General features: G+C 40.8%; 5 protein-coding genes and 17 non-coding genes across 27 annotated transcripts; 13 read left to right on the top strand and 9 right to left on the bottom strand.

Annotated features, from left to right (window-relative positions):
• Window positions 1-921: 921 nt before the first annotated feature.
• On the bottom strand, window positions 922-32,414 carry fgd5a (FYVE, RhoGEF and PH domain containing 5a). Of its 2 annotated transcripts, none has more exons than XM_044349122.1 (21): window positions 32,023-32,414; window positions 27,293-30,008; window positions 21,461-21,578; window positions 20,271-20,329; window positions 19,868-19,898; window positions 16,963-17,114; window positions 16,076-16,232; window positions 11,715-11,805; window positions 10,646-10,696; window positions 10,383-10,441; window positions 9,608-9,679; window positions 9,362-9,430; window positions 6,382-6,465; window positions 6,195-6,274; window positions 5,971-6,067; window positions 5,484-5,621; window positions 5,166-5,268; window positions 4,892-5,028; window positions 4,244-4,345; window positions 3,691-3,845; window positions 922-2,258 (listed from the first exon to the last, which is right to left on the bottom strand). In XM_044349122.1, the coding sequence occupies exons 1-21, from the start codon at window positions 32,030-32,032 to the stop codon at window positions 2,222-2,224; spliced, it is 4,518 nt and encodes a 1,505-aa protein (XP_044205057.1). In that variant the 5' UTR covers window positions 32,033-32,414; the 3' UTR covers window positions 922-2,221. The 2 variants fall into 2 exon arrangements, with proteins under 2 accessions (XP_044205057.1, XP_044205056.1); XM_044349121.1 differs by having other exon boundaries at window positions 4,217-4,345; window positions 32,023-32,413.
• trnae-cuc lies at window positions 3,328-3,399 on the top strand. The gene has a single exon. It is a non-coding gene; the product is annotated as a tRNA-Glu (tRNA).
• Window positions 4,580-4,651, top strand: trnae-cuc. The gene has a single exon. It is a non-coding gene; the product is annotated as a tRNA-Glu (tRNA).
• A 20,644-nt stretch (window positions 32,415-53,058) lies between the features above and the next one.
• Window positions 53,059-58,261, top strand: uba3 (ubiquitin-like modifier activating enzyme 3). 4 transcript variants are annotated; one of them, XM_044350143.1, is made up of 18 exons: window positions 53,072-53,131; window positions 53,245-53,283; window positions 53,941-54,061; window positions 54,168-54,248; window positions 54,350-54,432; window positions 54,533-54,613; window positions 54,912-54,955; window positions 55,515-55,579; window positions 55,704-55,859; window positions 55,984-56,086; window positions 56,198-56,311; window positions 56,581-56,634; window positions 56,821-56,857; window positions 56,964-57,045; window positions 57,134-57,234; window positions 57,357-57,420; window positions 57,520-57,574; window positions 57,696-58,261. In XM_044350143.1, exons 1-18 carry the CDS (start codon window positions 53,112-53,114, stop codon window positions 57,782-57,784), a joined length of 1,389 nt encoding a protein of 462 aa, XP_044206078.1. In that variant the 5' UTR covers window positions 53,072-53,111; the 3' UTR covers window positions 57,785-58,261. The 4 variants fall into 4 exon arrangements, with proteins under 4 accessions (XP_044206079.1, XP_044206078.1, XP_044206077.1 ...); XM_044350144.1 differs by lacking the exon at window positions 53,245-53,283 and having other exon boundaries at window positions 53,059-53,131; XM_044350142.1 differs by lacking the exon at window positions 53,072-53,131 and having other exon boundaries at window positions 53,142-53,283.
• Window positions 58,262-58,605: 344 nt separating this feature from the next.
• Window positions 58,606-71,653, top strand: tmf1 (TATA element modulatory factor 1). Its single transcript, XM_044348523.1, has 17 exons — window positions 58,606-59,252; window positions 59,362-60,776; window positions 61,565-61,668; window positions 62,295-62,421; window positions 62,598-62,703; window positions 63,457-63,599; window positions 64,206-64,372; window positions 65,055-65,211; window positions 67,233-67,325; window positions 67,445-67,601; window positions 67,723-67,915; window positions 69,543-69,612; window positions 69,698-69,790; window positions 69,919-70,041; window positions 70,189-70,347; window positions 70,651-70,776; window positions 70,924-71,653. The coding sequence occupies exons 1-17, from the start codon at window positions 59,114-59,116 to the stop codon at window positions 71,062-71,064; spliced, it is 3,513 nt and encodes a 1,170-aa protein (XP_044204458.1). The 5' UTR covers window positions 58,606-59,113; the 3' UTR covers window positions 71,065-71,653.
• trnar-acg lies at window positions 69,148-69,220 on the top strand. The gene has a single exon. It is a non-coding gene; the product is annotated as a tRNA-Arg (tRNA).
• Window positions 71,654-72,140: 487 nt separating the features above from the next.
• On the top strand, window positions 72,141-100,284 carry eogt (EGF domain-specific O-linked N-acetylglucosamine (GlcNAc) transferase). 2 transcript variants are annotated; one of them, XM_044348524.1, is made up of 16 exons: window positions 72,141-72,197; window positions 73,422-73,674; window positions 74,585-74,685; window positions 74,968-75,076; window positions 75,318-75,412; window positions 75,494-75,598; window positions 79,426-79,532; window positions 81,658-81,761; window positions 82,700-82,792; window positions 83,064-83,135; window positions 83,948-84,034; window positions 97,267-97,335; window positions 97,695-97,756; window positions 97,925-98,044; window positions 98,443-98,545; window positions 98,866-100,284. In XM_044348524.1, exons 2-16 carry the CDS (start codon window positions 73,471-73,473, stop codon window positions 99,010-99,012), a joined length of 1,578 nt encoding a protein of 525 aa, XP_044204459.1. In that variant the 5' UTR covers window positions 72,141-72,197; window positions 73,422-73,470; the 3' UTR covers window positions 99,013-100,284. The 2 variants fall into 2 exon arrangements, with proteins under 2 accessions (XP_044204459.1, XP_044204460.1); XM_044348525.1 differs by lacking the exon at window positions 72,141-72,197 and adding an exon at window positions 72,211-72,483.
• On the bottom strand, window positions 75,703-75,774 carry trnae-cuc. The gene has a single exon. It is a non-coding gene; the product is annotated as a tRNA-Glu (tRNA).
• trnae-cuc lies at window positions 76,072-76,143 on the bottom strand. The gene has a single exon. It is a non-coding gene; the product is annotated as a tRNA-Glu (tRNA).
• On the top strand, window positions 76,778-76,850 carry trnar-acg. Its single transcript has one exon. It is a non-coding gene; the product is annotated as a tRNA-Arg (tRNA).
• trnar-acg lies at window positions 77,592-77,664 on the top strand. Its single transcript has one exon. It is a non-coding gene; the product is annotated as a tRNA-Arg (tRNA).
• On the bottom strand, window positions 84,426-84,497 carry trnae-cuc. Its single transcript has one exon. It is a non-coding gene; the product is annotated as a tRNA-Glu (tRNA).
• Window positions 85,098-85,169, top strand: trnae-cuc. The gene has a single exon. It is a non-coding gene; the product is annotated as a tRNA-Glu (tRNA).
• trnae-cuc lies at window positions 85,758-85,829 on the bottom strand. Its single transcript has one exon. It is a non-coding gene; the product is annotated as a tRNA-Glu (tRNA).
• Window positions 86,458-86,529, top strand: trnae-cuc. The gene has a single exon. It is a non-coding gene; the product is annotated as a tRNA-Glu (tRNA).
• Window positions 87,118-87,189, bottom strand: trnae-cuc. The gene has a single exon. It is a non-coding gene; the product is annotated as a tRNA-Glu (tRNA).
• Window positions 89,280-89,351, top strand: trnae-cuc. The gene has a single exon. It is a non-coding gene; the product is annotated as a tRNA-Glu (tRNA).
• trnae-cuc lies at window positions 89,940-90,011 on the bottom strand. The gene has a single exon. It is a non-coding gene; the product is annotated as a tRNA-Glu (tRNA).
• trnae-cuc lies at window positions 90,611-90,682 on the top strand. Its single transcript has one exon. It is a non-coding gene; the product is annotated as a tRNA-Glu (tRNA).
• On the bottom strand, window positions 91,255-91,326 carry trnae-cuc. The gene has a single exon. It is a non-coding gene; the product is annotated as a tRNA-Glu (tRNA).
• On the bottom strand, window positions 91,797-91,868 carry trnae-cuc. Its single transcript has one exon. It is a non-coding gene; the product is annotated as a tRNA-Glu (tRNA).
• A 470-nt stretch (window positions 100,285-100,754) lies between the features above and the next one.
• On the top strand, window positions 100,755-141,278 carry tafa4b (TAFA chemokine like family member 4b). Its single transcript, XM_044347678.1, has 7 exons — window positions 100,755-101,515; window positions 108,328-108,459; window positions 118,268-118,425; window positions 119,179-119,294; window positions 127,290-127,445; window positions 138,186-138,310; window positions 140,543-141,278. Exons 4-7 carry the CDS (start codon window positions 119,180-119,182, stop codon window positions 140,552-140,554), a joined length of 408 nt encoding a protein of 135 aa, XP_044203613.1. The 5' UTR covers window positions 100,755-101,515; window positions 108,328-108,459; window positions 118,268-118,425; window position 119,179; the 3' UTR covers window positions 140,555-141,278.
• The last annotated feature ends 703 nt before the right edge of the window (window positions 141,279-141,981 follow it).

Genomic DNA, 141,981 nt, shown 5'->3' with positions numbered 1-141,981 from the left:
CACCGACAGGAAATAAGCACAACATGAACACCTGTTCATGTTGTGCTAATACAATTCAAAGCAAAAACCCTGCAATAAATACTGCTTTGACTGAAGCTCATAATTATAGCTATAGTTATACAGACAGGAACTGATTGAACTCCACGGCAATTTTGAGTGAGCATTTTCTCTGTACTGTACTGCATCATATTTTAAGATGTTCCGATTTTTCTATCACCCCATACACAAGTAGATAGAGGTGTTGGATAGAGAGACAGATGATAAAATGCAATCAAGTTTAACAAACTACAGCCTTATATTTATCATATAGATGAAGCTTATGACATAGTCTCAACAAAAAAGGAACATAGCACTTCACAGAAGTGCTATATATACAGGGGCTATTGTATTTGAATGGGTATCATAATACAGGTGTCATAATACAGGTGTTCATGTTATTTTGTCCGTTCAGTTTATCTTGAATAAATCATAATGAAGAAACAGATTCATATTTAAAGAAAGGCAGTGTAGTATACATGTTGTCTGGACGTACACATTGTGTAAAATTTTAAGGAAGTTTATTTTTATATGTATCTATATACATAAACATTTACATTTACAATGCACTATATGCAAGAGGTACAATCCATAATAACACTATAGCCAATAAGAAATCAATAAGAAACAGGTAGAAAAACTGAACAGTGATTGATGAACACAAGTGTGCTTTCGAAATAATCCAGTTTGACGGCATGAAGAAGCACATTTAGTACAGCTGCATTCTGAATGGAGCACATCATGTTATTTAAGAGAAAGTGTGGATGTTTGATCCTGTTAGAAGTTAAGTAACGAATGAAACTGTGATGAGTTTCCATGAGCGGCTCAGATGACTCTGACACTGAAAGGTTATAGGTAGTTTGACAATGGCTTTTTTTTCAGCAGTTTCCAACAAGTCAGAGTAGTTAAAGTATGATTTTATCCAGCAGTGTATATACAGAATGAAGGCATTAATAAAAATGGCACAATAGTATATTCTTATGTTACTGGGCTGTAACTGAATTGTTCAAAATACTAGAAGGTTAAAGGATATAAGAGTAGATAAAAAGCAAATGTTACCAAGGTCTCTTCTGGAGAAATGACAGTAGTACAGTACTGTGATAAACAAACGAGGAGTACAATTTCATTTCAGGCACATTCATCATCAATTGCAAATTGCACTGCATTCAACTGGAAGAAATAAATTGGCACTTTAGAAATGTGTAACAAATTTTTTAAAAAGATTTCAAAACCTACAGATTCAAATACAAAGTACGTTTGAAAGTGTTCATCATTATAGAAATACTATTGAGTGGTTGGCATGCTGAGGGTCATTCCATAGCTTTGTAACACTGTGTAAAACTTCACAAGAAATATAATGTACACACACTGTGATGGTTAAAATGACCTCTCACTCAGAACATCATGAAACACCATTTCTATACAAATACATCATATAATTCACTTCGATATCTGCAGTGTATACTTCACAATATATATTCAGAATACCAAACATCTCTTAAGATATTCTAAAATGGTGAATTATTTTCCTTTTTACTAGCTGCTAATACTACTATGGAGCAAAGGTTTGTTTTTGATATTTTTGCTAAGTGATGTTATATCCATCACAGGACACAGGCTGAAAGTGTCTCGTGTATGAAAATGGAGAACATGATGTTCTCCTGCAGGACAAAAAGAGTGGTTTAATAATCCAGTGGAAACTCAGGTAAAACCGTAATACAGCAAAGTTGGAAAAGTTGCAGACTTGGAGAGCAAGCTTTTGTGGGATGGCCCACCTAAAAAAGGTGAAACAGAAGGTATAAAATTTTCTTAGATGAAGCATTTGATGTATCCGAGTTGCTCCTGAAAAGTGAAGGCTCCTGTGAACTCTGCTGGATCAGCGCATTGTGAGCCAAAAGGTTTTCTGGTGATAGATTATACTCCAACAAGAGGTTTTCACTTCTCTCCACATACAGTAGTTGCATCCTTCAGACTCTCTCCACTTTTACCTCCCTACCATTAGGTGGCAGGCTTGTCTAAGATTCCTCTGGTGATTAAATTCTCATATAATATTCCGCAACAGGCAAGACGTGACATATCCTGACGGATGGTGTGACTTCAGATACAGCAGGTAGCTATGTTGTTCTCCGTAGAGGAGTTGTAGCAGTCATGGACAGCAGGGCTTGTTCATTTAACTGAGCAGGTGCTATAAAACAGTAGCCTCCTCCATGGCATTGACCCATCTGAAATACAAGGAAAAGGATCTTTAGACTTTTTAACACAATGAAGCATGTTAGTGTTGATTTACTAATCACAGGGAGTACTACTTCTTCTGTCCTCTGGGTTTATCTTGGGCTTGGAGATTACCATTTTTACTGGAAAGCTTGAATTACAAACTGGGGTTGAGTTTGAAAGATGTGGAAATGGAGGACAGATAAAGAGCTAATGGTTGCATTATGTGGAACGAAGGATCCAGTGTCTTTTAAGCTTGACTCTTTCTAATACACTCTAATACATCTTTTGCAAGTTCCCCAACTTAATGAAAATTAGTACTTACATCCAGCATTAAAAAATACAGCTCCCTTTTGCAGTTTAGAGCACTTTTGTTAAGTGCTGTATTAAGATAAATGACTAAATGAATATTACATTACTAACATATTTTCTACTTGCACCTTCAGCTTCCTGCAAAGTCTCAGATAAGCCATATCAGTCCACACCTTTACAAAGCATCTTAAAACCCATTTGTTTCTTTTTCTTGATTTTATAAACCAATGTTTTGTTGTTTGCACACTTTACTCTCCTTTTATATTTTGTATTCTGTTTCTCTTTGAAGTAAGATTAAGTTTGCAGAGATAAACAAGGGTGATTGGTTACAGTCTGGGAAAGCCACTTGTGATCAAAACAATGCTATACTAAAGCATGTTGTCATCTTTAATCATTTTAATTTTCCCTTCTCTCAGTTTAACATGTTTAACATTTTTAAGGTTCTTGTGTTGAATATACACAAGAACCTTAAAAACAACAAAATGCAAAAGCTTTGCAAACTTCAACATACGCGACCAGATCATTTAATTACAACTGCGCTAATTTTATTTTAGGTTGTAAAAAACAAACAGATAAATAAACCAAAATAAATAATATCAACACTCATGGAAGCACTCTGACTACCACTTCGGACAGCTGTCTTCTGCAAGATATACAACTTGTATGGGAGTGTGAGGAAGGGCACATTGTTGTATAACACACAGGACAATGTATCCTCCCTGCCTGCTGTCACACATAACAAACATTCCAAAAACTGAACTGTATAGCTCCCTGGTGGTCTAGTGGTTAGGATTCGGCGCTCTCACCGCCGCGGCCCGGGTTCGATTCCCGGTCAGGGAACATTATTTACTTACATAAAATGTGTAATGTACAACATATTAGAGTAGCAGTTGTTGTATGTGCTAAAAATGTGCATGTTTTCATTCCAACCAACGATTACACTTCAATATGATGCCACTGGCCTTGTTGAAACATTACAGAATCATATTTGCAATTGGAAAGTAAATAATTGTGTATGGTGGATTGTGCTCAAAATCAAGTAAACAGTGTTCGATTCCCGGTCAGGGAATGTGCTTTTAGTAGGTATTAAATGGAAAGTAGAAATAAAAATCTCAGTTGAGTGATGCTGACCTGCGTGCAGTGTGTTGATCATCGGCCCTGAAGGTGTAGTAGAGGGTCTTCTTGTGGTAGAGATGGAACACGTTGCTGCTTTCCTCTCCCTCGGGCCTCTCAGTCAGCTTGATGGTGAAGCCTTGCAGAGGTAGACTCTCTGAAGCCACTTTATCCTGAAGAAACCAGAGGGAAGATGTCGAGCACAGATATGTAAGTTAAAAAACACCAATCTTGCTGTCAGCAGCGATATGTGAATAACAAATGTTTCATGCGTTAAGAAGAACAAAGCTGTGCAACATTCAGATGCATACTTGTAAAGAGAAAGAGAGAGCACAGAGAGTCCCTTGATTAGTTGCATAAAGTCTACAAGTCTGGCCAGGAGGAAAAGTTGAAAAGTGGAAATATAGCCATTAAATAGTTCTGTATGAAATTTGGACCAGATGTGAAGAAGAAGGATAGACAAAGGTTGTGCGTCTGTGATTGAGTGATCATGAGAGTGTTTGAGTGTTTTGGGGCTGGTGTGGGAGACTCTGTGCCCCCTCACCTCACGGGCTGTGAAGGTGTAGAGCACCTTGTCTTTGAGGAGGAACCACAGCCGCTTCCACTTCCTCTTGCTCTTCTTCCGGCGCTGTAGGCTACCACTCATGGTTGAACCCTCCACGCCAAGCGACACCTGAGGAACCACAAACTACAAAATAACCATCTACTCAAATCTAATCTTTTATTACAGGAGCATTACACTCCTGTTGATTTGTCTAACCCCTGAAGGTAAGCAGATTGGTTAAAAAGAAGTATATAGCAAACCCTACTGGCAGCTTTTGTGCATTACACCCTAATATCTCCATCTGATCAGTTGTCATAAATGCCAGACATTCCAGTAGACAAGCTTGACACCCTCATGTACAGCTCCCTGGTGGTCTAGTGGTTAGGATTCGGCGCTCTCACCGCCGCGGCCCGGGTTCGATTCCCGGTCAGGGAACATTATTTACTTACATAAAGTGTGTAATGTACAACATATGAGAGTAGCAGTTAAGGTATGTGCTAAAAATTAGCATGTTTTCATTCCAACCAACGACTATACTTCAATATGATATCACTGGCCTTATTGAAACATTACAGAATCATATTTGCAACTGGAAAGTAAATAACTGTATATGATGGATTGTGCTCAAAATCAAGTAAACAAGATGCCATATTTGGGGGAAGAAAGACTTGTCACCTGGTTGAGAGAGGAGGTGCTCTTCCTGCTCTTCCACAGACTCGGAGGCTGCAGGCTTTGGAAGACAGCAGAGAGGGGACGACTAGCCCGGTGAGTCCGAGGACTGGAATTACCGCACGCCCCTGACACACTGCCACCTACAGACAAACAAACACACACACACACACAGAGTTAAAATCATGTCAAAGAGGAAGAAATCAAAGATAACAATGTTCTTACTGTATCCCCCTCCATTTATTCAAGTACTCCTCTCATATAGAAAGCTGAGATTCACCTCTTTTCCTGAGCTCGGCATAGCAGTGGTCACACACTTTGGCCACCCTGTCTTTGAGGTACTTTAGTGGGTATCTGTTCCTGGAACAAGCCCGGCACACCACCTGCTCAAAGAGACAGAATACAAAGAAAATTTACAAACCCATGGACTTATCCATTTTCAGTGGGGTTCATTTGATGTCGTCGTAGTGAGATTTGACTAAAGGCACCATAAATAAATACTACTTAGGTCAATAATCTCCTAAAACTTGACCATCTCTTATGCAAAAACAAAACTGTATTAAAGAGTGATCACAAATGAGTCAAAGTAGTGTCTGACCTTGCCACAGGCGTTGCAATGGTGTCGTCTGAGCGTGAGGCTGAAGTCAGATGTACAGTTCATGCACATCATTACATGAGACACTGGCACCAGTACGGGAGCAGCCTCACCCAGGGCCATCCACAACTTTTCACGGGCCTGTTGGGACAAGGTCGAGATGATGTTGACGTGTTAGAATCTGATGTATGACGTTTGAAGACACCAAGAACAAAGCTGGGTTTTACAAAACACACCTTAATATTACTTTCAGTTTCAGTTATGCTGTTGGTGTTTGCAGTAATTAGGGTGAATCACTATTTTTCAGTAATACAATTATTGTTTGCTCCAGTGAATAGATTATTTCTGTTAATTTTTAGTTTATACCAAAAACTAATGACCATCATCCACTGATTAAGTCTTCTGCCTCTTTTAGTTGATGCAGGAATTTTGTAAACCACCTTAAACAAAAAAGCTTTGTTATTTTCAGAGTGTAACTTCTTTTTCCGACCTCACTACAGGGTCCACCAAATGTACAGAGTCCTGCAGCGTGGTCGGCTATGGCTCGACTCAGTGTGTGGAACCAGTCCTCCCTCTCTCCAACCGAGCTGAGAACAGGCACAGACAGACAATCATACCCAAAGCATCCACAGTCATTTTCAGGCGAAAAGAAGAAATTGTACCAGTCATTAAACAAATACATGCATTTTAGTGTTTTGGCAGTCAGATGCTCACCTGGCAGAGAGTGTAATGGTGATGTCAGACACCTCAATCCTAAGACAGTTCAGCACGTTGTCTAGGACAGGTTTGCTCACCTGTATGTGTTTGAGGGGCAAAAACACATCACAGCTCAGTCAACAAACCTTGTGGACAAATAAACTGGAGATGAGGTGAGAATTGCAGAGGTTAAAAGTCAATGTACCTTCATCCCAGACAGAGATAAAGTATTCTTAAGCCTGTATTTCCCATCTTGCTGTGGGTAGGTGTACAGCATTATATCATTCATCTGATGGAGGACACAGACAGAGAGACAAAATATTTATTATTAGTTATTCATTCATTTATTTAGTTTTTCAAAGCATAACATAGTAGGTTAATGACAACGTGAAATAATTAAAGAGTGAGTGACACCTCAATTCTCAGCTGTTCAGAATGTAATACCTCCCTTCACCACAAGGTGGTGGTGTTACCTTAATAGAAATATCTCAAATTGCAGCACAAAGCTCTTTGTTTATCCTTTCTTTCTTCAAAGCAACTTTCTGGGCTTAACTGTTTCAATTGCGTTTCCTTTCACAGAGCTCACAAATGTCTATGCAAGCCCAATTTCCCATGTATGCACACAACAAACTAAGGCGTTAAACGTGTTTATTTGCTTGTCAGACCAAAAGTATTGTGATCCCTTGAACACGCCGAGAGTCCATTGTGTTATGAGAGGTATTTCATTTCTTCCCAGACAAAAGAGATGACATCATTGGTCACACCTAATGTGTGCTCTAAACATCCGCTGGGGCCGTAAAGGCAGCATCCAGGAATTCTCCACCCTGCTCCGGGCTCCAGGCCTCCCCTCGCTCTCCCAGCCTTCTCAGGCTACACTGAGAACCAGGACTGGGTGGAACCGGCCACCTTCACCACAACAACAACAACACAAACAGCCGCAGTTACGGGTTCACTGGCTAACTGGCTGGAGACAAAACAGCGCATGATAGCCAAGCCTGAGCCCCGCCTGCGACCTCTGGGCCGCAGCCACCGCAATTTGTCCACTCCACCCTGCGCTGCTCATTTACTCGAAGATTCCTTCCACGGAAACCCGGCTGAGTGCCAACAGACTTCACAAACGACTTTCCCAGATGAGACACAACATGTAGACATTTTACTTTTTCAGGAGTAACATCTCATTTCATCCACTAACCCTTCACCACCCTCACCTGCCTCTTTCACTCAGTCTCTCTTTCCTCGGGCAGCTTTCTGGATCTCCATCTTCATCTTTCTAATCCCTTCACTGACTCATTCGGCCTGCTTTCTTTTCTTCTTTGAGCCCAGGCTTGTGAACAAGGTTGCCATTCTCTCTGCCGCTGAGGTGAGTGATGGCTTTCATCTTCACTGTTGTTTGGATTCTTTTTCCTTAAAAGCCCATAAATAACACCTGACCCACTGAAGCTGTCCACTTCTAGGAAGCCAATGGCTATATAACTCTAATAGCTTAGAGGTATCAACCACCAATCCCTTTTAGCTATTGCTCAACTGAAGTCTTGTTTAGAGGGTCTAGAAGAATGATGGAATGACGCAAAATAAAAAAAGATAAGTATCTTCACATTGTATTCTATTTGGATCAACCAGTATAAGACAAAGTCATAAATGCTGCTCCTGCGGATTTGTAGCTTAAGCATAATTCATAACATGAGACAGCACTGATTGCACATGAAACAATAGAGTGGGCTTCTCTATTTCACGTTATGTGTTTGTCTAACACCCCCACACCCCTTCAACCTCCTCCACCTCCTCCTCCCTGCATTCTACAGGCTGTCTGGCCTTCACTTTGCTGTCAGTCCCCTCCCAATACACAGGAAGCCAGCATCCAGTGACCCACACCAAACATCCTGTAAGGAAGCGGGGCCCTGGAAAACAAGTCCTGAGAGGGGAGAAGAGGAGAGGAGAAGAGTGGAGAGGGAGGCCCTTGCTGGATGGGTGTGGTGCCTAGTGGAGGTCTTACAGCCTTGGCCTTGTGCCCCTCCCAACCTCACCACCTCCCAGACTGACCTCCGCCCAACATTCCCCCATATTTTTGCAGACCATGCTAGCTTTGTTTTCACCATCGATACAATAATAAAGCAGATGCCTTCTCTCCTGCAGTGGACCATATCAAGTCATAGATGTAACAATGATTTAAAAGCATAATGTCATACAGTTTAAACTGTAGTGGAGATCCAAAAGTGTCCAAAGTTACCAAATATATGAGGCTAAATTATGGGGAAATGTGTGTAAAATGATGCTCAAGACGAATGGAGTCATTGGTTTGAATTCACTCAGTGTAAACATCATATAACTTTAATGAAGAGTTGGACCACGCTGGTACAAAATACAGTGTCAGTTTTAACAACTTTAAATTAATAGTTTGACGTTTTGGGAAATACAGAAATATATTATTATTTGCCCAGAGTTAAATGAGAAGATCAATGTCACATCTGTTAAATATCAAACTGCAGCTAGCAGGTGGTTAACTTAGCTTAGCATCAAGACTGGAAACAGAGGGAAACAGCTGAAGATAACAAAATCCGCCTCCCAGCAACTCTAAAGCTCACTGATTAACACATTATATTTTGTTTGTTTGATCCATATAAAAACCCTCACCTTGAGGTTGCCTAGCAACAAACAGAAACTACTGGTCTGTTACCTTTGTTTCCATTTCTTATTGCCTTGTAACTTTTTGATATGTAATTGCATTGTGTATTTTGTTTTTATGTCTGTGAAGCACTTTTTAAACTTGTTTTTGAAAAGTGCTATATAAACAAAGTTTATTATTATTATATTATTATTACAAGAAGTCACTGCGACCAGTCAGGAAATAGGAAAGCACTTAAAGCTCCACAAATAAGATATAAGTTGTTAATTAGTGATCTTTGGACAGAGTCAGTCTAGCTGTTTCCCTCTGCTTCCAGTCTTTATGCTAACCTGAGCTGCTGGCCCTAGTTTTTGCTTTAATATACATGAGAGCAGTATCAATTTTCTCAAGTAACTCTTGGCAAGAAAGTGAATAAGCATATTTATGAAAGTGTCAACCTGTAACTTCAGAACTACATGGGAATAGATGAAAACAGTACTTTAAAGGGTTAAACACTGGCTTTAATGTCTTGTAATGAGTCTGATATGATAAAATTACTGTGGTATGGAAAGAAGATTATTACCAGAAATAAATGTCGGGGCTGCCGGCTTTTCCTTGAGACCTTCATAAGAGTGCCCTCTTTGACAAACATCTGCCAAAAGAATTGAAACATCAGAAAAGCATGTTAGGCCGTCAAATTGCTGCTTTCATTAATTATGTGTTTCTTAGATCCTGTGAAGGTCAATAGGGACTGGTCATCAGATATCATTACATAATAACGTGTTGCTATGATTTAATACTGAAACTGTAATGCTGGCCAGACACTTACCCTTCCGTGCTTCAGGAGGTCCCTCTTGCCTTTCATGCTGTACTCTATGTGGACCAGACGCAGCAAGTTCTCCTGAGGTGGAGGAGAGAGCAAAGAGATGGAGGGTGATTATCCAGCGATGGACAAGGGAAGAAACAGAGAATGAAACCGTCCCTGTTTGTATGTGAATGAAAGAGAGGGGGAGCGGAAAGGGATGTGATACTGAAAACTGAATAGGGGGGTACAGAGATAGAGGGAGCCTGTGTTTCCACTGTCTGTCAGCCTGTGTGTGTGCATTAAAGAGAAAAAAAAGAGAGTGTGATAAACAGAGGAGGCGATCCAAAAGAGAGGCAATGGGGATCTTGACAGTGAGTAGTGACAGTGGGGGGAGGGTTTGTGAATTATCTCCATGAGCTGCTCATGTTTGAGGAGGAGTGTAAGTCATGTCCACCCTTACACTGCTCCCTTTGTAATGATACACCTGGGACTTTCTGATGACATCAACTTTCCTCGCCCCTTGCGTTAATCAACAAGCTGCGGAGGCCGTCGCCAGGGAGTGATAGACCTCTCCTTCACTCCATCATGTCATTTAGAAGAGGGATTCATACGCAAGAAAACTTCAGCTGTCTAATTCTTCACGCTTGATGTCCATCTGAAAATTGCCCTTTCATTGCCAAGTGGACTATAAAGAAGCGTCTAAATAATGGCAGCGCTGTGCTGTGACTAAGTCAAACTCAACAGGAGCTAAACACTCTGAATGTAACAAACACATGGGCTGTATCCAGAGTAAACTCACCCCCTGTTTCAGATTGTCATTGGCCTGATCTGCCACCTCAGACACGATCACCAAGGCAGCTGCAACACAAACAGAGAAAGAAAGAGAGATTTATGCGTAACTGGTTTCAATAAAGACACACTCAGTGGCTGTATCTCAACAACTAGGCTGTGATGCATGTTGAGCAGCTGCAGTGTGTGTCAGTTTGTCTTTCACTAGCTGAAAAAACATCACTACTGTGGCTCAGGTTATGAATATCACAGAGCTCCATTCTGCAGGTTTACCTTGTGTGTCCTCGTATTCTTTAGAGTCAGGGGAGAGGTTGTTCAGGTAATCTGGAGAAGATGCAGAAAAAATAGTCAAGACATGAAAATATGGTGCTGAAATGGATTGTTTAAATACAAGTCAATGCTTACTAAGAAAAATGGTGACAATTTTTTAAATTGTAAAGTCTGCTTGTTCAGTGCACAAGGCTAATTCTCGGCATTAAGCTAATCTTGGTGGTGAATTGGTGAATATTAAAGGACAGGTTCACACTTTTTCAAGTCTGTCTTAAAACAACTGTCAGGTGCCCTTCAATGAACATTGAAACATGTTTTTCTTGCCATGATCATTCCACCTGTACATACTGACCATAATCATAAGTGATGGGGGCCAAAATCCACAAGCCTCCTTCTTTAAAATGTATTTAAAAGTTTATCTGAGGCTAAAATGAAGCTTCAGTCATCCAAATGAGTCAAATCAAGTAGATATCTTTCAACGTTGCAGTCTTTTTAGTGCCAAAGTCCCTCTTTTTGTTACAGCTCTACAGGGAAACACTGTCCAAGGAAACACAAAGAGGGAATTTGATGCTAAAAAGACTGTAAATGTGGCAGATATCCACTTAATATGACTAACTCAGACTGCTGAAGCCTCATATAAGCTTCAGATCAACTTTTAAATGCATTTTTGCGCAAAATGACCCCATTACTTACATTGAAAGCACATTTGAAGGGGAATGATTACAGCGAGGAAAAACCCTTTCAGTGTTCATATGGGACTCGAAAAGTCCTTTAAAGTGAGACCATTTCTTTTTTTGTGGCTACAATTCCACTTGGTCTGGTATGACCAGTAGCTTTTGGTGGCTAATGTTAGCTAATGTTATCTAACTGAGGATAGATATTGCGGAGTTACTGACATTACTGAGTCCGTTTGTGAAGCCTCTCTGTGTGATACTCCTACACTACTGTTTGTTGTCTGTTGGCATTCAGCATTATCCCGTGATTGTTACTTGTGGCTACAGTGGCTGCAGTTAAGGCAAAATTACAGGCTCGCTTTAAAGATTATGTGCATGAGTGTATGCTTGTGTGTTACCTGTGAGAAGCATGCGATATTGGAGGACTCTCACTATAACCTGCAGCAGCTGGTGTTTCAGTGGGACTTCAGCATCTTCTGGGCTTCTTGTCTGCACACACACAAATACACATACCACTGACACTAGTTTGATTTTTTCATTTGTGTGGAATATGTGCTAAACTTTAACACAAACTTGAGCAGGGACACACAGTAATATTTAATATAATATGTTCATCTAAGGCTGTCAAATATTTAATAACATGATCTGAAATGCACACATTAGTATATGGGTGGCAGATTTAGTCTTGGGGACCCGGTATGAGAAGAATTTTATTAGTGCTCAGTTATTTAATTATTTAACTTTATACACCATGGAAATCTTATCATTTCTGCTATATGAAATTATATTAAAATTAAACTCTTGCTCTTTGTGATGACCCACCAAGGAACCACTGGGTGTCCCTGCACCGCACGCAGAAAACCACCACTACTGTATGTCCTCTAACCCTATAATTGAAGCTGCAAGTCAAGGTCAGAAGTGACCAAGGGAACACTGTCGGTCAAGCCGACCTTCACACATTTTTCTGGCACACAAAAAAACCTGAGCAACTCCCATTCTTCTTCTCAGAACAGTCATTTGCAGGTGAAAGGGGACAGAAATTGGCACAATCAAAGAGAGCTTTAGAAAATCAATCAGGATCTAATTGTCTCTGACAGGTATTTATGCCCTGAGCGGTAGAGGAGCAACGGGGAACAGGGAACACACACACACACACACACACACACACACCTACCTATGCACACACACACACGCACGCGCGCACACACACACACACACACACACAGGTCTTTTCTAATCTAATGAAGTCCTATCCTTCATTAGAGAGGCACAGATAGCACTCTGCAGGAAACAGCATCTTCATCTTATTTACACTGAATACACACGCACACACACACACACACACACAACACACACACACACACACACACACACACACACACACACACACACACACACACACACACACACACTCACACAGATACAAACACAAACATACACACACAGACCTTGGGCTAGTGAGATAACACTGACTAGGCCTATTAAGGGTAAGGGATGGGATGTGGGTTCAACAAACCACTCTTTGTCTTCATTATCACACTCTGTAATATAAAGTCAAAGAAAAACAGAGTTGATACCGTTTTTTCATGAACAAACCTCCATGAATTCACACTTTCTCTTTTTGTTTGTATATCACTTGCTTTTCTGTCCTTTTCCATATATCTTCCACACATCAGTTTGAGTTTCTCTCACTTTTCTGCCTCCCATCTATCTTCCTCCTCCACCCCTTTCTCTTTCCACCTCTCTCTTCATCACTGCATAATGCATTGAGTACAATAATAACCAGCTCTCCATTATTAAGCCCGCTTGGCTTCAGAACATCCTCTCTCCTCAAGTGTCGCTTGTAAATTGTCATCCAATTGACACTTGTTCAGAGGAAGTGGCTTTCTGAGGCGTGCCAGAGATGATAATTAGCATGTGGTTTGTTTGGGTGAGCGAGCCAAATGGAGAAAGAGAGAGGAGGGAGTGCGATGCCTCGTGCTGGGAGTTAGACACATAGGTGCACACAAACACACATGCACGGACAAACAAACACACCTTTCAGGCTCAGTCACAGCCAGCTGATTTGCTACCCGCGCACACACAACTGATCTAATTGGGGAGTTGTAAAGGAGGCTGCTTCTCTAATTAGCTTCTGTCTGCCTCATTGCCCAGCTGCCTTTACAAGGAATTCACTCCATCGCTCTCTCCGTCTATCGCTCTCTGTCCACCTGCTGCACAGCCTCCTCCTGGGCTTCTTGCACAAGAGAAAACACACACACTTTGCACAAACACAGGCCATGACATGAATATAAATCCAAGCTGGAGTGGTTTGGAAAGAGATTTCATAAAATCAGTTTCACGAGATCCACGCAATTTGTGTATGGACATGCCCCTGCAAAACAATCAGATACAAACACACAGAGACGCAAACACTTTCACACACACACACCACACTGTGTTGGCCAATGTTCATAGACGGTGCAGTAAACAAGCAAGTAGCTGTGGAGAGGAGGCTTTAATCCTGTAAGGGTCTAGCACTGATCTGATCAGGCTCTGTGGCTACTTCATCTCTGTCATCACCACATCCGCAATGAAATTACTACCACTTATAGTGCTGGACTTTGGCTTGTAGCAATAAAGGCAAGGGAGCAGGATGGTGGAGAGGAAAGAGAGGCGTTTAAGGAGGCAAGGACCGAAGATTTGAAAAAGGAAGAAAGAGAAGATAATGGCTGCGATAGATGAGGAACGAACATTTTTAAATTCACAAAAATAGCTGCAAGCAGTTACTGAAAATGTTCAAATAAGTATTTGCACTCCAATGAAATATAACGACTTGTGAAGTGTTGCACAGCCAACAGATAAATGACCGTTGTCCCTCTCAGTGGTAGGTATAGTGTATCCCATGACCTGTAAGATCCCTCGGCCCTCTTTCTCTCTCATTACAGAGGGGTCACACACACCATGCAGGTCCCAAGACAGTGCTCTGATACAGCACAACATCCATCACACACACACACACACACACACACACACACACACACACACACACACACACACACACACACACACACACACACACAAACACACACACACACACACACACACACGGAGTGCCCTGGTATGGGAAGATGGGGAGGACAGACCCTAGGTTACAGGCTTATATGCAATATGGGAAATATAAATACAATATGCATGCAGTGTACATATGTGGTGGCAGGTGTGGTGAATCTGCCATTGGACTGAGAAAAGGTTATTGAATATGCCTCTGGGTGTTAATTTTGTAAGATGAATCACAGTCTTTAAATGGACAAGAATGGGGAGCAAGAAGAAACAAGCCCACTTTTTATACAAACCAACCTTTCGGCAGAAAAAATAAATGTGTGTCCTTAGATAAGATCATTTCCCTTCATGCTTTTGCCTTCCTTTGCAGGTCAATGCATTTATAGCTTCTGCAGGTAGCAATTAGTGGTTTATAATGAAAAAAGTGACTAATATCAACTTCATGAGGCTAAAATGAACAGACACATTATTGACTTTGATCAAGGTTATCATGGGCTAAATGATTAGCCGACATAAACCAAGCATGAAAGCATGCTGTAAAATACAAGAAAACTAGTGTTTAAGGTACATGGCAATGGCCTAGAGTCTCAATCTCACCTCTCTGTTTTCTGTTTACATTAGCTCAACTAAAGTCTGGCAGAGCCAAAGTTTTTTTGGAAGGGGCAGCTGCTGCTGAATATTCATGAGCAGAGACAGTTGGTGCCTTGTCCGTTTGATTTTCTTATCAGACTAGAAACGCCTGGAACCATTGTGTCAGCCACTAGCAACAAATCAAAGTACAACAGAACTGGTAATTAGTAAATTTGGGTAAAAAAGGTGCTGAGTTGAACAGGTAACTTTGTAAAACCTGAACTTTAACATACACAAAATTACACAAAAAACTAACAACTCTTAAATTACCAAACAAAAATAGGTCACCTATCCAAGGTGACCTGCATGCTGCCACACAGTGATTTTAACTCTGTAAATGGTGAATCAATTCTATAGACCGGCACTGGAAATGAGAAATCTATTATTGTATGTCTGTGGTCTTATCTATAGGCTCTCTTAATATCCTGTCTTTTAATTAAAAGTAGTCAATGTTCTTATTGTTACCAGCTCAGACTACACACATTCCCTTTAAAAATAAAGATAAAGTGTTGATCAAAAGTGGTCCACTGTCCTGTTGTTAGAAAGGGCCTCGGATGAATTTTGATCTCTTCACCCTATTCCCACTTCACTGTCTGTGTCAAGGATGAAGATATCCACGCTACGCCACGACAAAGAATGAGTATTTGGTATGAAATGGATATAAAATAAGCGAGCATGACAGTGGAAAAGTGAGTTCCATGGAGAGGTTCGGGTAGAGAGGGTTTTAGAAAGGCCATCATCTCCCCCTGGAAGCTGGGTGACAAAATCTAAGTTGAGAGCTACTGAGTGAGCACCAGGGGAAACACTAGGTTTGATCTCTGCTCCCTAGAAACCCCCACAAGGCTTCACTTTCCCATCACAAATATGGAAACTGAGCCTGAGATTTGAATATGTGACTGCCAAAATATTTCCTCCAGTTCCCCTTTTAAGAGGATCATTTGGTGTCATGTGGTGCTCTGAATGCTCGGTAAAATGATAAGACGAAAAAAAGTTGGCATTGTACAAAAAGGCTAAGTGTTGCCATGAGACACAATTAAGAGCTCCCTTTATGTGGTCAAGTTCTAGTCTAGTCTGTCCAACATTTTACCTCAAATTTCTTGACGATGCCGGCGAAGGCCGGGTTGTTCCTGCAGCTCTCATCCAGTAAGGACATGCTGCGATCATACTCAGAGATATAGGTGTCAAATACCCCAAAGTCCTCACGACGTGAAAGGATCACATCTACCATCCTTTGGCTCTCCTCCCTAACAGACAGGAAAGTCAGAGATTAAGTATCATTCTCTTTAAACACTTAGTGCACATTTACAAAGTGGTGTATGTGTTTTAAAAGGAAAAAAAACTTACACTGTTAAATAAAGTAAGTCTGTGATGTGCAGTGCATTCCAGGTGTGTGAGTATACTTTGTTGTGACTGCATTTCATCATGATCTCTTATCTTATGTCCCTTCATAATTGTGAAACACCGGTACAAAATGTTTAGTCTATAAAGAAAAGGTGAGGGTGAACATCACTACTGATGTTTTAGATAAGAAAGAATAATCTGCACCATCTCAGAGATGCAGCATTCTTTTGTGATATTTTCATTTTTGAGGTCTTTAATCTCCATAATACAGAAATCTATCTTTTGCAGGATCAAGTACAGAATAGAATACCAAAACTTAGTAGTCAAAGGCGCTTCAGTGCAGTGGTGATGGCTGCCATGCAAAATGCATGGCCTTTTGGTTGAAGAATGATTTCTCTAATTATTACGCCAATCTGCTGTGCATTATAAAGCAGTTTTAAGATAGTGTAGAGTAATTATTGTAACATCAGAAGGGAATCCATGTCATTAGTCTGTCATAGTTTCAGCAATTCATATGTGTGTGGGTTCTGGCTATATACAACTGTATTAAATTATATGAAAACTGAGCATCAGCTGTACTGTACAAGAGTAAGCCACAGCACAAATATCAGTTATGTCTGTGGTGTTTCTTACCACTGACTAATGTGTTCCTCCAGCTCAGTGAGGATGCTGCTGTGGAGGGTGTAGACCTGAGGGAGCACACCCAATATCTCCTCCAACCTCTGCTCCTCCAGGACCGGCTCCCCTTCCTCACCCACTGCCTCGACCACTGCTGACCTGAAGTCCTACACAAGAGAAAAAAGAGATGAGATGAGAGTGGGGATGAGGTGTGGGTTAGAAAAAGAGAGAGGAATAGAGGAAAGGGTTGTGAGGGTGGAAGAAAGAAGGGAAGCAGGGCAGGAGAAATGAAAGGCATAGAGGAACGAGAAATGAACAGGGGGAGAAAAATGGAAGGAAGGAAGGTCAGATCCTCCTAAACATCCTTCCTGCCACCCTCCCTTCGTATCACCTCAGTGACTCCCCACCACTTTGGGCTCTGTCCAGGCATTCAGGAAAGGCGGCACTGCCTGCACAAGAGTTACACCACCAGGTGTAATAGTGACCTTGGTACTCCACCATGCTGTTTTGTACAATCCCCACTTTTCATTTCTCTTCAGACAAGAGTGAAAAAATCCACTGAAATACAGTGAATTCAAGTCCATTCAGCACACATAAAACATAAGCAACAGGCATTAATAGCTGCAGTGTCAGTGACTAAGAGGACTAATATGAGGAGTTATGGCACATGGGAGTGAAGAACCAGAGGAGAGGTTATTTATCTACTCAGGAAATGAAGACAAAATATAAATGAAAGTAGCTGAATTGTCAGGAGGTGTCAACATGCTTTAAAAAATCTTTTTTCTCTGTGGGCAAAGCTGTTGGGCAAACTAACAACATACGTAAAGCCATGGTGTGTCTGTAAGGGATAAGTGTCTGGAGCCCATCTATTCTAGTTATGAGTAAAGCACAGACATAAAACAAATAAAGACGTCCCAGTTGGCTGTGAGATAATGTGGTGACACTGGGCGCTCCAGAACATGCCGTTCATCATGCACAATCGATCTTGTATGAGTTAACATTCATCACGTCTGCCGGGGGAGACGAACGGCTACTTTAACGGCTCTGGCTGACACTGTCTCCCAGGTCACACTGACATACATGCGCATACACACTCAGATCCATGAATGAGAGGAGCTTTACTCTCAATTTCGCCAGGCCACTCTCCACCTTATCCCTATTTTCCTCACGTAAGGCAGGTCAAGAAGCAACGTTAAGCAGTTGGTTGAGCAGTCAGTCATGCTCAGTCATAACTCAGCAGAGAGAATCTGTTTGGGGGTCACGGGTCACAAACAAGAAAAAATAATAAGTCTGAATCTCATATGTTGAAGTTGTTATAGGGGAAAGTCCTTCAGAAGAGGAGCATGGCCTCTCTTCCTATGTGGGGACAGGATCTGGAAATTCTTTGCATTCTTGTTTTCTTATCAAACAATGGAACAACAGCTCATGTGCCTCTCACATAACGCTTGTTTTTTCCCCCCAAACTGTGTGTTTTTGCAGGTTGCGCTGTCCCAGCTGAATTACTCAATTTCACGCTAATTATGACATCAGTCTGCAGCAAACAGTAACTAATATCTAGATACATAACAGTTTGAAGTTTGAAGAATAACAAGAGCGTGTAAAACACTGTACCTATGCATTATGCAACAGCATAATGAAAAAGCCTTCAATGTCACCTTTGAAAGGTGGAAAAAAGATTCAATTAAATGGTATGCTAACACTGAAGAAAAGTGAGAAAAAATTGTGAAAACAGACCACTAACACAGAAAAAAGAGATCTAACGGTTCAGGCTACACTTGGAAATGACTGTCAAAATGTCACCTTTGAAGCATTGATGCCCATACTGACTTGCAGCATATGTTTCTGTCTGTACTTTGGCACACAGCAGCTAATTAGTTTAATAGGGTATCATGATGAGATTGCAGGTTTATGATCATTAGAGAGGTCCATTGTATAATATTTGCATTATTGCTGTTTAATGGCATCAAATGACACATTACACAAAGCGGCTGCTTTTGTACTCATAGCAGGCTTTCATAAATCAACGTGCAGGGGCACACATGAGAAATTCAGGTTATGACCTTACTCAAGGTTATAAGGTACAGGCTGACTGATGGGCTTCTCTGGGTTCAATGACTCTACCTGTCAGATCTGTACTGGCAACCATCACCTTAATAGCAACTCTTCTACGCTGTTCTTGCGAAGGTGTTGCCTAGCTCACCTTTCCCGTATGACTTTTCTTTTTGATCAAAATGTAATCATTGTTTTAAACTGTTTCAGTATCAACGGTTTCATTTCATGTGGTCTTTTTGGTAAATCCATCTTTGTTCCTAACTCTGCAGGGATGTGGGCTTGTTTTGACAGGCGGTGAGTGGGAAATGATGGAAAAAGATGGCAACAGTTGGCTGTGATGCATGGTTGACCTCCAGAGGCTTACCACAGCTCACCTTTAAATCCCCTGTCCTGCATTAACTACACTCGTTACACTAGTGAGAGAAAAAAATCTCCATTTTATGGCATTCAGTATAACAATATAAAAGGCCCCAACAGCCTTTTCATGACCTTGAGGTGGCAGATTGCCAGGCGAGTTGCTTGAGTATCTGAGTATACATATCAGTGGAGTAAGGATATAAGGACAGCATCAGAGAGCGCCTGGTGTACACACGCTGCGTCATCTTACAACTGACCGCACCAGAGTACAACATGTCAACTTTGTCAAGACCAGGAAGTAGATCTTGCTGCAACAACATTGATAAACCTGAACAGAGCTTTACAACAGGGGAGGGAGGAGAAGAAGGAGACAGAGACTGGGGAGCAGACACACAGGATATGATGTTATCAGTAGGTTTCCAAGAAAGTTTAATAGGCCTTAAACCAAGAGACATTTTAAGAATAAGCTAATGTGACACGCTTGTGGTGTGGCAGTGAAAGTTTTTCCTACCTCTTGAAGGTACTTGAGGGCACTGACGTGTCTGGAAAACAAGAAGAGAGAATGTAATTTAACTGTGAAAGGGAATTTGTCACCTTTACCACAATAATGTTAATCTTTCTACAAGAGTCATTAAATTATTTCAATTATGCATGTTGAGAAAACAACATCAGAGGAAGGGTTAAGTGTGAAGCAGGACAAGGGCAAGGCTAGTGTGTAATTGGCTGTCAGTTATTCTGCACGCAGCTCGATGAATTAGCTTAGGAGCAGGAGAGATACAGTTGAAAGGAAGAGCAGCAGACATACGGGCATGAAAAGGCAAAATATCAGATTTGGATGCAGCATTTTTATGTGTGGTGACATGCAGCAGGAGGACAGTGTAAACGGGGAAAACCCCTCGAGTGTAGATACTCACAGTCTCTCTGAGTCAACGAGCTCTTTTGCGACGTAGAACGCTCGGGATCGCCCATCAATCTGCGTGATAGGGAGGGAGAACAGTGGGAGATGAATGAACACAGCTAATGTTTAAAGGCTCTCTGTGGGCACTTATTCCTCTCAAACATTAATAGGAACAGCTATGCAGCAGCCAAGGAGACTGGCAAAAAAAGCAAAATTTTTTTTTTTTTTTATATATCTGCTGTCAACATAAGACTGATTATTTCATTACAGTGCGGCATAGACATGAAGGCTTTCTCACTTTTAAATTCAGATGCATTATGTATGAGAGACTGCGTGTGTGGTGACAACAGTGCTGCCCATTGATTTAGAGGCTAATCACAGGCCTCAAAACATCCGAGCCAAAACATAACATTGAAGCCATTTAGGGGTTTACCGGCAAAGCTCCTTCACTTTGTCAGTTATTTTTTCCTATGTGGGGCATTTCACAAATACTGCATTCAAAGCACATTGATGCTCATTTCCTTAAAATAAAACCAAAACACACTTCCATTAAACTGAACTGTTCCTGGGGGGCAATTCAAGTCTCTCTGGCCTTCTTCCGCTCTGTTTTTCTCTCATTTATTGTGTTTTTTCTTTGAAGAAGAAGAAAACAAGGAAATGCATGTCACGTGATGGGAGCAGGGCCTGATATTATTGTGGTGGCAGGACGGGTGGGGTCCATCTTCGAATTACTGTAAAATGGCTGCCTTTTACTGTAAGGAAGTCTGGGGAGTTTGAGGTGATGCATTTCTGCTAGCACAGCAGTGTATCAGAAAGAGCTGTTTACGTACTGTATATTAACTCCCAAATGTTAAATGGATCACTCACTGAGCAACATCTGATCAGCAATATTGGCCATATTAGCTGTTGAATGTGAGCCACAGTGGTTGTAATGCATCCTCACATAGGACAGTGCTCAGTAATTGCATTTAGGTTCTCTTGTTCATTCATTTTATTTCATGGCATGGTGTCATTTTTGTTTAAATCACCTGCATGTCTTAAATATTTAAAATTCCAAACTAAGGCCTATTAATACGATAAAACATTCATTAGGATCCTTGCAGCGTTTTTGCTCATCATGTTGATTTGCTGGCCCAGTTGCTCAGAGGACAGAACGAGCAATGCTCTCTACCCTTGTTTCATTTGTCTCTGTGTCCCATAACTCACCTGTCGGTCATAACTTTGCTCTCCAACCCCCTCTTCCTCTTCTGAGGTACGCCCGTGGTCCTCCTCAACTGACAGCCCAGCAGATACCGGGTTCAGTGGGAAAGGCTCTGTGTAGGCACTGCCAGGAACAAGACCAGGGAAGGAAGACAGTATGAGTACAGCAAAGCAGCACAGGGTACTCAAATATCAGAAATATGAATATATTTCATAGCATCACTATGCAGCACTACAGCATGTCTTCAGTGGCAGTGCTTTAAGGACAGAAATTCAAAATTGCACATTTACAGTGAAAAGACATTGCACAGTATCTTTCCCGCCACATTTTTCCTAAACAGTGAGCAATAACCCATATGCCTGGGGATGACTATTTCTCCTTTAAATATATATTTTTGCTTTTCCTGTGTGCGTCTCTGAACATTTCCAGTCCTCATATGGAGTTCTCCAGTGGCACACTGTAATCCCTTTCCTGATTCATTCTCATCACAGATGGCACAGTTGTGTATGTACACTGGTAATCCTTTAGTGTGCCACTCTACCTGAGGGGGACACGATGTAGGTCAGTTCTCATGTAATCCCTTTAAATGCTACCTGTGGTAATTATTAATGTCCTCTGGCCCATTAACGCCCATCAGTATGTTTGACAAAATTCACATTATCAGGATGATAAGTGGATAACAATCTAAAAGCAGCTATAAAGCAGCTAAGGGACAGCTCTGAGACTGTCACCTCTAAACACTACCCTAAACTCCACTGCTGAGGCAAAATATTACATTATTTAATTTGACTAATTTAATTTTATTTGACTAATTTGCCACTGGAATAAGAAAAATACACCAAAAAACAAAATTATATCAGAAATTTAAGGTCAGCATTTTTTGGGAGGAAAATATATTAAGCAGACAATTTGATACATTTGCACTTGCACACCTACTGTTCAGACAAACTCTCACTTCTTTACACACACACACACGCACGCACACACGCACGCATGCGCACACACACACACACACACACACACACACACACCCACAAAAATCATCTGTGTGTACAGAAAGTAGAAGGCTCGGGGAGGAAGGATCAGAGGTTAACAGAGTTACCCGCAGGACTTCATCTCTATTCAGACATGCTCATACTTCATGAGGTTCACACTGCACCACACACACACACACACACACACACACACACACACACACACACACACACATACAAACAACCTAACTTAACCTATTGTGTGGGCTGAAGAAAGCACCTATGGGCCATTACTCATGGTTGACCTCAGAGTAGATGGGTCAACCTGGCTTGGGCTCCTGGGTGATGTTGGGTGGGAAAGTGAACAGCAGGGATGGGTCTTCTTTGAACTCATTCTTAAGCTGATTTATTGTGCGAGTGAGGGGAATTCCTTCATATGTCCAACAGAAACTCTCTGCCTGGGATTCTCACCTTCACCTTTTCACCCTAAAACATCAATATTGCAATCTCTGAAAATGCACCTTTTCTGCTGTAAGGGAGGGTTGTGACCAATTCACGATGTCTACCAGAAAAGACTAATAGAATAATTTCTTTAATTTCATTTCTCTTGGACAGAAAACTTATTTTTCATGTTGCTCTTGCTGAAAGTTCAAATTATTTCTTTCCCTGCCAAGCCCATTTTCCACAATCAAATCCCAAATCCACCATATTTAAACTTACAAATATTTGATATTGTAATAAGGCAATACGTAAATCCCTTTAACAAGTCCATTAAGGCAATGCTATTATGCAAGCCGATTGCAACGTCTTTTATAACACCACAAAGTTAAATCTACTGTGTCAAATTCAGAGGAGGACACAATGACTCTCTGTAAAAAGACCTATACTCCACCAATGCCCTGTGAATTCAATGATGCCTGTAATATGTAATTCAATTGAGCTAAACATTGAGTATTAAAATATATATTAGGCACCATCAGACAGGCCTTTTTCCACTTGTAATGGCACTATTACAGGAAATAGGCGCAGCCGAATAGGTTCATTAGCCTGCTAACTATAGAAGATTGGGATACTGATGGGGGATTAAGAAAATGGGAGCAGTTTTAAATTGTTTGCTGCTTTTAGTGATGATGATTACATGTTTTTTTATGCTGATAAGTGGAGTAGATTGCTGCCGAACTAAGTTGTGTTGTGTTTTAATATGCAATGACAATAAAGCATATATCTACGTTGCCTATGGCTGTTGTGCTGCTGCTGCTGCCGTTGTGATGAAGTGATTTGTGAAGATGCTGGTGCTCTGACTGCTACTGCCCCTATACCTGTGATATGATAGAGGATGGCTTTGGATAATAATAACCATGTATCATGTGACAGTGTGATTCAGGGTCACATATGCATATAACAGTGTTATAACCTTTGCTTACTTGCTTGCAGTTGACTCATCCTGTACTTTGTGGTGTGATGGGTGTATGAAGCGAGAGGCATACCTGAAAAAACTGGCGCAACAATAACAGCAGACCTGGCATTCCTGACATGACCACACCTCATCTTGTTATTCAAGGGAGAGTCTGGGAACCTCCGCCTCACTATGGTGACCCCCTACTCCCCCCTTCATCCTATCTGTCTTACCCTGTCTCCACCTCCCCGCCTCCCGCCAGAGCCCCACCCTCGTCCTGCATTTCCTGTAAACAGGCTGGTGGGAAGCTCCTAGGCTGGACACTTCCTCCCTGGGGATGACCTGGCAATGACCTCAGAGCGCCTGGCACCAGGCCTGGCGAGCCAACGACACACCCTGTCCACCACCTCGCCACACAGCACACAGCCACCACCCAGTACAACAATGTACTTAAGATGGCTCCCTCATCACTACTAACACTAACATAACAGTGGGTGGGGGAGCTGTTTTAGAGGCCATGGCAGGGCTTTGTCATCACTCTGAAGAAGTTCATGCTCAACTGTTTGGAGCGAAATAACACCAAAGGGTAAGCTAGAGATGTACAATACTGCATGCATTAGCACCACCTTACAGACCACACCACTAGCTAGCACTGCATAGGGACAGAAACACATCTCCATTGTTGTTGTGAGTCCACCTGGAACTGCTTAAAGTTCACACTTAATGGTCTCTAAGTTGAACACAATCACAAATCCTGGGCTTTCGTTGCTAAAATGATTGTTTTTCTCCTCATTGTGTTGCTACGCTGCTACTTGGCAAGGACAATGCTGCTGAGACTGCATTCTCAGCAGGAGCTTCATCTTTATAAAGCAGCAACTAAGTGAACATGCACATATACGCATGTACATACACACTTACAGACAAATACCTTGGCTAGGCTTTGGGATGAATCATTAGCGTGCCTATTCTTTTTCCACTGTACATTATGGTAGCTTGCTAATGAACATGTCTCTTTGCTTGTGCTGAAGTAGTGTCTGAATAGTGTTATGCATTAATCACACAACTGGAAACAAGCCAGGTCTGTGGCATAGCAGCTTTGTAAGTTCTTTGAAAGCATGTCTGCCACTATAGCAATGCTCTGGGGCCATTCGGTCATTTTCCTCAACACAAAAATCTACTTTTTCTCTGTGGGTCCACAAGCATGTTGACTGTTGAATGTGTTCTCAATAAATCACTGTCATCATCAGCTAGGCAGCCTGGGACGGCAGCAATGTCAAGCTTTGAACAGAGCTTGGTGCGAGATGTACACACAAAGTCAGGGATAAACACCGACACTGACTACACACCCGACTAAGATCTTGGATGTACACACACATATACGCACTCACACTCAAATAAACATAAACCATCCCCATATAGACACACGAAAGAGTGGCCCTGGCAACAGAAGCCTCTCCGGGGAAATGCGGTGAAGTCGAGGTGACAGGACAGATAGGCCCTTTGCATCATTGTGAGTGGTGAGAGACCTCCACCACACAATAAGCCACATCGATAACATCACTGGGAGAAAAAGAGACCACACTGAGGGACGATTGTCTGGGAAATGGAAGGGTTTTCAAATGCTGAGATATGTTTAAAGTTTGAAGTTAACTGGAAATAATCAGCAGGGAAATCATAGTATAGTGTCTACTGCACAAAATGTCTACAGGAGAGGTAACTACAGGCTGGATGTGTGTGAAAAGTTGTATAAATGATATGCTGAACACTCTTCTACATAGGCAAATAGTTATGAAAGACAGTAGCCACAAGACATTGTAAAATAAAAAACAGTAAGCTGCACATGAATTATAAAAGAAAGGGCACCATAAGAAATAAAAATAAATTGAGGTAGAGGCATTCTACCCCGATATTATCTTAAGCCTTTTAGGGAGCTCTTGGTAATGACTTGTCTCTTTGACTACACACAGGTCATCAAACACAACTATTTTATTAAGACTGGGGAAAGACTGTGGCCCGTAGTGGCTGAATCTGTGGCACAAGCTGGGGTAATTTGGTACAGTCTGACCGCAGTGATTCCTCACTCTATCACACACTGCAGTAAATCCTGCAGCCCCTCAAGGGTCCAATGACAGAGAAGCACTCGGGAGAGAGCTACTTTAATAAAAACCCTCCTAAACTTAACCATAAGTGTCAGGTACAGGAGAGCAATTACACCAGAACTGCTCTTGCTCCTTTCTCTTGTTCTTGCTTCCCCCTCCCCCTCATTTACATCACTCTACTCTTTGTTTTCTTTTACTCTTCTGCTGCTTCTATTAACACACCCCCTCCGTCTCCTTGTTCTCTCACCTTTTCCTCATCTCTCTCCACCTCCTTGTGTGAAAAGAGCTCTCTTGTCGTCGACACCCCATACTCTTTCACTTTTAATTGCACCCCATAATGACTTTCTATAATGTGGATAACCTGTGCTCAGTGAGCTACCCAATTGCCATTACCTGTTCTATCACCTCAAACCTGCATAGGAGGCAGCAGCACCAGATGTGACCTCTAAATCCACCAAATGAAACACAGGAGTAAGCTCTCCCACAAGCATTGTCCATCTTCCCAAAGTCAGTGATGCCTGACACAGCAGGCTGCTCATCTCACACTGAACACTCTCTTACAAGAGGGAGATCCGATTCTACTCAGCCAGGTGACCGCTGCTCATTTGAGATACAGTGTAAGAATATCTGTCAGCTGTTGAGAGGTCAAGATTGCACTTCTGAGTGGTTAGGTCCTGGCCTGACAACTCAGCGGACAAAGAGTGGTTCCAGTGATAAACATTCTCACTACACTACAGGATAAACAACAGGTGAACATATAGGATATATGCTTCGTATCTAGAATTAAATCCTGGCATACATAAGATGATTAGCTGAAGCACCATATGTAATCATAAATAAAGACACATTTTAGGGTCATTAATTAAAAGGTATGCAATCACTAATAATGGATGGTGCTGATGAATAATTTTGTGTTAAAGGATCAGTTCACCCAGGTTTGTGATATGTTGCCATGCAAATAGTTTTGGTTTTATTTGCCCACATGTTGAACTGTTTTTGAGCTGTCAACAGTTTTCACTGGGACTATTTCTTCAGTAGAAGGTAGTTCCAGTGAAAACTGTTCACAGTGTGGTCTGAGTATTATCCAGAATAAGTGTAACTTTTTAATGCTGTGAGCACCACAAACAAAATTCCATTCATCTCCACCATTTGGGTGAAGGTCTATAAATGTAATTTAAATGAGTCCTCCATTGTGGATTTGTGGCAGAAATCTCAGACAACTCTCTCAAAATCTGGACAATAAAACCATACTATCTAAATGGCTAGGTGAAGTAAAACATGTTTTTTTGTAATATGGGTAAACCGACCCTTTAAGGTTTGCTTGGGATGGCACAAAACCATTTTAAATTCAGTGAGCTTTTACTATACCTTTCAGTGTCTTCTTTAAATGTCTGGTGTTTGCTGTCAATCCCAGGGAAACTGTTCATATCCACATAGCCGTCATTCTCATTGCAGGGAGCTGTTGTGCGGTTTGAACCCTCAAAAAACTCAGTCACAGTGTGGGATCTGGTTGGTCTGCCTGGGATCTGGATGTTCTCATAGTCTGAGTTCATTGCTGGGATGTTTTCGTAGTCTGAGGTGTCAGCACTGGGGAATGAGATGGAGCGGGGCTTGGTTAAAGGTAGAGGCATGGCGGAGCGACGAGACCTCTCCTCAAAGGACTCAACTCTAGAGACGCCCCTGCCATAAGCTTTGGGATCACCTTTCCTCCTCTGCTGGTCATTATAGAGGACAAAGGCGGATGGCAGGTCTGTGGGTCGCTGCTGAGGGTTCACCATGTGTGACTGGAGCTGAGGAGAGCTGCCTGTGCTTCTACGGTCAAGCTCTATGACTCTCACTGGGCCATGGTGGCTGGACTCAGAGGAAGAACGTGAAGAGCGGACACTTCCATCACTAAAACCTTTTGAATCTGTCTTCCTCTTGAACTTGAGCGCCAGAAAGCGCTTGAAGGAGGATTTCTTCTTCTTAAGTTGGTCATTGGGTTCATGCTGGATCAAAAGGGATGGGGAACTCTTTGTGACTGGTCTTTTGGTGATGTATGCCAGTTCAAAGGGTGGAGGGATGTCCACCAGAGAGGTTGGCGTGGAAACACCACTGGATGATTGATGACTACGCTGGGAGAAGCTTCCAGAAGAAGTTATGACACATGGAAGGGAAAGAGTGTCATCTCTCCTCTTCATCCTGATCTCATCCTTTAGAGATTGGTTATCCTCTGTGGGAGTGGTCAATGACAAATCTGCACCCTCAGCAGAACGTGAGTACAACAAGAAGTGGCGAGACTTCATAGACGGGATCAAACAGTTAACCCCAGGCTGCTGTGAATGGCTGAGTGGTTCACCGTTCTTATCCAAGGCCACTGTGCAGTAGTCATGATTCTGGTACTCTGTCCCTGTCTCCTCTGGCACAGTCTCTGGGACATAACCCGGAACTTTCCCAGAATAAGAGCGTGATCGAGTGACAATAGTCTTCCTATCTAGTGTCACAAAGTTCTCCCCTTCTGAGTCAAACCCGGCCTCTTCGTATATATGCTCCTCACTGTCTGACTCTGTGTCCTCATAATAAGGCACAATATGGCAGTCCAGTTCCTCAATGTCTTCTTCAAAGGCCTCAGTGGTGTGGGCAAAAACTACCCTGTTTGTGAGCTCGGGGGTGCGGCCCAAGTCCAGGTCTACTGGCACTGTGATGTTGCACAACCTGAGACGAGGCTGGCAGCTTTTTCTGTGGCTGAGGAAAGCCTGCTCACGTTTAGCTGTTCTCTCTTTTGCACTTTTTCCTTTAATGTGTCTCTTTTCCGTTTCTTCCTCTTCTTCCTCATCTCCTATCTCAACGTAATCCTCCGATGAGACACACTCCACTTGCTCATCATCATCTTTAGGGCAGAGGGAATCGTCAATGTCAGCATACTCATCTGCTGACTCGCCGTCCTTTGCTTTGTCTTTGTCAGCCTGATCAGAGAGGTCTTGCTTATCCTCTAGCTTGTCCACGTCATCTGATGACACATAATAAGGTTCCTGGTTGGAAGCACCTGGCGTTTGCAGTTCATTTGACGGTTTGTCATCAGTATCATCCTGGGCCCACTCAGGGTCAGCAGTGCCAGTCATATTTGTCGGAAGAGCTTCAATGACTGAGTAAGGCCCGAACACATCCTCAGTGCTGGATGTGAATCGAAAACAGCCAGAGACGTCCTTGGTGGCACGTTCCGGTTGCCACACCTCGGTTTCAGCTTGGTCACATGACTCACATGTATCACTTGCATCATCTGTGGGGCCAATCACATCGTAGGGATACTCCTCAGTTACAGTTGGAAGCACACTGAATCCAAATGCAAATCCTTCAGCTTCCAGCTCAGTCTCATCTGTGAGTAAGTCACAGTCTTCACTTTGTTCATTGTCCGCTTCATTAAGTCCAGTATCATTGACCTTATCACCCTGACTGAGCGACTGTGTTTGATCAAGGTTTTGTTCTTCTACATGTTCATCTGAGTATCCTGGAAGATCACAGGGTATTTCAGTCTTTTCACTAGAACCCTGTTCCTCCTCTTCCTCTTCCTTTCCTGCTTCATCCTCCATTTCAGTTGGAGGAAGTGAAGGTGTATTCTCATCCTCTGTGTGATTGCCATCTTCAGGCTGGTTCAAGTTATTGTCAGTGCTTTCATCCTCAGTAGTGTCTACAGTGGAACCATCATCTGCTTTGACTGTGTCTTCAGAGCCAATGCTGTCTCTGTCACCATCATTATCATTCAATATCTCTGCGTTTTCTGTTTCGCCCTCTATTTCTCCTTCTACTATGTCATTAACCCCATCCTCTTCCTCACTTTTCTCCTCATTGTCCTGGCTCTCCTCAACCATCTCATGTAGATCTTCCGTCTCCCTGTCAGAGTGAGCCAGGTCTCCGTTACTGAGGATCTGTGGGGAACACAGCTCCCCCTGTGGGTGAGGCTCATACAGGGGTCTAGGCTTGGGGGCGACAGGAGGTTTTGGACCAGGGACCGGGGGACAAGGCCTTGACATCAGCTTGGACTGCACTTTGATGGTCAGATGACTGCGAACCTTTGGTCGAGGGACTTGCAGTGGATTTTGAAAATCTGTGCAAAGAGAGTGGAAGATAATGAAAAAGCTGTTGAAGTTACATAAATGAAATTTTGATTTCTTAAATACTTTTTAAAAAACTGACTACATACAACATACTACAAGGATACAAATGTGGATACTGTTCCTGTATAGCATGCAAAGAGGAAGCCCAGTCCTGTACAGTAGTCAGTGACATGCAGAATGCTGCAGGGGACATTATCAGCAGGAAAAACAACAGAGCCACAGGGTACTTAGAGGAGGAACAATAACATCTCCCTGTCTGGGAAATGACACATGCAGGTTGGAGGCTTATAACAGGATCGGATTTAACAACTGATTGGTTCATTGTATTTAAAACCTTTAAAAATGATGTGTTCTTCATACTCCACAAAATTTGTTATGTACATTGAAATGGAAATATAAAAGCAGCTTAATTCTGTCCTCATTTAGACACTGCTTTTTGCTCAACATTTAGTTAAGTGTCAAAAATTGTGAAGTCATTAAAGAGCACTGCTTATGATATTTAGAATTGTCATGAAACACACCCGTACTTAACAAAGTGTGTACACCCCTTGTCTCTTCCTGTTATTTAGTACCTGCCCTGACGCACATCCTATTAAACCCTGTGTGCACTCTGGCTATCTCTGTGTTCGCAATGCTCTCTCTCTTTCTGCCAGTGCGTCTGCCTGTCTCTCGCTTTTTCTTTAGACATAAGTCTGAATGTGTAATTTTTGTGAGACACTGCCATTCATTGCTATATATCACTTTATGCCCACAATGTTTGTGTATGAATGTCCCTATGCTCTTTCTTTTAAGAATTCTAGGTTTCATTAACTCATCCAGGAGAGCCTCCCTTGAAGGACTCCACACAGGATGTCCACGGGGGGAAGGACATTAACAGCATGGCCCCCCATTACTCCATGAACCTCTCTAGGAGTACACATTTTCACAACACAAATGGACTTCCTTCTCGTCATTCTTCCCCGATTCTCACGAAACATACTCATGCTGCCTCACACAGACACATACGCACATGTAGGCACACACACACATTTTTTTTGCTGAAAAGGTCCTTTGAGTGCGTCAAAGAACAATAAAACTGGGAGAGAAAACAAGGGTCTCAGTCTGACAAAGCACCCAACTGCACACAACAGGATATGAATTATGCAACAAGAATTCAATTAAAACAAATGTTTGAAAAACAAAGGAAGAGATAGACACTGGGACCTTGGCCATGCCAAACTCTCAGGATATGATTTCACTGTGTCCTCATCATGAAATGTCACCCGTCAAGCTAAAACAACAAAATCTAAAGTGATGAGGATGTAGAATAGATTTTATTGTTAAAGATCTCTTTTGACAAATACCAGACGTCAAACCACAAATAAGGAACATCTCTAAACTTCTTTCATTTAAAATTAATTCATTTGCATGACAGAATTTGCAGGACAGGTGACCTTCTGTATAGAACAATGGCTCTGTCCACCCTCGCAGACATAGATTATAATCCTAATTCTAACACTAATACTAATCCCAGAACAGAACATTTTCCCAGTAGAGACCTCCACTGAAAGCAACTTTACTGGGACTCATCTTAATCTGTAGCTGTGGATTTAAAGTGACTCCAAATTTCTTTATATGGAATTCATCTCACGAAATTTGTGGTTATGTGAAAACTAGCAGGTTTATTTCCATTAAAATTGCAGTATTATATGATCAATCTATTGATCTGTTGATTTGTCATTGTTCAGATGGAGTAATTGACTGCAAACACTTCAATAGGCTGCTTTAAGTCGCATTAGATTTCAGTTTGTATCTTAAAATATGTGAAAGATAGGCCTAACAATGATGAGAAATACGGTATGTTTTCAGACAGAATTAATCAATTTCAGAAATTAACCCTTTACGCCCCTCTCTTACGCACACATACACACACAAACACACAAACAGTCTCGCTCTACTTTATTTGCAGTAAAACATTTAAAGTTTGCACTCTCCTGACAAAATCATAAAAGATTTACCACAAACCTGCGTTCATCGTGGGACATCATCATCCACGGGAAGCGACAGTTATCCTCATTGCCCCCATACCGACCGTGTCCCTCCAAATGACGTGAAAACTTAATCCAAATACAAACACATTGCGGGGGGGAAAAAATCAAGTTGTAAAGGGAGAGTTGCAGGACATGTCGTCTAAATTTTTCTCCAGTGGAAGTCTACTTGCAGAAGACGCCTCTGTTCGCAGAGTAGCAGCTGTGTCTTCGGTCGGCGTGCATCTCCAGTGCTGATGCTACGGTAAACTGGTGCGCTCCTGTGTGGAAACGGGAGGTGCTACTTGGCGCTTCCTGAGGCAGGACTACAGCGCGGACATGGAGCGCAAACCAAACCCACTCTCTAGCTATGTGTTTCAGTTTTGCACTGCACAGCATTATATCTCAGCTACTGCGGAAGTTTTTGCACATATTCACATCTGTTTATGTTTTGTGTCAGGACCCCGCTCCACGGATGTTTACAACGGTGCCATATTCGGCAGCAGTGAAGAGTTTATGGAGACCAAACCCAATCAGTCTGAGTACTATGAATATGAGACTGAAAGAATAATCCAGTATTCATTTTCAGTGTTTCATTGTCAAGATGGGCAGCTTTAAATCTACTGTTTTTACACACACACACAAAAAAACATTTGCTCAAATCTAATCTGGCCATTTTTTGGTGGCTGGTACATGTCCCTGCACTGATTTACACCATACAACAGTTGTAAAGTTAAGACCTGCACAGTTACATAACTATTGAACTGTGTCATGGCATATCTCTTCAAGCTTGTAATGATCATGTATGGAGAGGATATATCATCTATTCCAAAATCAAGCACAGATCCCTCTCACTGTTTTCCCCAGCATGTTTTGCCCATGGATTATTTCCTGAAACAGAACGGTGCATAGAAAAGTTCCTAAAAGCAGTTTCCAAAAACAGTTTCTCTAGGACACCAAAGCTTTTGCTATTGGCTGGGCTTCCTGGCCCGGCATCTGTTGCATGATTGAATGAATGCAACCCTTTAAAACCTCTCTTCATAACAGGAAACCGCTCTCCCTGTTTCCTGCACAACAGGCAACACTTCCTTAGCAACAGATGGGAAAGGTTGGCGATGTTAACCCCTTAAGTAACCTCCAACAGAACTGATTGACTGGTACTGTGCGGAGCCTGATGGTTCGAGGAACAGACAAACTTTCACCAGCTTCAGTGTGGGACTCATGGCGGGCTTTCAAGGACAGAGACACCTTGTGCAACACAGGGGGAGGCTGGGATTGTCGCCCACTTGGGCTCTTTGATTTGACAGCCCCCATTGCTGGTTAAACGCCCACACATTGAGATGGGAATATTCCACCTCTTTTTCCCCCTTCTCTTCTGCACACTTGAAGGTCAAACAATGCAACAGACCTCTGGGATTTTTACAGCAGAGTTGAAGTGGATAGTGATCGAATAGAGAAGTGCAATAAAAGAATCAGCTGTGCTGTATCGCCACAGGGCTCTGGTCCTGATTGCTGCAGTAGCATACAGACTCATACGTTATACACACAGCAAAATTCCCATTCCAGATGGTTTGATGCGGGGAGGATTAAGCTCTGCTGCAGGTGCAAAGATCCATCAGTCTCAAAGAGGGGATTGGAGAGTGTGCATGTCATAATCAGCTCATGTTATCTTTGCACTTGCATGAGGGTGATCTCATTAAAGAATAAATGTGATACAATAAAAATGATACAATTTATGAATTATTAAGCATGCCACTGAAGAGGCTATTAAATATGAAATAATTTGTGTTGAAGATGCAACCATTATGTTTACTGCAGTAATCAGGCTGTTTATTTGAGCAAATAGGATGCTGAGTAATGTATTTTGCAATAAGCTACACCAAAACAATTAAATCAGTGTGACTCAGTTGTTTTGCTTCCACTTGTTACAATGTGATACTGTAATAACTGTTATGGAGTGTTGAAGCCAAGACAATTTTCTAATGTGTCAGTAGTAGCACATTTATAGCTGCCATAAAGCAACCTTTTGTTTTTGAGTTGGATGACTAAAGATAGCTCTCGTCTGGTCTTTTGGCAGTGCCAAATGGGCTTCTCTCATGAGTATTCTATTCACAATTGCTACATCTGACCTTTTTTTTAGTTTCAGTTGTGCAAAATATGTTTTGCTTTTGCAGGGTGTGCAAATAGAACCTGTCAAGAGTATTGTGTCATGTGGCTGCAGAAAAGAATGGCTTTCGGAGTAAATATCCCTCCAGATGTGGCACAGACGGTCAAAACATGTTTTTGGACGGAGGACACAAATTTCCTGGACTGCCTGTAGCTGTGTGCTGTGCTCTGTCACCCCACCTGGAACAACGACTTGACTAGAGGAGAAAGGGGGAATGGCGATATTAGGAAAAACATGCTGTAGTAGCAGAGAACAAACCGACTCTATCTCCCCTCCACTCAGCTGCACACCACGCCAAACAGGAAAGGGATCAGGGAAAGGGGTCAGCAACTTGTTCCCAGAGCTGAGACAATCCATAACACCTGCTTTGCCAGCCACTGACCACCGGACTGAATGGATGTGCTGAGTGTTTTTATTCCCTACTGACATGTGACATTGCACTTTAATGCTGCCGATTACTGGAAAGCATATGCATTGGTTTTTTGCCCCATTATGGCACCATGTGTTCATGTGATTCATTAATGTATGTAAGTGGCAGGTTTGCTGCAGAATTCATTTCTAAGAAAAGAAAGCACTTAATCATGCCGTTATGCAAGCTAGCTGTAGTGTATTAAGTTCAGGTATTGATTTATGTGGTACTCAAGTACAATCAGGTAGAGGTCTTTCACTCTTTAAAAGTGACCCCAACACCTTTGTAATTGGATGGCAAAGTGTTTGACTGCTGTAATGGATCGAATCACTATTGACATGTTTTATTGATTCCCAACCAGTAAAGACCGCAGCAGTCTTCTGAGACCTGTGTGTTTGCCCCGAGCTTTAGATTCTGATTAAGAGACTTCAGACCAGACGATATGTATATAACAGGACAACAGACTTTATTAAAATGTCAGAAAACTGAAGAGCGCAGATATTTTCTTTAGGATTAATGGAGTTTGGTTGTTTTTGACAAAGAACTGTGAAAAGATAAATATGCATTATTAAACAGAACCACATCAACCGCCAATGCCCAAGAAACTCAGGTGTCTTTATACATAAAAATAGTTTTGTGTTACCTGAGTGAAATAAGAAAACCCTGTTGTCAGCAATAATACTCCACTCTCCCAACAATAGAAAACCAGGACTCCTTCCCACCACCCCCAGTGACTGCCTTTGCATATACACACACACACATGCACACACAGCAGAGCTTTGCAGTAAACAGGTGGACCGTGGAAGTCAGCACTTCATCAAAAAGCAGCAAATACAGGTTTAATTCCCCACAAGGCCTTCGGAACTGACAAAAATCAATGAATGGCCTGTATCACTGTTGCAATTTGAATAATAAAGACACATAACATTACATTCAAACATTCAAAGTATATTATTGACATTGTGCTGTTGTCACCACAGTGTTTTGATTTTTCCCACATGTAAGCACTTTTGTAAAATAACACATAAGTTATCCAAATAATGGTGTTCTATTATTAATTGTGAAATGACTGAGGGGTGTATCAGCGGCTTATTAAGTTATATTAAGTTGTCATTTCAGCAGAGCTGTTTATGTTCAGTCTAGCCTACTCTAAGATAAAGTGGCAGCACTGCTCCATTACCAAAAAACAAAGTATTATTGCTCTGTAGTAAAAGGCCATGGCTACGACACAATAGCTGTCACACTGCCGTTAATTAGCCTGAAGCCCAGAGAGTAGGTCAGACTCTGATAACGGACGATTTTGTTATTCTTTGTCTCTATTGCTGCAGAGACAATCCTCCAAGCTGTACTGTAAAAACAATGATTTACTTGTTCAAAATAAAAAATCTCAAGGCGCCCTATAAAAAAAGAAGCATTAATGTCCAAATAAAGCACAATAGCAGAGTCAAAACATTATATATTGGCTTTTGGTGTCATGGATTAATGAGCTCTGTAGTGGCCTTTCATTGTGAGACATGTGTGGTGTGTGTCTCTCCAGGTTTTTACTGCATTATATATTTCCTATCTCTGCAGTATGTTTTTGTTTATCATTTTAATAGCCTTGAACACTCAGGTCCCTCGTGGCATGAATTCCCTGTACGGGGTCTGCTCTGTGAGTGTAAGCTGTGTGTGTCATGAGTGAGAGTGTGTGTTGATGCAGGTGTGTGCTACACATGCATACATACGAAGATACATAAAGCACGAGTGTGTGCTATGCCCTAAAAACACTCTGATTGTGTACGGCACTAAAAGATCTAGAGGGAAAACAATAGGATCGTGAAAAAGCCCCGAGCCAGAATTTACTCTTCCTGTGAGTGTTTTCATATTTCTTAGCCAAAGGAGACTGGGAGGATGCAGATACTCCTGTTAGTGAAACACACGTCTTTGGCAAAGCTTTTATATAATCTCACGCAAGTTTAGCTGTAGGTGTAAGCATGCAACAGAAGAAATTATTTATTATTATTATTTAAACCCATATACAAAGCTAAAATGTGTCTGTCATTGTGTAGAGCTAAAGCATTTATAGCTTTGTGATACTTCATAGTTGCAAAATGAAATATTGGCCTTTAGGGTTTGCCACATGAACGAAAAACATGGCATTCTGCACAACGCAAACCAGAAGTCAAACCTCTTATAAATCAGTACTATTCTTTCCCAAGCAATAGCATGTGCATAAATTGTATGCGTTAGGAAAACAATGATACTCATGCACATATCACAAGAAGAAAAACATATCTGGGGGTTTTCCTACTTCTTCTGACAATGCATCTTTCATCATACTGCCCGCGTGCGCAGATATGAGTGAGCGATGTGATGTCTGTGCATGTGTGTTCATTCAGCCTGACTCTCGCTGGTCGAGATAGCTGCACCAGAGTGTGTGGAAAACGCAGATGGTTGTTGCTTTTGCTTCTTCCGCCAGACCTGTGTGACCTTTTACACAAAGATAACAGGGCGGTCTCTTATCCCCAGGACCCCCCCGCCCAAAAAACAGCCAGGCCTGGCAGCTCAGACAGAGGACTTCCTCCCTTCGAGCTGTCTGATAGAACAATATCAACAGCCAGCGCCACAACCTCCCCTTTTGTGTCTCCACTAGGCTTTTGTTTTGGAATAATTGAGCTCTTTCTAATCAAGATGGGTCACTGACAGACAGGAAATAGAAGATATACATTAAAATAAGATGAGAATTTTGGTCGTCTTTGCAATGATGTCAGAGCTCATTCATCTCACTGGACATGTATGTTTTGAGATGTGACACACTGTTTATGTCATGCAACACGTGCTGTCATAGTGATCAAATCATAAGTTTGACTATCTATTGGTTTAAATCAGAAATAAAAAGGTTTGTATGTATGGAAGGTAATTTCATTAAAAGTTTTTAAAACTATACAAAGTGCACTAGGCTTCCCGCTCTGGATCATTGTGCTGTTTTTGTGCGCTTATTTTTACTCACACTGTGCAATTCAGCACTGTACATCAACTCTGTGACAGTGATTGTAGATGATGTAGATTATTCTTCTGTATGTTTGGCTTCATGTATGTAATCCATGTACAGGAGATAAAACCATTCAATAACATATCTCAAAGGCGACATTCTATAATTTTGTTATTGTTAACAAATCCCATCAAAAGACCAAAACCAACAATGAGGAAGTTCATCTGTCAATACTTTCTAACTTCCCTACCCTGTGTGTGGCTGCCAGCCAAAAGCCTATACGCCTATATGACAATATACTTTAATTTGAAAAATATATGAATAAATTCCTAAAACAGCTGGGCACTATAGTTTTTATTAAATGTTACTCAAATGGGCGTAAATTGCGCATTTGTTGGCGACAACTTTCAGCCACCAATTTGGTGGCACTAGTGAGTACTTACAGCAGCAGAACAGTACTGTATGTGTGAGACTCCAAAAAGAAAACTACTGACTCATGAAAAAAGTGGTCACTATGTCATCATTCACAGATATTTATAAACTAAACATTACCTAATGATTCATTAAACTAGTAACTCCCAGTCTGTTCTCTAGTAACTAATCATTATCTTGAATGAAGTCCTCCACTCTGAGTTATTCAGGAATGACTAGTTAATGATTAATGAAATATATCATTTCTGATTCATTCCTCACTCTGTTCTGTTGTAAAGTATTAACATTTATCCTTAAGCAATTTTAATTATCTTATTCCAGGTCCTTCCATTTATTTATAACTCCAAACAACTCCTCTTTTCTCTATATGCGCGTGTGTTATTGTGTCTTCTCTGAATGTATGTCGTGCCAAGTGATGCTCAGATTCACTTCAGGTCAATGTGAACTTTCCTTTGGCAGGACAATACCCCCCTAGAGAACATTGATGTCCACTCTGCGTGCACAAGGTGACCCTATAGAAAGCTGTTACTGTGTGGCTGGATGTAGAGGCTTATTTGAACACATTTCACAATACTTTTCCCCCCTTCTCCTCTCTTTCTCTTTTATCCTTAGTAACATCTTCAAGCGTTCACTCTCTTGTTTTCCTGTCCTTTATTTCTCTTTTTATGTCTGTCACACACACAAAGTGAAACACACTCAAGGGACAGGAGCGGTCTAGCTGTCCTGTCTCTGGTCAGACATTTTGCTGAGGTGGTTTCAGCCGGGCTCTCGTGTATTCTCATGCATGGTGAGCCTCAGGGGGATGAAGGGTGTGGCAAGAGGTGGGGGGGAGGATGCTTCATACACTTTTCTACCAACATCAGCACAAACAACACGGTCAATTTTTATTTATAGAAGCTGCTAAAACCACCAAAGTGTGGAATATGCTTCAGTATGTATATCTGATTGTGCAATTTATCATGACCATGATGCATAGGTCACAACACTGTTGCAGTCCAGTGGTGTGGTTCAACCTGTGATAATGAAAAAGACGTTGACCTGTAGAGACCTTTATTATGTGTGCTCATCTGTCTCTTAGTGAGAAGAGCGAGAGGACACTTATAATAACATTATCTATAAGTAATATCTGCCCCAGGTGATGGGTGTCATTCTAGACACTGTCAGCTGATGTTGATCAGCAGCTATCACTCCAAGGAACGATGTGTTTCCATGGCAACCTAGAGGTCAAAAAGATCAGCTTTGATACAATGAACCACAACCGATCGTTACTGTCTTCGCAACACATTGGCAGGGTTATATTGCCTGAGTTGTCATTATTTGGTGCAGTGAAAATCCCTCTTGCTCCGTCTCTTGGGACTCACTTTCTCCCCTCACCCCTCATTGACCCAGTGGCCATTGTCTGTAATACCCACACTCGTTTCCTTGATCTGCTGTGTCGTATTGGTTTATGAATTCAGCACTGTGGCGCCAGTGCAATAACAGAGATTTAAATGTCAGGTGATGGAGCCACTTTAAGCTTAAGTAGGTAATGAAGATATATTGCTGTAGAGAAAGTGTCTTTTTAAGTGTTGAGTGTGTAAATGTTGAAATATTTGTTTATATCATGTGTGTGTGTGTGTGTGTGTGTATGGGTTGAAAAATATGTTTTTTCATTTTGCTCTAATGACAACCTGAAGGTGAAGCACAGCTGAGGTCATAGCGAGACCACCAGACAAAATAATTTGGAGCATTCATTTTTGTCATGTTTTATTCAATTAAGTTTGGTTCCCTTGTAGTGAAGCCAAATTCAACCCAAAATATTGAGTTGTCGCAAAACATATCTGACTGTTATTGTGAAATAGATTGTTGCAATAGAACCAAGAGATCAGACTCAGCCAATGAAATGTGGCTGATTAGATTAACTAGATGTATTCAAATGGCACTGCTGTCAATGAGCTGAGTTAGCCAGCAGCCTGTCATGAAGCACAGCTGTTATTATCATCATTTTTGTCTCTCTAGTGCTCTCTGTATCTGCAGACTGTATCCTCATCCCACATTACACTAACTTAACCTTGGCATTGGTTGTGGATATCATCATGTTAAAAGGCAGAATGTTTTGAAATGTTTGCTGTTGTATTATTTCAAAATGTAGCTACAAAAGCTTCACAATCAAAAAGGACTATTTTGTGAATTGTGTTGCAGAATGTATGAAAATGAAAAAGATAAAAATAACACCCAGGAAGTACAAGCATCATTGCTCTTTCAATTGTAGCAGCTATAGGTTCCCACTGTGAGACAATCTGTACCTTCAAGCACTATGCACATTTTATTAGCTCCATTACAAAGTTTGTGCTAACACAGACATAAACAGGTCATAAAACGGGAGATATCATCCTTGGGGCAAACCTCACTATTGGATTCCTTTTCTCCTCAGGATGGACACATGCTTATTATGCTAAACAAACCCTTGCTCCTTTTAGCAGCAACACCTGTCAGCATTTTCCTTCTTGTCTTTGGGAAGTGTGAATGTGTGTGTGTGTGTGTGTGTGTGTGTGTACAGGGAGGTGGCCTACATTTATCCACAGCTGCACTTTTCATTACTCTCATAAGGTGAGGTCAAGGGGTAAGGTCTGCTTGGGTCTTACAACGCTGGTGCACAACTAGTGTCAGTGAAATGAGATGTAATATGTGGTGGAGTGGCTTTTATCAAATCGTGCGTCCTTGCGGCAGACAGTAAGCGGGGAGGACGGTGACAGGCGGGGAAATGAAGCTTTAGGTGGCCGCTGAGATGGAACAGGAGATGTCTCAGTCAGATAGATAGCAGCAAGCTAACAGCAGAGTTGCTGTGCTCCCTGCAGAGACTGTCAGCGGTGCATAACGTAAATCATAAGACAGGCATATTCTCACTAGTGGGCTCTGCCTCAGCAACTTAAGGGCTAAAAGGGTGCACATAAACAGACATTTTCATCAATAAAGTGTTCTCAAATTTGAAGTATTACATTTGATAAGATTAAAGGAACAGATTTTGTTTTGTGTGGCTGTGACCAGTGTCCTAACCTGCAGAGGACAAGGCTGTCACAATCTCATCTACGATGTGCATCCATTACTGTGTGGAATTATAATGGGACAGAGCCACTACAAGGGCAGAGCCAAACACTAACATGATTATGGTAATGACGGCCAACAGCTACTCCTGTAAGCGCCAGGGAGATGCGCACTGAAAAGGCAATTCCTATCAATTAATCAAAATACATAAATAGACATAATGTCATTGACTTTCACTCCTGGCAGACAAGAGATTGGTGAATGTTGTTGATACCTCTAAAGCTATTTAATCACTGTGATGCATGGGGGTTGGAGGTGGGGGGGATTTGGCGGGCTACAATACATCATGTCAACATTTAGTTTACACTTTGTCAGCAAATGTAATTAGCCAGAATAACAATTTTACAGGACTACAAAAGTGGCTGTTTGTATTTCAGATTAAACAGACCCAAGGGATTTTGTGATGACAAATTGCACCATGTAGAGCTATGATTTTCCTTGATATAGAAAATATATTGAAAATACTGCTTTTAATTATGTGAGGTGGGAGACTGAATGAAAGTCTAAGAATGAAGAATTATAATTAAAAGCAGAATATAAAACTGACTAGCACCAAACATGATGATGATACAAATGTTCCCCTTACCTTTATGTCTCATCATGTTAATATCACAGAAATACATTCTCTGATCATAGACAAGCTATATGTATAATTATCAGTGTTATATTATATGCATTTGAATTACCACAAGTCTATGCTAATTTCTGGGCTAATCAGAGTTAGTGAGAGGTTTTAAAGCATATTATAACAATGCTCTATCTGGTTAACATCCAACTGATTGGATCTTGTGTGTAAATCCCAACACCTCCTGTGAGCCACAAGCCTTTCACAGGAACATCTCACCTCAGCACATACGCTCAGTAATCTAATGTGTGTGTGATCAGTCGAGCATGTGTTTAAAAGCCAGCGTTCAGTACTACTTCGTTCACAGAAGACAGATGGCAGCCCACCCTCCAACATTTCTCCCCCTTTTTCAAAAATACATGGGTATGATTGTTGTTCGGCCCCTGTCAGCAACTTTCTCTTTTGCTGCTCTTTTCTTCTCTCAATTGCTACAGTTTTTTTTCCTGTTTTTCACCTCTTCCTAAGAAATGATAACAGAAGTCGTTGCTTCTTTGTGGGGTTGCAGTGGAGCTGCAGTATATGGCTGTAGGCTTTGAATCGGGAGACATCTATATAAAGCCTATTTTGTGCTAATCCACCTGAGACTGGACCCACAGGCAGAAGTGGCCTCCCATCAGAGAGGATTTTATATATGTTTCATATAAACTATCCTGGAGGCCTTGAGGGATATCTTTGTTTACCTTACTGGTTTCAGGCAATATGAAAATTCCAAAACCACAATAAACAATGATCTTTTCCTTTTTTACCCGCATTTATGTTTTTATCGCTTTGCCTTGTAACACATGGTGTAATTTTTCAACCTCAGCATCACCATGGGAAGAATATAACTAAGACAAATATATGACTCTTATCAAACAGTAGCTTAGGGGTCCCCATATTTCAAGAGGGGGCTGCACTCACAGATATACACCTTACATTATCACATAATGAAAAATATGGCATTGGAGCACCTGCTCTTATTTGATTTCTCACCATTCTCACCATCAAGGCAGGGACAGTATTCTGTTTTATTTCCTGACTGAATGCTTTAAAATACACAGCAACAAAGGTTACATCAGTTCAACACTCACTAAATTCAAGCTACTGTAGTGACATGGAAATAATAATAGCTGTACACCAGGCTTCATATGCTGGAGATATTTTGGAGCAGATTGAGCAGAAAATATCACAACCTGGGTAGTGTATGTGAGCACATCCCAAGTGTACAAAACAGAAGCGCCCCTTCTCGTTTAATGTTTATATCTTAACTCCCTGGATTCCCAATATGTGTTGGATTTAGTTTGTCCATGAACCTCATAAAGTGGTGAATGGTTTGTGTTTAGCAGTGAGAGGACAGCTGAGCCATGATGGAGTTGTATTGATCCTCCATCAAAATCCCACATGCGAAATCCTCATCTTGACAACTGTGATTGAAGACTTCACAGATATTTGCCTGTGGGTGGTGTGCGACAGTTCATAAAGAAAACTACTAAAGTACAATCTGTCAGCAATGCAATTGCATTTGGTTTTAAAATAACATGCAACTTTCCCCAAAACACATACAGTACATTTTTGACTGCAGCTGCCTTACAGTATAGTCATATGTTTAAGAGTGATACATTGTGAATTAGTGCCCAACTGTTTTAAACATGTGCATTCCCAAATGCATCTTCATTATTTGTTCAAACCGTTAAGGCCTAAACTGAATTTCCATCCTGCAAGGTAAATTAATTTGTTGAAAGTATCGCTTAAAGCTAATGACAACCATTTATCCCCTGCTGTGCCAATAAATTACTTCAATCAGAAAACAGCCAGATCAATTGACTGTAGGCAGACAATGTGTAAAACACAAATAGATACATCAGCAAACAGTGACATTAATGTGGTTGTGTGTGTAAAAAAGTGCCAGTTTTGTTTTACATACCAGTGCCCACGATGAGTTTGTTGTGGAAATGGGATAAAGACCTGGTGGGAGACTTTTACAGTCTTTGACTCAATCACCTTAACATGCATTTAGTGAAAAGGCAATGGTAGAGTGCAAATTAAGTCTACATGACATGACATACAAACAACAAAAATCAAAGTCATGGTGTATTTCAGTAACTCCTTTTTCTAATTTTAGAGAATGAATTTAAAGGAAAGTACAGATTGCGAATAATTTAGCACCTTTTATTATAAAAATGTGTTGGTTCTGGTCTTATCTTAAGGGCAGAAGTGAGTTGTCTGTTTCTGCCGCTAAGTTTTTTTGTGTTGTTTACTCCTTTTTCTTTTAAGAGACAAACAACTGTTGGTAACTCATAAACTGACTTTGCACTCTCAGTAAAAAACAACTCCCAGAAGTGGGAGATTTCAAGGACTTCATTTATAATCAAGCATTCTGGTGACTTTGCGCCAACAATTATGATCAGTAGCAGAGCCATTATCTACTTCTACAGAGAGTTATAAACTTAATGACTCAGCATAATCTCATTTTCTACTTCATTATTAATCTGTTCCCTGGCAGCTGTTATCAGGAGGGAAAACCAGTTCGACATGAATGGTTTCATCATGTTTGTTGCAGTCACTGTGCAAGCTGTTCATACTGCTTCATTAGTCAGTAGTCAACAGGCAGAGGTGTAGAGATTTGATGCTTATTATAAAAATTATACAGTATATTACTAAGAGGGAAGTCCAAAAAGTTTATAAAGCTGCTCTAATCAATTTTTTTTATAATAATAGTGGATGAATTGACAATGTCAAAGGTGTTGCTCTTGGTGAACAGATAATTATCACCTAACTGTAGTTCACCCCAACTCTATGGAGAATTTTAGTGTCTTTCAGCTAATTGTTTTTTGGTTGTATGGCTGCAACTGTACTGTTCTGGCTCACTCTCATCACTCTAAAAGCTAGCTAAGCTTTAAAACTCACTGTTCTTCTTCTTCTTTTTAAAAAAAAAAACGTATCCATTATCATGGCCCTGACATTCTAGTGTGGTAGACAAATTCAGACCAGACTATCTCAGATGACTTATTATGATGTGAATAGGTGGACATGCATTTCAGTAACTCAGATTTGTTGTGCCCAAATGTGAACGGCCCGGCCCACGGCCCCACACACAACACAGGCTCAGACTGCAGCTGTGGGGAAGTTGATTTTGGAAAAGCAGTAAATTCCCACTAGATGGGGTGTAATGAGGGAGTGCTGGGCTGTGATCCCTTCTGCTTGGGCTTAATATAGTAATACCTGCCCCCACAACACCCCCGTCGTCAGCAGAGAACACAACCAGGATTTACTCTCTTTATTACCTTGGCGGAGCATTTAATTTCCTGGGCATTTGGGTGTGTTAGTGGTACAAGCAGGCGGGTGTCGGGACTGGCAATCACTCAGGGTGATGCTGGGAGACAGTGACATACGAGTCATCACTTCAGGCAGGAGAGAGAGAGAGAGAGAGAGAGAGAGAGAGAGTAATCCTTTGTTTGGTGTGTGGCCTCAACTGGCCTGGACCGAGAAAGGATGTGTGCAACATACAATTGTAACTGTTTAAAACATGTGTGTGTGTGTGTGTGTGTGTGTGTGTTTCTGTCTTTCTGTAGTATTATTCCGTATACTGAGTCATGTGACGTTCATCACTTCACTTAGCAGCCCCACTGGAGCTTCTAAACATTATTTGGCCCCCACCTCAATATCAAATTGTTTTTAATCAGGATCTCATTTTAGTTGCACACTAATGAATTCATAACGGCAGGTTGGGGAGAGCACTGAGCTCAACACTGGCTGATAAGTTGCTTGCATCCTCAGTTGGGGGATTCAGTGTTATGTCGTCAAACACAGCTGAATCAATGTCACACAATCACAAGTTGTGTATGAATTTTCCTCATGGTTAAAGAATAATTACAACTTGGGTCTTACTTTTATAGTTTTTGCCATCCTTTCCATCAGTCATGATAACGCTCGTACTCACCAGAGTGATTGCTGAGATCTGGGAACACAGATTGCTACAATGTAGTCAAACTAGGCAAGAAACACAAGCAGTCAGACAATTTGAGCTCAGGCAGCTTATCTCAAACACTTTGTTTGGAGGTGTCCACTTGACGTAAGTAAGTCCAATATTCAAATACTTCCTTTGGCTCTGTTTGGTCTCCACCAAATCCTGAAGGAAATATCTGACTTATTATCTGCTAAATGATCCACTAAGTTATTTTTTTTTGCCATTTAGCTAATTTATTATTTGCATTTGTTTTCTCTCGCAATAGAGAAGTTTGGCTAAGCTGGGAGTTTGTTTAAAACCTGTGTGATCATTTGACAGCTCTTGTTTCTTGCCCTATCACACATATTTATATATTTATAAAAATATGTGTGATGGTGCATATAAATAAGACCCAAGTTGTACAAAACTGGAATATCCTTTGACAAGAGTAACATACTGACTGTTACTCTTGCTATGTCATTTGAGTGATACTGGCTGAAATATCTCCACCACTCAGAGATGTTTAACAAGCAAGTGGTCACATCATATTGTCATTATGGTTGTTTTATGTGGTGATAAATTCATCAGTGCATTCATGGATTAAATTATGACTCTTCACAATGCAGGTTGCATGCAGATGTGTCGCCACCATGAAGATTAAAAGTCAAGAGGAAAAAACACATGAATAATCTTATGATTCATTAATGTGTGATATGTCAACATGAGTAATATTGTACATACTGTTCAGCTCAGCTAACAGTCTCTGCAGTTATGATTATGTTCAACCACTTTGTATAAATCTAAGTGAAAAAATGAATAAAAATGTTACTACTCTTTTCATTAGATGATATAGTCGATCTCAAGTACCATTAAGAGTGCATTTAAAATGAGTCAGTGTTTCAGCGGATGGAACATCTATATCTCACTGTAACGATTCAGCCAGTGAGAACTACAGGATTAAAATGCATTTGCACACATATTGCTGCAATGAAGTTGTTATGACAGCACAGCATCCTTTCTTTGAGGTGTCAATTTAACAGTGCAAATCTCACAGGCGATTTAACTCTAAAGGCTGCCATGTTGCCAAAAGCACTGTTACTTTAACGGGGATACTGAAAGATCTCAAGATGCTTTATCTCCTGTGACTGTTTCATATGAATATTACTTGTGAGAATCCACTGACAGAGAAGATAAGCTGCTAGCCTCTAGCGGTAACAGTGGTCCTATCACTGGTTCGGAGCCCCGGCCATCCGAGCCTCAAGCCTCTCTCCTCAGTCATGTTCTCAGTGGAGAGGAAGGATATACCCCACTTCCTAAAGCTCCACCCTGCCCCATGCTCTGCAGAGGAAAGAGGAGAACATAAAATGCAGGGCTCCCTGGGGGTTAAACTTTTGGGTGTGAACATTACAGACAAAACATGGTAGATTCTTTATTGTAAATCACGGCTGTTCATAGGTGTGGAACTTGTCATGCATAAACACACGTGAGAACTTAGTTGACCTGATCATCACTTTGTCACCCCAAAATGTATTGGATATATGGGAGGTTTGAGGCTTTGATGGAAGAAGAAAATCATATTTCCTGCAATGAAAAAGGGACCCTTGTTCAGGTTTATGGTTATGGCCCTAATATGACATCAGAATGGCACTTAAGCTAACTGTTGGGCAACAGGGTCACAACTGATGCCACTGAATGAAATGCTACACAGTAAATTTTTAGGAAAAAGGAAGCCTTCATTTGGACATGTACCTTCAGATTCTATTTCCTTCTTGGATGGAAAATCTGAACCTTGAAGTATTTGTTGTTTGTCATTTGAATCCTGGGGGTGTTTTACTCTTGTGAGGAAATTCTTGGGTGACTGCTGACAGACTGGATGTTGTCTCCACAATGCAGCGAGGAGGGGACAATAGTGATGGAGGAACAGTAGGAATGGCAGAGCAGGAAGCATGCTGAGGAGGACAGGAAATAGGAAGCGCAAGCAGGAATAAACGCTGTTGAAATAGCTGGAGGGAAATTTCCGTTCGACTGACTTAAGATTATCCCGCAAGTGATTTCTCTGCTGTCCTTGAAAGACACGGTGAGTGAGCCTCTCCCAAAGATGGACGTCTGGTAGGAGGAATATATCATAGTTGATAATAACACTAAACTGATAAAGATCAGCACAGTGGGGACATGGGTCCATGGGGACATTCAATTGTTTGTCTTGTGACATTTGACCGGCCTGAGCATTATATGTAAACAAGTTTTAGTGCCAAAATTAACAAAAACAAAAACTTGCTCTTCCATCAGTCCATATATCCCTTTATGGAACTGTAGCTATAAGCTAGTGACAATAAGAGCAAATCTCCTGGTAGTGTAGCTGTCAAACTTAAAGGGGACATAACATGCTTTATGTGATTTTCAGTTATTTTTATACTGTTATGATGTTGGATGTCTATGTTAAATGTGGTCAAAGTTCCAAAACTTGAGGTGAACGTATGTAAAAATACCACCTGCAAGTCAAAAGCCCAGGCTTCAGCCTGAACGCCTTGTTTGCAGCGTTACCTCTACTTCCTCCTTGTGATGACATAAGATTGTTCAAACATGCCCACAAACATCCGTCTGTTCCATGGCCTTTGTAGCTATGGTTGTTCCATGTGTTGTTCATGTGGTCCACTTGCATATTTTGGATGGGATTGGGGCTTGAACAGTTACAAATGTATTTGAGAAGTTTCCATTTCGGGTAAAGAACAAGAAAAAGAAGAGTAATCCCACTATTACTGTTTGTTTATGTAGCCTCCATCAGAACAGAGCAGACTCATCAGGAGGGGGGCCTAAAAGAGACAGGAGCTAAAATGGCCTGTTTCAGATAGAAACAGGCTGAACTGAGGGGCTGTAGAAAAAGTTCAATGACCTTGAAAAATAATAAAATAACAACTATTCCTTCTACCTCATTGAAAAATCCAGAATGTAAAGTTGAACTGCGAGACACATGATGTCTCCTACTTCAGTGCATTCTCAGTGTATGTATTGCATAATGGACCATGACTGGCTTTCAAACTACTTGTGATGTCACAAAATCATGCTTGGGTAAATGCTTGTAAGTAAGTGGAGGGGGACTTTAATATTGACACCAACATCTTGAAATCAGAGATGTTCATCCATTAGTTTTTGTTGGACTCAGATAGGACATCCAACTGCAGTTTATTGTTTTTCTTACTCAGCTTTTTCACCCTCTATGTAATCATGTCTGTCTATGCTGGGGAACGTTGACAAACTCCGTTTGGTTGAATCTTTTAATGTAAACAATGTCCATGTTTGACTTTTCTGTCTTTTAAAGGACCAGTGTGTAGGATTTAGTGATATATAGCGGTGAGGTTGCAGATTGCAACCAACTGAATAATTTATCTGCTGACTTACAGATGTCTCTTTCACAATGTAAGTCTATGGGAAAAAGTCTTTTTGGGCCCAACAGCTTCACGTGACGTAATGACATGGTTTGGCCACTATGTCAAATTGGCTTTAAAGCCAGGTGCTCTTCCTGTACCCAGTTCTCTTTATACATCCATTGAAGAGGACCCCCTCCCTATGCAGATATAAAGGGCTCATTCTAAAGTAACAAAAACACAACAGTTCTTATTATTATAAATAATATATCCCATTTCTGACAACTCCATTCTGATATGCCACTAAATTCTACATACTACACCTTTAAAGCTGCGGTCATATTTTTCTGCATGTTTTTGTTGTCAGTATGCAGTGAAAATATTATAGACTACCTGGCCAATAGCACAAATATAAACTGATTTGACTGTAACTGTCAGTTGTTCAAAGAAACAGTTTTTCCTACTTTTGGTCATAGCTGGAGTCATACTTGGTAAGCTAACTATACAGCCTTCATGAGCCTATAAGGTATGTTGCCTTTAAAATTAAGTTAATGAAATAGTATTGATGTGAAATAATACTTGTACTCAATGCAGTGGCTGCATTTTTCAGCCTGACTACATTGAATTACCTATCACTCAGCCTTGTATGACCACTTGCTTCAAAGACCCCACGTGATCTGTATTTTTTGGCCCAAATCTTAATTTTTCCCTCCATCTTAGAAAAGCTCTTAGGGACCAAACAGCGGGAAAAAAACTATGTGCTGCAAGGTCACGGCGAGTCCTCCACCCCTGTAGGCAGGAAGTGCCGAGCACAAATCGTCTGTGGGGCTCTGCCCATCCGAAACAGGAAGTACAAAGTGCAAACTAGCAATGACGCCACACCCCTCACGCTAGGAAGATGGATTGTGTTGTTGAACACCTTGGTGATGTTGCAACAGCCCTGGTCCAACCAATTCACTTTCAGACAATTGATGCAATGGTGACACTAACAGTGGGAACCTGTAGTTGCCATGATACTCCATTAAAAGAAAAAATTATATTCTTTACAAGTAGCAATGAAAAAACTATATATATATTCTATACACACACACACACACACACACACATATATATATATATATAGTTAAATGGTCTTCATTGGGAAAAATCTGAACAAAGCCTGATCTTTTGCCCATCATCAGTGGTTACTTTAAAAATGAAATGAAAACATTTTAGATTGACTCTTGCTGTAATGGTTTCTGTTATCTACCTGCTATCTTTCCTCTTCTTCTTCTTCTTCTTCTTCTTTTTCTGTCAAACTAAAGAGACTGAGACAAAGCAAAACCCACAGCCCTGAACCATGAAGCACAACCTGGATACATTTTCACAGCAAATAATCTTCTCTGCAATTGTGAAGTGAATGTACTCGAGGCAATTTCAGTTAAAGGTAAACACATCCATCACGTATTAAATAATTTAATAAATACCTCACATGCAACACATTTCCTGCTTCAATACAAAAAAAGTGAACAGAAGGAAGGTTCTTTCCTGGGAATCTATTCAGACAGACTTGAGAAGCATTTAGATGTACACCATCACAATTATGAAGATAACACACTTGTGTACGCGCACACACACACACACACACACACACACACACACACACACATATTGGGATCATATAGCAAGACAACACTGTTTTGTTGAGTGTATATATAGAGTCTAATTACATTGCGAGCAGTGGCGATAAATCACTGGGGTCTTAATCAAAGCACCACAACAGAGAGAGTCATCAATCACTTTACTACAGCACAACACAACATCAGCCTGTAGCGTCTCCTTGTCTTCTGGCTGGCAGCACCGGGCCCTGCGCCTAACATGGGACATATCGCTGTGACACATTATCATTAGCACAATCAACACCACTTTGGACATCCTGACAGAAAGCCATCAAATGGGCAAATGGATATGGAGATAAAGCTGACAAACCCTGATGCTCATGTCAATGCGTGTAACGGAAATGTGCAAAGAGAAAACAAGATTCCCTCCTCGGTTTTCTGAAAACTGGGGGAGCAAGATGAGGAGAAACACAAAGTATCCACGGATCCTCAGAGGTTTCTCTTCAAAGCTAGGTGTCACATGACTGATAGTCTGCTATAGTATGATCAAGTATTTCAAGTAATGGTCTATTCATCTGTGGACTCTTCAATCTCTGCATGGACACGTTGGTTGGCTGTGATGGATGGCAGAGAGCTGGGTCACTTCAAAGGCACGGCAGTGACATTCAGAATGTCCCTGCTTAAGGTGGGGGAATGACAGATGGCATTTCAATGGAATCTATAAAAATGTGTCAGTACTGGAACATATTTTGACTTCTAGTCCTCAGCTGTCCTAATTTAGAGCCAGTGTACATCCAACATCATAAGATAGTAATGAAAAAATAATGCTGGAGGCATAATAATAGAGGTAAGTTAGTTTCAACCTAAAAATGATTCCTACTGAAGTGCCCATGAGCAATGATACCTCCACAGCATTGGGCCTCATTCATCATTAAAATTATTTTGAAGTGTCTTCTGGGCTTCCATCTTCCATCTTTTTTTTTAATGAAATGTCATCACATTTCCCTACTGTTTAACATGTGAGCATAGCTGAGGTTAAATGAATGTGGACAAGATAGACAGAACAAATAGAAAGAGAGAGAGAGAGAGAGGAGGGCTGAGATGGCAGGCAGTCAGCTATGAAGGACATGGCCGCAGCAGTTATTTTTAGTTATCAGTTTTCAGAGGCTGTCATTCGGAACATCTCATTAAAATCAGAAAAAAAAATCTTGATGCTCCATCAAACCATTCAAATCACTGAAACTCTGAGAGAAAAAGCTCTATGTCCTGCACACACACACACACACACGCAGACACACTCAGTCCTATATCAGCGTCAAATAATTTGAGAGCAGGCTAACAGTGCACACATTAGGCAGATCTTTGGTGACCTCTGCAAAAGGTATACACTCTACATCGCCTTTAACATTAGAGGGGGTGTGGACAGATGGATTAATTGCATTCTTGTGCCCACAGGCGAGTCTCTTAAAATGCATAGAGGCCCATCTAAGGTTTATTAATCATTCTATAATGAGAGATTAATCATTGAGATTCATTAGCACAATGTGGACACAGTAAATCAGATACTTGAGAGACTTGTCCTCACTTGTGAAGTAGTTAAACTTAATAACAGGATCTCAGTTTCATGTCTTATTCATGCCAAGTGCCTCATGCAGCAATTCACAATGAAAGCAAAGTAATGAATCTGTAACGTAGTTCAGTTTCATGCAGTTTGTTCTGATGTTTGTTATTAGTAAAATATATAATAATAACACAAGTAGAAATGCTGTGCACCATAGGATTGAATTATTAATCCAGTTACAGTTTGCATCCAAGCCAATCGGGAGAATTTGATTAATTTCTGCTCTTGAAACAGGTTTATTCGACTATAATGGGCCATCCTCTCTCTTTCTGTCTCCCCTTGACTGTTAAGTGTTTTTATAGATAATTGCTAAAGTTATAGGGCTGAACCACACAGAGCAGAGTAATTATAGAGTAATTACTAGTAGAGTCAATTTAACTGTTTGTCACTATTAAATTTAGGATACTGCTCCAATGTCATACATTTTTAAGAAAGGCAAAACTCTTCTTGCAGGAAAAACATTTGGACAACTGTGCCAAATAAAACTCTTTGACAACTGATATGTGTGACACAAATACGGTTTGATATATTGTAGTTTACAATAGGTACCACAGTGGTAGATGCGCTGTATACCTGAGCCGTACAGACTTAAAGGGTAAATGCTGCCACCTGTTGGATCTTTGGTGTAATTGCAGTGGACTGTTAACAATGTTGCCTTCAAGACTATCGGAAATATTTAAACTCAACTAAAACTACATAGATAACGCTAAATTAGCTTTTATGCCTTCCTTTTCACCTTGTAGCTGCATAACGCCGTAGGTTTTCTGGTCTCAACATTAAATCGCGCCCAAATCTACCTTTGTGACAGTACAAATCTACGTTTGACATTATAGAAATATTATATTTACTACGGCTAAGTTCGGGACTTGAAGGCACATAAGTATTCAAACATGGCGGACACGGACGAGCCGTAAGTAGCTGCCGAGGAAACACAGTTATTAACTACCCCGAAAGATGCTTTCAAATCTCATTAACCTACGAAAGCACAGCATGAATGAACCTTCTTTTATTCTCTCTTTTTAGGGAGAAGAAAAGAAGGAGAGTAGTGGAGCTGACTGAGAAGTTAGTGATGAATTGGTAGAAGTGGCGGAAGGTTTGAGGTTACTAGACAGGAGGAAGGTTAACGTTAGCTAGTTAGCTGAAGAAGATAACCTAATATAAACAAAGTACATGAGGTTAACAGCTAGGCCATAGGCAAAAATATTGTTTAGTTGGGCGTGAGTAGCTAACATATCTATACAGTGAATATAATGTTGTATGATTAATTTCAATACAAAGGGAGAGGGCTTCACTATACCTTTTCACTGTTGACATGTTAGCTATTCACTTAACCCAGGTACTTTGAGCTGTCTGGTCAAGAGAATAGATAACCCACAAAACGCCAGAAAGATCAGAAACACTCACCTGTCAGATATATGTAATTTTACGAAAAACGCGATAGAGTGCATAGGGCCCAACATCAAAACAGTGAATATGAATACAGTAACGTTACTCCTATTTGGTTTCTTTAACCTCTTTAATTATTGCATGATCTGCTGTTAAGTGTAAATAATACCCTTACGGTCTAAAAGTTAATCACAGTATTCAGTTGAGGTCTGGATTGAGTTAAATGTTTGCATGGTATTTCTGTGACAGTATTATGCATGCCATCTACCATTAAATAATCAGTCAGAGGTGCTGCTGCTGATAGATCCTAAACGTAGATGTCGTTGTCTACAGGATGGTGGTTGATGGAGGCAGTGGACACACCTGTGAATGGGAAGGGCGATGGAACCATATCAAAAAGTTTCTGGAAAGATCAGGCCCCTTCACACATCCTGACTTTGAACCCAGCACAGAGGTAACATTACAGGAAGCGGTGTGATATCAAGCTTGCTTTTGCTGCTTGATCTATGCTGTCATGTATTATTCTAATATGTAATTGCCTTTATCACCTGTCACCACAGTCTTTACAGTTTATGCTACAAACCTGCAAAATCCTGGTCATTGGTGCTGGTGGTCTGGGATGTGAACTTCTTAAAGACCTGGTATGATCACTTTTATGAGGAATATTTTATAGATTGTATAGGTATAAGTTGGAGTTAATTGTCAACATTTGCTCTTTGTTTTTATCCCTGTTGTGGCTCAGGCTTTATCAGGTTTTCACAACATTCATGTTGTCGACATGGACACCATTGATGTTTCTAACCTGAATCGACAGTTCCTTTTCAGGTCAGTAGAATGATGGAATTAATTATGTTGAAATTTCTGACCAGTATAATGTTTGAAGCAAGTATTTACTTTCTGTTAATGTGTGTGTAATGTTGACAAGGCCAAAAGATGTGGGTCGACCCAAGGCGGACGTTGCAGCCGATTTTATCAACAGCCGTGTACCTGGATGCTGTGTAGTCCCGTATCCTTTTGATCGTAAGACATTATGTCTTAGTGGTTTAAAAAAAACATTGCAATATCTTAGATACTAAACTCAAATATATTTATTCAAAACACCATATCAACAACCCAAATGTAAAGAACAAGGTAGCCCCGCCATAGCATGTGACAGCATTGTTCAAATTGTGAAAACAAAACAGGAAATTTGTTGCACCAGCTATTCCCCAACGTAGACATAAACACCATACTTAATCTTCTGAAGCTCTGAAATCAAGTGAACATCCTGTCCAAACATGAACTTCTCCTTAATGTCTGGACAGACATTTTAAGAAAATTCAAGACTTAGATGAAACATTCTACAGACGTAAGTATCTTTATGACCTTTTGTTTATGTCTGGTTGATACGGTTGGACTGATACAGTCTGCTTACAGTTTTGTTCAATGCATAGCACAGGGCTTACAGTTTGATACACTCAAAATACCTTCATTATGTTTGACTCCAAATAAACTATGATGACACATGAAAATTTCTTGTTTGCTGCAAATGTTTCAACTTGAGTGAAAATTTAGGGTTTTCCTAGTTGTACGACTTTGTTAATGTAGAGAAAGAGGAGTCTGAACACAGAGTCGCTGCTTGTTGACAAAGACTTAAAAAGCCACTGCAGCAGTCAACAAGAGACCTCACTTTGTATCTAAATGCATTTTGCTTGTTATTGGGAGAACACTGCACTGCAACTCTTCATTCTCACTACACACAACTCACATAGCCAATTGTTAAGATTTAAATAATATTGTGATTCATTATTTGGCTCCATGATGCATATCATCATGTTTTTGTATTATGAAATATTTTGCCATGGGACTTAGACTGTGTCATTATCAGAAATTAAGTCTAAATTTGCTCATCCTTCTGTTTTGTCTAGAATTTCACATAATTGTCTGTGGACTGGACTCTATAGTTGCCAGGAGGTGGATGAATGGTATGCTGGTAAGTTATCCGTCTTCATTGCAATTTTTGTGACATTTTTTTGACAGTATTTGTCTTTACTAAATTGTCTTTGCGTATTTCTTGTATATCTAATCATCTGAAATCCTTTTGTCTTTCTGTGCAGCTGTCTTTGTTGGTGTATGAAGATGGTGTCCTGGACCCAGGTTCCATCATTCCTCTAATTGATGGTGGGACAGAGGGCTTTAAGGGCAATGCCAGAGTCATTCTTCCTGGCATGACTGCCTGCATTGACTGCACACTTGAGCTTTACCCTCCTCAGGTACGGTAGCCTTTTGTCATAAATCAACCTGATCGCTTAGTGGTAATTACTGCCATATTGGTTTGCTCTCACAGAAACAGTTCCTGGTCAGTTTGTTGTTTCTAAAATACACCTGTCTTTGTAGATCAACTTCCCCATGTGTACAATAGCCTCCATGCCCCGTTTGCCAGAACATTGCGTTGAGTATGTCCGCATGTTGCTGTGGCCTAAAGAGACACCCTTTGGAGGTATAAAATCTCTCTTGAAGTTACTTTGAGACATGACAAATCCCCTTTGAGTTGCAAGACCTGTGAAACAAAAGAATAAACCCTTTGTTTTTGTTTGTGTGTTTGGGTTAGACGGTGTGGCCCTCGATGGAGATGACCCAGAGCACATCCAGTGGGTGTACCAGAGATCTCTGGAGAGGGCAGCAGAGTTCAACATAACAGGAGTCACATACAGACTTACCCAGGGTGAGCATGCATAGCACATCTATCTGTCATCACCAGAACACTGCTACTTTTCTTAGCTTCCTTTCTGCTCCTCTGGGAGTTGAGCCAGAGTACACAAAACAGAGCAAACTGTCGCCGTCTTAAAGAACCTCTTTCCTAGTCTGTCTGTAAAACATAATGTCTTTTTGTGATCTTTCATTGACTGTCCATTATTAGGGTTAAGGTTGGGAAGGAAAAATATAAGGAGAACATATATTTTCTATATCCTGTATATTTATCCTATGTTTCAGGTGTTGTAAAGAGGATAATCCCAGCTGTAGCGTCTACAAATGCTGTAATAGCTGGTAAGTAACTAAGATTATGTGTTAAGGTGTTTTACAAGAGACTTGTGGACCTGATGCCTTTATGAAAGATTGTATGCCTTGCCATATAAGAGTTAATCATTTCCAGCCAGCACAGAGTATACTGACATTCCGTAAACTGAAATGCCAATAAGGAAATAACTGTTTTTTTCTTATTTAAATGACCAGCTGCTTGCGCAACAGAGGTTTTCAAAATAGCATCAAGGTGAGTTTGCGGGCTGTGCTTGGCAGCAATATGCACAAAGTTAATATTTGTACAAACTGCACATGCATTTCACTAATCCTCATGACGTTACCTTTTGCATTGGCAGTGCCTATATACCTCTGAATAACTACATGGTCTTCAATGATGTTGATGGCCTGTACACCTACACTTTTGAGGCAGAACGAAAGGTTTGTCCCTGAATGGACAGTTCATGTTTATTATAGTGATCAAGATGCCTTTTTTTATAAGGTGTGTTTGTGTTTACTCCTGATGCAGGAAAACTGTTCAGCCTGCAGCCAAGTACCTCTGGACATGCACTTTTCTCCATCCTCCAAACTCCAGGAAATGTTGGACTACCTGACTGAAAGTGCCTCATTGTAAGTTTGCCTCCCTCATTATGATTTATTACCATTTACTACACTATAACTAATCCACTTTATTCCTGTTTACAATCATATCTTGATTGTCTTCAACAACCAATTGTAATTAATTTTTTCAGACAAATGAAATCACCTGCTATTACGGCAACGGTTGAAGGAAAGAACAAAACCTTATATTTACAGGTAATTAACCTCTAGTTTCATAGGTTTTTGTGTTTTCACTTCATGCAATCATATATGTTTTGATTTTGGCTAACATTCAATTGGTATTTTTTTCTACAGTCTGTCGCTTCAATTGAACAGAGGACGCGGCCAAACCTTTGCAAAACTCTCACAGGTGAGGTGCTTTCTTTACTGAATATCAACCCTAGAAATGGCGCTGCAAACACTCTGAATCAGTCAGATGGTTATATTGTGAATATGCTGACTCACTTATGTTATGAACATGTTTTTTCCAGAGCTGGGGCTGACTGACGGACAAGAGCTGGCTGTAGCTGATGTCACCACACCCCAGACCATGTTGTTCAGACTCTGCTTTACCTCATAGGACAAACTCAAGCACTCCCACAACTGGTTGATGTCATTCTTGTTTCTTGGCCAACCATGACTTGATTCAGAATCTTTGAAATGGCCTAAAAACTAGAACAGTTTACAATGTGTTCAGTCACAGTGTAAATGATTGTAGCTAATTTCATTGTATTTATGTTTTGCACTGAAAAGCCAAATCATACTTAACATCTTTTCATGTTTTGGTGATGCATTGTTTGCAAATGTTAAAGATTTCTGCATTAATGTGTTAATCTGCACTACAACCTGAAAACCTGAAGCCTGCTCTGAAGCTGCAAACAAAGAGCCAAGCAATGCTTAGTTTGGAAAAGATTACTCTGTACTTGTTATAGTTTTGAATATATTGAGTATTTATTTATTCCAACACAGATGTTCTTGGTTGCAGTAACCACTGAAGTGGTCATCAAGAGACACTGATAATGATGTGTGAACTGGAATAAAACCTTTTTCTTACAAAGCACTGTTTCTGTTTACTGTATGTATGTAAATGTATTTGGAAGAGTGAAATAATATTCACTGAACCTGTTGAGAGGCTGTACTGTATAAGATTTTTGCTATAGGGGCCCTTCTTTACATGTTTCAATACATACTTTTTAGGTATAGGCTAACATCTAAAAAAACAATATAAACACATTTAATTAATAATGTATGTGCACTGTAATTGGAAGGGTTAACTTAAATCTTGAACATTTTAAATAGAGTTGTGTGGATTTTTGAGTAATTTGTTTGAACAGACTGGTTCAGCATTTCAGGCCCAAGTCTAGTCAGTCAGACTGGATCATGACGTCATGGTGCGACGTGGAAAGGAAGTGGTGAGCAGGCTAATGCTAGCTGGGCTACAAGTTGAGAGCGACCAAAACAAACGATGACGACCGAGCAAAGAAGCCGAGAAAAGCATATGTTATTTATAAGAATACGTTTGCTTTGATAGTTGTGGTAGAGCTCAGGATTCGGTGTTAGAGATGCCTATATTTCTACACGATTGACTTGTAGAGATTATGCGATTTTGGGTACCAGCTGGCCAGTTTGCGAGCTGTTACTGTATCTGGGATTGATGCCGCCCCTGTACACTTACCTTATGCTAACTAGCTAGGTGGTAGCTAGCTGTCAACGAAGCCTTTCTGGACAGAACTAATTTCGAAATAGCTAAATATTGTTCATACCAGGTTATCGCTGATACTGAAACATGCAGAGACAGTTAAAGTGGCTGTGTTTTGTGTGGTGACGCCGAACTCCCTGTTAGCTATCAGATCCGTTGAGCAGTCTCTGAACTTGCTGGTATCGTTAGCTAGCTAGCTTCATAGTCAACATGAGTTGGTTCAACGCATCTCACCTGTCCAGCTTCGCTAAACAAGCTTTAACAACAGCTCAGAAATCAATCGACCGAGTTCTGGACATCAAAGAAGAGGGGGACCAATGGGGAGACACAACTGTAATGCCCTTCGATGGTAAGTAATATAACATATAGTGGAGACAGCTTATGTTGTCTATGCAAATGTATGTTTAAGTTCTACAACCGCTTCTAAGATGAAAGAGGATTTCTTTCTCTTCTGCCAGATGTCACAATACCTGGAAAGCTGTCACTAAGTGGAGGATGGGGAATGACGCAGTGGGAAGCACCACCTGAAGAAAAGACTATCACTCCCCCTCCCTCCTCTGAGGCCATTACTACTCCAGTCACCCGCACAGTTGTGGATGAATCCGAAAACTTTTTCAGTGCCTTTCTGTCACCTGGAGATGCACCAAGTGTCACCAAAGCCCAGGTAGTGTCTGTACCCCCCGCTAAGTCCCAAAGGCGGCCTCAGGAGAAGGAAAAGAAAAGCAAAGAGGCTGTGGTCCAAATAGATGTGGAGTCCCAAAAGTCAGGATCTGCTGATAAGAGTCATGAGAATCAGACAGTTGCTGACGGCCAGCCCATGGAGTCCGAGTCTTTGCCAGAAACTCCTTATCCTGACACTGTCCTCTTGCAGCCAGTTTCTCCTGTTTCTGCTTGCAGTGATCTTCCTTGTAACCCTGACAGCAAAACGACCAATACAAGCAGAGTAAAAACAGATGTTGGCTCTACAGATTCTGTGGACTCAAAAACAGAGCAGCCACAGACTCCGTCAGAACACCAGGTTGATCAGAGTGCCGCAGAGCCCTCTGAACCTTCTGCTGTCAACTCTGAACCTAAAAGCTCTACCCCTTCTGATCCATCACCCCCCCAGTCCTCTAAGGAAGTACTCCTAGAGCAAAAAGACTCAAAGGTTGAGGACCGTCAAAACGATACCCCCTCCCCTCCAGTCAGCGCCTTCTCCTCAGGAACCTCTACCACCAGTGACATTGAAGTGCTGGACCATGAGAGTGTGTTGAGTGAGAGCTCAGCTAGCTCCAGACAGGAGACAGGGGAAGGAAAGGGTGGCCTGCACTTAATGCAGGGCTCCTTCCAGCTTCTCACTGCCTCCACCTGTGGAGATTTCCCTCGTCTGGAGGACTACCCCAAACTCACGGAGAGCTGCGGCTCCTCCTCAGATGCATTTGAGCGCATTGATTCATTCAGTGTGCAGTCACTGGATAGCCGGAGCGTCAGTGAGGTTAACTCAGATGATGAGATCCCTGGCAGTCGGACACTAGCGTCCGTCACTTCAGGCCCTGCACCTTTAACAGTTGTATCATCAGCTGTATGTCAGAAGCAGGAAGACAGAGTGGTGGAGAAGGAAGGAGAGGTGGAGGAAGAAGAAGAGGAGGAGGAAGAGGGCTTCACTGAAACCATGAGGGAACAGTCACTGGATGAGATGGAGGAGAGTGGACGGAGTGCGACACCTGTGAATAGTGAGCAGCCTGAAGAGTTGACAGAGCAGGAACAGGAACAGGAATCTGAGGCTAATGTCACTCTGTCTGATCCCACCTCCAAAGCAGACGAACAGCTCACTCCACCAATCACAGAGGAGATGAAAAGTGTATCAACATTTCAGATTCTGGAGCTTCAAAAGGTAACAGCTGGTACTGTTCTCATATGTGGCTGGTAGTATCAATTGTAAAGGTTTGTTTATTATGTCATTTAGCAGAAAAGGAGAGCATAACTGATATATCAGAGGGCCAGTAGGGTTGGCTGAGAAAAGGTATAAGCCTGCTGTGTTGGTCATTATATGATACTGTGCAGAATGTGAAATGGCCTACCTTCAGTACATGTCTTTGCCACAACATTTTGATAAACAAACATGAAGGATGTGTTGTGTATATGCAGTAACACACAAAAATTGTTAGGCCATTTATTTCAGCTTTTACTTGTTACTTTAAAAATAATTTAAAACTTTGAGGTGAACAAAAAGCAACATTTATACATTAAAAAAAGTCACAACAAACACATCTAAACCAACATGCACAGTGCTTTCCTCAACACGCAAATCAGAAGTAAATTGCTTTGCTGGACTCTAATGTCATTTCATGCCATCATGTACATTCTTGCTTGTCTAGAGCATTTATTTAATTGAAAAGGAACTGTAATGTATTTTCTCCTTGGATATGTTGTGTTGTCCCTGTCCAGTAGCATAAAAAAATACCCCCCAATATATTGTCAAGATTTTGGTCTGCTTAAATATCAATATTGCCCTTAAAGATCCCACAATTATGTTATACTCTGCTAAAAAGTAGTTGGTATAAATTATACTGTATATTTAAACATTTCCATACTGTTTTCCTTATGAGTATGTGCAATATTTTTAGGCTTTTCTGTGTAACTGCTGTTGTAAACACAAAAAATATTGCGTGCATGTTGTAGGTCATTGATGAGCTGTCAGGCCGCCTTGAGAAGAGAGAGTCTCAGCTGTTGGCAGTCAGCAAAGACAAGGCTAGACTGGAGGAGGACTGTGACAATCTCAAAGAGTGAGTATCTGGCACACACGCTGGTTTCACAGTAGCACTGTAAATAACCTTTATAAGAAAGCTGTTTTGAGACTCATGTTCTCGCTGACATCCAGGTCAGGTGAGGCTTTGCCGACATCATATCACTATATTTAAAATGTCAATCAAAAACAATCTTGAGTTTGTCAATCTTTAGTTAAGCTAAAATAAAGTCTCAAATAGCTTTTATTTATATACATTCATGTAACTATGTAATCATTTTCAACCTGCACGATACTCATCTGCATGACCAGATGTAATTGCTTTTCAAATATGAGAAAGATATTTGACTCATCTCATCTGATTATACCAAAAATTGTATTTGCAGTGTCTCTGAACACATCTTCAGTGCTGTTCAATACGTTGTTGGATTTCATTTTACATTTATATCCTCAGAGAGAAGGCAGTATTTGATTTGGTGGACTTTGTCACTACAGTATACTGTATAAATACCGCTGAAAATTTCAAGGGATGTTTTCATGAAGTCTCTGACTGTTAAATGCATGAAATTATCTACTTTTATTGATTTTCAAAAGCTGTCTTGGCCTTGAGGCTCTATGGATTTATGACAATGAGCTTTTACACTAATGAGTCTGTGCATCTTTCAGTGAAGTGATAAGCCTGAAGGAGGAGAGCTCCACTGTTCAGTCGCTTAAGGATGAGTTCACTCAGCGCATAGCAGATGCAGAGAGGAAGGCTCAGCTGGCCTGCAAAGAAAGAGACATAGCCAAGAAGGTAACTCAGATATTGAGGCTCTACTTTCTCCATCTCCCATCAAATAAGTTGAGATAACGTAGTTTTCCAAGAGCTATAAAAATGTCTTAATGATTTTTTTTTTTACAACAAACCCTAATTTATCCATTTAGATGCTCAAATCCAAAATCTAACATGTCCATTTTTCTATGCAACAGGAGATAAAGGGCTTGCGAGAGGAGCTCTCTACAAGACTAAACTCCAGTGATACAATGGAGATCATCAAAGAGAAGGAAGAGCAGATCAGAGGGCTGCTGGAAGAGGGTAAGTTGCCACACACTTCCACTATAGACAGGCTGTACAGTCCAGAAAATGTTTGACTTAAAGCCAGTACACTCTATTTTGCATAGTACCACAGCTGCTTTTACTATATCCAACTTCTCAAAAAGTTGCATCATCGTGGGCGATGGCCCTAAGAAATATATTTGTTATAGGCGTTTGTTTAAAAAAAGCCTACCAGGTGAAGGGTACTTGACGCTTATACTTGAAAAACACTTGTTAAACTGTATGCCTGAAGGCTAAAAGACAGGTTGTACCAAGAGGATATACAGTACACAAAAGAGAAACTGTCCCACAATAACTGGTGCCCCAGCATATTTCAGTTACCTGTTTTATTTCATTCTGTAAGTGAACGGCACTTTCAAAGCTTTGACCTTTGTCTGAATTGATGGAAAATGTGCAAAAAGAGTAAGAAGAGACCTCACGCAAGCTTATCAATTTTACAGGACAACACTAAACCCTGAATGACTTGTCTGGGTTTGTAATGAATAAATTACCAGAAAAATGTTACCACCATAATTTCAAAATCCCAGGGTCGACCTTTTTTCTCAATAAAGAGAGCAGACCACCAGTAATTTGCAAAATTGACAAACAATGTATCGGGGCTCAAGAAATCATGCACATAACAATTTTGAAGGAGCACACTGCACAGATGTAATAGGTATGTCCTCAGCATCTGTTTTTAACTTTACCTAAAGTAGCTGATAAGGTGTCTGTTTCACTTTATATGACTTGTAGGTGAAAAGTTGTCCAAGCAGCAGCTGCAGCACAGCAACATCATCAAGAAACTGCGTGTGAAGGAGAAGGAGAGTGACACAAAGATCAACAAGCAACAGAAGAAAGTCAAGGAGCAGGAGGAAGAGCTCAGGCACCTGCAGCAGGTCAGGAGTTAATACAAAACCACCAGTTAAACACTTTTACTTTTGAGGTTTGAAGATGAGGACAGTCTGGGCAGTAGCAGTCATTTTCTGTATCAGTTACTGTCTTTGCTAATTGACACCCAAATACACACCTCATGTTATTGCTGCCGGTGCTGGTTATCTTGAGGATTATGGTAGACTTTCAGGTGTAACATGATGATGGATGGAGTTGACTGATAGTATAAATATAATTAATGACATCTCATAACGAGACTACATTTGTTGACAAAAACATGATAAAACACCTTGTTTTTTTGCAGTGTCGTTCAGGAAAGCTGAAGAATATAAGGCCTTTAAATATCTGTGTATTTATTAATATTAATTCTATTATTGCCTCTATTCATTAGATATCTCTTTGTCTTCCATCATCTAAACCTGTAGAAAGATTCAGACCATTCAATTTATTATTTTGGAGGCCTAGAGTTAATTAGTTTTTTCCCCAAAGACTCGATCGTTAATTGCTTTTCATGATTACGTCAATTTTTTAAGCCTATCTGTATAATTAACTCTAATAGCTATGTTTTGTATAATCATGGCTGCCTTTCTGTCTGTGTTTTGTGTATTTAGGTTCTGGATGGGAAGGAGGAGGTGGAGAAACAGCACAGGGACAACATCAAGAAGCTGAACGGTGTGGTGGAGCGGCAGGAGAAGGAGCTGAGCAGGCTGCAGACAGACTCTGAGGAGCTGCAGGAGAAGAACAGGAGTCTCCAGGCTGCTCTGGACAACTCTTATAAGTAAACACCGGCACACCCTGCTATTATTGATAATGAATACCATATAAGGACCAAAGCTCTTGCTGTAAATCTAACCACACAGGCCAGCTGTTATATTGTATTCTTACTCACATTTCATGATATAATTTCATAGTTGAGAGAATATACAGTGCAGGCTGTAAGTATTTGGAAATATACACATTTATTGTTTTGTACTGCTTGTTGGATTTGAGACGAAATGATGAATATGAGGTTGAAATGTTGACTCTCATGTTTAATTTGAGAGTTTGGGTGAACAGCGTAGGAACTGTTGCAGTTTTTATGGAAGGTCATTGGACAAATTAACATAACTTAAATAATGTCATAATATTAAATAGTTGGTGTTACTCTTTCCAAGAGATCAGACCAAAAAATCATTCCACTGTTTGGTCATAAAACTAATTTGGCTATAGCATGTTTAAGATCATTACAGTGCTGCATTTTCTAATAACTGAGGGACTGGGTAAGCAGATGTGCATGTAAATACTGTCAAACACTCATTAAGGTTAAAAAATTGCACTGTAACCCCACTGTATTTGTTTCATTTCAAATCTAGGATGATTGAGTACACAGCCAAAACAACAAATAATGTTTCACAGTCACTTGTGGACTGCGCTGTAATCTTCTCATGATGGTGATGGTGATGTTTAACATATGTTGTTAGGGAGCTGGCAGAACTTCACAAGGCTAATGCCAGCAGAGCCAGTGAGGTTGAAGAAGCAGCCCTGAGCAGGGAAACACAGGCCAAGGAGCAGCTCAGCCTGGCTCTTGAGAAGGCCCAGGAGGAGGGCAGGATGCAGCAGGAGGCCCTGGCCAACCAGGTAACACTGGCTCATGCTGTAGACACACACCAACTTTCGTGCCAATAAAGCCCATTGAATTGAAAGGAGAGAGAGAGAAAGCAGTGGAAAGCTTTCTCTGAAACGGAAAGCCCGTGAATGAGATAAATGACTGACCGATCAGTGGTCTGCAGTGTTTCAGCTCAGCTCAAGAAAAGTTTTTTTAAGTGGCATGCTCTAAAAAAAAAAAAAAAAAAAAAAAAGTAGACAGTGAAAACAGAGCTTTTAATCAAGAATAGACAGACTCTTAGTCTACTTCCCACGGGCAGTTTTAAACCAGTGTGTCTCATATAAACACAAATCTTTTGAGCAAATATACCAACTCAAATGATCCAAACTGAAGCCACAGAAAATAAATGATCTAAGAGCCCAATATGATCGATCCACATTATTTGAGGATGCACATTTTTTCAAAAGCTCTCTGTTATGTATTTTATTTTTGACTGGACCGACCACAGACCTGCCCTTTAACTGCGGTTGTCTGTGAGTGAGTGATGAAGTTACACCATTGGTCAGCCGGCAGTGTTGGAGTTTCCCCATTGGGCGTTGCTCTTTCAAAATAAATCGGCACGAGTTAATGGAAGCGAAGGACAGCAGAACGACTGTGTTTCTGCTCCGAGCTCTGATGCTCTCAGCTCCGGTGTTAAATGCTGCAAAGTCAGCTAAACTCCTGTTTAAACAGACACATACCAGCATCTCTGCATCTCCTCCTCTACTGTCCAGTGTGATCGACTCTCCGGCTGACAGCGCTGTCAGCAACCGGCAGGAGAGACACTATGTGGTGTTTTTGGATCTTATAACTGAACTTATACCAGGATGCAAGCTTTTTATTTCTCTGATGTTTTCACATTGCAAGCGATGAAGAACAGCCTTAAGACACGAGTCTTGCAGGTAAAACATTTGACTCATGTAGGCTATTATATCATATACTATATTATATCAGTTTAGTGTGGGGTGGCTGCTCTCTAGGTGTACTTGATTTAACTAACTGCAGTGACTGGGTGGAGATAAGCCTCTTGAATTTGCACCCAAAATGCTGTTACAACCTTCATTTACACTCTCCACTGCAGCCTCCATGATCATTGACCGGGAGAGAGGCGGAAAAAAGGCCAATAGAGGCATGAGGGAGAGCGCACAGTTAAAGCACCTCAAATAACCTTCACTCTGACAAAACACTCAATGCAGAGTGAAAAACAAGAGACATCCACAGAGTGAAACAGATGAAAGAACAGGAGTTAACAGATAATTAGAATAGTTATAATTAAAATAAGTTCTTTTTCGAATCAAACATCCCAAGATACGAATGGAAAATATTGTTCTTACAACTGCATTTATAAACTTTTTTTTTTTTTTTTGACTCAAATGTAGCTTAACCATGTCATGTGACATGCTACTTCAGCACACTTTAACGACAAATATTACTGGGACCACTACAGAAGATTGCAGATGAACATTTAATATCCAGGAATTCACATTATAGACACTTCTGTTTTTAATAGAATATAGTTTATTTCATGTTGTTGGTACTCATTCACACCTCACATCAACAGTATTCGTTTTTATATGCGTTGAAGCAGCCAAGCAATCAGCCCATTCTGAACAGGCTTGTTTTGAACGGGCACCACACTAGTACTGTAAATTAATGTAACATGCACAGTAGGATTTGGTGCAGCCTTAATAAACCTCAATCCTCAAATATGAATCAGTGGTGCAGCTACTATTTGTAACTGCTTTGCTATAGTGCAGGCAGTACTGTGTTCATGGTTGAAATTTCACTCACTGAGAAACACATAGTTGACAGTGTGTAATTTGTTTGTTCAGCAGCACCTGCTTTCATTCACAATATCACTATCTATGTGATACAACTAGGGCCGAGAGATATAGTGAATATTTATAGCATATTCTTGATTATGAGGGTCTGAATTTCCTGCAGTTGACATTGCAATTCATTACTGGACGCTTTATGAGGACATTCCTTCATCAGCTCTTTCTAATGTGTACAGGTGGCTGACTTGAGGCTGGCCCTGCAGAGAGCTGAGCAACAGCAGGCGAGGAAAGAAGATTATTTGAGGGAGGAGATCAGCGAGCTGCAGCAGGTAATATAAATATATGTCCTACCAAGGAAGCTTTTTGACAAGATGCAAAAACACCCGTCATTCCGTCAGGAACAGGATTTGTTTCATGCACTCCATCTTTTTCTTGCTGTCTTCCACAGAGGCTCCAGGAGGCAGAGACTAGGAACCAAGAGCTTAGTCAGAGTGTTACCTCGGCAACACGGCCTCTACTGCGACAAATTGAGAACTTACAGGCCTCACTGGGTGGACAAACAGCATCCTGGGAAAAACTGGAGAAGAACATCTCTGATAGGTTAGGTAAGAGGCAGGAGTTTTACTGAATAGGTGAAAAAGTCCCCAAATACAGTATAGCACAAAATGAGCAAAAACCTTTACATCTTTTTTCACTCTTCCTTCTATCCCCTTCTCTTTTCAACAGTGGATGCCCAGGCGCAGCTGGCTGTCGCCGTGGAGAAAGAACGTTCAGCAACAGAAGAACTGCTGTCCATCAAGTCCCAGCTGGCCTCTGTTGAGTCCCAGAATTCCCTGCTCCGCCAGGAGAAGGCTCGACTCCTGGCGCAGACGGAGGCTGAGAAGAACAAGAGAGAGAAATTGGAAGATCAGAGCAGCAGGTAACAAAGTACAAATCTAAAAACTTTGGCCTATTAGGTTATGAGTGATAATGTACATCCACCCATCAACTATCACATACAGTATAGTGTCTGTTCTCAATGTTTCTGTGTTTATGCCAGTGGGATGTGGGGGGTTGAATGAATGGGGCTGTGTGTGCAAGCTATAGCTTTCAAATGCTGAAGGAGTCCCTACTAAATGACAGCTGAAACTAATTTTAAACTAATTTTGTCTGATTTCATTGTCAGGGACTTATTTCCTGCACAGTCATTCTTTACAGTGTATAGAATACTGATTGTAATCTATAACTTGTGAGTGACGGCATCAAATAATGGCCAGTCAATATCGTCCTTCTCTCAAATGTGTCAAGGAGACTAAGTAGCACATCTCCCTGCCTGGGAGTTAAACTCAGACTGTTGTGGTGAAAGTGCTGCGTCCACCAAGTAGACCAAGGAAGTGTGTTGCAGGGACAGAGTGGAGTAGCTAAGTACTGTGTAGCAGACTGCAAACAGGAGTTTTCTTCTAATCAAGTTTAGGAAGAGGGTTTTTGTGTCATTTTTTTTGATGGTTTCAGACATCTCATTTTGAAGCATAAGCAGACAACAAGTAATTTTATGCTGTATTAATTTCTTTTCTGTTGCCTAGGTTTTGACTCTAAAATTTCCTCCTTCTGATTGCACATCCACGCGAAATGTAGCGGAGTGTCGATAAAAATTTTTGCTCTGTTAACACTGTTTAGCTATCTTTCCCCAGACAGCATGCAACATTAAGTTGGATGTAATTTTATACCAAACTACTCAAGAAGAAAAATCACAGCCCCCCACACTCAATCTATCTTTATATGTGGTTTGTGATCTGCTGTCAGCTTTTGATCATGTATAAAGCTGCCTATTGCTTTCAAGGGAAAGAGTTTAAAAACATACTGCAGTCTTCATTAGACCTGTACCAAGCAGTTTGACTAATATGTAACTTTGGCTGGAGGTTAAAAGATACAAGTCTAGAAAATCAGTTTTATAGTCTTTCTGGATAGGATAAAACTGATGGAGGTGTTCAGGAATATTTAGTCACCACATGTCTTTTTTGTGATGCTAATGCTTCCTTTGTTTTAAAATAAACCCATTTGTGAGGCACGTTGTGAAGCAGAGGACAGGGGGAGCCACCCTGTGAGAAGCAGTCATGCATAAGCACGTGGCCTTTGAGGTTTTCTTTTGTGAGAAGGCTGTTTAATGTGGCTGGGCCAGTGGCGCAATGGATAACGCGTCTGACTACGGATCAGAAGATTCTAGGTTCGACTCCTGGCTGGCTCGGAATTTTTTTTTAATCTCTTTCTGAAAGGGGGTAATTATGCATGGTGCATTGTATGACAAATGAGTAAAAATATGTCTTGATATGACAAAAATCCTCAGAGCACACAGCAAAGAGCTTCCTGAAAATCTATTTAAGGAAATGTAGTATCAAGTTCCTGAGTGCTTGAGGAGCCACGCAGCTCCTTCTTCAGTCAAAAAGCTCATAGAGGATTGTCATTATGTTTTACACTGTTTTTCTTTCATTTGATGACAAGTATCTCATAGAGGTTTTCCACTGGTTGACTCTTTGTAGTGACTTCTTGCCTGTTATCTCAATGTGTAGGGAGCATGTTGAATTGGAGAATCTGCGAGGAGAACACAGTCGAATGCTGGAAGAAGCGAAGAAAGAAAAGGTAGCATAATGCTCTATCCTCTTGTTGTTGCTGTCCTCTATGAAACAACTTCCTCATGTACATCTTTTTTTGTGTCATCTACCAGCTGCTGCTTGCCAATCAACTAGAAATGGAGAAGATGAAGGTGGAGCAAGAGAAGAAGAAATGCTATTTAGCACAAGAGGCACTCAAGGAAAAGGTTTAGGAGAATTTTAGAGAATATTTACAGCAAATTTTTATCTTAAGTCTGTTAGATTTAATCATAATTTATTGATTTAAGATGTTTTAATTCTGTTCACTAAGAGTTTTCTAATTTTTCCCCATAAGGAGCGGAAAGCCATGACCCACTCTGTAGGAGAGCCTCCAGCCTCTTCCACACCTTCACTGTCCCGCTCTAGCTCCATCAGTGGGGTGGACAATGCTGGTCTGCACACTTCTGTTCTTTCCCAGGTACACACTGCTTTCCTCATAGCACTGGTTATTATTTATATATGCAATATAATAAAAATGTTAAAATCTAGAAATTAAGATAAGTTTGCAGATGATTGCATTTGTGTAGCCTGACTGGTCCTACACTTTGTGTTGTTCTTTCCACAGGATGACTCTTTAGACCACTCGCTGGGCACCATGACCATGTCTATGTCGATGAGCGGGACCAACTTGTATGAGGCCGCCAGGCTCTCTGGAGGCTCCAGCATCATAGAGAACCTCCAGTCTCAACTCAAACTGAGAGAAGGGGAAATAGCACAGCTGCAGGTAACAATTAAGAACAAACCAAAATACAGCTAATTACTGAGAAGATTTAAGACTTTAATGATTAGTTTGATGGTTCTGCTACATGTCAGCACCACCTGTTAACAGACTGGCAATTGGCCAAATCTTGAACTGTTTTCTTCTGATTTAAACTTTTTAATTGCAGTGCTAAATAAGTGTAAAAACAACATGTATCAACTGCAAAATGTACATTTTGACAGACAAAAACATTGTTAAGTCCTGCAATAAAAGGCAGTTTTGTACCAGGTTTTTACTACACAACTTTGTTTTCCTCCGTCGTCTTAGCTTGAGATCTCTGGTCTGGAGAGGAGTCGTTCTGTGATGGCGGAAGAGCTGGTTCGACTCACTAATCAAAACGATGAGATGGAGGAGAAGGTGAAGGAGATCCCCAAGTTGAAAATTCAGCTCAAGGTGAGGGGCCCTATAAGGAAATACATGTTGATGCACACAAATCATGCCAGTGCATGAATTGTGAATAGTAAGGCTTGACTGAACTTTCCTCTCCAGAGGTATTGTATTTGTAGAGGTTCTTCAAATTTGTGTGTCTTTGGATTTCAGGATCTTGAGCAGAGGCACAACACTATCCTGCAGATGTACGGAGAAAAGGCTGAAGAGGCAGAGGAGCTGAGACTGGACCTTGAAGATGTGAAGAACATGTACAAAACACAGATTGATGAACTGCTGCAGAACCAGAAATAAACTAGATTATTGTACTTAGTTTTTTTCTGGGATACTCACAAAGAAACCAGTTGACCACCACATGCATTCACTAAAAAAGATTGGGCAGAGAATTTAAGTTTCATCACTGTCGAAAGAAAATTCATCTATCTTTATATATTATTTTATTTTAATTAATTATCATGTACTCTATTTAAGTGGGGATGTTGGGATTATGCATAATCTACAATGCATATTACAGAATCAGTATGAAGGATAGCTGCAGTCTAATTCAGGTGTTCCATTTGAAATCTTTGGGACTTAGTACAAACTTTAGACATAATTTCCCATGATTAAACCTTTGACATGGTATTGTATAGACAGTTTTTAACTGTAGGAGATGGTGAAGGGTTTTGCACTATACAAATTCATCCTTCTTAATACATCATCAGAATACTTTACGAAATATATAAAAATATTGTACAGAGAAATTTATGTTTTGTTCATAACTCCTTAAAGATCACAAAATGTGGCGTAAACCTGAGAGTAGTCTGTGATTGAAATCCTGAAGATTGGATTTTAAACTGTATAAATATGTAAATGAATAAACATCTATTTGAGTGGTGAGAAATACTTGTCATTATTAATTTAAATTGTGTGGAATCACTCATGAGAAACTGATTTTCATAGAATTCATACTAAATACATTTTAGAAACGCTACACAATACTCTTCAAATAAATCACCGTGTTTGAAACAATTTCATCCAGTTGACTACTTTGTAATTTTACTCAAGACAAGCCATACTTGTAAAATGTGATTGATTTAATTAAAACACATAATGTACTTCCAAAATTGTGAGGAACAGGTGTAAGGGAAAACATTTAATAAATCAAATTTGTTTTTTTCTTCCTGATAAAGTCTTTGAATCCAGTTTATGATCTAATCAATAAATGATGCATCTTGTATTGATGTTTTAAAAGATTTATAAAGGATTTACTTAAAAGTGATGTATGAAATAGAGCTTGGAGAGCCCAGATGAGTACCAAGTGTGGAACACTGCGCCACCTTGTGGCTGTCGGTATATATTACATGCCGGTATAAGATTTCCGGTGTTATGGCGACCACCGGCAACATCAGCGCTTCAGTCTGGAGACTAGCAGGCTGTGTATCCAGGTAAACTGCCTCCCCCGTAAACTCATACCGACCTAATTTAGACGACAACTGAAAGCGAGTTTAGTGTCTGCTGCAGGTTTTTGTACCGCGAAAACGGAAAATATTTTTTCCTGTCCAGTTCTTTTGCTGCCACAGCGGTGCAGTTTAATGAGCGTTAAGGGTCTTTGTCAATATAACTAACGTTAACGCTACATGTTAGCCACCACATAAAACATTTCAGACATGAGCCTCCATGAAGTAACGTGAAAAGATTTTTTCATATTTCAGCCCCTGTCAAAGGAAAAGAGTAAGTAACGCGTTATTACCTCTAAGTCTCCTCTGTCTGAAGATTTTATCCCGCAGGTCTTCAGAAGTCTCTGTAACGTTATCTTAAAGCAACTGACGCTGTAGGTTAATTGACGCTAGCTAAAAGTTTCATAGCTACATTTAACGCAGCTCATTAGCGAGCTAAAATTTAGTTTGCCTCTTTTCCCAGAGCCTATGTGCAACAAAAAGAAAGTCAAGGGTTTCAGGGGACTTTTGGGTAACTCAGGGCTTGTGAAAAAGAAAAAGAAAAAGAAAAAAACCCCAAACATAAGCAGTTAGCGTTAAACTAATAATTAGCTAAGACTTATACAACCAATAGACACGTGTTTCCGCATTTAACTTAGTTACTCCCAAAGTATTCAATAGATGAGGTCGCAGTTTTAATGCAGCACCGTTATTTGAAGTCAACTTCATGAGAATATGTGATTAATGACTATCATACCACCTATTGTTACACAGGTGCGGGGACTTCGGAGCCTTTTTATACAGCACAGTGTGGTAACAGAAATGACACTTAAATATCCACTGAACATTTGGAAGTGAAGAAAGTTCAAAATTATTGTGCTCTTAAGCATCTAACAAGATATCATAGATCATGGAAATATGACAGTCTATGTTTTGTGTTAATACTGGTTAGGCCACCTGGAGCTGCACAGGTCACATCACTGCAAGCCTGTAGTTTTTATGTGGACCTTCAGCCTCAGTTATGATTGCTCGGACAACAGACGGAAAAAGGTTACTAATACTTCCTGCAACAGGACCTTTCCTTATGTGGAACTCGGATCCGCCTGGAGCGAATTTCCCACACACTTGCTTGTGCCCACATGCTTGTATACTGTGGTGTGGCTTTCAACCAAGATTACAGAGTGCAAGTCTGAGTCTGTGTCTCTGTCTCTCCTTTCCTTTTTTCCCCCTCAGAGTTCTGTGAAGAGAGACGGCTATCTCACATGTCTGTGTAATTCTGACTATGCTGCTCTTGGTAGCGCTGGGCATAGTTTTTTCTTCCACTGTGGTCACCACTGAGAGGGCTGAGAAAACCAGCCACAAACCACCAGCATCGCTGCTCAACTACAGCAGGATCTCCCTGCCGCCAGAGCACGTACCCTATTTCCTCTACAACAACAAGAGGGTCGCCAAGCAATGCCGCCTGGACCCACTCTGCCCTTTTAAAGTAAGATATGCACTCTGTCAACTATGCAGTGTGCAAATATTTTCTCAGTGTGCAAAATTTGTTTGACTCTTTAGCTGTGTTGACATTGAGTGAGGAAAAGCTCTTTGGTAAACAAAACAAAGCATTTTGTCAATTAAGTGTAAAGTGCCTAAAGATTTGATTTATGAGTTAGTTGAAAAGTCTTTAGTTGTGGGTAGGGTGGTTTCTTTATGATTTGTCAGAATTGGCAGCACATTATCAAATGCAGATTGCACTCAGTTGCAGTTTGGAACTATGAAATTTCATGAAGTCAACAGCAAGACACAAAAGATTGTCCCTAGCTTCACAGATGCCTGCCATATATAGATATATACTGTGTATATATATATATATGTATATCTAAAATATCAGAATGTTTTTTGCTCTTGCACTTGTGTAGCTTGTTTAAAAATATACTGGATTTCTTAATTATGTTGTTGTTGATGTGTTGGATTTACTTTGGAGTAACAATTACAATCACACATATTAGGAAAAAATCATATGTTCACATCCTTACTATTATTTAAAACTGATGGGATGCATTATTTTGACCTATGTTGTATCTCCATCAACATTAGTTAGCTTGTTAAAAGGATCAGCAAATATGTTTTTGGTCTAATTTGGCTGTCAGGGCTCATGAAAATAGCTCTGTGTATCCACAAAATCTGCATTTGTTTAATTGTCAGTCAAACTCAAATTGTCAAACCAAACTCCCTACAGTTTTAGCATTCATTGCATGTTACAGTTTTGTTCCTTAGTTTTAATTGAATTTTAATTCCATTACAAAGATCAAAAGAAATGGTACATTTTTACTTGACTCCCCACCCCATTTCTCTCTCTCTCTCTCCCACGCACACACATACTTCTATATTCACCCTTGTTTTCATAACAGGATGCACTACTGGATTTGTCTGCTTGTTGGGGTTATGAGAAGAACTGTGATCCAGAGAAGCGCTTTAGCTATCCTGTCTGTACCAAAGCTGACTCTGGATGGTACTGCTCCTCACATCACATTCTAACACAGTTTATGTTCTCAGTTTATCCTCCTGAATAATGATATAATGCTTAATGTTGTGCATAATGTTTACATAATTCCTCATTTATCCCTCCATCCATGATGTGTCAATATCACAAATAATTGTAGTCTTTTATTCATTGGTATTTAACTTATTAAACCACAGTTCAAAGTAAAAATGTGCTCATTCATAGCATGCATCATTGATGTACCATTATGGTTTTGGCTTTGCTGATTTGCATAAGTCTCTGCTCTGTTAGGGCTCATTCACTGGAGGCAGCCCAGGAGCTTTTCTGGAAGCAGGCTGATTTCGGCTATGTCAAGGAGCGCCTCACTGAGCTCAAAACACTCTGCAAGGCCAGCAAACCAGTAAGTCCACTCATTTCCTTAGTTCCCATGGGCCTACTGAGTCAACAGGAAGAAACAACAGGTAGAAGCAGACACAGTGTTAAACAAAAGAGTCCACAGACAATGGGCTTGAACATGATTTGTAGTTCAAAAGCAGTATTTTAGAAAGAATATACTACAGACACCATTCTCACAATCTCCAAGGTCCAGTGTTCATTACTATTACTTATACCAAATATTTCAAATCCGAAAATGTTTCCAGGGGGACTCATCATTAAAATGCAGTAGTCACACTCGATTCTGCAAGGCAACTAACCTTTACCTGGACTTGCGGAAACCGCGAAGAGGTCATGAGAGGTCAGTATATTTCAAAGTGACATGTCCATAAAAAAAGCATCACACCAATACTGATGAAACTCACTCATGATTATGCTGCAGATACAAGGAAGACTTCATCCAGAGGGGTGAGATTGGTGGTCGTTGCAGACTCAACAAGCAAGCACTTGCTACTGAGGGAGAGCACAAGAGCCCCTTGCAATCTTGGTGAGGCAGGACACACACATCCATGCACTCAGCACCCATTTACTGAGCTTCAGCAAATGGTATAATTTTGGCATGAGCTTAATTGTTAAGAGGCTAAAAGCACGTTCCCTGACCGGGAATCGAACCCGGGCCGCGGCGGTGAGAGCGCCGAATCCTAACCACTAGACCACCAGGGACTTACAGATAGCAGTCAGAGGACATATTTTTCGAATGTTTGATATGCACCCAGAGGTTACCCATGTATAATGTATCACCCCTAATGGGACTGATTATATAAAACAATGGTTTTATGTGGAGGCACTGTTTGATGAATGACCTGCATTTAAACGTCTGTGCGAATGATGTTGAGAACTGCAACATGTCCCCCAATAAGTATATAAAATGATTTGATTTTAACTTTGTTTTTAGAAGAATAGTCACCTTTGTTTACTTTTTGATATTATTTTGGTTAGTAAAGAGGCCCAAAAATTACGTTCCCTGACCGGGAATCGAACCCGGGCCGCGGCGGTGAGAGCGCCGAATCCTAACCACTAGACCACCAGGGAGATGCCATATCCTTTAATAGAACTTTTGGCATGTTTGGCATGTGTGTGGCAGGATGGGACTTAAAGGATGTAGTAACACAGATCATCACTAGGAGGTGCTTTTCTCCCACACAGATAAACTCTGTGCACTGTGTTGCCAGAATTATGCTGAATAGGCTTCTGTTGGTATTAATGTCCTGAACAGCCTCCCTGCCTGCCTGGAAAATAAGTATTTGTCATGTTTACTTTGAGTCGGGAAAGCTATTTCTCCATTATAAGCAGAACAGTGGAGCTGAATGCTGAAGGATACAAAACTCACACTAGTGACACTTGCTTTGAGGTGGTAGACAGAACTAATGATGTCACTCTTCACCTAACAGCTAAAATTATAGATAAAATATGACTCATAGACCAGAGCATATAGGTATGTTTTCTTTCATTCAAATAATTCAGTTTAATCTGCTCCACTTAAATATTACAGCATTTCAAGTCGCTCTTGTTGTGATCATATCACTTTTGAAGGTAGTGAAAGACACTGCTCCTTCTCAAAGGGAAGCGCTAAAAGGGAAGGGGGGATGCAAGGATAGTTAGGAATGTGAGGGGGTGGAGTTTGTGCCCCGTGCTTATGTTTTGTGAAAAGCACATGGCTGGTAGTGGGCCAGTGGCGCAATGGATAACGCGTCTGACTACGGATCAGAAGATTCTAGGTTCGACTCCTGGCTGGCTCGAAGCTTTTTTTTTTTCTCTCATTTGTGGAGAAAATGATGGTGTAGTAACTACAACAGACTAGAGCAAAGTGAGTGAAGTGGACAACATATGCAAAACTTTGCTCATAATGTGCAATTAAGAATGTTATATTCTAATTATCAAACATGTTCTGTTTCTTGTTGATTAGTAATAGCATTTTGTCAATAGTTTGTGTAAGATTTTGAGTTGTTAAATTTAAATGTATTGCATTTGCTAAAATTCCACCCTTTTTCAGGTACTTGAAAAGTAAATCCATTACACAGACTGAAGCATTGAAATTGGAAAGCCAGCCCCAGCACCCTAGTGTCTTTTGAAGCAAAGAGGCTGGTTCTGTCAGCTTGTATAGTGAATGTTACACCTGTTAGGACATGTCTTCAAATTATGTAGTTTGATGAATTAAATTATGATACTCACAGCTTTATTCATATTTGAAAAGAAAATGATGGCGTTGGGACTAGCTTTCCTGCTTTTAGGGATGTGTTACAATCAAGTGTTAAAATCCTCAGACATTTTCTGACAGTTTGAAATGAACAATGAAATGCTTCTAAGTGGACTACTGTAGCCACACCTTTTATTTTCTTAAGTCTCATTGACTATATGGCCCACCCCTTACTGAAATTGTTATAGCAACAGTAGGCTCACCCAAAATATCAGCCAATATCAAGCCCATTGAACTAGCCCTCTCCACGTAATGACCCATGTAAAGCAGGTGTATTGTCAGAGGGCCAGTGGCGCAATGGATAACGCGTCTGACTACGGATCAGAAGATTCTAGGTTCGACTCCTGGCTGGCTCGAGTAATGTTTTTTTTCTCATTCGAGGATAGAGGGGTTCTGCAGTGACCACAATAGACTAGAACGATCGAATAATTCCGTCATTCAGGCATGCCTGCAGCAAGTCTACACTTAACAGGATAATGTCATTTGAATTAAAGGGCCCTGTATTGTCAGCAACCGGCAACTACCAAGGCTTCAGGCTGAAGCCAATGCGGAAGTATCCAGTATCCAGTGCCACCGATGGCTGCTAAATGCTGGCTCCAAACGATCTGTGGCTCTAATTGACTCCCATTCATAAAGCGTCAACTTATTATTTTGGAAATGATTGCTCTGTTAATAAGTTTTGAAGACTTATTGTTGCTTTGATGTCTATGGTGTGGTCGTTGATTGATAGTCGTGATTGACAGTTCGCTCACCTACTGCTCTCCCCGGCTCCGGGACTCGCACCGGGTTGAACTATTGTTGCAATATTTTGGTGAATTTGATGTTACTTGATTAAGATACCTGTCCTGTTAGCACAATTTAGCTGAAGTAGCAAATGTTAGCCTAAGTGTGCACCAGTTAGTGTTCCTAGTAAGCTAGTGTTAGCTTTGGTCCGAGGTAGTGTTTCCAGAGTGTGAAAGGCAACACCCCCCACTCCTTATTTAGAAGGTCTTGGCTCCAAATGGAAAAGATGGCGCCGATCATAAGCAGCAACTCTGGGCTTCAAACCGGCTCCAATGCAAACCACTACGTGATGTCACACCTCACTACATCCTTCTTTATAAACAGTCTGTGATTGTCAGCCAGTTAGCTTCCTGTATAGTGGATATTGTGTCAGGACACAAATCTTCAAATTAATTTAGTTTGATGAAATTAATGTTACTCCCACTTGGAACCGTGGAAGAACCAGTAGATACACCCAAAATATCATTACTTCTGTCAATATTAACCCTTATAAACTATCCGTCTCCAACTAATGAGCAAGTAAAATGATGTGACTGTGATTTGCCATTGGCGTAATGGATAATGCGTCTGACTACAGATGAGAAGATTCTAGGTTTGACTTGTGTTATTTTTTTTCTTTATTTGTGAAGAGATTGGTGCTGCAGTGAATAAAAAAGACTAGCGTAGAGAAAGCAAATGAGGTAGTTTATGTAGATTCTCGTGCATAATGTTCACCTAATACAGCAATTCAGAGTTTCACCACTTCCTGTATGGTGAATGCTGTGCCTGCTAGGTCACAAGTCTTCCAATTTGTTTAGTTTGATGAATTTAATCATATTACTTGCACTTTGAACAATATTTGAAGAAGAAAATGATGGAGTTGGGACCAGCTTTCATGGATTTGAAGGATGCATCACAATAGACCTTTTTCACAACACAAATTTTGACTTGTCATAGTAGGAAAAGCACAGGTGTTACTAATAACATTAATAAGTGTCCCAGTAAACCATGACATTGTGACAGTGATCCAGCACGCATAATACCAGGAATCTGAAACCAAAGCAGCAAAATGGAATTCAGGCATCATTCATTTTATCATTTACACCTGTTTTTTTTCCTAATGTGACATATCAAAATTCCCTCTGAAAAAGGCCTTTTAACACTTTGTAATGAACAATAACTGCCTCAAATTGGCTATTACATATTCTCAGAGTCCAAAAAAACCTCACCACTCACCACTACCTGAATTTAACTGTTGAATGGAAGCACCAATAGGTCTCATCCAAGATATCATCACATTATCAATCAAGATCAGACCTAATGAACTATCACTCTCCCACTGATGATTTTTGTAGGTATGCAGAGCTCCAGACATACACAGAGCTGGACTTTCATCCCATACAGGATGGACACTGTGACATCATCATTGAAAAACCTACTGTTTTCATGAAACTGGATGCTGGTAAGCAACAGAGATACATGTGTCTCAGTTGAAACCCCTGCAATCTCAACAAGTAGCCCAAACCTTTATCCTCATTACCTTAATAAATGAACACTATATTTGCAGCTTTTACAAGTGTTCACGTTTAACTTGTTTGAGGCTAAACACTACATTACTGTAAACATAGTTCCTGCAACCTATCTATTCCACCAGAAGTGATACTTTTTAAAAAGTTGGAAAGTTGCTAGATCGAGAGTGTATCGAGAGTGTGATTACTTGGCCTCCGGTATTGCTGTTTGAACTAGGGGTGGGCGATATATCGAGTATACTCGATGTATTGCGGCTTGTTCTACGTGGATTGTAGTAAGTGACTATATCACGAACACTGATCCCAAATTGCCACATATTTTTTTTAGCTGCCCACATGAGACTCGTTTTGACGTTTTGTTTCTCTTGCTCTCTCCTTTGGCTCTCTCTCTCTCTCACAGACACACACACAAAAAAAAACCCTCACATATCTATGTCAGACACACTCGCCCGCCCATCCAGACCACTCTCCTGGGCGAGTGTGTGCGATATATGTAGGTGAGCCGTGTGTTTTTGACAGGTGACGGTTTAACTTTCCTCTAACCGCTAACTGTTGTTGTTTTTGACAGCAGCTACATCAACGCTTCTGGCCCGAGACAAGCTGTTATAAGAGTACTTCATTTAATTTTATTGTAACAGCAGTTTATTTAGTGGTGTACTATTTTAGTAGTTTAAAATAGTTTAGAGATTTCAAAATATCGGATATATATTGTGTATTATGACATAGCCTAAAAAATATCGCAATATTATTTATAGGCCATATTGCCCAGCTCTGGCTTCAACGCGTAGAAAAATTAATACTGTTGATGTGAGTTGTGAATGAATACACATACAGCATGAAAGAAACTAACATTCTATTATGCACAGCTGTTAAGCACTGCAAGTGAATCTTTTCTCATTTCAAGTATAATGAAGGCCCCATTTAAAAATAAAATACATAAGAGAGCTTTTGAAAAAACATGCATCCTAAAATAATGTGGATCGATCATATTGGGCTATAAGATCGTATATTTTCTGTGGCTGCAGTTCAAATCATTTGAGTTGGTATGTTTGCTCAAAAGATTTGTGCTTGTATGAGACACACTGGTTTTGAACTGCCCGTGGGAAGTAGACTAAGAGTCTGTCTATTCTTGATTAAAAGCTCTATTTTCGCTGTCTACTTTTCATTTTTTAGAGCATGCCATGTTAAAAATGTTCTCCTTGCTCCACCACACTCTCTCTCTCTCTCTCTCTCTCTCTCTCTCTCTCTCTCTCTCTCTCTCTCTCTCTTTCGTTCGTGTGTGCTCCTCAGCTGCTGTGCTTGAAACAAAGCATTCACACATGAGAAAAAAACAACACAGATTTGTCCTCTTGTTCTTTGTTTTTACTGCTTCATTAGTTGGATGTAATAAACTGAATGAATGAAAAGAAACACAGAGGAGGAAAATAAAACAGAAACTAAGAGCGTCTGCCTCCACAGTAAATCGCCCGTTGAGTTGTTTATTTGTGCTTTAGAACGTAACTGCTGTGAAACAATCAGAAAATAATGTTGTATTACTGTCATTCACAGGCTTTCTCTCTCACAGAGAAAGCTTTCCACCGTTGTTTCTCCTCACCAGTGCTGTCTCTCTGTCGCTCACTCGTGCCCTCATCTTGCTTGCCCTCTCTCTCTCTTTTTTTCTCGTCTTTCTTAAAATGAGTGGGGAAGCTGACAAGTTTGTGCTCATGACTTGCAGTCACCGAGCCCTGAAGCCCCGCCCTGCTACCGCAGAGCGGAATGGCTCACTGTTCGCTTGTTTATTCAAAATTTATTGGTATTGAACATGTGTGTGTCCAAATTGCACCAAATTCGACACTGCACTTCCTTAGGTCCTCAGCATTACAGCTGCCAAGTATGAAGTCGATATGATGAACGGTTGTCAAGATACGTGAAGGACACACATACATGCAGAGATTCCTTCCTTTATAGTGAGATTCTTTTATATTGCAGTCTCAAGACAGTCTGATGTTCATAGTTCACGTATTTTACAATTTCAGTTGTGACATTATTAGAATAATAATTGTGTGTTTTGTTCAACAGGTGTGAACATGTACCACCATTTCTGTGACTTTGTCAACCTCTACATCTCCCAACACATTAACAACTCCTTCAGCTCAGATATCAACATTATCATGTGGGACACGGTGGGTACATGATACCTCCCACTAGAGTTGTTGGGGGAAAGGGAGAAATCAATGATCCCTAATTTGTTGTTTATTTAAAGGGGACATATTATGCACATTTACCGATCTATATTTTTGATCTGGGGCTCTACTGGAATATTTTACATGATTTACAGTGAAAAAAATCTCAAAAAACATATTCACTGACCCTTTACGCAGCCCTTTAGTTCAGCCTCTATCTGAAACATGCTGATTTAGCTCCTGTCTCTCTCCTCCTCTTCTAGAAATTTTATAAATAAATAAATACACATTTATTAAACAACTTGTCAGACTGATGCTGATTTTTTCTACTATCTGTTGAGATGAAAGACCATTATGGGTGAGACCAAGACAGAAACAAGACCCTAACCCTAAACTTAAAAGAAAATTTGTGAACAGTGTCCCAAACCTGAGATCTGACCCATATATGCCAGCCCAGCTTTAAAACCAGACAGTAGTTTTTCCACAGTGTGTATACTAGAGTCAGTTAGAGTTGTTTTCATTGAACAAGTCAGTGGTGCCCATGCCTGATGAAGACATAAAGAGGAAGCACCAGTTGAAAAACAGAATATTTACAGAGAGCCTTTTCCGGCCCATTGTTCCCTCCACTGTGCACAGAAGTGAAGAGGAAAAAGGAAAGAGAGGGGAGGGAGAGAAAAACTGAATGAGAAGGAAAACAGTGACCTTTCTTCAGAAACTGCACACTGCAGTCCAAACAGGGGCAAACTGTCAGATAATAGTATGATAACAGATAAAACCAAAACTTAAGAAAAATACAACCATACCCAACAGAGTTTGAAAATAGATGACAGACTCTGGCAGTGCTAAAGGCTGTAGCTGATTTTGATATTATTGCTTTTTTCATTTCAGTGTGAACATTAATCAACATTTATTCTTTTCTTCTTTACGTCTTTTACTAGAGTTTTTATGGTTATGGAGATCTGTTCAGTGAAACATGGAAGGCCTTCTCAGATTATGACATCATCCACCTGAAGACCTATGACTCTAAAAGGGTAGGTACAACTTAACCTCATCACCAGGTGTTGAACTGATCACTTACTCAAGTATTCTTGTTTAGAAGTGACAAAGAAATTAGCTGTGTATTAATGGTAGTCGATCAGTCAATAAAAGCTTTTACAGTTTTGTTGTAGACTGGGACTGGGTTGATTTTTCCCATGAGAAATGACGCCACACATAAACTACATCCACAAACTGATGTCTGTGCTGTGCTGTACACTGCTTATATAGCAATTTATTTATTAACCTATTCACACTTGTCCATAGGTGTGTTTCAAAGATGCCTTCTTCTCCCTCCTCCCAAGAATGAGATATGGCCTCTTTTACAACACGCCTCTCGTAAGTTATTTGTCACGTGTATGTGCATCTGTGTGTAGCTGCAAATCATTACTTAACAGTTCTATATTTGCTTTTAACAAATTGAACAAAGTGTCCCATACTTTCAGTGTTGGCTTATTCGTGTCTTATGATTTTATCTCACATTTTGTGATGGCTTTTTTTGGCATTCATTGATGTTTCCTCCCCACACACACACACACACACACACACTAATATCCGGTTTAGTCATAAACATGCAGTTCAGGTCAAATATTTATGTGATGTATTCAACAGCTCAGCAAGTGCTTATGTTATTTAAATGATAATTTCAAGGAGATTACTATAAAGATGATACCATGTAAATGTGCGTTGTCCTGTGGTTCTAGCCTTGAGGTGTGAAATATTGATAGGTCAGCCTCAAGCCGATGCTTTTGATTGCCCCTGCGGCACATGTCATGTTTATATTCATGTGCTCTTATTTACATCTGCTTTGCAGCAGAGTATACGAGAGATTCCGAAATTTGAGAAATGCTGAGGCTCATATGATATTTATGCCAGAGAGACTAGGAAATTAGTTTACAATTGCCAGATTCTCAGTTTTTCATCACAACCCAGTACATTGCACTGATGTGGCAAGATTCAATTCGCTTTCACTTCATTTCAAATCAGTGAGTAGATTTATAAAAGTATATTTATTGTTTTCATATTTCCATACACAAAGTATAACAAAATAGTTATTTTGGTACAATGTTTTCAATAGAATGGGTGAAAAATAAATTGAATTGTGCATGTGTGTATTATTGTGTATTATTTCTGTTGTATGTTGATGGCAGATCTCGGATTGCTACAGCGAAGGGATGTTTCGGGCGTTCTCTCAACATGTCCTACATCGGCTGAACATCCCGCAGAATAGACCCAAGGTAGGAAGAACGTCTTGTAGAAATCACTGATTGACATCTGATAATCTGATAAGCATACTTGATTAATCTCATGGTAATTTTTGAGGCTGCAGGTTGAGGTATTATGCAAGTATCTTGTTTAGTATGTTTCTGTCAATGTTGGTGTCAAATTCTCCTCTTTGCCAAAGCAGTTTTCTTGTTGTTGGTGTATGTTTCATGAATTATGATATTCCCAAGCAGCCATACAATGAACAATCAGTCATAAGTGGCATGGACATGTATCTAAGTGTGAGTCATGGAAGGTTGTGGTACACAGACTGAAACAAGCCTGAAGTGATTATATCTGCTATCAAGCAGCTGATCATCATTCACCTTCACAGACTCCCAGTTTACAGTATACATAAAGTGAGCGTTCCCTGACCGGGAATCGAACCCGGGCCGCGGCGGTGAGAGCGCCGAATCCTAACCACTAGACCACCAGGGAGCTTGTTAGCTGTGTGAGAATGTAAACAGTACACCAACGTATGCAGGAATGCATGTTTGGGTGACGGATAAATGGAAGACAAAGTAGTGGGAACACAAACACTCATCACTGCTAACAATCATTAATCCTGGTTTAGTTTATTCATTCTTTATCAGTTTAATCATCACAACAATACTAACCAACAGCAACAACAGTGTAAGAAATAAGAAAAACATTTTTTTTGTGAATTTGTATAAATTGACCATCACTGACAACCTTTCCAAGGCATCATCTTAACCCTCTGCATAGTAAACATTGGGATAAGCTCTGGCACTGGTCTGAACTGGAGTAAGTACATATGTGTAATGAATGAATGAATAATTCTGTATATGATAATAATATTGTTCTTATCCAGAGCAAAATATGTCAGCTACTGGCCAGTTTGCGATGAAGAGAAGAAATCACAGGATTGGAAAATGGTCTGCAGAAACATTAATTGTATGCTCTCCTGGTCAATTAGCTTAAACATGTAAAACTACTGGTATGGTTCCTTCACAAATGTTCACCCATGAATGGCCATGCTGCTTTCAGGCAGAAGGTGGTTCATCTTGTTGATATAGGTCCCTGGTGGTCTAGTGGTTAGGATTCGGCGCTCTCACCGCCGCGGCCCGGGTTCGATTCCCGGTCAGGGAACTTTTCATCATGATTGTTTCCAGTCTTTGTAAATGTTCTGCAGTACTCTTGTCAATAACGTATCATTGTCAAGTAGGGGTGTTTTGATGAATTTCATCATTGTTTCTGCTATCAGCATTTGTTGAATATCCTGGCTCTCCTGTACTTGCATGATGCCTCTCTGTCTCTTGTCTAGCACTCGGCACATTCCTGTCATAATGTATGTATACATTCAAATGGCAAAGACATGATGCATGTACATCACCTGCCGTTTTCTCAGCCCTCACCAAAACACACAAAAAGGAAGGTTATGATTTAACTATTGTTGTTGTTAGTATGTTTCTGTCAGTGTTGGTTGCAACTTCTCCTCTTTGCCAAAGGAGTTTCCTTGTTGTTGGTGTATGTTTTATGATTTATGATATTCCCAAACATAACCAGACACACCATTAACATCAGTCATAAGTGGCATGGACATGTATCCAAGTGTGAGTCATGGAAGGTTGTGGTACACAGACTGAAACAAGCCTGAAGTGATTATATCTGCTATCAAGCAGCTGATCATCATTCACCTTCATAGACTCCCAGTTTACAGTATACATAAAGTGAGCGTTCCCTGACCGGGAATCGAACCCGGGCCGCGGCGGTGAGAGCGCCGAATCCTAACCACTAGACCACCAGGGAGCTTGTTAGCTGTGTGAGAATGTAAACAGAACACCAACATATGCAGGAATGCATGTTTGGGTGACGGATAAACAGGTCACCCATATGTATTAAATGGAAGACATAGAAAAGGTAGTGGGAACACAAACACTCATCACCGCTAACAATCATTAATCCTGGTTTAGTTTATTCATTCTTTATCAGTTTAACCATCACAACAATACTAACCAACAGCAACAACAGTGTAAGAAATAAGAAAAACATATTTTTTGTGAATTTGTATAAATTGACCATCACTGACAACCTTTCCAAGGCATCATCTTAACCCTCTGCATAGTAAACATTGGGATAAGCTCTGGTACTGGTCTGAACTGGAGTAAGTACATATGTGTAATGAATGAATGAATAATTCTGTATATGATAATAATATTGCTTTTATCCAGAGCAAAATATGTCAGCTACTGGCCAGTTTGCGATGAAGAGAAGAAATCACAGGATTGGAAAATGGTCTGCAGAAACATTAAGTGTATGCTCTCCTGGTCAATTAGCTTAAACATGTAAAACTACTGGTATGGTTCCTTCACAAATGTTCACCCATGAATGGCCATGCTGCTTTCAGGCAGAAGGTGGTTCATCTTGTTCATATAGGTCCCTGGTGGTCTAGTGGTTAGGATTCGGCGCTCTCACCGCCGCGGCCCGGGTTCGATTCCCGGTCAGGGAACTTTTCATCATGATTGTTTCCAGTCTTTGTAAATGTTCTGCAGTACTCTTGTCAATAACGTATCATTGTCAAGTAGGGGTGTTTTGATGAATTTCATCATTGTTTCTGCTATCAGCATTTGTTGAATATCCTCGTTCTCCTGTACTTGCATGATGCCTTTCTGTCTCTTGTCTAGCACTCGGCACATTCCTGTCATAATGTATGTATACATTCAAATGGCAAAGACATGATGCATGTACATCACCTGCCGTTTTCTCAGCCCTCACCAAAACACACAAAAAGGAAGGTTATGATTTAACTATTGTTGTTGTTAGTATGTTTCTGTCAGTGTTGGTTGCAACTTCTCCTCTTTTCCAAAGGAGTTTCCTTGTTGTTGGTGCATGTTTTATGATTTATGATATTCCCAAACATAACCAGACACACCATTAACATCAGTCATAAGTGGCATGGACATGTATCCAAGTGTGAGTCATGGAAGGTTGTGGTACACAGACTGAAACAAGCCTGAAGTGATTATATCTGCTATCAAGCAGCTGATCATCATTCACCTTCACAGACTCCCAGTTTGCAGTATACATAAAGTGAGCGTTCCCTGACCGGGAATCGAACCCGGGCCGCGGCGGTGAGAGCGCCGAATCCTAACCACTAGACCACCAGGGAGCTTGTTAGCTGTGTGAGAATATAAACAGTACACCAACGTATGCGGGAATGCATGTTTGGGTGACGGATAAACAGGTCACCTATATGTATTAAATGGAAGACATAGAAAAAGTAGTGGGAACACAAACACTCATTCACTTTTTTGTGAATTTGTATAAATTGACCATCACTGACAACCTTTCCAAGGCATAATCTTAACCCTCTGCATAGTAAACATTGGGATAAGCTCTGGCACTGGTCTGAACTGGAGTAAGTACATATGTGTAATGAATGAATGAATAATTCTGTATATGATAATAATATTGCTTTTATCCAGAGCAAAATATGTCAGCTACTGGCCAGTTTGCGATGAAGAGAAGAAATCCAGGGATTGGAAAATGGTCTGCAGAAACATTAATTGTATGCTCTCCTGGGGTCCGTTTCACAAAGCAGGTTTAGGGAAAACTCAGAGTCTGTTAACCCTGAAATGAGGGAAACTCTGAGTTTTCCGTTTCAAAAAGGGAGGTAACTCAAACCAGAGAAAGAGGGGTAACTCTAGCCTGTTTCAGAGAGAGAGGTAACTTAAGCTCTTGGTCAGTTACCGTAGTAACAGACTCTATGAACCTAACCTGGTCGGGACCAGGTTTTTCTCAATGAACCTCGAGTTTCTCTCAGTCTCCGCCCTCTTTCAGAGCCACACACTCCATTTGATTTCCTCATTCATTCAGTCAGCAGGCGAGTTTTGGCGTAGCCTAGTTCTGCCGTCTGTCATTTAAAAAAATCATTAAAAAAATCAGAGTCAGTATATTAGAAATCCATTAGGCACAGTAGGTGGCGACTTTTTCACTAACATGGCATGTCCTTTTGATAACGATCCCGTGGATGAAGGTGCAGCATTACTGCGCAGAGAATTAAATATTCGTTGAGAGATGGTTATCAGACCGCGCATAGATGTTCTAGCATTTCCAGACAATTATCTTTTTGAGCGGTACCGTTTCACGTCACAGTCCATCATCTACATACAAAACCTAATCCGTCCTTACATTTGCAACATTACCAATCGTAGTCATGCTCTCACATCCCAGCAGATATTGTGTGTTGCGCTGCGTTTCTTTGCAAACGGAAGTTTTTTGTACAGTGTCGGGGCCAGCCACTGCCCTTCCTATAGTCTGGCTTAGGGCCAGCTCCTCTGCCTCCGTTAGAGGTGGCGGTGCTGGACCACCACCCGTTTTACGGACATCTGCCTTCTTTCTGTTGGCTGAGTAGAAGTCTGTGTTAGTTTAAATAGGATTAATTATTTAACAGAACATGATGTAGATGAGAAGACATTTATGTGTGTGAAACCAGCATTATGTTGGGGATAAAACAACTGCACAGTCAAACAGCCACTTTATATTTACTTTACAATGTAAAACATGATCAAAATGAGGTTCCCCCATGAGATTATGCCGAGGTCTCACCTGTTTGAACAATGTTTTTATATTTCATCCTAAACTGCTGCCAAGTGCGCTTCTCCCTTGCGGGATTGGACCTAAATGAAATAAATTAATAGGCGACCAATCAAGCAGTTTTCCTCTGTAATATTATTGTGATTGCAAAGGACTACATTTAAACTTACGCATTGACCCGAGCAGCGATGTTCTCCCACGCCGTCTCCCTCTCTTTTGCAGCTGCAGCGGTGTTGCACTTCTTTTTGAAAACATGTTCAAACTCGCTGTATTATCGCATTAAGATTTCTAGTTCTAGTGGGGTGAAAAACGCAGCCCTCCTCTTCCCCGTTGCCATGGTGACTCATTGAATCGGGGCTCCATTGATGCTGGCTTTTTATATTTGTGGTGCACGCGCTTAACTCCAGGTGAAACTATCCCGAGTTGAATAAACTGACTCAAATCAGCTGTTCTGGAACCGGAAACTCAGAGTTTCCTATCTCAGAGTAGATCAACTCAGAGTTCAGGATTAGACTCAGAGTTTGTTGAACCTGCTTTGTGAAACGGACCCCTGGTCAATTAGCTTAAACATGTAAAACTACTGGTATGGTTCCTTCACAAATGTTCACCCATGAATGGCCATGCTGCTTTCAGGCAGAAGGTGGTTTATTTTGTTCATGTGGGTCCCTGGTGGTCTAGTGGTTAGGATTCGGCGCTCTCACCGCCGCGGCCCGGGTTCGATTCCCGGTCAGGGAACTTTTCATCATGATTGTTTCCAGTCTTTGTAAATGTTCTGTAGTACTCTTGTCAATAATGCATCATTGTCAAGTAGGGGTGTTTTGATGAATTTCATCATTGTTTCTGCTATCAGCATTTGTTGAATATCCTGGCTCTCCAGTCCTTGCATGATGCCTCTCTGTCTCTTGTCTAGCACTCGGCACATTCCTGTCATAATGTATGTATACATTCAAATGGCAAAGACATGATGCATGTACATCACCTGCTGTTTTCTCAGCCCTCACCAAAACACACAAAAAGGAAGGTTATGATTTAACTATTGTTGTTGTTAGTATGTTTCTGTCAGTGATGGTTGCAACTTCTCCTCTTTTCCAAAGGAGTTTCCTTGTTGTTGGTGTATGTTTTATGATTTATGATATTCCCAAACATAACCAGACACACCATTAACATCAGTCATAAGTGGCATGGACATGTATCTAAGTGTGAGTCATGGAAGGTTGTGGTACACAGACTGAAACAAGCCTGAAGTGATTATATCTGCTATCAAGCAGCTGATCATCATTTACCTTCACAGACTCCCAGTTTGCAGTATACATAAAGTGAGCGTTCCCTGACCGGGAATCGAACCCGGGCCGCGGCGGTGAGAGCGCCGAATCCTAACCACTAGACCACCAGGGAGCTTGTTAGGGGTGTGAGAATCTAAACAGAACACCAACGTATGCAGGAATGCATGTTTGGGTGACGGATAAATGGAAGACAAAGTAGTGGGAACACAAACACTCATCACCGCTAACAATCATTAATCCTGGTTTAGTTTATTCATTCTTTATCAGTTTTATCATCACAACAATACTAACCAACAGCAACAACAGTGTAAGAAATAAGAAAAACATTTTTTTGTGAATTTGTATAAATTGACCATCACTGACAACTGTTCCAAGGCATCATCTTAACCCTCTGCTTAGTAAACATTGGGATAAGCTCTGGTACTGGTCTGAACTGGAGTAAGTACATATGTGTAATGAATGAATGAATAATTCTGTATATGATAATAATATTGCTTTTATCCAGAGCAAAATATGTCAGCTACTGGCCAGTTTGCGATGAAGAGAAGAAATCACAGGATTGGAAAATGGTCTGCAGAAACATTAAGTGTATGCTCTCCTGGTCAATTAGCTTAAACATGTAAAACTACTGGTATGGTTCCTTCACAAATGTTCACCCATGAATGGCCATGCTGCTTTCAGGCAGAAGGTGGTTCATCTTGTTGATATAGGTCCCTGGTGGTCTAGTGGTTAGGATTCGGCGCTCTCACCGCCGCGGCCCGGGTTCGATTCCCGGTCAGGGAACTTTTCATCATGATTGTTTCCAGTCTTTGTAAATGTTCTGTAGTACTCTTGTCAATAATGCATCATTGTCAAGTAGGGGTGTTTTGATGAATTTCATCATTGTTTCTGCTATCAGCATTTGTTGAATATCCTCGCTCTCCAGTCCTTGCATGATGCCTTTCTGTCTCTTGTCTAGCACTCGGCACATTCCTGTCATAATGTATGTATACATTGAAATGGCAAAGACATGATGCATGTACATCACCTGCCGTTTTCTCAGCCCTCACCAAAACACACAAAAAGGAGGGTTATGATTTAACTATTGTTGTTGTTAGTATGTTTCTGCCAGTGTTGGTTGCAACTTCTCCTCTTTGCCAAAGGAGTTTCCTTGTTGTTGGTGTATGTTTTATGATATTCCCAAACATAACCAGCCACACCATTAACATCAGTCATAAGTGGCATGGACATGTATCCAAGTGTGAGTCATGGAAGGTCGTGGTACACAGAGCCTGAAGTGATTATATCTGCTATCAAGCAGCTGATCATCATTCACCTTCATAGACTCCCAGTTTGCAGTATACATAAAGTGAGCGTTCCCTGACCGGGAATCGAACCCGGGCCGCGGCGGTGAGAGCGCCGAATCCTAACCACTAGACCACCAGGGAGCTTGTTAGGGGTGTGAGAATGTAAACAGTACACCAACGTATGCAGGGATGCATGTTTGGGTGACAGATAAACAGGTCACCCATATGTATTAAATGGAAGACAGAAAAAGTAGTGGGAACACAAACACATCACCTGCCGTTTTCTCAGCCCTCACCAAAACACACGAAAAGGAAGGTTATGATTTAACTATTGTCGTTGTTAGTATGTTTCTGTCAGTGATGGTTGCAACTTCTCCTCTTTTCCAAAGTAGTTTCCTTGTTGTTGGTGTATGTTTTATGATATTCCCAAACATAACCAGCCACACCATTAACATCAGTCATAAGTGGCATGGACATGTATCTAAGTGTGAGTCATGGAAGGTTGTGGTACACAGACTGAAACAAGCCTGAAGTGATTATATCTGCTATCAAGCAGCTGATCATCATTTACCTTCACAGACTCCCAGTTTGCAGTATACATAAAGTGAGCGTTCCCTGACCGGGAATCGAACCCGGGCCGCGGCGGTGAGAGCGCCGAATCCTAACCACTAGACCACCAGGGAGCTTGTTAACTGTGTGAGAATATAAACAGTACACCAACATATGCAGGAATGCATGTTTGGGTGACGGATAAATGGAAGACATAGAAAAAGTAGTGGGAACACAAACACTCATCAGTCACAGACACATTAACAGACCTATTATGATAAGAATGAAATGGAAGGTTATGATTTAGCTATTGTTGAGTAAACAAACTAGATAGATAGATAGATTGATAGATAGATAGATAGATACTTACTTCCTGGAAAAGTTTTACACTTAGAATACTTGTAAACATGCTAGTCCTCACATTCTCTATCTATAGAACAGACACAATTCAATGACTAAACTACAGTCCATGTAAGACTTAGTGGTACTCTAAAAGCAAAGCAGAGCAGGTCATCCGTGGTCATCAGTGGTTCGGATTCAGTGTGCTCACTCCTGCGGCCCCTGGTTCGATTCTTGTTCAGGGAACACTTTACAATGCATTTGTTTTCAACATACAACTTTCCAACCTTTTGAAACACTGTTTATTCATATTGAAACCCCCCACTTAGGCTTGAGTATGGGTTAGACCGCTTGACGCTATTTTCCTTTGGTATTGTATTTTTCCTTTGAGTACACACTTTTAAACAGATCAATCAGCATAGTTGTCGTCATATCAGAAAACAAACCCTCATATGCCTGTACAGCTTTGGAGATTTTTCTTTTGTATAGTAAATTAGACTGTAAAAGAGCATGACCCACATTTTATGTTTCTGTGCATCAGCCATTATTCAGCCTGATAAGAACAAACCCAAAGAAAGCATGGACAGTTATAAAACAACCTGTAACCAGACTGCTGTAAAGTTATTTTCTTCTAGCCAGACGTGACTACAGCCTGAATTCTGTCAGATTGAACTTAGTGGAATTATTTCCTCTGATTGGTATACTTCACATAACTAAATCTCATGTTCCCCAACTTTTGATGAATGACTGACAGATTTCACAAAACAAGCCATTATCCACATGCATATTCAAACTGGTATTTCCATTTAATTGTTCATCTGATAAGATAATAAGATAAAGATGTAATTCAAATGCAAAAGCCCAGTTTGTATTTCAATTTCCAGGTTTAGTTAGTACCTTGCCAATTTGAAGATTAAAAAATTAAAGTCAATTTTACATCCAGCTTCGTTACAATTATAGCAAGTTAAATGTTTGAACAGTTTGAGCTTTTTTTTGAATGATAGACAGTCCTGAACTTACATGTATGCATGGAAATGCACCATTTAATCCTCAATTTCAAACTAATAACCATTTCTAATAATGGCCATTCTGTTTGCATACAAGCCATACTGTATGTGGTAGCGCAGAAGATTCTCCAGGTTCTTTACACAGGTCCCTGTTGAACTAGTTAGGATTAAGCTCTTTCATCTCTGTGATCCTGGTTTGATTTCCAGTCACCGAACACTTTGTATAAGTTTGTGGCATAATGGGTGTGACACCTTGATGACTGTCATTCACATCTCAGGTCAATTATACAGCTAGTGTGTGGAGGTTGCACTTTTGATGAAAAACCTGTGTTATTATGTTTTTAGAGGGTTTAATAATAGTGTGCAATATAGAAATGGTATATTGTGTAACAATATATTTTAAATTCAGCCCACAATTTAGGGATTCGAGGGATTAAAACTCAGACTACGTTAGTGAAAGCTCCAAAACCTAAGCAGTAGACCAGCAGAGAAAGCCTGCAAGTGTGTTTATTTAGTGTTCTTTAACACATGTACCAAAATAGCATGAGTGAAAGGGGCAACTGGCACAGAGTGAGAACAGAACTTTGACAAACAAATCAATAGATATATAATAGATTACATACCTTAAGTTTCAAGTCTCTGTAAATTCAAATCACTGCACTGGAAATGGTGGGCAGTAACATCCTTGTATGTACTTTTTGGTCAGTTAACTTAAACATATGAAAAACAGGTCATCCTAAGAATGACCCTAATGTTGTCATACAAGCCCAATGTTGTGCTACATTTCCCTGGTGGTCTAGTGGTTAGGATTTGGCACTTCCGCCACCGCGGCCTGGGTTTGATTCCCGGTCAGGGAACAGCAGCAATAATTCTTCCGACATGCTGCTTTTCCACCAAAGTAGATATGTAGACATCAGTTAGTGTAGCCAGTGTGTGGTCAAGAGGGGTTGCATTATTTTGACCAGTATTTCTGCTTTCTGTCCCTTTTTTGACCCCCAATAATTGTACTGGAATTATGTCAGAAGGGATCTTTTAATGGCCAGTATAAACAGGTGGAGGGATTATAGCAAGAAAAAAACAGTTTTAATGCATATGTGAGGATTAAAGACAAACTTACAAAAATGTGAACCTATCCTTTAACATGCTCACTAGAGGAAAAAGTAAGATGACAGCTATCGGGATCAGGATTTTTTTTCATTTGATTGTTTCTGGGCATTTTATACCTTTATAGACAGTTTACAGATAATTACAATCAACCAAAGTCCCCGGCCAGACTCGTACCACAGGATTCATGATTGTCACAGGGGGCGTCCCTAGTGTGTTCATACTTGAATTTTTTGATTACATGGTTTTTGATCGAGTGCCTTTTATTCAGATTTTTCAGATCATTACAGTCAAATCTAAGTCTACTGTTCTACTATTCTGTCTGAATCTGGCAATGCCTTAGCCAAGCATTATGATCCTTGTTGATTGCAACTTAATACATTAAAGTTATTTATTCATATTCCAGTTATTTATCCACAAAAGTCATTATATTTCTGTGGTAAGACTTTATACAGCTTAGTAATATAAAGGAATCTTTTTTTTTTAAAGTGAGCAGTGAACATGAGCTCACAGTGGGGACATTTTTGGAATCCAATACCAAAATTACATTTTCATATGTTGATGAAATCCTTCTGAAATCTCTCTGAAAATCTCTCGTCAAGTACGACATGTTAAGTTCTGACAGAGGCCAGACATCAGGCCAAGGAAGAGCCATTTTGATACTGTATGAATCAACATATTCTTGTTTAACCACCAATCAAGTTTTAGACTGGTGATCCTAATGTACTTCAAATTTGGCATGGACCAGGAGACAGAAGATTAAAACTGCCAACTATGAATCACTACCAGGATGCTACATAGCTACTTTTGAAGCAGTTGTCATGAACACATAACCCAGCTGAATATTGTCTAATTTGGTCTATTTCAACAGCTGGACACAACACCTGATAATATTACCTGATAAATATTTTTTAAAGTAATTTTTATGAACAGATTTAATCATGTTATCAGAAGAAAATACTATAGTTTGTATTTTGGATGTGGAGTTTGGAGTTTGGAAACTGATCTCACTGTCCTTGCAATTTTGAAGCTGAGATCAGGTTTTCACAGTAAATTTTATAGTGAATAGCAGACTTAGGGATAGAGAACCAAGTCCCTACACTGGCTAAAATTAGACATTAGTGTAGGTGATCTCACTAATACAATAAACTCCTCACTGATATGTGTAGCTTACTAATTTCTGAAAGAATACATGCACAAGTACTGTACATACATGCACACTCACAGCCATTCATTCACCTCCTTATTCATCTCCAACATATATAATGCTCTAGCACTCCTCACAGCTGTTTTATGAACACAGGTTTGAAGTGCTTGACTTTATCTTTTAGGGAAGCCCCCTGACAGTCGATCAGTCGAATCATCTGTCGGAGAACCCTCAGTCGACTGACCTTCCTCAAGTCAAGCAGTTGTGTTTTTTTTTGTTTTTTCATCAATCAAATCTTAAACTGCAAGTGTTTAATTCGTTTATTTATTCATTTACACTTTGGATTAATTTATTTTATGTTTAAAGAGAAATACAGTAGCCTAATAAGACCAGAAGTTATTATTTCAAAGCGGACAATGCTGTGAATTTATTTAAAATTTTCATGCCTACTGTTTTTATTTTTTTCACCTAAAAAATAATTACATTCTTAAATAATTTAATTTGGTTATTATTCTTATTTGGATGTATTTATTAGTTTTTATGTTTAAAGAGAAATAAAGAAGTAGGCCTATCCTGTTGAAGAAGAGATGTCAGTTACAGTATTTCATAACAGGCAGTGCCGTGAATTTATTTTAAACTATTTTGTTTGTTTATTCAATACACATTTGTTTGTAATGAAAATAAAATAAAACTGAAAATAAATCAAATGAATTAAATAACAAATAGTTTATAAGAGCTCGAAATATAAGAGAAGAAATACATGTGTACTACCTGTCTCATTATTCCAACAAATACATATGGTAGCCCGACATTATATGTTAGCAATTCAAATAGGCTGCAATTCAAATCTTGCATCATATGTAGCTGCCTTTTATTTATTCTTAAATGCTCAAAAATATGTTCCCATGACTCTGTTGCATTTAACTATTTTACTGTGGTTGAAATCATCACTGAAACTCATGCCAATGGATTTTCTGATCACCAGATAGTCTATATGAAAAAAAGGAACAAATAGTCTAATCTTTGTATTGAACAGCCAATTCCGATTCCACTGACAAAAATTCTGAGTCAGATACTGCCCTAGTATCTTTATGACCAGCAAAGTCCGATGACTTCTTCCTTCTTGTGAATCAGCTCATTGGGTATTCATGACCCTCACTGGAAATATGCTAAAAGACTTTTTAGTGAGACACAGGGCTGCTAGCGATAGCTGGTGACTGAATGAGAGGTGTTCTCGGCCCTGACCCTCTCCCCGGCTCCTCCTTTCATCCCTAGATTAATGGCACAGCTAGAGACTCGCACTGCTGCTCTCCTCTATTGTGTCCTATTCATCTGCCCTCACCACTCTTTCCTCCTATCTCCCCTTCCTCATAATTTGCTCTGGTCTGGCTCTGTTCAGAATGGCATAATTTTCAATACTTCTTTAAGCAGAAGATGAAAAATTAGGTTGTGCTGAATACATACAAATATGCTCACTGCCTGTATTAAGTTGTTGTGGTTTGGTTGGTTTGTTGTGTTCAGAGGAGTTGTACTTTGTTGTAATTGTCATTACTTTGACTTAAGGATAGTGAAGTTACAATGCTTATATTTTACTGCCCTTTGTTACAACATTTATTGCACAAATGATGATACCTCCAAAAAATCTAAATACTCTTTCAGGACACAAGGTGGCAGTAGAAGAATATAGAATAAGTAGATGAATGTATGCACTGTATAAACTAATAAGAGCACATCAGAAAAGACCCTCTTTGATTCCACTTAAAAAAATTACTCATGTAATGTGATTTTACCTAATTTATCTGTTCCTCTGTGCCATATAAAAGAAACCTTTGAAGTAGAAGCCTTTAAGTTATTTTGAATGAGCATCATGTTTTCCCAGACGCGTATCTTTTCTGTCCTTGTCTGATTGATTATTGGGTGCATTGCTGTTTTCAGGAGGGGCGTGTTCGTGTCACCCTGCTGGCTCGCAGCACAGAATACAGAAGGATATTAAACCAAGTGGAGGTGAGTCAAGCACCTCCCTCCCTTCCTCCCTCCCTGCTTCTGTCTCTTTCTTTCAAGCACTTCTTCTTTTCCCTTCATCATGTTCTGCCACCTGTCCTCCCTTTCCTTTTTTCTGTCTCCCCATTTTCCTCTTCCCCTCTTCTTGTCTCTTTCTGTTTCTTCACTCTATACAACCCTCCCACTCCCTCTGCCCCTCCTTCCCGCCATTGATTTACTGCCTGCCTCTGTTAAGTGCCTATTTAAAATCTTATTTGCTATAAACAGTATGAGTAAAAAAGGCTTGTGATTTATATGGTCACTGCCCATATTTGTTTGCTCTCCCATTGATCAAAGAACTCATCCTTCTATTGTTATTACAGCTTGTAAATGCCCTCAAGACTGTGCCACTACTGGAGGTCAATGTGGTGGACTACAAATACAAGTGAGTTATAGAGTGTTTGCCACATTACTACAGGAACTATTCAATGCAGCATTGGTCAGGAGCGGTGCTGCGTAAGAATACAGAAAGTGTGTAGCTTTTGAAATTGTGTAATGGTGACAGTGTTTACTCAGTGAAGATGATTGATGCATGACTCCCTCCGTCCTTTAGGGATGTTCCCTTCCTGGAGCAGTTGAGGATCACCCACAACTCTGACATCTTTATAGGGATGCATGGGGCGGGTCTTACACACCTCCTCTTCCTCCCCGACTGGGCTGTCGTCTTTGAGCTGTGAGTGACACTTTGTGTTTGCCTGTGCGTGTGTGTGTGAGTGTGTGTGAAAGACAGAAAGAGAGGGGAGCAGGGAGAGCGATGGGTTTGGCAGAGCGCTGTGCCCAAAGTTCCCCTCAGCCACTTGGTGTGTGACTGTGAAATACTGCCTAATTAACCAGGCATTCATCACACCTGGCTACCCTGGGTAGGGAAACTTCTTGGAATGTGTGTGTGCGTGTTTGTATGTGTACCTGTAGAAGCATGTGTGGGAGTGTTTGTGCATTTTGGTGAGTGACACCGAGAGAAAGCCACAGTGCACATAGAACGTGCGCGAGAGAAAGATGGAGCAAGAGAGAGTGAAAGTGAGGCACACCTAGGAGAGCAAGAGATAAAGTGTCTGCATCTGTCCCTCCCAGATATAATTGTCAGGATGAGAGCTGCTATCGAGATTTGGCTCGGCTGCGGGGCATTCGATACGTGACTTGGCAGACAGCGGACAAAGTGCTCCCACAGGACAAGGTAGGGGAAACTCCCGTACCAGCCATTAGCTCCCCGACACCTCAGCATGAGCTTTCTCAATTCATCTCACCTATCTCACATATAAACACGCACACACACTTACACTCGTACACACGCACTTAATTATGTGTGTGAGCAATTATAGGCACAGTAGAGCAAACACACATAATTCATTTCTCTCTTATATTATCTCTTGTCATCTAACTGTAAGGACAGCCTGACAACACAAACACACACATTCATATGCTGCCTTGTTTTTGTTTCCACACACTTTTATATGTCCATTTACTGTATACACTTTGCTCTAACACTTTTCTCAGGGTCACCATCCCACCCTTGGGGACCATCCAAAGTTTACCAACTACTCCTTTGACGTGGGGGAGTTCATGCGCCTTGTGCTGGACGCAGCCAGTTATGTCACACACCATCCCAAATGGCAGCGTCGTATCCTTCATGATGAACTCTAGAGTCTCTCGGAGTGGGAGTGGGGAGCGTTCAAACATCTGGCTACTGAAGAACCCTTAAATTATACACACCTGGCTACAAACATGAACCTGCCCAAAAGACATCCTGACATTCGCAGTGTACTTTTTGTGACTATTTTAAAGTTATACATACACCAGTGGACGTCAATGGTCTGTCGGGAGTATTTGTCAACTGCCTGTCCACTGCTTTGATAGGTCTGGATGAGTGAAAGCAGTATGGCGGACAACTCGGGTTTGAATAGCTTCCACCAGCTCTATTAGTGTCAAATCAGTTAAAGGACGAGCTGCGTGCAGTCGAAACATCTGGGGAATGATAAGATGTTTGCTATGTTTCTTCATTACCTCTGCTGTGTCTACTTCATTCTATGCAGACAAAGTTAGCTAATGAGCAGCTGTTTCGGCGTCTCTTCACATGCGACATCTTGTCACCTTTGATCAGTGTCACCTTGACGCGAGCCTCGTCAGAGCTGTTGACAATCGCAGTTTCTGAGCACATCCAGAATACCTTCTTTTAAGTTTTTTTTAAGTTATGCTCATCACAAACACTTAAAACTCTAACAATAAGAGATGGAAAGCCAAGAGACATTTTCTTTTGTATCAGTATTCATGTTAGTATGCATGCCTGTACAGTGACACTTTTAAACAAATTTTAAGTATTGTGAAACATACATTCAAGTATTTATAGATAAAATCCAACACTCCATTGTTACACAAAACCTAATGACAATAATGTTGCTTTTGTCAGCTGAACATCACAAATATTGCACAAGCTTTTTAAATGTAACTGTTACTATTGCATCTTTATTTACAGTTTACATGTTTTTCTTTTATAATTTGTCACAGTTATTATTTAATTATATGTCTTATTGGTTTTATGAAATATGCCATTGATACTGATGTCTGTTTTATTATAAATTCCTTTGCATTTTACCAAAGGAAATTCATTGTCAGTACGGTCAAATGATGAGGGTGCTGCTACAATCCCTTTTCCTAAAGCCTTTTGAATGCTGTTAATTGGTCTGAAATGAAATGAGCACAATTTGCATTTAGTCTGGTGCAAAGCAAAAGAGTATTTTGAGAGTTAAGAAGATCATTTTCATGTTTCTTGGCCTCACTGTGAGCTTGATGTTTTATTTATCAATGAAATCATGTTGAACTGAGTCAGACCTTTTTGGTCAGGGCTTTTCTAGACTTCTAGGCAATTTCATATTCAAAAGCTGTGTAATATTTTTAAATAAATAATTCTAAAAAATGCTGAAGCATGTCCTCCAGTCTGTGCTGGCCATGTTAGGCATCAGAGATTTAATTCATCTTAATTTAATCAATCATCTTTTGAAGTCTGACCTTGGAGGGAAAAAACTGTAGTCTCTGTCTTGCCAGTTCTTGCTGATGCCAGACAGCGCTTTGCTGTGGGTTTCATTATTTTAGTGAGTTCAGGTCTAAGGAGGGAAATGGCTCTTGCGCAAAAAGGGCACCAGTTCAGTTTTTACTGTCACCATAATAAATCTGGATGACCTCAAAAACTACCCGAGTTATCAGTGACGCTTCACAGCCACACGGGGGCAGTACAACACCACACATGAGGCCAAACCCTCATCCTCCGCTGTGTAATCGGGCCTGTCACACGCGTTCCAACACCGTACGAAGAGAGAATAATTTATTCACTAATATATCCAAAAGGGTCATAGGACCACAATGTTTTTTTCAAGTGTGTTTTCTCCAATACCACAAGTTTGGTGTCAGCAGTCGTGTTTCTGCCTGAGCTTTGCGGATGTAGTGTATGAACTTTCTGAGTATTGACAGACACCGGGCCTGTCTGGGATGGACACTATTTATGGCCCTGCTCAGGTTACTGCCAGTGACCTCGTAAAGAAATGAAGAATCTCTATGCACGGGGGGGATCAAAGGCAGATGAACCAAGATGTCTGTTCTCATTAACCTTCATGGCAGCTCCAAATCGATGACCAAGTCTTGTTTTTTAGTTCAAACCTGTCTGCTAAATGTATCCAAAATCAACACCCACTCCACCCTTCTACGTAAATTATGAAGCAAATCACGGTGTACAAAGTGTAACACCCCCTCCTCTGTATGTGGTGTAGTCGACGTGATGGAGCACAGTCTAACCTTATACTTGCTCCACCGACCGCCAGGGCGCAGCGTATGTGTGCTTGTGTAATTAGCGGCGTTGCTGGCATCTCTCTCTCTCTATCATTAACAAACAGGCCCCACATTTACTGCCTCAGGCCCTGATTTGGGGTCCTCTGGAAGTTTACCACACCAAAGTTCTCCATCAGCTATTCTTGGACGGCATTATTTTGCCGTGCCGTGAGTAATAGTGTGTTTTCCCTCAGAAATGTTGATTTTTTTTTTTTTTTTTTTTTTTTTACCTTTGTAGGTAAAACACAGGCCTTATGAACTGAAGAATAGAGCCTTACACGCGTCAGGGCATACTAGCTCAGGGAGCCTGAAGTTTCGTCACCAAGCTGTGAGTAAAGTCATTAGATCACTCCTGGGTCGTGATTTACACTTTCAAATTTGAAGGAAGTTTATGCGTCGTGGTTTTTACGAGTTCGGGGGAAAAAAGTGTGCGATACCCCACCAGCTGCTTTGTCTGACTGTTAGTGTCCTATTTTAGTTAGTCTGACATTTCTGCAGTCGTATTCTGAAGGTTCTGGTCCATTATTTATACAGCTACGTGTTCCACACCAGCATATATTTGCTTTATTTCCTTATTATTGTCTAAAGCTGATCTTACAGCAATTTCTCTTCGTGTTTTGCAACGCGATCATTAGCATAATCTAATTTATCTTAAAAAACAAACACGTCTCACCACTGAATTCAGAAGAATCAATTACAAACCGCTCATCTTACCTTGGCCACTTTTTCTAGCGTCCCCCTCCCACCACCCACACACCAGATAAACAATATCTTTCAGAGGGATTAATGAAGGAATATCGATTTTGGAGGAAGAAATATTCCACAACTTATGAGCAGATATCTCCCTAATGTTTTTTTCTCCCCTGCGCGATGATTATTGGGAGAATATATCCCGGAGGAGATCCTATAACCCCGCGACTCTGACACACGACACGCCAAGAGGTCTTCAGCCGCTACTCTTACCTGTTCCGCAATACCACAATATTCGAGGACGACTTTAACTCAACCATTTCTGCTTCTCAAGACTTGGACAGTGAAACGGGTAAGTACCGTGAAACATGTTAAGAAAACGGATGGTTCTGTAACAGCAGCTGGAAATGTAATGCTAAGTATAAGTGAAGTAAATTAAATTTCACACCTTTCACCCTTTCTAGTCCAGTAAAGTGTTTATGGTGTGGTTTCATCTGACACTATCTGGTCCCTCTGAGGAAAGATTGATGAGATACAGTAAGTGCTATGTGCTGTTGCATCCATTAGCTGTCTCACTTTAAGATACAAGGCCTCCGATCCCCTATTGAGACGCACTTGTCCAGAACTGTAGACACAACCACTTGCCGGTGCAGACAGGATATATTAGGCTATGTTTTATCAACTTTCTGGTGTTTTTTTTCTTTTTACTTAAGCTTTACACAGTCAAACTACTTTTGTCTGTTTTGTCTCCGTACTGGATTGGCTGCTTGACAGCACAGTAGGCGCGCAGAGAAACACAGTGACAGGACAGTCTGGAGCTGTCCAATGTACTGAATTTATGTGCAGCGCGTCTGGCACTGTCCATGGTCCTGAAACTAGGATTTCTATTTTAGTTTAACTTTTTTTCTTTTCTCTTTTATATCTATATTCTACGACAAAAGGACTGGGTATGCCATGTAAAGTCCTGGCAAACCGAATCAATGTCTAATCTGTTCTCAGTTAAAAGTCAGACAGATCGATTTGTAATAGATTCAAGCCTAGCTTAATCCGGTGAAAATAACATACAGCACTTTCTCACTCGACATGCACAGCTAGCAAAATGGTCAAAAGTGGTTAAGGACAGTACCTGACAAGGTTGTTCGTGATTACAATCACACAAAACCCCGGAGTTCAGCAAGTGTGCTCCATGTTGCAATCCTTGCATTTCCATGGTGCATGGCCGCTTTTGCTTAGATAAGTTAAAAGACACGTCTCTTCCAACGGAAATGCCTCCACTGACACGGCCCATAGCATGGCCCAGCAATGCTGGCAACAAGCAAGACATCTGAATGTATCGGATACTCTTCACCATGGGTCGTTAGCAGACATCGACCCCCTCTAAGTCTTAACGACTGCAAATACAGCGCAAAGCAATCAATCGCCATCAACACACTAGAATTTTCTAGGGATGGAATAATTGATAGGCTGTCTCCTGGTGCGTAACGGAGAGGCGGCGGTGATTAAATTCTGTTTAACATCTCGGTGGGGGGGTTTAGATTTACACCATCCGCGCGTATGGCCGAGCACAGAACCAAGTAGGCTATTGATATCCACACACCGTCTGTAACATAATCGAAGTGTAGAGGTGAGGTAGGCTATTATGTGATGAGGAGGGGTCATCGACTCATGCACAATATAGCACCTGTCAGTCAGTCCAGAACTGTTAGAGCCGCTCCTCAACTCACACACACAAAAACACTCACACCAGTTGCAACCCTGTAGTAATGGCGTGAAAATTGATGGGTAAGGTGTGGCCTCCAGCCTGTGGTCATTATTAGGCAAAATCCTAATAATTTGGACAGAAATCAGTAATACGCTCATATATATTGTAGTCACATTTCTTACTCATAACTTAAGAAGACTCTATTCATGTAAGATTTATGACAACCTTAAACCGTGCGGTGTGCAAATAAACTGTTGGTAGACTGATGTCATTTGGGATTAACCAAAACAACTTACACCCAAAACACTCTAAATTTCTTATTTTTCGTTAAAAAGGTGAAACAAAATCGACCATGTCGGGTCAGATCATTCATTTGGCCCAGCTGAATAAATTGTCAGTTCTGTGCGTAATCTGCTGTCATATTTCAGGTCACTGACACAGAAAAGCAAAGAAACAAACTATAAAAGTTGAGACTAAATGACTTGCTGGGATAAACTCTTGGCAGTCTATGAATGGATGTATCCCATCTCTCCTTGGACATATAGGTACAGAATCGTCACCCATCCCCTCCACCCCAAAAGCCCAGGCTACTTGTAAACTACATGACATCAGCGAGCAAGAGGGGGTGTACTTGGGAGCTGGTGAACTGGGCGGGCGCTGTTGCACGTGTTCTGAATGGGGAAGACGGGCTCGCATCGCATTTCTCATGTCCAATCGATCCCTGCTCGGGAGGAGCGACGGGAGCGCAACTATCACTCCTGCATCACAATACCATCACTCTCATCAGCATCTCTCCGGCGACTATAACGCCTCTGTGTGACAGTAGCGCGCAGGGGATAAACTTGTGTGGAGTGTTCGCCAAAAACACCAGACCGGCGTCTTTTGGGGGGAATTACGCACTTTTGATGACTTTCTCCTCAGTGTGATTTTGAGATGGGACGCGGCGAGATCATGGCTGATTGGACCACATCGCTATTGCGCGAGCTCGGTGTTCTCACCCGGCTCCGGAGGGCTGGTACTCTGGCGTGATAGTGGCCCTCTTCACCCCTGCTTCGGTCTGTTTGGCACGGGCTCCGGGAACTGGACAGGAGGCTCATAAGGATTGCCCCGAGTCTGGAGAACACAATCAGTGGAGTTGAAGCTGAGAGTGGCAAAGAGCTCCACTGTCTCACCTGGATCCTTTATAATTTCCTGTGAACATGCCATCGAGTTTATAGATTTCGGTAAGGTGGTGTTTTTTTTATTAAAATTCAGCACTTTAATTAGTATAGATTCACATTTGAATTGCCTATGTCTTTTTATGGCGCGCGGTCAATAGGCTAATGAAACGAGGATGGGGTCAGAGGGGGACTTTGGCTGTGGGGATGTGGAGCATTTTCCATCGGGAGAAGGGGAGAGAAGGAGTGGTGACTGGCTGCCTGGCTCACTAAATGACTGGTGAGCTGAAAGCAACTTTGATTTTCTTGGCTCAGAGCGCAGCGAACACATTTTTGCTGAGGAACGATTTCTTAAAAGAACACCAGGATTTCCAGCGAAAACCTCCCTGATCTTCCAGGTGACTCCGCTCCCTCTCCGCGCGTGATTGCCATGCGTAAAAATGGAACACATAATGTGACGATCCAAATGGGCATCAATTCCGCTGACCGTGTGTAGCGCGCGTACGCTTTCGGTGAGGGCAGGCAGGGAAGATTGAGGTGAGATTGATGCAGTGTTTCACCACTGCGAGGTTAAATAAGCGATCGGTCGGAGCCCGGCGCTGCTTAGTAGTGCTTATTGAGTGATCTGCGAGGCTGATCCGCTGACCGGGCTCTTTTCACGCGCCTTCTAATCGCTTTGCATGGATCGTGATCGGCTGGGGATAGAGAGGAGAGCGCGCGGAGCTCAGACATATGGGAGAGAAATGAGGTGCCGCCGGGGGTTCTCCGGGCAGATTGCGCACGGAGGCAGGGAGGTGTGTTGCAGAACCTAATGGGCACACTCTATTGGGCGCACACGCACACTCTCAGCGCGCACAGACACACTCTCTTTCTCTCTTGCTACCTCTCTCTCTCTCTCTCTCTCTCTCTCTCTCTCTCTCTCTCTCTCTCTCTCTCTCTCTCTCTCTCTCTCATGCGCACACACACAAACTGAGAGGGGAAAATTACTTGGTGCATGTTAATGGGCGCAGTAATGAGACCCAGCCCCTATCGTGTTGTAATTGTTAGTCATCCTTGCCTCCACCCCTCCTCTCCCATCCCCTCCTTCCCTCCCTCTCTTCTTATATCTTTCGCTGTCCCGCTGCACGGCTCTGCAATTTGTACTGTATTGAGAGAGTGTAATTATTTCCCAATTGTTTTAGCGTGCGGCACTGGCACTCAACAGAAAGTGGTGTCATTAGTTTGACAGGGCGGACAGGAGGCAAGAGAGGAGAGACTGGTGGAGAGGATCGGTCCAAGGACTTAATTCTCATTGACAGTCACATTAACACAGGTGCAGCACTCTTAATCCTGAGGAGATTACTCTCTCCAACCTGACCCCCTGTCACCCAACCGTCCTCCACACACTCACACACACACACACACACACACACACACACACACACACACACACACACACACACACACACACACACACACACACACCTGTATGAGGGTGGCACTCGGATGCCTGGCTCTGTTGCTTTTCCTGTCCATAGTGGATGGCTTCTCCACTATCTTTGTCACCCTTTCTCATCTCCTCACACCCATCCTCCTTCCCTCCCATTGCACTTTTCACAGATCCACACACACAAAAATTCACACACTTGGCAATTACTCCCCCACTCCAGGCTCACGCCCACCCCCCCACCTATGGTAGCTCCCAGCGGTGGGACAGTTGGCATCCTCAGAGGGCCGTTCAGCTCTACATGTTTCAGCAGCCTCCTATCTACTTACCCCACAGAGGGCTGTTCAGGATGACTGGCTGAGAATGAGGGGGGAATGTATTGTGTGCATTTGTGATTGTGCACGAGGACATGGCCAAGCAGAGAGGCGACGGATGGCAGTAAGGAGAAGGGAGAGCAAGGGAGGCGAGAGAAATGAGCTGGAGAGAGAGAAAAAATATTTGTGTGAGATGAGGCGAGGGAAAAAGATTGTGTGTGTGTGTGTGTTTGTGTGTGTGCGTGTGTGTGTGTGTGTGATAGACTGCGTATATATGAAACGACCTGTGTGTGTGTCTAGAAGGAACTCTGCACAATGGGATCTTGTGTATTTGTGTGTTCTTGTATGTGTATGTGCGAGGGAGAGAAAAACACTGCACAAGTGAGATGATGATGATGGTGTGCGTATGCGTGTGTGTGTGTGTGTGTGTGTGAAAGGCGTTCTGGGGGATATGCTAGATGAATAAGCAGGGATCAGGCATGTAGGACTGGTGAGGTGACAGCAGCACGACAGATTGGAGATCACCTCCACACACACTAGCATTAACAGACTGACTGTGATGAATGGATACTTCCTGACTGCGAGGAGGAGGAGGAGGAGAGGAGAAAAGAGACGAGAAGAGAAGAGAGGAGAGGCAGTCTTTCATGTCATGGGCAGAAAGATGGAGAGAGGACTCTCATTTGTAAATGACAGTGTCCTGGACAGCTTTTCATCTCAGGCAGTTTCTGGGTGTATTGAGTCAGAGAACATGAATAGGCGTCATGCAGAAGCAGTGGACAATAACGCCTTCACTCATCCTCATGAAATCCGGTTCAGAGAAAATCCACTGTCTTTTCTCAAGCAGGAAAGACGTGACTCTAATAGAGGAAGGAGAGAGATAATAGATCAATGACTGCGAGTATTGCCTCTGTATGCCTCTGCATAGCGTGTAGCTGTTTCTTACCGCAAAACCACAACTGGACAGAGGTCATGACCCCTAGTAAAAAAGGGTAAGGTTCAGATGTTGCTGGCAGGCTACAGTGGTAACATGTGATACCTCATTAACTGTGTGTAGGATTATTCAAAAATCATTGTCCACTTTTCTCTGTAGCTAATGGATTCACACAAATCCCATTGTGTATATGGCCCAGCAGTCTTTCAATGAGTTTACTGTCATAAGGATTGGGTAGTTGCACCTATAATGTAATCCACATGCATTACTAAATTGAATTATACTCTGCTGGAATACTCAAAATAAAAGTGATTTTACCTTTGGTGTAGTCTGACTCAAGAAACTAGAAACTATTCACTTCAGTAAATACACTTTAACTTTGTTTCTGTTTACAACTATAATTGATCACTGTATTAAAATGAGCAACATTCTGTTATTGTATTAAAACCCTTTTAGAATTTTGAAAAAAACAAAACACAAGAACTTTGCTGTAATTCTTTATGTATTAATGTGCTTAAACTGTTTACCTGGCTCTCTATCTGAAGACATTTGACATAACACCATCGTTATCCCTTCACAGACAGGGATCATGGGACAGCGATGCGTAACTACATATAAAGTCACTGCCTACATCGCTGTACATACATATCAATAAAACAAACTAAACACACAGCTGATCCAACCCTAAAAGATATGGAAGATAATTCTAAAGTTCAGTTTTAATTTCATGCAACAGTCACTTTGTACAAGTGGGGACCAACTTGTCTGAACATTGGAGGTCTCATGTTTGAGCACCACAGCTGTGTGTTTTCCTTGTCCTCCATTCTCCCCTCTGTCAGTCAGTCAGTCAGTGACAGAGAGGCCTTGGTCACCTGCGTGCCGCCATCACACTCTCAAGACTCTCTAATTCCATCTAACAGGCCCTGCTTTGACTGACAGCTCCTACTGCCACATGGCCTTCCCCTGTCCAGCCCAGAGAAGACTGTGAAAGACACAGCAGCCACGTTCAAAATTACTGCTCTCATGGCTTGAAAGTAATTGACAGATTGCAGGTTTGTGAATTATTGTTCTTTATGTGCCAAGTGCATTTTAAGAGTCTGTCATGTTGCCTATCATTGAGGGACTTTTTTTTAAATAAAAAAAACCCCATCTGTTTGGAATTTTAGATGAATTAATTTATGTTTAATTTTAGTCATTTTCAATTGGGAGAGGACGTCGTAACCCTTTTGCTAAAACCGAAAATAACACCACCGCCTCAAGGTGATTTTCTCCACAGCTCCAACTCACTTTGACCATGACAAATCTCCCTAAGTGATAGTAATGATTGTAATTGAACAGGCACAGTTCCTTCCCACAGTGCTCTATCTATCACCTTGGATGCAATCTGCTGCTTCCACTCGTGTGTGTGTGTGTGTGTGTGTGTGTGTGTGTGTGTGTGTGTGTGTGTGTATGTGTGTGTATGTGTTTGTGTGTCCATCTGTGTGTGTCTATGCAAGAGACGGTGCGTCCCTGTTCACTCCCCTCTGGCAGCTGGCAGATGTGCTAGTAACTGTGAGCGACAGTGTGAGTGTGTGGGAGTGTTAGTGTGTTTGTGGGATTATGAAAAGCTCCCAGCATGCGCTACAGTGTGGGTCCACTGTGAAGCCGCTGCGAGGAAGCGGTGTGGTGGTGGCAGAGCCTGGGGCGGTCATCACAGCAGCCCTCAAACAACACCGCGCCTCATGAGGGGAGGACGAGGGTTTAACCCTGTGGGATGCTGAGCATGAAAGGGGGAAACAGTGGAAGGATGGGGGAGGAGAGGAAGAGAGAAACAACAGAGAGGGGCAAGAGAGAATGAGGGTTGGTTAGGATGGTTATGGATGTGTGAGAGAAAGGAGTATGGGTAGTCAGGACTGAGGGGAAATCTGTCAGAGGAGTGAGTGAGTGTGTGTAAATGTGTGTGATTGTGTGCGCAGTAGATGTGTGTGTGTGTTTGTGTGTATGCTGGAGGTGATGGCTTTGTAATGAAAACAGCAGGCAGCCAGTGGTCGAGGGTCCCTTTTACTGTCTGACTGATGTCAGTCACCAGCGGACAATAGCCTCCCTTGGGGATGGCTGCTGGGATGAGGGTGAATCATTTTCCGTGTTTGTGTGTGACATCCACACTGCCAAAATGTATAGAGTTGAATGTATGTTTGTGTGTGTGTGCATATGTATGTATGTGTGTATATATCTAGAGTCATTAAATATTCATTGTAATTCATCCAGGAAGAGGGTTTAACATTTTTGTGCATATCTCATCAACAATTAAATAACTTATAATTCTTGATGCGCCATCGAGCTATATCTTTTAGTTTGATTTGAATTTATGAAACTGAAGGTGAATCACATGTCTGCATATGAATGTACTTTTTAATGTACTGTATTACCGTAATCACACTGTGGGAACAGTTGACATAGTCACATTATGAGGACTTACCTCCCATTTGGGAACAAAAAGCTGGTCCTCACAAGGAACACCATTTGATTTGAGGATTAGTTTGGACTTGGTTTGTGGTTTGGGTTGAATTACCTCATGTAGTGGTTGTCATTTAAGTTAGGGTAAATTGGGTAAAAGTTAGGGTAAAGTTGGGGTAAATTAATGCAAAGTCTTCCTAAATTATAAAAACAAGTGTTTGTGTATTTGTGTGTGAGGTGGGAATATGCATGTACAAGTGTGAGTACCTTTGTATGAAATGTTTTTGATCGTGTACGATCCTTGTATGGACTTGCTTTGTAAGACTGCGAGAGTGTTTGTGTGTGTGTGTGTGTGTGTGTGTGTGTGTGTGTGAGAAGGAGAGAGAGGGTTAGAGGCCCTGCTTGTCTCAGGGGAGCAGAGTGATATGGTGTCATGCTCTGGAGCCCCACAGACAAATTAATTCACTTATTGACACTGCTGACACGTCTCAGTGACTTTGTAAAATGAACAATTGATCAGGCTTCCTCTCTCTCCCTGCTCTCTGTCTTTGTCTCTCTCTTGCTCTCTCACACTTCATTTTCCTGACCTCTCTCTCTTTCTCTTTCTCCTTTTCTCTCTCCTTCTTTCTCTTTCTCCACTCTGACTTCCTCTGCAGGTTTCTGCCTTTCCTTTCCTTTTACTTATTTCCTCATCTCTATCCAGCTCTCCCTTTCCTTTGGCTGGCCAGTTGACAGGCGTGGCACGTACAGTAATTAATATAATTACGTGCAAGCTGGTCATTAGCAGCAGAGGGGACTGATATAATCAAGATGTCGGTTCGTCTGCATATATGAGTTTGTGTGTATATAGATGTGTAGAGATAGCAAAAGAGCGTGTGAGTTCTCTCTGTGAGGGAAGCAGAGGTTGTGAAAGCAGCTGCGAGTGAGCTTTATCTGCGTGCGTGTCAATTGATTTAAAGCTGTTGTGTTAAGAGTCGGCCCAGAGTTGATCTTCAGTGAGAGTTTGTCTGTTGCTTTTCTCTGGGCCAGAAGAGTAGCTACAACTACAGAGAAGCCGAAGCTCATAGAAAATCAAAGCAGGCTCCACATCAAGGTTGTTCATTTTCCATTAATCATAATTTGAACACGAAGCACAATGAATGGCCACTGCTCTCGAGAGACTCACTGTCAGGGCCTCGGCCTGCTTTTGTTTGGCTCTGGGCTGACATTCGATACCAACAGCCACAGAGGAAGGGTCCAGTCAGGGTTGGCAATACAAAGAAAGGAGCAGGGATCAGTGAGAATGTGTGTGTGTGTTTGTGTGTGTGTGTAAAAACTCTGTTCTATTACTAGGCTAGGCCGTGCTGTTGCCTTTCCTCCCCACTGTGGTTCACTATTTCTCTTCTCTCCTCCTTTTGATACTTCATTTCTACAAGTTGGAAAGAGAAGAAAAACATGGGGGCAATATGGGAACTGGTGAAAAGAATAGAGGCTCAGTGAAAGATTGAAGAGAGGGAAGATGAAGAAAGAAAATAAAGTAGCACAATGTACACAAACGATTTGGTTTCCCATTACTGGAAAATTATCATGTTACCAGCGTTAAGATTAAAATTCTCATGAATGATTACAATCTCAACGCTAATACTAAGAAAGTCTGGTATTATTACTTTAGCACTGGTAGCAAATAGAGCCAGGATGTGAGAGGCAACTTTAAATTTGCATTTGCACATGATAGTTTGAATAAAATGTTTAAGTGTGTGTGTGTGCGCATGTGCTTGCATGCACAAGGGCTGGTGTGGAATCATTCTAGCGGGAAACGTATCTGCCAGGAGGAAGGCAGATCAGTAGTGGAGACAGAGAGCTTACTGAGTGAGCATAACAGTACATAAAGATTGCGCTTCACCATTCTAAATCACTTTTTTATCACAAAAGCAAGCTGCAGCCAGCAAGAATAAAAGAGGAGTTACAACAGGGGAAAGGCATCAATATTGCAGATACCTAGTTTGTCTCGGTTGTGTTGATGGGAGGAAACTCTTCCGAAAATGTGTGTGGGTGTGTACGGTCATCTAAAAGTGTCTCCCTTGCTTTCCACCTTTCTATCCATCTTCCAGTGCTGAGGGACACTGACTTTCAATGGCCTTTTATTGCTTTATTAGAGCGTGCTGGATTTACAGCCCGGGTCCTGCCTCTGTCTGTCAGCGGCTCTGAGGAGGGTTGCTCTGATCTATGTCGGCTCATGCTGGCTGTCTGGGATTTAAACGACATACTTGTAAAGAGGAAATCAGGGATCGGGCCATGGCCGCAGACTTGTTGTGTTAGGGAGCTAATGTTTATTAGCCTGTTAGTGTCTGTGCTTTTTTCCCCTCCATAAAACAAGTAACAGCCTACATCTGCCTCTTCCCCTCCTCTATTTTAGTGGAAGAGGTTGTTAAAAGACTTTAATGAGACTTGCAAGCAATGTGTGAATGTGACAAGTACATTCAGCAAAAGCAGACTGAAATAGGCGATGAAACAAATAGTACACGTTTTTGGGTGATGGACTTGTTTTTAAACTTTGTAGGAGTTTTTTGTATAGGTGTGTGTTTCTGTGGACATTTTTGTGTGTATATTAAATTATAGGTAGATTCAGACCTGTGTATTGGAGAGTGCAAATGTGAACACTATGTAGATGTGTGTGTCAATATAGGATGAGTCTGCTAACGTGTTTGTATGTGTATACCAGCTTCCAGACATGAAACATGCACTTGCACTCTGATCATTTCGGACTTTTATCCATGAAAGTGGGGGAGGACAAAGAGAGAGAGGGTGGGGGGATTCAGGAGGTGCTGAGTAGAGATGGAGTGGAGTTGGTGGAAAGAAAATGACAAAGGGGACAAAGAGTAACCTTGGAAAACACCAAACAAGAAAGACTAAAAAAAAATAGATTCATGTTGTGGACATGCACATACACACACACAAGCACACACATATTTTGTGGTCACTGGATCCTGAAACGACAAGGTGGGATTTGGACTTAAGTGCAGGCAGATCAATTGAGCTGTAATGGTACCTTAGTGCCAAGGCCGTTCTCTGAACTCTGCAGTCAATAGCAGAGTCAGGTAATGGTCCTGAATTCAGACTTAAACTCACAAATCTCTCTACTCTTGTTCTCCCCACCTGACCATTTCGCCAAATAGAGGATCCTCCATTTAATTGCTTGTTGGTTTATTGTACAATACAGTAAGGGAGGTGTGTAGCGGTATGGATGGATAGCAATGTTATTATTTGTTTCTCAGATGGCTTCTGACCTTTTGCTGTATGAGAATCATATGTTATAAAATTTTACAACATCTGTGTACCTTATATAGGAGCATATAGTGCTCAGTTATGGCCACTGTCATACAAGACTGTACTTAAATATTTATATATGCTGTTTTAGGAGCACATATTTACATAAAGGGGTTACTAAACTACCATATGCAAAATATAGTGATATGTAAGTAAGTTGTGTCATTAGTAGTAGTATAAAATCAGCAGAAACATGGTCATAAAACTCACAAAAAACAACAATTATGCATGCACAATTTGTAGTGCATTTCACAACATGTATAATTTTTGAAACAGTCTGGTTTGATATGGATGTAGAACTGTGGTTTGGTGTAAGCGTGTTTGTCTGTCATGTGTCTGACTCACATGCAGTATGTCCAAGATTTCTACTTCACCGCCTCTGCCTAATGCCGTAGTCGGAGGAACTCCCATGCACATTCACACAATTTCTTACATGCATACACACACATGCACGCACACACACACACACACGCACGCACGCATGCATCCATGTACACAATCATGCTCTGTGATGCGTTCATTTAAGGTAAAGAAGAAAATTTGGTGCGATATGATTAGAACTTGCAGTTGGACGGTATTGACTTTGTCAGTAGCAGACAGAAAACAGTGGGAGAGAAGAAAGCAGAGATACTCGTCTGCACATTGATAAAGGGAGTAGAGGGGAGAAAGAATGCAAGAAAGAGAGAGAGAGAGAGAGAGAGAGTGAAACACAGATGTATGGAGGCAAGGATGCTGTAGAGACCAATAGTGAGAGACATAAGAAGGAACAAACAAGAACCAGGAAAACAGCGTGAACATAAGGGGATAGAAAAATGTAAGGGCCTCTGGCTTCTGAATACATACTAGTGTGTTAATTTAAGTTTGTGTGTGTGTGTGTGTGTCTGTGTGAAAGTGTGTTTTTTGTGTTCGAGCACACACCTCTATCTGCCCAGCGACCCAGAGGAAATGGCGAAGAGCCGAATGCTGTAATGGTTTAGAGTCGGAGGCAGACAAATATATAGAAGCAGAACATTACACACCCTAACTGAATGTTAATACCATGCATATCGGCAGAGATCTGAAACGCTTCACATAAGATTCCACTGGGCTCTGTGCTTTCGCCCATTTCATTTTCAATATCTTTCCGCCTTAGGGAGATGCACTTTGTTTTACACTGATATGCTTTTTGTCTGCTTGGTCTGTGTCTAGGGCACAGAAAATCAGCATACTGAGATACTAGTGTGATTCTTGTGTGGTCTTCTTCAATCTCACTGCATTACTATTTTCCACACATGCACACTGGAACTCAACCAGAACCCATGTAAACCCATATACTGATATTTTTATGCCAGTATCTGAGATCTACTTAATTAAGTATTCAGTAGTTTGCAGAAAACAATTTTGTCAATTTACTCTGAAAAAAAAGATGCCAAAACAGAATTTTGAACATCACGTGACATCAAAACTTTTTTCTCAAAGCAACAGACAAAATTAATTTGGCAGTGTTAGTTGCACACTGCAGCACACGCTTTCTATTAATCACTGTACATGATTAATAGAAGAAGAAACTCCAGGACACAACGCTGCCTTTGACGAATTATTTTGCAAGGCTTTACTGACTTGAATCACTGAAACTGACTAAATTAAATTTTCATGGAAAATTAAATTTCAGGTTTACAGACTGTATGTAACTGGGGTCATGAAGAATCACTCTCTCCACACGACCCAGCAGGCAGTATATGTGACAGTGTTAAATATCTGATATTAAACTAAAGGCCACGATTGGTCTAATGAATTGGCCAGCCTATATGTCAGTCTAACTGTGATGCACATTCATGATATGTGAGTGTGTGAGAGACAAAATAAGTAACAGTGTTGATTGCATCGCACAACACAGCAGTGTTTGGTCAGTAGTTGAGCTTAAAATGTAGAGGAGAAAAAGAATTATTCTTGTGGTGGTATAAACATTTTTACTCAATTTCATGGCATTCTGTTCATTTGGGTTTTGACATTTCATGTTTACAAGTGGAGATCTTTTACTGATGGGGAAAGCGTAGGTGATCACCTGCCTGACAAATAGGATTTGTTCTTTGTAGGACCAACATGCGTATCGAGAATCAGAGTTCCAAGTTAGTTTTCATGATCATTGACCAAAATCAAACTTTGACCCTGTAGGTCAGGTAATCAAAGACTTCATGATGGGAAAATCCACAGTATTTATATCTATATTGTCAAGCCCAAATCATACATTGTCTATTATCTAAAAGTCTGAAACAGACTTTAACAGATACATATCTCATTTCTGTTTTTGTCATCAAATCTGATAAAAAAAAAAGCATGTTAGGGAATGCAATTACTCCAGTGAGAGATAACACATCCATTTAAGACAGATAAACCACAGATATTCACAAAAGCCCAGAGACAAACACTGTTACATACTAAACAGGTGACACCGAGGTTATCAAGTAATGGTGCAGTTACTATTCTTTGCAGGAGCTCAGTTCTACTGAACGGGAACTTCCTGTACTGTCCTGACAAATGATATAATCTCTGTGACTGCATGTTACTGACTAACAGCAGAGTGTCAGTGACATCTCCATCATGCAGAAAATGTTATGCTGTTTTATTTTTGATGTGCAACATTCATGTTTCCTGATTTGGCAGATAAAGTCACTGACACTTTATGTTCACGCATAATTTTGCGAATTAATGTGTGCATGTGCATGTTTTTGCGATTGTGTGAGTGTGCTCGGAGAGTGCTGACAGATGTTGCTGTTTGGATGCAGGGCACACAGATGTATTTGTGGCCGAGGTGGGATTGTCTCATTGCATGTCAATGAGCCCCCTGTGTCACTCCTGTGTGATTATTGCAAGAAATGACACAAATCAGCCTCTCAGCCCACAGAGACACAGAGAGACAGAGGAGGTGGAGAGGGTGATAAAGGAGTAGGGATAATTTTGGAAAGAGTGAGACTTGATGTTCTCAGATAATCTTGATCACGTCTGTGCACTCTTTTTTAAATTGTGTGTGTGTGTGTGTGCGTGTGTGTATGTGTGTGTTTGTGTGTGTGTTTCTGTCCTTACTGCTGCCAAAACCAGTGACACCTCACAGCCATGATGACCAGCTGAGCCCCCACACACCTCTGCCTTCTTCAACATATTGCCTCCAGGGACACTTGGGCCTTTTTGGTGACATGAATGCTTTGTATAAAAATGTGTGTGTGTGTGTGTGTGTATGAAATTGTGTTTCATACACACAATCCATGTGTGTGAGCTTGAGACCCAGTAGAGGTGACAACATCACTGTGACTGATGGGACTCTTTGTCCCTCAAGTCTTGACGAAAATGAGCTGCATCTGGAGACCACACATACATACACACACATACACACACACATGCACTATTGTGCTCTTTTAATGAGTGTATCAGAGAACAAAGCTGATAAAAATGCGCACCATGGCCCAGCCTTTAAAAAGAGAATAAGAAATGGGCTACTGTGCTGCCATGCAGCATGCCTAATCACTCCGGCACACACAGCACATGCACCTTGCATACTGTACAGGAATGGACACACACACACACACACACACACACACACACACACACACACACACACACAAATAAATCAACAAATATGCACACAAATAAATAAACACACAAATGCAAATCTAGCTAATACACAAATATATAAATACTGTACATGTCACAGTGGGTACAACTCTTCACTCCGTTGTAGAGGATGGATCTGACACTGTTTCTGCATTTGCTTTCCACTTCCTCTGCACAAGCATATACTTAAGAGGCACTCCTTACACACATTCAAACACATCCCCTACTTAACGCAAAGTGTATCTGTGTATCATTCTACTAACATAATATATAATCCAGTATATGATCTGATTCCTCTACCATCCATACTTTTTCTCTTTACCATAACCTTTCACCATCATCCCCTTTACATTTCCTGTCCTGTCCTTTCAGTTGTCTCTTACTTGACATCCCATCTTTCTCTTCCTGACCTGTGTCACTCCTTGATATTGATCTTTGTTAATAGTCACACTTCATATTCAAACAGTACTTCTGTTCATTAACCCTGTCTCACTTCTTGTATCAGAGGTATGTCTTCTCGATCTTTTGACTGAGTAGTGCCTGTTGTTGTTGGTTTGTTCCCCACTAGGGGGCAGTGGCACCACACTGATGGCTCAGTAGAGGTATCAGGCTTGGTTGGAGCTGACACATTCCCAGGAAGTTTCTGAACATAACAGTGGACTGAGCTGAATATCAATGAGTCATGATGAATAATGAAGGTTCGAGGAGGGGAGAACATTTTGTTATTAATGTGAATCTGTTGTCTTTCATTTAGATTGCAGAGTTAGTCCTTTTGTAAAGAGAGGTGTGTTGACACACTCTTACGGCGGGATGGTAATTTACTCTTTGTGTGTGTGTGTGTGTGTGTGTGTGTGTGTGTGTGTGAGTGTGAGTGTGCAGAAGTGCACATGCATCAGAGGCTGTCACTCAGCTGTAATTAGGGAGAGTCTCTCCTGCTGTCATCCGACACTGTTTGAATTTACCTTGCAAACACTGTGTGTGCAAATATGTGTGTCTGTGTGTGCGCTGGCATGTGTGTGTGTAGAGCTTCAACTTGTGTTTATGGCTGGTTTGATCATCTGATTTGCGGCTGGTGACTGTTTTAGCTGGGAGGCTATTCTGAGGGTTTTTCTTATGTACACCCATTTTGGAGTCAATTTAAGTTTTACCTTGTGAGGTGCACTCTTTAGTGTCTACTGTCTATGTCCATCTGTGTGTGTATGTGCGTGATAGAGTATGAGGAAATGTGGGGATGTAGGAATCTGTTAGTGTTTGGTAGACAGAGAGGGCGAAGCTGTGTGTGATGTCTAGAGTGGGGATCACATTCAGCCTGGGGGTAGGTGAACCTATTGTAAACAATGGATCTGACAGAATCTAGGCCTTCACATCTCTACCCCCGTGTGTGTGTGTGTGTGTGTGTGTGTGTGTGTGTTTCTATGTATGTGTGAGTGTGAGTGTGTAGACCTTCATACAAGGCCATCGGAGGCCACTGAGGAACCCCAGGGCAGACTGGCCTCTCTGACCGCATGTCTTTGTACCTCCTCTCTCCAGGGGCTTCTTCTGGTTGAGGTGAGGAAGAGGAGAAGCAGGAAGAAGACGAAGAGGAGGAGGAGGAGGTGAGCTGAGGTGTGAGTGAATGCAGCCATGGCCTGCAGCCCCTGTCCGTAGAGGAGCTAGTCAGTGGAAGAGAGATCAAAGACAACCAACAGGTGAGATGACATCCAAGGCGGGAAATATAACAATAAAAAATACATCTAGCGCCACAACTAATCAATATGTTCATTATCGGTCAATCAGTTGATTATTTTTATGTTTAATCGATGCATTGTTTAGTCTATAAAATGCCTGTCACAAGTTTTCAGAGCTCAACTAACAATAGTGTCCATCGAACAGTCTCAACACCAAAGATACATGATGATTAAAACAGAGAAAAGCAGCCAATCTGGAACAGGCATCACAACTGTTGTTGAACTGTTTTTCAGTTGATCGACTAAGCAATAAATTGAGTAGTTATTTCAGCATTAACAACATCTAAACCACATATTATAAATTTTCTTTCAATGTTAACCTTTCACGACTCATAAAGTCAATTTTTTCATAACTGTCTGTTCCTGCTGCTGGAAGAAAATTGGAAGCGTTAATCCTAATGTAATACTAATGGGCATAAAGGATGCTGGTGGCACAGTGGTGCTGCTGGTTATTTACCCACATGGACTACACTGTACTCTATGTGTGGAGTGAAAGAAAAATTTCCTCAGGTCTATTCTGCTCTCGAGCTTGTCATTTTCTTCCTTTGACCTTTGCCGGCTCACCTCTCATATTGTTTCTTCTTGTTCGAAAAGCAAAACTTGTTGTTTGCTGTTTTTTTGGGGGGGGGGGTTCTAACCTCTTCTCATGCTCTCTTCGTCCTCCTCTCCCCCTTTTGCTCCCTCATTGCTCTCTCTCCTCTTTCCCTCTCTCAGGATGAAACTGTTGAGGAGGTCAGCTTGGCCTTTGCAGGTGGCCTTCTTCGTTGCCTTGGTGATGCTCTGCGTTGACCCCGTGTCCGCTGGCAACCGTAACCATCGAGGACCGACAGGTACACCAGGTCTTGCTCCGAACCCCCACCTCCAACACCACAAGAGGTTAATTACGCTGTCACTGCAGAGGTACAACACATGTTCCCTTAGGCTGCCACTGACTGAGCCATTCTGATCCTGGAGGAGGGGGCTAAGCAGGGACAATTTGCTCTGTCCCTCGGTATGACAGAATGTAATCTAGACAAGACCTCATTTTGGGCTTGGATGCAAACACGCCCCTGTTGAATGATCGAGCCCGTACAGATACAAATGGCACTTAAGCTGTCAGGAGCTGTCAACACAAATAGATCAGTGTGGGTGTGATCTGATCTATTCAGAGTGGTTGCAGACATCCAGCAGTTCAAAGCCATTGTTCTCAAGCGGTCTGATTCTTAGTGGTTTAGGGTCGCTATAAAATAGGGTGTATGTCTAATGTAGAAGAGGCCATGTAGGCTTCTAATCCTCAGGCCCATAATTGCCAGTGCCTACATTAATATGCATAGCTCTGCAGTCCCCCTTTCAACCAAGGCACCGCTTCACTTATTCTTTGAGAAATCCATGAAAAAAGATAGAAAACCATAGCCACAGCTGACTTAATTGAGGCCCACAAGCTAAATCTATTCTCTATCTTTAATTTCCATAAGTCATCGAGGCAGACCTCCAACCAAAAAATGACCAACACGGTCTTATTAATATTTCATTAGGGCTGGCTACAGGGACAGTTGTGCTGAGTCACAGCATCGTGCGCTGACTTGTTGGCGACAACCTCCCGAGTCACCTCTTCCTCACACTTAATTATGACAATTTCCTTAATTATGTCTTGGTTTCTTTGCTCTCACCGCTCGTGTTTTGCAAGGTGACCTTTATGTGCCATCGAAATGCTACCAGCATCCAGTCTGTGCAGTGAGTGATGGTATTAGTTTCCTTTTGATGGAGAGGAGGCAGCCTGCTTACGGCAGGGACACTACTAATTGCAGGCCCTGTATATTGTGAAGGTCAGCATGGGTGCCCACCCCCTTCTTATTTCACTCTTGCTGTGGAACAAGATGACTTGCTTCCAAACTGACTGGCGCTTTTTATTAGAGGGTTTACTCTAATTGGTGGAGGTTTAGGACTTGTTGGCTGTGAATACTAACATGACACACACACACACACACACACACACACACACACACACACACACACACACACACACACAGCAGTTTGAGGCTGAAAAATAATTGGCTGCTAGATACGTTTTCTATGTTTCTACTTAATGTTTTTACTGCTATTTTGTTGGCAGGTGAGTTAGGCATTTGTTTGATCCATGTTGCTGTTGATGTACCATTAGCAGCCACATGATGGCTCTAGAGGTCAAAAAATGCTCTGCTAGATGTATGTGGGTTTTTTTTTTTTTAGTTTTTATATCTTAGTCTCATTTACTCAGTGTCATTCTCCGAGGCAATCTTTCATTTTACAGAAACTCACCTCAAAAACAATTCTTTAATGGGAATGGATGGAGTGAATGTCAACTAACCATGCAGATATGATATGACTGACAGTTGTCACTTTAAATCAGTGTGGACAAAATAACATCTGGTTCTTTTTGGTTTTCCAGCAGAGTCATGGTGTCTCAATAATTTCAGCCCATGCACACCAGGCTTAAAGTGTCTGAAAACCAGTTTATCTCAGTTTATTTTGTGTTTCATCTGACCTATAGATGGCAAATGTATTGAATACATCTTCAAACAATTATGATGAAACGATTTAAAAAAACACATGAAGAGATTGTATGTATATTTTCACATTTTAGAGCCCTCATCACCTGCCATTGATTAGCAAATAGCATAAAGATGCTAGATAGAGCCTGCAGTTGAGTGCAGGCATGATATAGGAATCTGTTACCCAGGACAAAATAACCCCTGTCCTTCTCTCTCTCAGTCCCAGCGGCCCACATAACATTCAATGTTAATGGCACAAACAGAATGCATATCATTTACATATAGTAGCACAGATAAGAGCTTTGCCTTAAACAGATCTGTATAATACCGAAACATTCAACTCACAAAAATAAGCTAATGTATTCATTACTTTTACTGCCATGTTCACAGTTAGACCTCTCACAAACAGAATAAAACTGTGTGGGAAATTTTCAAACCTACTACCAAACACACAGCAGTAAATATTTTAGCACCCCCATCAGATCTTAATTGCTATTCATTTAGTTTTGCATTTCATAATAATTAAGCAATTCATAAGCAGGTCACACAATAAATTGCAGAGGTGTCAAAGTAATCCAATACAAATAATTACGCACTTCAACCGTATGTGTCGTTTCTTATTTAAACATCAGACTTTCTTGCTGGTAAAATCATTGACTGTGCACTTCAAGTTCTGCTTCTGAACAACATTATCCTGTATTTTGACAATTAAATCCCTGGCACTAAAATTCTCTTATGCCCTTCTTCTTCTTTTTTTTGAATGTTTGAAATGTGATTATCTGAATCCAACAGTTTAGTCACTACCTTGCACAACTGATATACTTCCATATGCAAAACTAACAGTGGGTATGACAACTTTACACAGCTTATTATAGCACGCTTAGTGAACCAATCAATTTATCGGCATCTGGGATTAATCGCTAATCCTGTTCCATCATTTAAAAATTCCCCAGTCCAACATACCATTTATGACAAATTATCTCTTAAATTCCCAGAAAGATAGTTTTTTTTCATCTATTTGTTAGTGGGACCTCCTGTATGCACCTTAGCTCATGTGAGGAATAAGAAACCCAGCTCTTCCTGCATAAAAAGGGCTGCTGTCATAGTCATGCCTGCTTGAGATTGTTGACATCGCTTGTGTGTGTGTCCATGCATATATTTGAGCATACTGTACACCAGCCTCTGTGTCCTTATCTTACGCTGCTTATAAGATGTCTCCTTAAAAAACAATGCTGGCAAGGTCTGAGTGAGCAGGTTTTATTGGGGATAGATTTATTACGCAGGAGTACTCAGCCGTACCAGCGACCTGTTATGATAATTAGCATAAAGCCGGGTGAGGCCTGATGTGGGCCTGTTAAACACTGATAATGTCAGGAGGATTGATGGGCTGCGCAGGACCAGGGTGAGGAGGAGATGGAGCAAGTGAGGAAAGTGGAGGAGGGTAAGGAAGGGCAAAGAAGGAACTCACAGCTGGAAGAGGGCAAATGGAGAAAGAAAGGAGGAGGGATTGGAGATCATAATAAAACAACATTAGGAATTTTGGCTCTAGGTGCAAGCCTCCTCCGACAGATTTGCTTGAGATCTGGCCTTTCATGGCAGCGGACATGCTTGTCAGGTATTGACAGCGGAAAGACACAGCTTTTTGATAAATTGCATGATGCTCCTGCTCGCCTGTGTCTGTCAGAATACATCAATCGCCTGGATAACCCATCAGTTCAAGGTAGCTTGGTTTGTTGGCTGCCCAGCTACTGTTGCCACCCCTCCCACCTCCCTTTTGCCCGCCGCAGGAATAGAAGCATTTAGCCATGCTTGAGAAGTCTTCATCTCAGCGTGTACAGGGCTCTATTACATTGAGATGGCCATAACAGAACGGTTTAAAGGCAACACTGAGACATTAGATACGCTGTTATTATGTGTATGTAGCTGAAGGCGGACTGCGGATGAGGGGTGAGAGGATGCAGCGCTCTGAATGGGGGCTGGTGGAGGGGTGACAAAACTGAGAGGCCTCACAGTTGAGCTGCCGTACTTCAATCTGCTCTCCAGACCACTTTCTGATGTTAGGGACATGTTGTGGTTTTGTATCATTTTGATTCAAAGTTGGTTTTAGCCACAGCTGACTTAATTCTATTTATTTCTTAACTTTTGCACTATAGAAAATCACACCGGTCCCTTCTTATAGGACAGATGTAGACAATGTTCTTTGCAATTCAGCATGGTTGCGCAATCAATTAAATGTTTATGAATAGTTCTTTCTAAAAGAACACACACATGTAATTTTTTGCAGCAATTTGATTGTAACAATTATTATTGAATAGCGCCAGTTACATCTGTGTACTGTAGTACAACACAAACAATACATGGAAATATTGCGCTAAAAGTGCTAACAATACTTAACATAAGTTTCTTGTTTCTGGGCAACAAGAGTGGGTGGATTTGGGTTTATTTCTCCTAGATTAAATAGATTTTGGCTGTAAACTCTGTATAGCCCTCTAACCTCTATTCATTGATTAAGTACCTTGGATATTCAAGGGCATATAATTCATACCTACGCAGCTCTTTCAAATGTGTGTATTTGTGCTTACAAACAGGCCCACACTTACAGGCTAGCAAACATATTCACTTTAGACATAACTTCATGCACATATTGACGTTTCCACCCACTCTATATTCCACAGAAATTAATAATCAGCATTAGTATTTTGACCTTTTCCAGCACATTATCATTGGTGCGGCATGACAAACTTTTCCTCTGCATGGGAGAAAATGCCAGCTGTCGGTTATTAAAGTAAAAAAAAAAAAAAGGTCAGAATGCCATTGATATACAACTTCTATTACTGCTTACTCCATGGTTTTATCCTTTACTCACAGTTCTATAATGCTTCATAGAAATCTTACCATCTCACCACTGGACTGAAGTCAGTTTTTCTGAAGTCAAATTGTTGCTTTGCTTCGCTGTTTTTTATGAAATTGACAGCAAAACCACAAAGAGAACAGACTCTTGTGTATTCTGATGTTGCAACATGTTTGATTTTTTGTAAACATTGTGGTAAAAGAAATCCATATTTTGAGATTCATGATGTGATATGTAAGTAGAAAGTAGCTCATTTGAGCAGGCTGACAGCTTTGTTGGGGCTTTAACATGCACACTCAGTTTAAGGTTATTGGTCATGCTAAACTTTTTAAAGACATCTTCACGTAATTCCTAGACTTAATTTGTCAGACTAAAGGAGGTGATGTAATTACGGGGTCATTTGATTAAAAAAAATCTTTTTGGAAATATTCAGTCGACTGCAAAAAGAAGTACATCTTTATTACATTTTCCCCTCATCATTTTGCTTCAGTTGATGATAGTTTCAAGGCAACAAATCATCAGTATAAAAGATGTGTTTCTGCACGCAGTTTGTTGTGCTACTCCCTGATGAAGGCCACACCGGCAACATCTGAAACACACTGAAGTTGTTTTGAATGTCCTTTTTAACTATCCATGAAAGAAAACCTTTTAAATTATTTGTTTGAAGAGCACCTTGGACTCTCTTTTTTCATTAAACTGCAATAGTAAACCACAAGAAAACCCAACAGAGTCCTCCTGTCTTCTTTAAAACACAAAACACTTTGAGGCATGTAGACTGTCCTCATATACCTTACACCATCCTGAATTTACCTTCTAGACTCTAATATATACTTCATTAAGATTTAAATCAGCCTGCAAAGCTTAGCTGACACAAAAAAGGAGCATAAATGAAGTTCAGGTGGGTTTATCCTCCACTTCCATTGCTGCTCACCCTCAGAGCTTTACAGTTTTAGAATACAAACAGCCTCGGCCCAGGTCTGATGTAGGCAATAAAGAGAGGAGACCTGTGAACCTTCTGACCTCATTATGCCAGCAGGAGGCGAGCCGCTCTTTGTTCTCTCTGTTGCCTGTGACACTGCTACTCCTCCTCCTGTATGACTCCCTCTTTCTCACTAACAAGCTGCCTATTTCTGAGATGGGGGCAGCCGAGTCACCAAACAGCGCGATACATTTTCAGTAATGATAATGAGGGCACAAGTATGATTAAAAACAAAGCAATTTGATGATGTTTGATTTAGACTTTCATCTTTTTTCCATCTGCGCATATCCTTATTCATTATCTTATTGGTCACAGTTGTTTATTTTTTTTCCTCCATTGTTACTCAATGCTGAAATTGTGATTATTTGTTATAATAAAGCTGCACTGACAGCCCTTGTCCCATCAAGTTCTATTCTATTCTCTTCTATTATAGATTTTGATCAGCATTTATATGTGTGTGTGTGTGTGTGTGTGTGTGTGTGTGTGTGTGTGTGTGCGCGTGCGTGCGTGCAACGGGGATCCGGCAGCTGCTCCAGCCTCAGGAGACCCTGAGACAGAGGAGTGAGGGAAATGAAAGTGGAGGGATGATAGTTCGCCCTCAGAGAGCCAGGGATCATTGATGGTGCTCTCTGGAGAAGAGAACAAACAAACTTTAAATCAGAAAGGATGAGAGGGGCCATGGCCTGCAGAAATGGAACCCTCTACAGAGTATGTGTGTGTGCGCCGTGTGTGCTGCGTTTGTGTGTTTGCAGCTGTGTGTGTGTGTGTGTGTTTATGTGCTCGCTTTTGTGTCTGCCTGCAAAGCTCATTCAGGCTGAGCATGAAAAGTTTTGCAGTCTGGGTAAAGTCACGTACATAAATGAAACCTGGGCTTATGGTACAGTATAACCAAGGTTTTTCCAGGGCTGTAAAGAGGCTTATAGGTAGTAATGTCGCCAACAGGGTTTGCTGTGCTCGGGGAAACGGTGCCAGAGACTCTCAGGAGTGCACAACAAGCTTTGGGAGCGAAGATAAGGCTCCTGGAATCCGTTCAGAAGCCATAAGCAAAGATTAGATTTACTAAACATTTTACCCAACATTTGTGGCCGGCGTGTTTTCCTTTAGGTGGCAATAAAAAACCTCCTCCTGAGAGATTCATGGGTTTAATGTGCTGAGTAAAATATAACATAAGCAGGCACTGTAGGCAGTGTACACTTCTAAACATTAACATACAGTATAAGCCTATTCACACATTATCCTTTTAGCATGCTGTTATACTGCATGTGTTGAAAACCTGTAATACCCACACATGTGACAGATGTGATGATGTTAAGATATCAACTGCTACATACATCACTATCCCTGTGAGTTTCTTTAAACAGTATGAAGTCACGTATCTTTAAGCACTCGGCGACTGGTCTATTCAACAAAACAATTCCCTGAAGAGGAGCAAGGAGAGATAAACGATTTGCCTGAACAGAAATAATTCTCATTAAAAGTGTAGTGTTTCAGCAACATCACACACACACACACACACACACACACACACACACACACACACACACACACACACACTAAAATACCACTAGGCAGAAAGCTTTGGATAAAATTTACTTTAAGTTAAGCGTGCCCTTCTGTCCCATTACTGTCAAGAGAATGTTATAATTAACCGGACCAAGGTCTCCAGGGAAGTGTGAGGATAATCAAGGGAGATTAGAAGCTGTTTGTGTGTTGGAGGTGTCAGGTGAAAAGCAATTATCCTCATATTAATTATGACTTTCAGGAAGGAGCAGGAACATGCACACACGCACACACACACACACACACACACACACACAAAGACAAAGACATAAACAGAAATACAGAGATATGTGAGTACAAGTGCAGATGTGCAGCTATCCACACACATGTACAGTGTATACACCCACATGTGTGTATATCCACTTAACACTGAAGGGTTCTGGCCAGAACACATAATGATTTAAATGTATCCTATTAGTGGGTTTCTCTACTCCACCACATGACTCCCTGATAAAATGTGCATGTCTTTTCTTTGCTCAGATCAAATGGTTTATTTTGTCTGAAAGGAGTCCAAAGAAATAATATTTTTTCAACATTTCCTGCTCTCGTTGTTTCTCTTCTCCTGCACACAATGGCAACAACAGAGCTGCCTCTGTGACGAAGTTAATGAGGGCACTGGGCTGCAAATGAAAGCAAAGTCTCGCTAAAGAGTGTTTACTTATGAATCAAAGAATATGAGACTGGAATAAATTGAAGACTTTATACAAAAGTAAATAATTCAGCAGATTTCTTTAATCCTCAAAGTGGCTGGCGAGGTGTACATATTATTGTTATTTGCATCACAAATGTATGTGAATTTAAACTTGATATTAGCGCCAACAAACCATCAAAATACAAATAAGCCCCTCTAAAAGTCTATGAATTTGTAGCAAATAATCCCCCTCTCCCCTCGCTCTCTCTGTCTCTCTCTCTCTGTCTGTCTCAGTCTCATACCAGGTGAAACAGGGGACATGTGAGGTTGTGGCTGTCCATCGCTGCTGTAATAAGAATAAGATTGAAGAGCGCTCTCAAACCGTCAAGTGTTCCTGTTTCCCTGGGCAGGTCGCCGGCACCACCAGAGCCAGACCCTCCTGTGTGGAAGGTAAAAACCTCACAACCCAGTGTGCTTGTATTTGCGAATATGTATATTCATATGTCTCAGTGTACTATTTGCAGCCCCATAATCCAGATCCTATGTTTTTTTTTTTTATGTCTTGCTTGAAGCATCATTTCCAAAAACAGCAAGTGAATCCACACAAGTGGCTGTCATGTCTCTGAAATGGATAAAGAGCCAGTATGCATTTTTATTTTCTGTAAAAATGTCAGTTTATATTTGTGCGAAGAAAAACTGATGTAGCAGATACAAACTGTAATAAAACTATGCAATGAAAATGGGGGTGACAGTTTCGGTTAATTTTGCTTTTGACAGACTGACACCCATTAACCGATAACTAACTGATTAATTTTTAAGAAAAGTTGTGATGTAGCTTTCATTTGTGAAAGCTGTCCAGCAGTCGGTGATCAGAGCTAGCTTGTCTGCCCTGGTTAGCTTGACTTTTAGCTCATCCTTCTTCACCTCAAAGTGTTTTCAATGCTTTTAGTCACACTAACTCTTGATGGCATAACATACCACACCGATTGGCAGTCTGTCTCAATCATTTGGCACACCAACTGGGTGATGGCCTCGGACCGGCGCACATCACACTTTCTCCCCCCCAGCTAGCAGTGATGTGATCTCTGGCTGTGGAGGAGGAGCCATCCTCGGACATGGCAGCATAGTGCTAGTACCATATTGGCCTGAATACAAGGTGACCCTGATTATAAGACGACCCCCCTTTTCCAACAACCGTTTTTGGAAAAATAATGTAAACGTTACCTTTTTGAATATAATTTACATCATACTATAGTTACAGACTCACACACTCTCCTACCAGGCTCTTGGAAGAAGTCAAAAATTATTTTCTCTGGCAGTCAGCATTTATACAACTGCCTGTTTTTCTTTTTGAGCTCCTTATCATCTGTCACAGTGGTATTTGGCAGCTTGACATATTCCGTTTCTGCTGTAGAGATGTTGGAAGACACTTTGGACTTGTTTTCACTCATCATGAATTTATTTCCTCCGTAGCAGAAAAACACATTACATGAGCCTTCAGAAACTCCTGCAGGTTAAACTGGACTAATAAAACACTTTTAGTGCTGACTGACTCTAACACATTCACTATAAACAGATTTTAAGACATTTGCTAGCCTAGCAACATCAAGCCTACAAACAACTCATAATGCAACACTCCCTGTAGGAGTCAGTTTTACACCGCTACTTTATCCATTCAAAAAGAATATCTGATGTTCTGAACACATAATTGTCTAGCTGTTAGCAGAGTGTGTATGTAAATTAACCTACAGATCGACATGCGTAACCAGTCAAAAATATTCTCAGTGGTTAACTGATTAACGGTTAACTGTTGACATCCCTAAATGAAAACCACAACTACGCAGTGTTTGAGAACCTTGAACAAATCACATACCTTGCAGTGATTCTAGTGCAACTGCACAGTGACCAGCAGTATGGTTATACTGGTCAACTGCAAAGCATCAGTCTGTGTATCAGGCGCATCACCTACTTCAACTGCAACTGCAGTATCGTCTTGAGCACTGACTTAACCTTTAAATGTTAGAAAGAATATTTTTTCCACACTGTATGAAAGAATAATCTGTAGGTGCTTGTTCCAACACTTCAGTAAGTCCATATGACACACATAGTGAAATACCCAAACCCAAAATGTCATGTTTTTATGGCTGCACCATTAAGTCAAACAAAAATACTCGAGATGTCTGTGTGACATTTTACACACATTTCTTCCACAACTCCACCTGACCTCTACGGTATGTTTTGGACAGGCAAGAACAATTTAAAATCAAGTTTTTTGAGTTTGGACACTGTTTGCCCGCACAACTAGTGTTTGTATTGATGGATGCACTGGTGAATCTGACAGACAGGGTCAAAGAGGCTAGAAAGTGTTTTCAATCATCATTAGAGTTCCTTCATGAAACACCTAAAACAAATCATTAGCAGATTAATTTTGAGATATTAATAACACAAAGGCATGGTTCCATAGCAGGGATTGTGATAGGCTTTATCTTTACAGTTGCTTTATGTGTTAAAACTGTAATTGTTGTGTTGAGTTAATGTTTTTCTTCCAGCACAAACTGAACTAGACCGTTTAAAGTTTCTTTAAATAGCAGATGGAAAAACATACAAAACAAGGCGGAAAAAATAAACCTGTCCTTTCTATACTCTATACTTGGAAAAGAAACACATAAGAGGTGAGACTCTGAGAAAATGAGACAAAAAATACCAGAAAACAAATCCTAGACTACAAATGTTTTAACCATGATTGTTAATGGCAATCATATCAATCTGTTCTACTCAATTTTAACATTTCAAAATGCTACAAATATTCTGGAGCACCTTTGAAAAGGGTTTAGATTGTACTTTTAAAATGTATTTGTGGGACAAAGTAAGGCTTCTCATCCCTGCCCTGCTAGTCCAACAGTTTATGGTTCATCATGTCCCAAGGAGATCACATAACATGAAAGGTCAAAGCCACTAATGCAGGTAATGGGAGCCCAGTCACCAGTGTCTCCTTGCCTTCCTTATTCCCCTGTGCCATATGAAAGGTGAAGCAAATACACAACAGCTATCAGCTAAGACTGCCTCGGCCTCAAGACTGGAAATTTAAACTGCAGTTTTAAAAGCCTGATTTTATTTGGAACAGCATTTCATTTCATATCTAGTTGGGCCGCTTGACTATATAAAAAATGGTGACAGAGAAAGTATTTTCCTCTGATCTCTTTTACAGGTTAAGATGTAACAGTTGGGGTTTTAATATTGGGGGCTTTGAGGAAAAATTATCAAAAGCAAATTAAATTGATTACTCTTAGAATTTTGCTCACACATAAACAGCAAGAAAATACAAGTATAAGTGTGTTTGTGCGTGTTTATGCATGCTGGGTATGTGTGAGGGTAAAAATGATAGACAGATGAATGTTTTCATAGACCTTTGTTCTACTCGTTTGTCTACTCGGAGAGCTCCTTCCCTGCAAGAAACAAGCAGTGTCACTGACCCCTATCATCCACAGACGCGCCACTGAGATCACAAACACGCACACAGTGTCAGCCAACCTGATCCAATCACGCTGTATTAGCCCCCTACCACAGGAAAATACATAGTTGTCTCATATGTGAGTAAAGCCAGTTAATCTCCGAAGGGTTATTCAAACTGTTAAGGTCAGCCGTGGGGTGGAAACTGAATCTATACTCACACAGACCTGAATGACTGATAAACACACACAAATAGAGACTTTGATTAGATGTGCTGACAAAATGAAGTGATGTATTTGTTTAGACCAGGAACTTGATCAGATTCACTATTTTTGGTTTGTTTATTTCTTATGAGAATACAGTATCAGCATATTATCATCCTCATGCAGTAAATGAATGATATGGTAATTATTTAAGGGAAAAAATAAACAAACACATCAACCACCTAGCCCTAGCTTTTGTGTTTGACTTCTATTGATAGATAATATAGTATGCTTACAGGACGAAATTTAACCACACTTACTGTATTTATATTGGTAAACAAAAGCAAAAAGGTTATTTTAGTTAAGTATAGACAGTTGTTTGCATTGAGGAAACTATAAATATTTAGTTATACCTAATACTGTTTAGAGTTTTGTATATTTGATTATTTGCTTAGTTAACGATTATTAACTATTATTAACTATTATTTATTTATTCATCAGCACACTTTCTTAGTTACTTTGTTGTCTGGTTGTATAATGTATTAATTTGATAAGGAAAAGAAAACAAACTAATCTTGTGTATTTGCATGTAAGTGTGCATAATTTTTGTGGGACCCATTATCTCTAAATCAGCCGTCTCTCAAACTTCATCCAGTCACGTTGCTATTCTTGCATGTGGCCAGTAGACGGTGCTTTTCCCATTCAAATGACTCCATCACAAACATACCTGCTAGTTCATTTCAACACTATTTTCACCCAATAAAAAAAGATTTGTTGTTTAACCTCTTTGATGAGTTCCTGGATGGGAACAATCGCTTGATAATGATGAAATCAGGCAACCATAGCAAAGATGATTGGCTTTGTAATGAAAGTTGGGGTAAATAAGGAATCATGTGAAACTTTTTGGTATAGACTTGGTCTTCTAAGAGGAAAGAATGACACTGATGAGAAGATAATAGACCGACAGGATGAGTGCGTGACTGAAAGTCATTCAATGATAAATTCTTTTTGATGGTTTGAAACGCTCCCACTCTTCCTCCCTCACACACACACACACACACACACACACATACGTGACACACAAACTCCTAATTTCCTCCATCACACTAGTCATGAGGTTTTCTAATTTCCTATTCAGATCTCACCTCTGAGTCTCACCACCTCTCACTTCCAAATCCAGTGCTCAGCAGCACTTATCTCATGAGTCATGCTTGACCTCTGAGTTCACAGTTACAAAAGATCTCACCTCTTACAACACAGTCTTACACACACAAACACACATCCACACACATACATCCACGCATGCTACTCACACCTTTTAGCCTTCAGCACTGATGGAAAGAGACAAACCCCTCTCAGAGGCCAGCTTTTGTAGAAAAGTCATAGTGTAAATGGAGTTACATTATTGATGCCGACTGAAAGAGGAGTAAATGGCAGCAGGTCCCATTACTGGCTGCTGCATGGTGGGGCCCATTACTGTGAGCCTAACTTTTTTCAAGTGAACTCTATTCATCACAATATTTTTTCCTAGATTTTTTTCAGTAATCATGAAACATACTTCTTTGTTTTGTTTTGTTTTGTTTTTTTAAAAAAAAACTTTTTTGAATTAGTGGTGTTGGTGTGTGAGGGTGAAAAGTTAGTGCTGTGAAGGTAAGGTGTTTTGGGAAAGTCTGAGTCATAGTGCAGAAAGTTTTGAGGGGTAGAAGTGATAATAGCTAATAAACAGAGGTCAAGAGGTCAATCTGTGTTTAAGAACGCTCTGCAGGAGAAATGTACAGGGTCTACTTGTTTGTGTTGCATAATTTCAACATTTGAGGGCAAATTTTAGAGAACAAACCAGTGGACTAGTGGATAGTGTCTCTGACAAAATGTGTGTTCCCTGTTTGGTTTCACTGCAAAGGCATTCAGAATAGACTAAAATGTTTTTGGGGTTCTGCCAAGTGTAGTTAAGCTCATAGGGTTTGTTAGGAAAGAGTTGGTTATGGTTTGTTTTTGTGTGCACTCACAGGGAATAAAGTCAACTGTGTGCAGTGTCAGAAACAAAACTATCCTCATGTACAAAACGTGGGGTTTGCCCCTTGCTTTGTTGTTGAGCACATTTGCAGTAGTGTAGCAAGTATGCCTCACTTCTGTAAATGTCAGTATCAGAGCAACAATGTAAAAATACAACGTAAAGTGATGTGGAAAAGAAAAAGTAACATTACCCCTTACAACTTGTAAGTAGCAATTTAATATTGTATCTGGTCCATGTGAATTGAACAACTTTACATACCAGTGAATAATTAAACCTTTAGCAATGTGTCAAATTAAATGTACTAACCATACATTTTTATCTGCAAAGTAACTAGTATCAGCAACCATAAGATAAATGTAGTAAACAGTAGAAATTTGCTTAAAATAGAAATATTCATTATATTACATCAAAATTGTAAGTATTTAAGTACGGCACTTGGATAAATGTACTTGGATAACCTTTAAACCTTGCATTTATGTGTGTCTGGGATGCTGTACCAGTAAAAAAGAACTTTAAATTTCTCCCCAAACACTGCCATTAAAGTGTATTTGTTGGTGGAGGAAGACAGAGAGCACAGTGACCTGATAAAAACGATGGATGAGTAGATTTAGTTTGGTGTGTGATATGGTGAACCAAGACAAACTGTGTTTCATTTCTGGGCAAAGAAATCTAGTTAAGTGTTTCAGCGCACATCAACCTGCTGTTGTTTACTGTAATATCTGCTCTATAATGTCATGTTTTTGTCATTTTGACAGTCTCTGTTCCTGTGTGTGTGTGTGTATGTGCAACTGTTCACCGTGTATAATCTATTTCTGACAATTTTTCAGCCGCACTCACCACTTGTGTTTTCTCGTCATGCATACCTGGGTGTGCTGGCATGGCTGTGTGAGCCCCGGCAACAGAGATACAGTGTGTTAGTAAATCATTGTAGAAAGAGATGGATGCCTCTCTCCAACTGCTTCTGCACTCCAGGATCACTGAGTGGAACAGTTACAATGCCTGAGGGTATCTGTACCTCTGGGTCCAGCCCCAACTTCTTGTGTGTGTGTGTGCGAAGGTGCATCATATTCCCTTTAAATAGTAATGACCTGGGAGCAAGGGCATGGGACTGCTTGTGATTCTGCTTTTATGACTAACACTTACCTCACAGTGGGGACTGCATACATGTACACACACAAAACCCACAAAGGCATCTATATGTGGACACTGGGCAGAATGCATAGACACGCAGGCACATACAGATGCAAAGTAAAAGTAAACTCCCTGTTGCAGTTTGTGTTGCTCCATTGAGTGAGTTCAGGCGGTGCCTTTGTAAAGTATTAATGGGCAAACACTCTAACAGATGCATGCCTGAGTGCCCTTATTGTATGCCCTGCCTTACATCAAACAGTCTACATTTGAATGATACAATAGAATATGTATTCATTGAATTACTTCAGGCTAACCTATTTTTCTTTATCATGTGACTCAAATTACTTTAGATGAAAGGGTTAGAGGTGAAGGAAGTCCCTTTGAACTCTGTGACTTATTCAGATTCATCACATGAAATAATACATTTCCCATGTTATTGTTTGAAAGCAGAGAAAGTGGGCTGATCCTGCCTTAGTGTGCTCTCAAGAGAAATTATGTATATTCACAGATGAATAATTATTGTTAATATAGTGTGAGATAAAATCAACCACTTAATGTCAGATTGATTTAAGCCTGTTTTTCATTTCCCCAGGAGAGCAGGGTGTTTGTGAACTTACTGTGTTGACTTTTGGTGAAAATTAGACAAATTTCTCCCAAGCAAATTGGTGCTAAAATATCAAGTTTTTACATGGTGGTCAACAAACACTTGTTATGCCTGCAGATCTGGAACACGTCATGCATTGTCAAAGTGTTAATGAGCCAGTAACGAGGCATTGCATGAACAAAAGTATTACATTAACTGGGCATACAGGCTTATATGTGGTCACAAGAGTTTGAACAATCAATTACGTGTTCCTATAAAGTCACAGAGTGAACATGTGGATGAGGGGACCTGCAGTTTCAACTTTGTCCACTTGATGTCACAAACATTACAATGACAATGCAGGCGGCAGTGCAGGGAGAAATGAGCGGGAGCTGTGTTGGGATGAGTGCTCATACAGCTGATATATTTGCTCACGCACACAAAAAAAAAAGCTGTAACCACAATAGGCATAATGATGAGTGACATTTACCAGGTGAGTGTTAGATTGACATGTTGTGATCAGTAGGAGGAGAGACAAAGCTTTAGGCAGCCTTATGGTGTGAAACCTCCGCAGACCCTATTTAGAGAACCCCAGAGATTAGATGAGAACCTGGGGAGTAACATAGCCTCAGTCCCTTGTGTTGCCTAATCACCTGCACCTTAAGCAAAGCACTGTCTAGACGTTTGCCCTCAGCTGATCCCACACTTTAAGTTTGAGAGAACTTGAAAGGGAGCCATTTTGAGCGCAGATTCTGTTGTAATGAGCTGATAGTAACTGTGATGAAATGCCTGACTGAGCTTTAAACCTTTTTAATTAGCATATGCACCTTTTGTGAATATAAATATAGACTCTTAATGAGACTGATGCAATTAGGAGGAGGTAGGCTGAGAAGTACTCCACATGTTATGCACATTTTTCCTGGAGAATATGCATCTTCTTTCTATTTCAAGAACTTGGCAATGATTCATTTTCACATTTACTTGTAGGATATCATAATCAAAATGTTACAGGGACGACTATGGAGACAAAGTGTACAGCCGTCGTCGTCAAATTAGCTCTATCATTTTAAAAGTCACTAAGCTAATAATGGTGTTCAAGTATTTTCTGCTCATCAAGTGTTGGCCAGCGTGACTGTGTGAATAATGAACAACTCATGTGTATGAGTCATGATAAAAGTGTTGGTGAGATAATGTAGTAAGTTATTAAAGGGATAGTTGAATATTTTGGAAAATGCATGTATTAATTTTCTTGCTTAGAGTTCGACAAGAGGATTGATACCAAATATGAAGCTACTACAGCAGGCGCTTAGCTTAGCATGACTGTGAAAACCTTGAAAAAGCTAACCTTGCTCTGTCCAAAGAATTACCGTACAGACATGAGAGTGGTATCGATCTTTTTATCCAACTCTCAACAAGACAGCCAAAAGGGGTATTTCCCAAAATGTTGAACTTTTCATTTAAAATAGAATTCAAATGCTTTACTTTCAGAAACACTCATGCAAAAAGAGACTTTTCAGTCTTTCTGAGCAGTAGCTGACCTTGAAGGCACCACAGTTTTATGGCAAATAAAACGAGCACCTTACACCTTTGTCTGCACATTCACTATTAGTAGGGTGAGGAAAAATATGGCCCCAGAGACAAGGATCTCAGAATTAACTGCTGCACACAGACTAAGTACCTCTGTAATCTTTTTATCATCGACCTGTTGAGACCTGTCTCTGAGTGCTGTCCAACATCTGAACTAACCATGACATCACAGGCCATGTACCGGCCCCTGTTCATTTTCTGACTTGACGTGCAGGTGCCCATGTGTCACGCCCGCCCCGCCCTCTCAGTATAGCATGAGATAAGCTGCGGGGTAAGCTAACTCCATAATAGCACTCAAAGGCCATGCCCATTAGCTCTAAATAACACTCTCGCAGTGCAAAGCACCGTCGTCGACACCATAATGGCCACATTAACAAGCATTACACAGCCATTGGTTTTTAGAACCGCTTACTGCCACTGAACTCATGCATCATAACAGTGTGTTCAACATTACGCTTTGTGATAGCTGTGAGAATTTTTTCTTTCTTTTTGTGGTGACTTGGCAACTTGGCGTGGCTTCACTCTTCTCCCTATACGTCTTCCTGTCTGTCGTTGCATTTGTGCTGCCTATTTTCCACTCCGCTTCAGTTCGTTACTCTCGTTCTCTCTGTTCTCTTTGTTTAATCTGCTACTTCACTCTTTCTCTGTTGAATAGTCATCCTCAAACAGCTTCTTACCCTTGTCTTCTGCCTCTCTCAGTTCCCCTCACTGCTCATTTCCACACAACAAAGATGTTTTCCTGGTGAACACTTATTATTTAGCCTGGTCCTCCTCCCTATCCTCCCTCTCTTCCTCTCATCCACGTTGTTTCTTCCTACATGATGCTTGAGAGGATTTGCCTGTGTTCTTTTGCATTATGTAGTTGAAAGCCCATTTTCCTGCCAATACCACCTCATCCCCCTCCTTTTGTTGAAAACAGGAGTCACCAGAGATCAAGATTCCTATATAAACACCATCAATCCAGCAACTTAATGAAGTTGGAGAAATGGGTGTACTCTTTTATCCATCCCTGCGTCCACACTTGAGACAGGAGGATGGATAGATGATGAGTTTGGAGAGAGGGAATTGAGTTATTCTTAGCTGTCGGGCTGTCTCCTGTTTAGATAGTAGGTCAGATGATCTAGAAGATTTGAGTGTCAGCTGCTAAGAAGTGAGAAAACTTTGGGGTTTAATACTGGATTAAATGTAGATCTGGCCCATTTCTGTAGCTGGATTTTACCCCTTTTCTTGCACACATATATACAGCAAATCATCACTTTTTGTCATGATTTAGATACAACAGAGGAATTTTCTGTAAAAAAAAAATAATCAAAAGGCACTTTTCATGTTTTGTTTTCCCAACGAAATTGCACAGAGAGTAGTTTCAGAGAGGGCTTTTGTCCCTGCAAAAATCATACAGTAGATCAACATTTTGTCTCTTGTCTCAAATACATGAGAGCAGACTGATGTTTTAATTGATAGCAGTACATCATAATCCTATTCTTGTTCTCTGTATTTTGCAAAATGAATAATACTCATTTGGTGAAGCAGTTTTCATCTAAGTTATAGGAAGTGACTTTCAATAATACATGTATACTCACACATGCACAAATGCAAAAAAGTATGCATAAATTCCCCTCTGGGAGTCGTGAAAATATCTAATTCAAAGACCTCTGCCCTTTTAAAAGATCAGCAGCAGCACAGGTGGCCATATCTGATTAGTTCTATTCAGGATTGTTGAGACTTTGATTAGTCATTGCTTCCAATGTATGACAATGAAATCTTTATGCTGGTCATATTTCTCCTATTCTGTCTACTTTTTTTTCTTGTGAATGGCAGACATACTTATTTCATGCAGGGTTTAAGATCCTGTGTTAAGGGATTACAATAATCTGATTAAACTGAAAAAAGGTAACTGCTATATATTATAGCTACTGGGAAAATCACAGTAATCTTATTACAGAGGAAAAACCCCCATATAACTGCTCAGTGACAAAGTGATACAGAACCAAAGCATGGGTCACAAGAGCGATCCATGGTGCTGATTTTCCTGCAGTCCAAGCAGTGGGATCAGCACCATGGACAGCGCTTGTAACATTTACTTTGTCAAAATACTGTGTTGCGCCAGCATTATTTTGGTCTGGTCTAGTCTAGTGTTTTGTCATTATACAGTGCTCTGCATAATCTTATATTTTCCATTCAGTGAGCCGCTGTCTATCTTTTCTCTCCATTCACTACTCCAGCCTCCATCGTAGCCCAAAAATGGTGGTGCCAGATGCAGCCGTGTATGGATGGAGAGGAGTGTAAGGTCTTGCCTGACCTGACTGGCTGGTCCTGCAGCACTGGCAACAAAGTCAAAACCACCAAGGTGAGAAGGATGCCTGTCTGTATTTGTGTGTTTGTATACATGTGTGTGCACAACCACCTGCCTGTTTGCATGCCTATCTCTCTTCAGTGTCTATCAGCGTAATTACTGATTAATGTAATTGTGTGTACATTTTATACACATGGCACCACACACATGCTGCTTTTTTCCCTGCATTTTTTACCTGTGCTGTTTTCTCTGTTTGCATGGTGACACCTACATTTATATCCAGCCAACTCCAATTATTGTAGAGTCTTTGATAAAGACTGGTTTCTAATTTATATGCAACAACAAAGCAAGTAACCTTATCAGTGTTCACATCAAAAATTCCCTTGAGAAACACATGATGTCCAGAAAGAATAAATACATGTATTACTGAACATCTTCCAGCTTGAGTAACATTTGATGTAGCTAGAATTGACCTTGATCTTCAATTGAACTGATTTTTTTTTCTGAGAAAATATCTTGCCTCAATTAGTGTCTGGTAAACAAACTTTCAACTAGATGACTTTTATTCCTGTTTTTCATACTTTATATGACTGTATTGTGTATAAAAAGAAAGTGCTTACCAAACAAATTAAAGATAATCTTGTAAACAAAAGTTTGGATCTTCAAGATGCCCACAAATGAGTGTAGTCTAATTTAAGTACTAATTTCAAACATCAATAAAAATTACAGGCACAATACAGAGCTAATTAACAAGTAAGCCCCCAAGTGAGCTTTATTTGTTAATCTGCTATAACTGTATCTGCTCCAGCAAGGGTGAAAGAAACAATGGATGCAGAAAACACAAGACCTCTGTACACTCTGTTAGTTGCACAACCGCAGTGCGATGCCATGTACACTGATGCTATTCAGATGAGATAAATTGATTTAAATGAGGGTCCATCATGGCCCTTTGTAAGCTGTTGAAGTGTGAAAGTTAATTTGCGGGACTGACGACTGGGGTGTGCGTATATACATGCCAGAGTGCGTGTCGTGGAATAGAGCAGGTGCAGTTTATTTACAGGTGAAATATAAAAAGAGAAACAGTTGTGAGGGAAGCGGCACAGGCACCATAAGAGTAATTGCTTGAGAGATGGCATAACAGCCCAACATCTGTCGCATTCATTAGAATGCATTATGGCGGGGGCCTTCCACAGAGGCTTTACAATTAAGAGTCATAATTAAATTGGTGAGTGGGATAGACTGAGGAACAGAGGCACTGCTGGGCTCAGTCACAGGCAGAGGAATTAATGACCCCGGGCCTAACACCAACTCTGGGACTGATAGGTGCAATTATCCTGATTCTGCTGCATGTTGCCATCTCTCTGCTTCTTCTCTCCCGTTCTTTCTGTTTTTTATCTCCCACCCCGTCTGACTAGCCGAACAGCTGAGAGAGGAATGAGGAGCCAATGGCTGACTGCATCAGTGGACATTAATTGTGCATTTGCAAGGTGCTTTGGGACCGGGGAGCAGTTACTTGGAGACTTGGTGGCAGATGTCACTGAAGATAGCTGCATTGAGACATCGATTCCCTGGCAACTGCTCGCATGGCCCCGCTCTCTCGCTCTCTCTGTGTCTCTCTTCTTTATCCTGCATCTCCCTTTCTACCCATGACCTCCTTTCACCACCTCAGCGTCTCATTCACCATGATGATCTGTATCTGTCCATCTCTCTTTCACTCCCACACAGCGTAGGTTTGCTGTAGAAAGTTGTATTGATTGCCTGGCCTAGGCACCGGAACACTGTTTAACAAGGAACAGCAAAGACACCACAACTTAAGATACATATTTTCTCGTGTCAGATTTCATATGTCTCAGCTTGTGTGAAAACATTTAGATTGGCAGTACTGAGATATGAGCATATTTGTTCATTGTAAATGCACATGGGATAGGGTTTGTTGATGGGAAACAAACTCTTTACATCTCCAATTATATGCCTTCAACTTGCTGCAAAAGTGTAAACAAACCATTACAGCTCTGAGACACCTATGAACCCTGGCTTTAGCAGTTGAGACACTGCTGGTCCCTGCAATCTTTCAGCACAATACACTGAAAACAAACCTTTTCAGTCCAATAAAAAGGACATAGAGCCAGAAATAAAAAAATGGAATATTTGACCCCTGATTGGTTCTTTCAAATTGAAACATTCATTCATTGACTGTGAAGCGTAGACATAGTGACCCTCCATGTAATTACATGTCTCTGTGACACAGATTCTCGGCTCTTATCTGTGGTATTGTTTCTTTTTTAGGTCACACGATAGCAAGAGAGCCACTGAGCCACGAGGAAACCTGAAGCTCTCCATGTGGAAAGGATGGATGACTTACACATATTTACTGTGCGATGGGGAAAATATCAAGGAAAGGACTGCTGTCAGGCTATCCATCACAAAACAATGGGATAAAATGTACTCATCACAAACTATGTACACTCAGCTGTGTGGAGCCAAACATACAGCATATTCACTATGCTGGTTGTTGAGACCAATGGACTACAATCATGGACACCCAGGGTACATCTGGACAAAATGGACTCTTTTCCAATAATGGACAAAGTGTGGATTGATCAAAAAAAGGTCAATTTGAAACACTGAATAAGCATTTCAAAGTATATATTTCAACAAAGCATTTGTGGATGAGTGTGAGATGTGAACTAAAAGCTGTGCTTAGAGTGCTACTGGACACAATCCAGACCTGCTGTCAATATGTAGTGCTTATACTGGAGACGGTGGAGACAATTTGGAAGAAATGGAAGCGACAGCAGCTCATAACTAGCAAATAGCAAATTAGCATCAAATTGCTCTTGTGGGTCAAGTCACTACCATGAAGACTGTTTTGCAAGAGTCATTTTGCAGTTCTAATTAGGAATTGCAGTGTAGGATCATAACAACATATTAAAAATTCATGTAAGATATTTGCACTAGTTGAAACCGTTTGGGAATGTTTTGTTTTTCTAGATATCTCCCATCATTGGCTGTGGATGTCACATGAAATTGAAGGTGAGCATTTTGTAAAATGTCTGACACTTGAAGTAGATAAATATACTGTATGTATCATGCCCCATTATTCCTGAGTAGTTATTGGTTAAAATGGCTCCAATTATTGAGCCTAGCTTACATACAGCTTGGTACAATATGAACTAGCAAAGTGTAATTCATCTGTCTCATTTTTGCCCAATGACATTTCCAAGCTCAGCCTTATATATCTTTGATCTATTCTATTCAGTCTGTGACATCTCTTATGTTAACTGTTAAAAGGAGGCCCATAAAATGTTCAAACAAGGAGGATGAGTTGTCTTTATGTTCTTATTTCACTTTATTTGAAATGTTTTCTTTTTTCTCTTCGTAAATGTTCAGGTTATTCACCTTTAAAATCACTGCAAATGCAATATGATTACATGAAAAGGAGTCTTTTTAACTACCTTTATGAGGAGATACAGTATGTTTTTTTACACACATCGCCCATTGATTGCCCCCAGAAACTCACTCCACATCAATGCTTCAGTGAGATATACTGAAATAATTGCCACAGATAATGGGAGTTCAACCCTTTGCAAACATGTTTTTTTTTTCCCCTACAGGGTTTGATCATTACTGCACTGAGTACAATAGCGTAGCACCCAAACAACCATCTTACATCTCTCAATTATCTCTGTCCATTATCCATTCTCCGTCTCACACTCCCCTTTTTT

This window comes from Thunnus albacares, chromosome 4 (assembly GCF_914725855.1).
Source record: "Thunnus albacares chromosome 4, fThuAlb1.1, whole genome shotgun sequence".
In the NCBI taxonomy this organism is placed as follows: Eukaryota; Metazoa; Chordata; class Actinopteri; order Scombriformes; family Scombridae; genus Thunnus; species Thunnus albacares.
This window is presented reverse-complemented; position numbering and strand designations above follow the sequence as displayed.

Excerpts from the sequence above, each read along its gene's own strand:
- fgd5a (XM_044349121.1), bottom strand. Across the intron at positions 5,029-5,165 it reads TGCCGAGCTCAGGAAAAGAG|GTGGCAGTGTGTCAGGGGCG; the intron begins GTGAATCTCAGC and ends GTTTGTCTGTAG. Across the intron at positions 4,346-4,891 it reads GCACCTCCTCTCTCAACCAG|GTGTCGCTTGGCGTGGAGGG; the intron begins GTGACAAGTCTT and ends GTGGTTCCTCAG.
- uba3 (XM_044350142.1), top strand. The coding sequence starts at position 53,216 with ATGAACCTTCTTTTATTCTCTCTTTTTAGGGAGAAGAAAAGAAGGAGA. Across the intron at positions 53,284-53,940 it reads GTAGTGGAGCTGACTGAGAA|GATGGTGGTTGATGGAGGCA; the intron begins GTTAGTGATGAA and ends CGTTGTCTACAG. Across the intron at positions 56,858-56,963 it reads GTTTTCAAAATAGCATCAAG|TGCCTATATACCTCTGAATA; the intron begins GTGAGTTTGCGG and ends TTGCATTGGCAG.
- tmf1 (XM_044348523.1), top strand. The coding sequence starts at position 59,114 with ATGAGTTGGTTCAACGCATCTCACCTGTCCAGCTTCGCTAAACAAGCT. Across the intron at positions 69,791-69,918 it reads AAGAGGCACTCAAGGAAAAG|GAGCGGAAAGCCATGACCCA; the intron begins GTTTAGGAGAAT and ends TTTCCCCATAAG. Across the intron at positions 70,348-70,650 it reads GGGAAATAGCACAGCTGCAG|CTTGAGATCTCTGGTCTGGA; the intron begins GTAACAATTAAG and ends CCGTCGTCTTAG.
- eogt (XM_044348524.1), top strand. The coding sequence starts at position 73,471 with ATGCTGCTCTTGGTAGCGCTGGGCATAGTTTTTTCTTCCACTGTGGTC. Across the intron at positions 75,413-75,493 it reads CCGCGAAGAGGTCATGAGAG|ATACAAGGAAGACTTCATCC; the intron begins GTCAGTATATTT and ends ATTATGCTGCAG. Across the intron at positions 97,336-97,694 it reads GGATATTAAACCAAGTGGAG|CTTGTAAATGCCCTCAAGAC; the intron begins GTGAGTCAAGCA and ends TTGTTATTACAG.
- tafa4b (XM_044347678.1), top strand. The coding sequence starts at position 119,180 with ATGAAACTGTTGAGGAGGTCAGCTTGGCCTTTGCAGGTGGCCTTCTTC. Across the intron at positions 119,295-127,289 it reads TAACCATCGAGGACCGACAG|TCTCATACCAGGTGAAACAG; the intron begins GTACACCAGGTC and ends TGTCTGTCTCAG. Across the intron at positions 127,446-138,185 it reads CAGACCCTCCTGTGTGGAAG|CCTCCATCGTAGCCCAAAAA; the intron begins GTAAAAACCTCA and ends TCACTACTCCAG.